The 144,179-nt window shown below is 43.7% G+C and overlaps 1 protein-coding gene across 2 annotated transcripts; it reads right to left on the reverse strand.

Moving 5' to 3' along the window:
- Positions 1-8,700: 8,700 nt before the first annotated feature.
- RALGAPB (Ral GTPase activating protein non-catalytic subunit beta) lies at positions 8,701-120,584 on the reverse strand. Of its 2 annotated transcripts, none has more exons than XM_084645722.1 (30): positions 120,440-120,584; positions 107,231-107,446; positions 106,006-106,208; positions 95,020-95,183; positions 94,075-94,261; positions 87,870-88,001; positions 79,765-79,943; positions 75,020-75,168; positions 74,664-74,883; positions 59,899-60,100; positions 57,125-57,292; positions 50,804-50,918; positions 49,861-50,011; positions 48,870-48,934; positions 48,536-48,668; positions 45,819-45,940; positions 41,979-42,161; positions 37,338-37,489; positions 35,788-35,975; positions 33,709-33,815; positions 31,887-32,039; positions 30,979-31,188; positions 29,743-29,901; positions 24,290-24,455; positions 22,342-22,464; positions 20,069-20,205; positions 15,110-15,218; positions 14,803-14,881; positions 13,944-14,092; positions 8,701-13,143 (listed from the first exon to the last, which is right to left on the reverse strand). In XM_084645722.1, exons 2-30 carry the CDS (start codon positions 107,414-107,416, stop codon positions 12,950-12,952), a joined length of 4,485 nt encoding a protein of 1,494 aa, XP_084501848.1. In that variant the 5' UTR covers positions 107,417-107,446; positions 120,440-120,584; the 3' UTR covers positions 8,701-12,949. The 2 variants fall into 2 exon arrangements, with proteins under 2 accessions (XP_084501848.1, XP_084501847.1); XM_084645721.1 differs by having other exon boundaries at positions 45,819-45,952.
- Between the last annotated feature and the right edge of the window lie 23,595 nt (positions 120,585-144,179).

Here is a 144,179-nt window from a genome sequence, read left to right on the forward strand (position 1 = left end):
TGGGTGCAGAGCACCCACTAATTTTTCCCCATGGGTGCTCCAGCCCCGGAGCACCCACAGAGTCGGCGCCTATGAAGGCTGTCGCTTACTGTAACACTATTTAATATTGGTCCAGCCAATGTTGGTGCACAGTTCAGTTTCTTGATGTTGGTACATTTTGGTTATTCTTAAAATTAAAAAGTTTTTATAAGCTTGGAGGAAACCATTTTTTATTTGCTTATACATGGCATGAATAAATACAGATTTACCACCTTCTATGACAGGGCTAAATCATGCATGCAAATCAAAGTTGTGGAATGGGCTGCAAATGCAATAAAAATTAAGGTATTCCAAAGTTTAACAAATGGAGTGGGGGGGGTCACTGAAGATGCTCCTTGCTGGGGCACCATTTGGTCTAGGGCTGGCCTTTGTGTAGGAGAAATGGGCAGCAGGGTTGGAAAATTCTGGTATTACCGTGCTCAGGCCCAGATCCCGAAATGTATTAGCTCCCTAAGGCCATTGAAATAAATCACTGATTTCAGTAGGAATGAGATGCCCAATACCTGTGGGGATGTGGGCCCCAGTGTCTATTCTAGGGCTGTCAAGCAATTAAAAAGATTAATCGCACTGTTAAACAATAATAGAAACCATTTATTTAAATATTTTGGGATGTTTTTCTACATTTTCAAATATACTGATTTCAGTTACAACACAGAATACCAAGTGTACCGTGCTCACTTTATATTTATTTTTATTAAAAATATTTGCACTGCAAAAAACAAATGTATGAGATGAACTGAAAAATACTAAGTACTGCAGGACAGCGTCTTTATTGTGAAAGTTGAACTTACAAATGTAGAATTATGTAAAAAAATAACTGCATTCAAAAATAAAACACTGTCAAATTTTAGAGCCTACACATCCACTCAGTCCGTCTTCAGCCAATCACTCAGACAAACAAGTTTGGTGACAATTTGCGGGAGGTAACGCTGCCAGCCCTGCCCTAGCACTGGGATCAGAGCTCTGCTCTGAGCCAGACGTGGTGCTGCCCAGCAGGGAGGCACGCTGGGCCCCAGGCAAGGTGTCAGGAGAGCACAGCTGCTTTAGCAGAAGCTTCTGGAAAGTGAAACCTCTTGCCTGACTGACCCAGTTCTCTTTGATTAGCCTTCTTGTACAACACTTCAACTGCTTTTTCCTTGCCGCACCCTGCCGAGAGTTCTTGAATGTGGAAGCTGGGCAAGGGCATCTCCAGGGCAGACGAGCAGGTCTTTAGTGCAGCATGTATCTAAAAACTTAGAACACTTTTTCAGTACAAGCCAAAACCTTGGTCACTGGGCCTCATTCACTTCCTGGGTTGAACATTACAGCTGTACCGGTCACTAACATCTGTAACCTTGCCGGGATTTGGTCAGGGAGTGGCAGCGGCCCAGCGCCGCGGCCTAAGCGTGCTCTATTGCAATGCCTGCTATTGTGAGCCAGGCTTCAGTCCTGGGGCTGCCCAGAGTGCCGTGACATCAGAAACATTCTGGCTGTCACCCAGGAACATGGCCCCATTCGGACAAGTCTCGGCCCTGATTTTCAGAGGTGCTGAGCACCTGCAGCTCCCAATGAACCAGGCCCTAGCTGTGGCGCCATGGCTGGAGTCTGAATGCCGCCTCTCGCTGTGCTGGTGCTCAGCATTGTACCAAATGCAGCAGCACTGCAGCACCCCAGTTAGAGATTAATGTCGCTTTCCGCCTCAGCAGAAGGCAGCAGGTGGAGGAGGACGAGCGCAGTCTCGGCTGACCCATTGGCACTGGGTTTGCGGCAATCATTCTTGCTCGTACCCTGCAAGCTTTGTTATTGACATTTTTATAACTATTGGCTGCAGGATCCCTTCCGAAATGACGACGCCAGATAATGAAGCGGTTTTGTGACTGCATCTTAATTTACTGACTCAATGTCAAATATTCTTCTCTCTATTGCACAGTGGGGTTTTAATAAACAACACTGCTAGGCTCAGAGCTAGCTGCAGCTCTTTGGGGCTGTGCTTTACCGCCAGCAGGAACTCATTAGATGAGCAGCAGATGAGGGAGAGGCTTACACAGCTGTGCAGAATGGTCGTAGTATGGCACAAAAGTCAGGCCAAGTTTATGGACTGGCTTTGGTTTATAGTTAAGGTGGAAACCCTGCAAAACACCACACTTTCACAGGGAGCTGGCACCCAGTCAAACATGGCCATCTCAGCTGACTTCTGCTTGGAGTTTCTGGGTTTCAGGGTTGGAGACTCTGGCTGGCACCAGCCAAACTGGAGCCCAAGATGCCTGCCCTCCCTGGGCACAGGTACCACTCGCTTTCACAATGCTTCAGCAGACTTAATATGGAGGTAGGTTTGCTTACATAATGAGGTCCCACCAGCTCCTCCCACAGCTGGAGACTTGCAGCAGCACCACTATCTTCTCATTCGCCGTCTGGAACTCCACACAACAGATTGTGTACTAATGCACTCGCCCATATCAAAGCTGTTCAGATGAATGCCAAAGTGATGCCCAGCACACCCTCTCTGTGTATATGTACAGAACCAGAGTTGATATTGGGCAATTATCAGCTAGTAGCTGTCTTGTCTTACTTGCCAGAAACTTTTCAGGGCTGACAGTCAGGAACATGGACAAATTCTGTTAACTTCTAGCTTTAGCACCTGATTTTGAGAGGAGCTGTTGCCTGCAGCTCCCACAGAAACAGCCCTTTAGGGTATGTCTACACTGGAATAAAAAACTCGCAGCACAGAGTCTCAGAGCCCAGGTTTACCAACTCTGGATTGCAGGGCTCAGGCTACAGGACTAAAAATTGCAATATAGACCTTCTGGTGTGGGAGGGATTCTGGGATCTGAGACCCACCCCTCTCACCAGGTGTCAGAGACAATGAAGGTACATTTACATAAAAGGTAAACAAAACCCATTAACCTAGTGAGTGAGGGAGATTGCCGCTTAATTATAAAGATGGGATCTGAACCTCAGATGCTAAGAATTTGACTCAACTGATTGTATACAATATTACTGTATTGTCAAAGTGTATCAATTAAGGTCTTCTATGAAAACTAATGACAGTCTGGTGATCAATATCATTGTTAAATGCATGTATTAGCACAATAGGAGGGGGTATGGTACTCACTGATATTATGCTTTGAAGTCTGTGACCAAAAGGGATTTAAACCAGGCATGTCGGGGGAGAGGATACCCAGGTTTTTCTCCAGACAAAGGAAAGAGGCCAACACCTCCAACCAGGTGTGGCCACATTCAATGGGCTCTTCATTTGTATTGGAGGTTGCAGGAAAAAAATCATTTGCATTGTAAAAATCACCAGTGGGGGAGAAGACAACATGGAGTCTAGACCCCATAGCCTGGTGTCCACACCCAGCAGGGAAAAGGAACTTTATCTGAGTTTACTTTTGAAAGAAAACATTTTTCAGAGGTTTACTAGACGATTAAAAGAAAGGGTAGAGAACCCGACAGGGGTCCATCATTTCAGGCGGGATCAAGGGGCCAGAGCTCTTGAAATCACAGAATGTTGGGCCTTCAATAGAGGTGAGAAACCTGCTTAGGCAAGATTATAACCTGCTGAAATTAAACAATAGCCACAAAGAGGCGTGGAGAAGCACAGACTGTGCGAGTCCTGTCCAAGTAGAAGGCCAGTGCCCTGCAGGGAGTGCAGTGTCCTGTCGTCAGCAGTGGCATACAGTGTAGTAGGGAAGACCAGAAGATGGATGGACTGGTTGAAATGAAACTCAGAAATGACTTTTGAGAGGAACTTAGGGTGATGGCACAGGGAGACTGTGTGTGGGGGAGGTCAGCCATCCTGGCCACCAATTCACTAACTCGCCAGGCAGAAGTGATGGCCACCAGGAAGAGAACCTTCATGGATAGGTGGGTGAGGGAGCATGTGAACTGTGGTTCGAAGGGAGGCCTGGCGAGGGCAGATAGCATAAGATTAAGGTCCCGTGAACAGTAGGGGGTAAGGACTGGCAGGAGCCAGTCAGGCTCTTCGGAAACTGGGTAGTGGTAGGGTGGGTAAACACCAACCGTCCGTCCATTGGAGGGAGGAAGTCGCTAAGTGCTGCAAGGTGGATACAGATCAAGCTGAATGCGAAGCTTGAGTTCTTGAGCTCCAGCAGTTAGTCTAGAACAACAGGCAAGGAGACGGCCTGGCGGGGAAGGTGGTAGCATTGCACCCAGGAGGTCAAGCACTTCCACTTTGCAGCGTACCATCCCCACATGGAGTCCCGTCTGCTGATTATAAGTATATGGTGGACTGGTGATGAACAGGAGTTGTCTACGTGTGAACCCCATCCAAAAACCAGGCCGTCAGTTGAAGTGGGCCTGGGTTATGGTTTCAAACCCTGCCATTGTCTTGGGTGAGTAGGTCCGGCAGGGTGGAGAGGCTGATTGGCGGGTGGGCAGACAGTCTGAGTAGATCAGGAAACCAGAACTGTCAGGGCCAGGCAGGAATGCGTGGCAAGCCAGGTTGACCGCCTGCAGCTCCAGCATGTTGATGTGTATGCGCGCCTCCCTGGGGGTCCACGTCCCTTGTGCAGCACGGCTGGCTAAGTGTACACCCAACTCCACCAGGGAGGCATATTGGGAGTGGCAAACAGGGTGGCTCTGAACACCTTAGCAGGATCAGTCCACCAGGTGAGGGAGGCATGGCCCCAACGCAGGACAGTCGGGGACGAGGCGATGTGGTGCGGGCAGACGGAGAGGAGCCATAGCTATAGATGGCGCATGTGGAGGCCAGCTTGTGGCATCACAGAGGTGCAGGCTGCCATGTGGCCGAGGAGGCAGAGACAATGGTGTACCGTCATGTGCAGGTTGCGGTACAGGGTTATCACAAGAGCCGTGAGGATGGTAAAGCAGTCTGCCAGGAGGAAGGTTCTCACTACTATAAACTCCAGACACTCTCCTATGAAATGGATCACTTGTGTGGGGAGAAACATGGATTTCACCTCATTGACACAGATGCCTCGTGAGGCAAGGAGCAAGCAGAGGGTGGTGACAGCTGCCATTGTCTTGGCAAGGAATGGCAACACCAGAAGCCATTGTCCAGGTAAGGGAACACAAAGTGCTCCAGGTAGCGAAGGTGGGCTGCTATGACCACAGATACCTTGGTGAAGACCCAGGGCCATGGCAATGCCTGAATTGATGCAGAAAGAGAAGAATTTGCGATGGGCTGGGTGGACATCAGTATGGAAGTACGTGTCTTTCTTGTTAAGGGCTGCAAACCGCAACTCCTGGTGGATGGAAGGAATCATGGAGGTGAGCCTCAGCATATGGAACTTAGTTTTTCTGATGAAAGTGCTGAGTAAGTGGAGATTGAAGATAGGGCGGAGGCCCTCGCCCTTCTTTGGGTGAGAAAGTATGGGGAGTAGACGCCCTTGCCAGCAAAGTGGGAGGGCAAGGGTTCTATGGCACCCTTCATGAGGAGGATGTCTGCCTCGTGTTGGAGGAAGGCATCATGGGTGAGGCTCCTGGGAGGGGAAGGTGAGGAACTCTCTCTAGTAGCTGCGTTGTATGATCTCCAGCGATCCGTGGTGATCTTGCCCCATTGGTGGGCAAACGGGGCAAGACGGCCCCCAAAGATGGTGGGGGGGGGCTGTAGAGAGTGAACTGGAGGGTGGGGGTGGGGGGTCATCAGCCATTTTGTTGTCCACTCACGAGTTTTGTGAGATCGTCCTATAAAAGTCTTCGCAGTCAGCTTTTAACTTAACTCTCTTAAATACCTGTTTATCAGTTTACAGTTTATCATCTGTAAACTTTTAAACACTTCACTGTTCACCTTTTTCTAGATCATTAATGACTATGTTGAACAGCACTAGTCCCAGTACGGCTCCTTGGAGGAACCCCACTGTTACCTCTCCCTATTGTGACAACAGACCATTTTTACCATTTGTTTCCTATCTAAGTCTTGGAGCGCTGGGGAAGTTCCAGAAGACTGGAAGGAAGGTAATATTGCACCAATTTTTAAAAAGAGTAAAACAGGATGACCCAGGTAATTATAGCCTTGTCAGCCTGACCTAAATCCTGGTCAAGCTAATGGAGCGATGGATATGGGACTTGATTAATAAAGAATTAAAGGAGAGTCATGTAATTATGCAAATCAACATGGATTTATGGAAAATAGATCCTAGTCAATTAACTTGATGGGGGGGGGGAGATTAGAAGTTTGGCTGAGAAGGTAACAGTATTGATGTAATATACTTTGACTTCTGTAAGGCTTTTGACTCGGTACCACATAATATTTTGGCTTGGTCTACCCTACAGTTAGGTCGAGGTAAGGCAGCTTATGGGGACCTAATTATGTCAGTGTACACACCACAGCCTTGCTCCCAGCGATGTAAGTGCCCTACTACACCAACAAAACTCCACTTCCACAAGAGGCGTAGGACTTATGTTGGTGTAGTTAGGGCAACACAGTATCCCTGTAGACACTGCCTTACTAATATCAGCTGTTGGTGGTCATTCTTGTCAATTTCTTGTCATGGAGCCGTGAAATTGACAAGAAAACTGGGATGTCACACCTGGGTGGGTGGCTCCAACTAGAGCCCAGCTGCCAGCCGGGCTGGGCCCACCTCGCTTAGAGCCACGCTGCCCCCCTGGGACCCAACTCCCCCGCGTGGCTGCTGCCGAGGCTCGCTGCTGGCTCCCAGGTGGGCCGCACCCTGGGCTCCCTAGGTGCTGCCTGCAGGTTCCCTTTGGGGAGCCTGTTGGCCGCCCAGAGGCTCCCAGCTCCCTGCAGAGACCAGGAGCTGCTCAGGCTCTGGGCATGGAGCTCCTTGCTGGGAGCCCACCCAGGCTCCTGACAGTTGGGAACAGAGAGCTGCGGGTGGGAAAGGCTCCTGGTGGGGAGCTACATGTGAAGCTCAGAGCCTAGTAAGGATGCTCACAACCAACGGAAGGAGGGTAGTGTGGACATGAACCAGTTACTGCAGTGGTTGTAAGTTGACCTAACAGTTTCTAGTGTAGACACGCCCTTTGATTTAAAAAAACGAGAATGATAAAAAATTAACATGGTACACATTAAAACAGATTAAAAACAGGTCTCAAAATGTAATTGTAAATGGGAAATAGTCCTCAAGCAGATGTTTGTAGCGGGATCCCAGAGGGATTAGTTCTTGGCCCCAAAGTATTTAACATTTTTATCAGTGACCTGGAAGAAAACATAAAATGATCACTGATAAAGTTTACAGATGAACTAAAAAATTGGAGAGTGGCAAATACCACTCTTCATTATTTACCATTCTGCAAGTTTTTGGGTTAAAAATTCACTAATTCAGCACGACCTGGATTGCTTGGTAAACTGGTGCAAACAACCAGTGTGTGTTACTAATATGGCTAAATGTAAATGTGTACATCTAGGAACAAAGAATGTCAGCCATACTTACAGGATGGGGGACTCTACCATGGGAAGCAATGCAGAAGAAGATTTGGGGGTCATGGTGGATAATCAGCTGAACATGTGCTCCCAGTATTATGCTATGGCCAAAGAGCTAATGCGATCCTAGGACACAATCAGGGGAAGCTCAAGGAGGAGTAAAAAGGTTATTTTACCTCTGTATTTGGCACTGGTGCAACGCTGCTGGAATCCTGTGTCCAGTTCTGGTGTCCGCAATTCAAGAAGGATGTTGATAAATTGGAAAGGATTCAGAGAGCCACAAAAATGATTAAAGGGTTAGAAAACATGCCTTACAGTGATAGACTCCAGGAGCTCAATTTTTAACTTAAAGAGAAGGTTAAGGGGTGACTTGATCACAGTTTAAGTATCTATAAGGGGAACAAATATTTGATAATGGGCTCTTCAATCTCACAGAGAACGGTGGAACATGATCCAGTGGCTGGAAGCTGAAGCTAGACAAATTCAGACTGGAACTAAGGTGAAATTTTTTAAGAGTTAAGAGTAATAAAGCATTGGAACAATTGTCAAGGGTTGTGGTGGATTTTCCATCAGTGACCATTTTAAAATTAAGATTGGATGTTTCTCTTAAAGATCTGCTCTAGGAATTATTTTGAAGAAGTTCTCTGGCTTGAGTTCTCCAGGTGGTCAGACTAGATGACCACAATGGTCCCTTCTGGCCTTGGAATCTATGAATCAAGACAAGAATCCACAGGAGAAATTTGAGGCACAGACGATTCACACTGAATACCTATCTGCTGTCCAGTGTCTAAGGCAGAACACTGAATGAACCGCCACTTCTCTCTGATAGTGCCATGGTTCCCAAGTGTCATTTCAGCAGGAATGCAGTACCTGGTGGTATCTCCCTTGGACTGACTTGAATTGCTTCCAGGGACAAGGCTTTTTAGGTTGTGGTATCATGACACAGAGCAAGGCTGGCCCTGTGGTTAAGTCAATACATCTGGACTTTATTGCAGACTCTGCCATAGAGACCATGTGACACTTTGCCTTTCCGAACAGCAGTTCCCTGTGTGTAACAGGGTTGTAGTGAGCACAAATTACTGTATGTTTGTGAGGCACTACCTCCCTAGATTGTGGCTTGCGGGATCTTGGTTTACTTAAAGCCAAGCCTGTGCACTGTAACCAGAGCTAAGCTACAGAGCAGCTATTTCAGTACCTCCATTAGTTAATGCTGACCGTGGCATGTTGGGTGAATGTGTTGGCTTGGACAAAAACGTGCTCACAAATTGAACACCACTCAGGTACTAGATAAGAATTTCTTTAAAATTTATTGGACTAATTGTGTTACATTCAATATTTGATGTGTTTCTTCTGGACAAATAATTGGCCTAAATACATACAAGCCTTTGTGCCTTCCCTAAACAAATAAGAGATAAAGTACTAGAGACAAGGGAACATAGTTCACATCTTCATATTTACAGTTTGCCTTTACTTTACAACTTAGCGCCAGTAATATTTACAGAAAAATACAATAGAAACAAAAAGATCATGTCTTGGCAACATACAGAAGTTCACACAAAGTGTACATGATTTTAAGCACATGATACCTGGCAATCGCATTTCAAACCAGTCCTGCTAAAACCCGGTGTGGAAACAGTATACATTTGGTTCCTTCAAAAACATCAACCTTTAAACGGTGTGATCATTGAATCACATCTAACTTTTTCTCACCATTAAAAGTCAAATTTAGTTTGCTATCCTTCAGGCTAAACATCCAGAACACTGCATGAGAGAAATACACAGCTATCTGTTGTGAAGCCAGTGGTTCGATTAGTTAGGCTACAAAGGACTAGCTTCGCTTCCTACAATTTCTCTGAGGATGCTGTCCACAAAGGTATCTAATCTTTCACTGACATGGATTTTCCCCTTCATTTGCTGTAAATTTGTAATACCCTTAGTACTTTTTACAAAGATACTTTATAACTCTTTAAATGAGATGTAAGATCCTAAAATTATTGCAACTCTAAGACAGAAATGCTAACAAGATGACAGTATGTTACCTTTTCTCAAATTCTATTGAAATAATTTATCATTAAAGGGATACTCTCAGTTTAAACATTTTTACAAACCCCAAACAGAATGTTTTCAGGGTATAAAAAGGGAAAAAAGGAATATTTAAATTGAGACCTGTGTAATGTTTGTAACCCAAATATTGTAGTGCTATCCTGGTGCCTGAGACTAGACTGAAAATAAACTATACGCAAGTGAAACAGTCAATATGTTGTCTAGCAAGAATGAAATGCAAGTAGTAAGTAAGCCATGTAAGCGTTAAGAAAATTTTGTGTGCGCGGAGGGGAGGGGGTTAATTTTCAGTTGTAATAATGTATGGTGTTGTTAGAAACATGTGAGGAAATCTGGATTTTTAATCTGCCAGTGTTCCTTTAAGCATGGCCAAGTCAAATCTCTCTTATGTGGTCTAACAATTTGGTGGTAAATACTCAGGGTGATATGCTGGATCTACTAAGGAGTAGTTATGTATTTGTGTAATCACTATAGTTTTATATTGGACAGTGTTTCTCTAGAAGTTCTACCCTTCTCACTATTTCAGACAAGTGAAAAACCATTAATGGCCAAGCCGTAACAGTCACGTGGTGACGTGTTAAACAGCCAATTGTAAAACCAAATTAAGATTGTGTCAGTAAGGTATAAAGCCCTGTTGCCCAGGCTCTGGATAAATACAGCAGTGATACGGGTATGCTCATGTCTCAGTTGAACTTAGAGACTCAAAAATAAACCATGAAATGGTCTTCACCCAACAGCAGATCTTTAATCTTTCTAAAAGTAAAACGTGAAGACTATTTGGCTTTCTTGGACTGAACATCACAAAAAATACCCATGTCCCTCTCAGTACAGCTGTCTTGATGTTTCAGACTCTTATTCAGGCCTGAATAACGGACAGACGGATGTCTTTTGCAGCTCATTAGTCTATATGTGAACTACTGGCTTTATCTAGACTATTCTTACATTGGTCAAACATATATGGTGGTTTGTTTTTTAAAAACAATTCTTGATAATGTGCAGACATTTGATTGCTCAACATGTTTATTACACCACTTCAGTATACATGCACTGGTCATGCCATTTAATCCGTGGACTAAATGTGTTTGGTCATATTAGATCAATAGGTACATAAAGACTGTGGGTAAATTTAGTGCTCATGCACTGAATGAGCATTGGCAAGATGCTACACAAGCTTCCCTCTACAGCTCTACCACTGGACTTCATGTCCGACCTGCAGCAACCCCTTTGCTATTTGAATCCTGGGCATGGCAGGACAAGCAATCACGCAAACGTTTGCAGTGTTTCTTTGTGGTCTCATTTTTCACTTGTGATCCACCTGGATTTGAACCCAGATTCCCAGAGGTGAGTGACTAGTATGCTAGCCCACTGTAAGGAGCACACTCCATCACCCAACCCCCCCTTTGTCACAGCCTCAAAAGTTCTTTCAGGTGGATTTTTAGGGCACTTTTTCAATTTATTCTTTGTAAAAGACCACTTCTTGTTACATTAATATTGTGCGATGAAATACTTTCCTTACTAAGCCTGTTTTGAAGTCAGAACTGTTGCAAAAAGTAACTTTCAAAAATAGAAAAGTTAAATAAATATCAAAACTTATTGTGATTTGCATTAAAAGTCTCTGAATGTCTTTTCATAATCCACATTTCATGCTACAGGCCTGTTTTACTTGGGACTAAAATATGCATATTTAACTGTGAGGTTAGGACACAGAAAAGGGAGGGTCTACGGTTCTGAAGAAAACGTTTGACCTGTGCTCACTAAAATGAGGGAATAGAGGAGTTTAGAGCTTACAAACCCTCTCCTTGCTGTAAAAGGCAACTGGCCACTTTCATCAGTCCTTAGGAAAGGAAAGCACTTTCAGAAACAGTAGCCACTACTTGAGATGAACAAGCTAAAAGCACAGTGTCTTTATAGTATTTTATGTTGAATTATGAGCTAGATGTGCAATAGTCACTACGAAGGGGCTGTGGCAGCCTGGATCATCCCAGAGTGGAAGAGAAAGCACATTCAGCAGGGTGACTGTTCTTTAGGGCATAGTTCAACAGTTTGAGGAGCAGTCTGACACCTGCACAAATATCAAAGAGTTAAACATTCTTTAATGGGCAAGCCCCCAAATCTCTTCTCCCATTTCAGCAATAGTAAAGCAAATGTTCTGGACCACACTCAGAAATATGGTTCCTGGTAGCAGTCCTTGTACATACAGCTATCTAAACAGACTTTCTGGAGAGTGTCATTTTTTGATCTGATGGTAAGCAAGCAGGCAATTTAACCATTAAAATGGGCTATTTAGTTAGCGGCATAAAACCAAATTGTATTAAAACCAAGTGACATTTTGCAACAGACTGTAATGCCTTAGCTTTGTTTATACACAAGTGCAAGACAACTCGGTTATCTAGTAGAAAAAAATTCTTGAAAGTAAGGTAATCTCAGGTTTTCTGTGTATACCTGGTATAAGTGTAAATATGCATAAAACTCAGTCATGCCGAACACCAGCAGTAATTCTGGAATTTATTGAGAGGTAACTATGGAATCACAGCACTTCAGCTATGGATTTTGTGACTTGATGTTTATGTACTAACCTTTTTCTCCTTCAGCTTGTTATAGAAGTTGAATGCGCTCCGTCAAAGAAGTCTCTTCTATTGAGTTTGGAGGTATTTTTAAGAACTTCTATTTAACTCCTTACGGTGGATGGTTAATGCTCCGAGATGGGGTCTCTCTTCCCCAGCAGGTGTGAAGGGAAGATGACTCTGTTCCTTTCTTCTTTTGTGCATGTGAGCATTTAGACAACTTTCATTCAGATGTGGGGGCCAGGTTTATTTGTATTTCATTTTCCATCCCCCTATGCAGAGATGGAGGTGTGTCCTTCTCACTGGATGAGATATTTATTTGTTCTTTCCTCTAATTAGGTGAGAATGAAGGTTGTGCTAAGAGATGTTGTTTTGAGTATCCAGGAGGACTGGTGAGGAATGCAGTGGTTGGTTGTGGGTGGGTGAGCAGGCAAGGTAAGTTAATATCCCAGCTACCATGTTCTTGATTTCATGTCTTGTAAGGAACTGGTCTCATGATCAGTTCTTGAACCGAATCTCCTGGAGCAGCGAGGAAGGAAGCCCCAGCTGTTAGTTCCTGAACCTAGCCTGGAACCCGTCATTTTCTGTGAACATGGGAGGCTATCAGGGCTGTATTCAAGCCTCTCTCAGACATACTTGCTATATTTTTTCTAACAGAATGGGAAAATGTTTAAATGGTGAAAGTGGTATAATTTCTGCCTCCTCTTGTGCAGGGGACATGGAGTTCCATTCAAAGATGTGGTCTTATTAGGATGTTGAAGGTTGGGAGCCTATTCATTCCTGACTCCTCCTGCATGGTATCCACTGAGTCATTTCTCTCTACTCTGGAGGACTGAGGGGGAGATTTTTTGCAGGGTGGTTTGGGTTTTTTTGGTTGTCTAATTGTTTTGATTACTGTAGCCACCAAGCTCTGATCTAATTGTCCTGGAAGGATAGTGGTCTAGGGATTGCAGTTCTTGAGCCCAACCTCCTGGAAAAGTGAGGTATAAAACTCTGGCTCCAGCTGCTTGTTTCTGTATTTATTGACAATGTCAGCTATTTTCTGTTTTCGGCGGACATGTGGAGGGTTGTATGAATCACTTTCCAACCTCTTTCTCCGACAAATATTTATTATGGTTTGTCTCACTAAGAAACCTGAAAGAGAAAAAGCAGTGTTAAGTTTAAACAAAATCAATCCCAGTTCTTCTCCTCTGCTTTCCCAGCTAGAGGACGGATATTTCAATCCGGGCTCTGTCCCAGCTAGAGCCCAATGGCAACTGTTGTCAGTGCTCTGGGTAAGTGACCCTTGTTAAAGGGTAGCTAGTGAGGAATCACAACTTTCCACCACCAAGAGGCCCCTTTGTTATTAAACATTATTTTAAAAGCAAATTTTCAATGTAATGCTTTAGAGATTGCCTGTTGGGCTCCTCGTTTGGCTGAAGCAGGGACTGCATGAAGGGCCACATCTGCTATTCCTTGACTGGCCAGCAAAAGAGAGTGGTTCGTAAACGGAGTCTCAGCCACCCCGAGTGAGGGAACATACTGCCTGCCCCGCTCTCGCAGTCCCAAGGGGCTGAACGCACCACCTCTACAGCATGTCGGCCCACCTGGGAGTCACGGGGAGCTGCAATCCTGCCCAGCTCTCTCGCATGGCAGTGCAGAGAATGAAAGTACTCGAGTGTGTAAAACTTAAGTCTGTTAAGGCCAAGTTCTCTGGGCCACCCCACCCCAGAGGCACAAAGCGAGGGAGAGACTGACTGCTTTTCTCTACCTGGCGATTCCCCCAGCATGGGGGAGCCCCAGTGGGAGGAGAAGTGGCTAAAATCATCATTTTATTTTCAAAGTTTTCAGGCTGTTTGTGATATTTGAAGATTTAAAAGAAAGATGATTGAACAGTCAGATAGCAAAGGCACTACTAGGTTCCCACATATACCCTTTCACAAAACAGAACTTACCAAGAGCTCTCCTACTAACTATCATTCCATCCACCAGGGGGATGACCATGTTGAATTTCCCAGTAGCGCCTTGCACTTTTATCCTGAATAACCCAGTGTTTAAGGGATGGATGAAAACCACAGGAACTTCTCTTTCAGGAGTGGTTGATCTAAAGAAAAAAACCAAACCACTTGTTAAATTAGTAACACAGAGACAGTATTTTGAGAGAACATTTAAGGGAAGGGGAAAGGAGACAATGTGCTTAGCAAGAACACTCAGAAATGGTCAGTAAATAAAACAAGCTTTTCTTTGTGCGAGATGGTCAATCACATTGTACACCACATAGCTGCTGAAAGTGTCACAACCTTTTAGGACGCCAGCAAAAAGGTGCCCGTGAGCCTGGCCAATAAGAGTTTCCACTGTCCTGTGATCTGTACTCAAGAATGGTGGGATCACCTAGAATGCAGCGTTTAGAGATCTCCTTCTGTGACAAGATTCCAAAGTGCTGCAGACACCAATTTAATAAGTTTTAAGCCATTTTATAAGTGAGTAGAACAGAAGTCGAGAGGGTTCGGTGGCTGGTCACACAGCCAGAGAGAAAACCCCAAATTGTCTGATTCCCAGCCTCATAGTCTAACCCCTGCAACAGAAGAGTCCTTTCATTAGTGGCCAGAGAAAAAGAAAGACTGAAAAACCACGTGAAGAACCTCACTGCATCATTCTGAACAAGACCGCATCTTTGACGTCGTTCTCATGCAGCTGTCTTAAGAAAACTGAACAAAGCTAATGTAGCCAGTCAGGAACTATTTTGAAGCCCCACATAAGCGATTGCTCGCAAAAAGTAGAAAAATTTTAATGAAAAGAAATTCGAAGTCATACCTTAGGGAAGTGCTACTATTTGATGTAGTTTCTACACCAGTGCTGGTCTCAGAAACCAGATCAGAGAGGGGAAAGTTTTCTGGAAGAAAAAGAGGTTTACAGTACAGGTTAAGTATTCACTTATACAAATTTAGACAGAAATCAAAACAACTAAGTTTAGATAATTTAAATGCAAACTACAGTGGTAAATCACAATCTACTATTTACCTAAAAACAAAATTCTCTTTAATAAAATATTTCACATACAACTCAGTTACTGGCCCTGTTATTACATTAATTCATTATAAAAAGCAGAAGTTCTACACACCTATATCATCATAACGTTCAACCCAGACCACAGACACCTTGGTTTCAGGTCCCATTGGTGGAATGGTCCGGCCCTGAGGCAACTTCTTTGATCTGGAAGTAGGACTGAGCTGTTTTGAAGAAGGGTAGAGTACAGTGGCATTTACAAAACAATGAAAATTAAATTAAACATTTAAACAAGCAACAATACTGTAGTCACTCTTAAGACATTTGTGGACATCAGAGAGACAAGAGGTGCACCACTAGGATGCACATGTGACAGCCACAAGATGGAGCTGTTGTTGTTTAGGCTACAGCTTTCAGGGTAGTTTTCAGCCTATTTCAGTATTAAGCCATGATTTGGGGGGTTTTCCACACTTGGTTTATAACACTTATTTTTATTGCTTGGGAGGTTAACACTGAAATCTGTTGAGGAACATCTCTCCGTTTACTTTGTTGCTATTGTCTGAGTTCAACTAGTTGAACTAACATCCTGGTTCATGCATATAAACACTGTGACATACTCCTGTGCTATTATGGAAGCCTACACATCATTCTTTGCAGCCCACAAGCTATGATGCTGCTCCGAAAACGGCAATGGGGTATTGTATCTTTCTTGTCTCAACAACTCCAGAGCAAATTTGCTCAGTTAACAAATAAAAAGATTTTTCTTAATTCCCTATATTGCAAACTCATTCTGGAATTGAAAGCTGACCAGAGTTCTTTCTGGCTCACCAAAAATCAATCAAAGATTCTGCCATCAGTTTACACATGATCAGCCCCGCTGAAAACAGACACAGCTGTAAGTAACTTAAGGTAGAATCTGATGCTGCAATGGGAACGCAGCTCAGAATGCTGGGGATGATGTGTACAGCAGAATCCAGCTCCTTTTCCCATCGCTACAGGGGATCGGCAGTGCTAATGGGAGCAAAAGGCAGTCAAACTTATTTTAGTCACTGGAGTGTGGCCACAGAAGTGTGGAGGAGGAAGGAAGAGCCAGGGAAGGGGCATCAGACCTTTTTAGTTCTCTTACTGGTGTGCCACTAGCTAAGTTACCCTCTTGTGCCTCATTGATTCCCCTGTGCCAGGGCGTTGCTCAGAGACACTCAGAGTCAAGGTTTTTAAGATACTTGAAGATCCTATAATGAAAGGTGCTAGGAAGGCAAAGGAGTGATATGAAAAATATTTCACACCTGTTAAAAAAAAGTTTGACACCTCTCAGCTATCAAACCCAAATGGTTTTATTTTAACCTTTCAAACAGATACACACACAGTCCTGTAACAGTGGAGGGAGATATTTTCAAATGCATAAAAGGCAATTGGACTTGCAACTCCCATGGACTTTCAAGGGAAGTTGGGTGCCCAGAGGTCATTGGCCATTGAGTGCTTTGGACGTTAGAAGAGATTTTGTTCTGAACTAAGTTATGAGCAAGGAAAACATAAGGCAGCCAGTTGGAAAATTCCATCAATTTGGGGTGCATGTGTGGGTGGGTGGGTGCGCTCTCCCCAGGGTTACCTGCCAATTGTGTTTCTTAGGGAAACAATGTTTTTATGTAAGAGTATCTAGCCCTTCAGGTTCCTGAAGGCAGTCATCCAAATGTAAATGGAGATAGCAACAGCCTGGAATCTGCAGACACATGAGCTGGAGGAGGCGGCAGAGTTCTCATCATACTTGGAGCAGCTGGCAGTACAGCTGCAATATTACACTGAGATCACCAAGGAGAGAAGGCAGTAAAATGGGCCTATTCCATGGATTCATACAATAAGCATCCAGGTCAAGATCATCAGGAGGGTCTTGGCACCAAGCTAGTCTTTCACATTTCCCTCTCCTATCATGTGCCACACTCTGGATGTCATACGACCTACACTTGTTTGTGACCAGCCACTGGGAAGTAGCTCCTTGGCAGCTATTTCTCAGTGGTTTGAGATATTTGTATTCAGTCACTGCATCAATACACAGCCTAGTAGATATAATTGCCTAGTTGTCAACATTAATCTTACCACTGCTGATTGTACCAGAATTATCCTGTTCTAATGAAGTTGGATAAACCTGACACATCTTGGTGATCCTTCATTAGAAAGGATATTCTATCGTAATAAGGCTGCAAGTGAAAAAACATGCAAAAAAAGTCTTCTGTGTCTCACTAATTTGGATAACTGACCATACGAACACTACTTTTACCCTATTATTTTTAGACAGTAATATTAGGCAGATGTTGATCCCTCATTGTGGTAGGCAGTGGTTAGTGATTTTCTATAGAAATACATCCAGCAGCATCAAGACAATACTGATCAATGGACCCTCATCATTCAGGGTTTGGGGTATGAGACTCTAAAAGCAGATAGTGCCATGCAGAACAGACAATGTCAGGAATAATCTTGCTAGAGATCGACTGTCCCTGGTCATAGCATTCAGACATCTCTCCATAGTTATGGTTGCAGCTAGTTCAGGGCCCACTGCTGCAATCTGATCTGTGCGGGTGGGCAGACAGGCAGACCCTTGCAGCCACAAAAACCTCTACTGACTTCAATGGGGTTCTATTATCTACATGGATCAGATTACTGGCTCTGGGCTTTATGAAGCGCATTTTGATTCTAGTCCTCCCCTTCAAATACCTTTAAAAGGTTAATTGGACCTGAAAGTTTGCACATGCTGTCTTTAGCCAAGAAACATGTGCTTTTATTTTCAAAGTTTTCAGGCTGTTTGTGATATTTGGAGATTTAAAAGACAGATCACATTTTTGAAAATAATGTTAATGTTTTTGGTCACATTATCTCTCAAAAATGGTCAGTCAGGAAACTTCAAAACTTGTCAAATTCAAGAGTCCTTGAGGAGATGCAATGTCATCTGAAGAGAACTGGGGGTTTAGGGTCAGAAAAACACAAAATTTAACCCTAACTTAGAATGTCCAGGCTTTCTAATGGTTTTAAAAACACAAACTATAATGTTTGCTTACTGTCTCTACCTAAGCTCCAGTTTGGCCAAGTCTTGTGCCCTGGAATATATGCTGCAATAAATGTAACAATCACTTACCTAAGCTTCTAGCCTGTTACCTTGTCAGTTCTCATAAACTAAGGCGACTGGATATGGACAGAATTGACACACTGACACAACAACTAGTACAGTTGGGGTAAAAAAATTGCCTGTCCCCATCCCCTCCCATTCTGGTTGTATGTGGAATGATAAAAAATGTGGGCATTTCCTAACTCCAGGATCAGAATAAGTATACAGCTCTACTCATTAGGAAGGACATATTCTTCCTCCTCATATTGCCCTGATTCCCCCTGCAATGACCAGCCTCCAAAGGGCAAGGAAGAATTGCATCTGCTTCTAGGCTTTAGTTACTGCAGCGACAACAGGCTCTCTGTATGAGGTACTCACAAAGCGGCATGTTTAGCAGGCATTTGTTTTTAAGTGGATAAACATGTCAGATTGAAGTCCCTGTGCTTCTCATTGACTCAGGGAACTAGAGACCTAAGGGACCACTGAAGTCAGACCAACTTAAAGATGGAAGTTTCATATGCTACTGCCTTACATAAAGAAAGGTTCTTTGCAGACAAATATACATGGAAGGCAATTGCAATTAGTTACATCATATGTTTTATCAGCTAATGCAATATATACCTTAAAGCAGAATCAAGAAATTTTGTTTAAAATGTTTAAGGTCTCAAATCAGTAACTGAATGTACTGTGACAAGGTTGGGCCAGATGGCTACAGGAGAGTAACAGAAGGCAGATATATTAGCCCCAGGCTAAGTAGGTCCCTTTTCCCTGGGTAAGGTAACAGGGAAGGTTCCAGAACCATCAGGAACCTTCTGGAGACAATTAAGATGACAGGCCAATTAGAACACCTGCAGCCAATCAAGAAGCTGCTAGAATCAATTAAAGCAGGCTAATTAGGGCACCTGGGTTTAAAAAGGAGCTCACTTCAGTTTGTGGTGTGTGTGTGAGGAGCTGGGAGCAAGAGGCAATAGGAGCTGAGAGTGAGAACGCAGAGACTGTTAGAGGACTGAGGAGTACAAGCATTATCAGACACCAGGAGGAAGGTCCTATGGTGAGGATAAAAAAGGTGTTGGGAAGAGGCCATAGGGAAGTAGCCCAGGGAGTTGTTGCTGTTGCACAGCTGTTCCAGGAGGCACTCTAAACAGCTGCATTCCACAGGACCCTGGGCTGGAACCCGGAGTAGAGGGCGGGCCTGGGTTCCCCCCAAACCTCCCAACTCATGGTCAGACACAGGAGTTGACCTGGACTGTGGGTTCATGAAAACGGCCAAACTGAGGGCTGCTGTGAAGCTCCAAGGTGAGCAAATCCGCCAAAAAGCGCAAGACCCACCAAGGTAGAGGAGGAACTTTGTCACAACACGTTTAGACTTTGGGCCAGTGTTTCATATAAGAAATGTGGTTTCTACAAATCCCTCACTTACAAAGTTATGACAGGATTGGTTTTGTACCCACCATAAACAGAACTCTTCCATGCTTGTAATTTCAGCAGCTGCTGCTGCAGGACTCAGCACCTTGAACTTTACACATGTACTGTAACTAACATGGGATTTTAAACAGAGCAGGTGGGAAAACTTTGCAATTTCAATACATACTGGTCCATTCTGAATTTCTACAATATGGGTTAGATTCTAACCAGTTTCATAAGTACGACATGCCAGTTTTCTTTGGACATGTTTCATGAGTTTGGGATGTAGACCAAGGGTTAGAATATTTAATCTAACCATAGGATTTTAAATATGTATATAAATACTATGACACAGCAATCTCCTACTGCTATTGCAACTGTGGGCATCAACAAAATCAGAACAGAGACTCCAGATTGCTGTTAATAATCACTAAGGCCTATTGATGAAGAGTTTCAAATACTAAAAAGCTGGATTACACATATCAGTGCTATAAACATCTACTGTATTTGCTGTAGAAACATAACAATTTGCACACAATACAGCCCTTTGCTGCAAATGATACATTGCCTTACCCGCTGCGAGGAATTGAGATTGTCTGTATGATTGGGGAAGAGTTCAAGTGTCAGAGATGGCTGCTTTAGTATCCCAGGCAGAAGATCCATGTTAGAGTCACTTTCTTGGTCTGAGACATTGCTTTCCAATGAATCAGCTGAAAGCCAAAAGGAAGAGGAAAGAATGTTTTCCTTCTGGCAAAAAAGGTGAAGTTTAAGATTCTGAAGTTAAATATGCCCATGATTACTCAGAGTACACAGCAATGCTACACATATTGCTAAAAATGGGACAGGGTGGGGAAAAACATGCCAAATCCAACCAAGGGTGTGAAGAAGAATGATAAGAGAAAAATATCAAAGGCTTGTTTCAAAGAAGCACTTGCCTTTTACAGAGCCCTCTAGCCGGTGTGTCATTAAGCTAGTAACCCCAGCCAGTTCCACAGAGAGTCAACACTTCAGTCAACAGAAACAAAGGCTGTTGAATAATCTAATAAGACTACCATGACACATGACCCTTGTCCTTCATTAGGAGGTGATCAACAACCATAGATTTCTCTGCAGTCTTAAAGTTATGCTCAGGTCTCAAGCCAGACTGATAAGGGACAAAGAAACTGTAGGAAACTAGAGGACAGTAAAGTTAGCCAGTCACTGCTAACCTGATCATCCACCCTTTTCCTTGGCAGTTTTCTAGACAAGGAGGAAGTAGACCACGCTTGACATCAGGAAAGATGGTATCTTGAGCAGACTCTAAACTGACTGGCCCTTTGCCTTCACAAAACAGGAGACCTTGACAATCCTAGTTAACAACAGATCCAAGCACTCTCTTCCCCCCCTCCTCCATTTTTCAACAGCCATGTGTGGCAAGAGTCCATCTCCCAGATGGTAAAGAGAAGACCATTCACCACATTCAAAACTTTGGTCAGCAAAATGTGATACTTGACCAAAGCTAGCAGTCGGTTTGCCACCTTTTGTTCTAACACTGCAAATTGTATTTGCAACACATACAGGATTTTCTTTCACTATTTATTTACATTTACATAAAACAGAGTTAGTGCCTATCCAGATACTTATATAAATCTCAAAATACTAGATTTCCAGTGAGACCTGAAGGTCAAGAGACCTACCTATTTAGGATTCTGAGGGTGGTGAATTAGCGTGAGCTCTAAAATTCAGGGCCCCTCTCAGAGAATGCCCTGCCAGTGAGTCTGGGAGCTCTAGAAACTGAGAGAAGCTAAGATCACTAGGCATGGGGGGGAGGGGGGTCTGCTTTTGACAATGTCCCATTAGGTTTCATGTTTCCTATGCAGTACGATTTCTCACCCTCCAAGTCTAGCATTCTCTCATTTCTGAATTCATCTGAGATTTCATCTGGGTACTGGGGCGCAGCAGAGAAACAGTTGGATGGAATGGGCAGGGTTGGTTGGTGTGGCAGCTGGATTAAGTGAAACTGTAGTTAGCAGAGCATGGAGAGGAAGGTTTGGGTGGAGAGGGAAGAGCGTGCGTATGTATGCATGCTCCGGTGGAGTGGGAACAACAGACTGGAGGAGAGATCTAAAGGGAGCCCCGAGAGAGAGAAGCTGGAGATTGGGCCAACAGGAGCTAAGAGACAAGGTGTGTTCAGGGGAGGGGAGGGGAGGGGAGGGGAGGGGAGGGGCATCTGGCAGTGCAGATAACAGCACAACCACCCTTTGATCCAAGAGCGACTCCACTGCATATTTTGGGGTAAAGGGTTAGCAAATGCTCTAATTCTTGGAGCGCATAATTAAGCGGGTATTTCTCCAGGCGCGTCCTAGGGGCACATTATCCAAGAAACCCCCCCACCCCCCAAAGCAATCCACTGCCTGCAGAGCTGCTCTGAACTCATGAGCTCAGCAGACAGGTGCATATTGGAATCACAGCCACCGTGCAGGGGCTGCCATCCCCTATTCTACGACAAGCTCAGGAGACTGCACTCCTGCAGTGAAAACCTGACTGGCCGCTCAAGGCTTGGGCTCCATCATACGAAGGAGTGGGAAATAGATGATATTGCCACATCAGGATTTTTCTTTTTATTATACATTTTAGGAACCAATTTTGTAACAAATCACTTACAACTGACACCGCTGATTTGATCCTTCCCCCCCATTTATTTAGTGAAGAATCTGTATTTGGGGCTGTGTTTCTAACTGGGGCCTCTGGGTGCGCCAGTAACATAAATATTAAATTATCTCTGTTAACACAGGCCTGGGTCAAAGAAGAGCTATGTAAACAAAGTGTTTTTAAAAACACACATGGCATGTATACAGTGATCTTACTTAAGGACTCCACTGGGGAGGGAACAACGAATGCTATTTCTGTAAGGGCATCAGCATAATACAGAACCTTCTTCTGCCCATTGAATATGCTCGGTCCAGTGTCTTCTGAAGAAACAATTTCATCTGAGAAGGAAGAAACAAAAGTTAAGTCAAAAGAAAGAGCTTCACAACTCCTTATGCACTTCACCAGTAAAGGACTTGCAAGCACCAGGACTCACCTGGGGTAAAGGAGTAAAAGAAAGAAGTTAAGATGAAAGCTGAAGTGCACACTCAAATCTAGTTATTACCATGCAACAACCACAGCCGTGGCAATCTTTAAAATTGCCTACTTATCCCCTTCCGTACTTGCTTACTAAGAGTACAATTAATCCCTGGCCATATTGCAGTCTCCCCTCAGATATTTGTGGATAGCTATGTTTCCTCCCCTGAATGAATGCCCTCAGCTCTCTAAACCTGCCCACTCATTTCATCATTAATAGCTTTCCTCTGGTGGTCTCCAATTTATCTCTATTGACTGAAATGTGGTGGCCAAACTGGAATTCAAGATTCCAGCTATGGCCTAGTCAGAGCAGAATAGTTTCCTCACTTGTTTGATACTGCTATTACTACAGCCCAATAAAAATACTAGCCTTTTTGCAACACTGCATGGTTGGCCACTCAGTTATCAACTCATCTAAACTCTGTACCAGGGCTGTCAGACATATAGACCACAGACCAGATCCAGCCTGGATGATATATTTGTGGCTCTCATGACATTTAGGCTCCCCAGAATCTTGCCTTTACATTTAAAGAAATGGTTTGAGCCATCATAGTTGCAAAGAAAACCTTCCAAAGGTGAACCAAGTGTAAACCAGCACACCGATGTCTACCAAAGTCTCTGGACAGCCTGATACAATATCTCTGAGGGGTGTGAACTGCCACGTTCTCCAGTCATCTCATTGGAGCACCAACACTAAAGCCCAAGAATACGTCAGCCTCCACACTGCATTGCTGACCATTTGAGCTGACAGAACAGGAAAATGGATGGGAATGAAGCCAGCAGGGAAGTGAGAGTTGCTGCTAGGAAGAAAAGCAGAATGAAGAACAAAGAACTCTCACAAAGAAAGGAAAAGGAAGAAAAAAAGAGGAGGAGAGAGAGGGCAGCAATAGCAGTGGCCTAAAGGCAGCAATTTTTTCACTGAATGATACTGAATGTTACAATAAGGGACTAAATATTAAACATAATTACTACATATAGGCTGCATTCTCCTACTGCTCTCTCTTCAAACACCCACTGACAGCAGTGTGGGAACTAAGGGAGTATGAAGTCCTGAATTTATATCCTGGCCAATGGACCATAATTAAACATGGAATCCGATCCTCTCGTTATAACGAGTTTGACACTCCTATATGGTACTTCTGAGTAGCCAATATTACCCTAGTCTATATTTTTGCTATTCCTTTCTATATGAACTGCTTTTAAGTTTATCTTGATCAAATCTCAATTTAATATATTTACAGTCAGTTTCTCAAGTCGCACAGTACATCCTGTGCACTGAAACACATGTCAAACCTCTGATTCTATCTGAATATTTGCTTGTATCACATCACATTAAACTCCACCCTCCATATTGTTAATTAAAATATGGAACAGGCATGGATGCAGAATTGACCTGACTCAATATCTCCTCGCAACTGTACACAAGAACATTATTGTTCTGTACTTCAGGTTTGTGCACTTCAGACTTAACTTTAAATAAATAGCATCATTAAAAAGAAAAAAAAAAGTCTTGGGTATAATAAAAGCTGTACACCAAATACTAGCAAATGTAGGCAGACTTATATGGAAAGAAACAAGATTTACAGTGCTCCAAGGAATTAGTACATCCCGAAGCAAGAAATTTCAACAGCCTGTGCATTCTGAAAGAGCCACAGAGTTACAATTCACTAAACAAGTACCAGATCTTACCTTGCTCAGGTCCCTCTTCATCACTGCAACTGTTAATGGACCAACTTGTTGAAACATGACCAGTCCAACCAGGGTGCTTTCCCACATCTACGGCCCAGCCAAGAGACAGCAGGAATTCTAGGAAGTGTGGCTGAACATTTCTGGAAGACTCTACATTCTTCAGAATCTGCAACATATTCCAATTCACAATATGAACAGAAAGCTGGAGGCGGCAGTTTTCACTGAAGTTTTCTATACAGCAAATGTGGTGCTGACAAAACGTCCTCTAATCATACCTAGAGCAGTACAGCCTTGGCCACGTTACTCAGGTGCCTCAGTCTGGTTTTAAAGAACCTCTCTCTCTCTCTCTGAGTGACAATAGTTCAGTCTCCCTGACTCTTTCATTTCTCTTTGCTGAGACTGAGGGAGCCAATTACAAGTTGATGAGTTTGTTGGCTTTGTTTTGGGCAACACCGACATTTCCCACTCATTCCACACAGGTCCCAGGGCCTTAATCCTGTAATGAATGCATCAGGAACAGACTTCTGAGCCAACACAAAGCCTCACTTAGTTCTGGGGGTCTTTCTGTGCAAATCTCATTGCAGCACTGAGGCACAGAGATGTCTGGTGCCAATTAACCACTGCTGACCTGGATGAAATCTGAACAGTGATATAAAGGCAAGGCCCCATGTCTTACACAACACATTAGACTGAAAATAATGCAGCAGGACCTACAGACATGTCCCTTTCACTCTCGCCTCCTGATCCTGTGCTGTATCATCAGTATGAAGTTCCTTGCTCATTCTTGGGCTTGGAAAGATTAGATTTTTAAATCAGTAAACTTCCACCATGCACACAAACTGATGAAAAAATATTTCCATAGATCATTGAAATTTACAGTCAGGCAAAGCAAGAAAAATGCTGCTTGAGAACTCTGTCTGATTTAGGGATATTTACATTGTGTATTTTGATATGTTGATAATGGGTGTTTTAATGGTTATAAAGGTGTAACTTTTTTGAATCTCAATGTCTGCTGCCATTTAATTATTATTGGCTGAACCCACCCATTAATTGCCAGCAACTGAAAATGTAAAAAAAGAAAAACACTACAAAAATGCTAAAAATGCTTAATTTTGTGCAACTGTGAAAATTTAAATCTATTTTACAAATGCTTAAAAATAAATACTGATATTATCCACCAAAACTATACATAAAAATCTAATTCTGCCACGTCTCGTTATTTTGAGTCCGAGTTCAGTTTTACTCTCCCCTCCACGCCCAGTCCCACAGGTTTTTTATAGAACGCACAAAGAGCTGCATTTTAGGCATCACTGAGGTCGGGAGGAGGTTTTGAAAAGCATGTAGGAGACTGTGGAGCTTTTGCAGGCAGGAAGGGGTAGGAGGCACTTGTGGTGTTTAGCACATAGGAGACGGTTAGGTCTCCTGAAGAAGGAGGGGGATGAAGCTCATCTCTCTCTCTCCTTCCTGGGACATGGGAGAGAGGACTTTAAATATGGAGCAAGAAGGGTCTGCAGTATTCATACAGCACCAGCACACAGGGCCCCAGTGTGCTAGGGACTATACAACCAGAACAATGTGCTTACAGTATAAGTAAGAGCCTCCTTGCACCCACCCATCCCAAGAGCCTCATTTCACCCTATCCAACAGTGGATACACACATTACATGGAAGGCTTTGTTAACATGGTCAGTAGTGAGACAGTTAATGATAACATTCAGTGTTTGGTTATGGTTCAGCTGCATTGATATGAGGGTTCACAAGTCTCAGAAGTATTGTTCTGGGCCATCTGCAAACTCAGGCATACACAGCTGAATGGGTTTAGATCTCATTCACATTAGAAAGGCTGATCTTCAGAGCTCTAAATAAGGCTAGAGATGTTTTTAAGGAAAATTTACATTCTGGAGCATAACTATGTGGCTATTTTTAAAAAATAGCTATTATGCGGCCATTTCCATTTGCCTGGATAAATAATTACATCACATGTGAGGCTCTATCAAAAGGCGAAAGAAGATCACGGGTACTAACAGCCCTGCCCATAAAGATGGGACACAAGACCAGTTAGGTTGGAAAACTGCTAGTTGTCTGAAGCGCGTAGCATCTGGTAATACATGGTTATCACTGTGCCCCAGATTTGTTCAGAGTTTCAGAATTGTGCACACATTTGCACATGCACATGGGTGGTCAGATACACTACTTCCATACCACAACTAGGCAAGCAAATGCAACTCAGAAGATCAGGTTTTAACGACACAGACTTTACATGTATTTTAATGGTTCTGTTACTACATATGGACTATAGTCACACAAAAATTTCTTTTGATACAGACCGACCGCTGAAAAACAATGTAGTAACATACTGTTTCTCAGCAATGTCCTATTTTAGTGTACCTTTATGCAGCTGTTTACCCAATGTATTTCTCATGGAACCTGTTCTTACACGATGATTCAAACTGCATAATTTTCTTTCAAAAAGTGCTGAATACACTTTAAATTGCTGATATGTACCTATAAATCCATGGGAGAAATGGTATATAGAAGCTGTACACAGACTCAAGTGAAAGCTAATTTTTCCTTAAGAGGACATAAAAGTGTAGGTATTTCCAATTCCTAAATATTTCAATTCTATTCAGCAGTTTGGACTGGTTGCATACTTGCCTAAAATGAATCATAAAATTTTAAAATTAAATAATATATTTAGAGAAAGGGGATTACAACCTCCTAACATATGTCAGCACATAATGCTGCTCATTACTACTTCAATTTACTATTCTGCCTCCGTAGCACACTGCTACAATATGTTTTTTCTGGGTAGTTTTTGTATCAGTGATTTTCAAGGACTTTGTTGCGTGTGTACAGTGCTGTGTTGTACAGTACTATAAGATGCTATGTGTGCATTACGATAGATTCAAAGCTGTTCTGTAACAGTCCATGAATACTGTATGTGACCTGGGATATTGGAATGTTTACTGTATGCATATGGGGTTAATTCAATAGCAGGATGATCAAGAAATGTGGGCAAGAAGGAGGACAACAGCCCAGATAACTGCTCCTCAGCAAACTCCTGGGACTATTGACTCTAACATTACTACCCCCCCCCCACACACACAAATGTTCCTGCTGAGTTACCCAAACTGGTTTAACCAGGCTCAGAAAATACTGGAGGAGAGAACTTTGGCCTGAACTAAGAGAGACTCTCAGGGAGGGGAAAGGTGAACCCAGACTCCAGAGGCTAAGGGAAGTTACAACTAGCAGGGTCCCCATAAGGAGGATGTGGTAGGCCTTTGTTGTTTCAAAACCTTTTCTCTTATATTCTGCTTTGTTCCTACTGTTAAGATTAAACAATACTTTGTTTTAAGAAGCTGTTTGGAGTCACTGATTTACTGCTATTTACACACTCCAAAACGGAAAAACTGTAGAGAGGGAGTCCAGTTGGACCTGCTGGACAAACATGGTTAATGCACAGGGTACTGTAGCCTAAGACACAATCTAGGAGTGGGAGAATCACAGGTTTCCACCCCAGGAAAGGAAACAGTATGAGGCCTAACACTTGTAGTGGTGCAATCAGAGAAGGAGTCAGAGCTGCAAATGGGACATGTGTATCTAAGGCTACAGAAACAATTTTATATTGTGCTATTTGAAAAGAGGATATGGCTACCATAAAGACAAACCATGGGACAATTTCAATGAAGCTGGTGAAGAGAGGAATAAGTTATATGCCATCCCGGCCTCTTATGATGCAAGGCTGATTCACCCGGAGGGACAGCCAACAGAGCTGCTGCTACCTGTCCTCCCTCAGAACCTGACAGAAGCAACAAGTTTGAAGGGGGTAAATTCGCCCCAAGAACAGAAAAAAAACCCCTCTCCAGCTAGCTCAAAGAGCTCCCTTCACTTGCTGTAGAGAGTAAGAACAACTGGATAGTGTCAGCCAGCTAGCATTTCAGAGGCAATAAACTTCACTTGGTCTTTGCTCTGATCTTGTCCCTCTGCAGATAGGGCTCAGCCACTCATCTAGGGTAGCATTGGATAACACTAGAGAAGGGGTTACATTTGATCTTAAGGTGATTACGGTCAGTGCAAACACCATAAAAATTAAATCTCAGTACTTTTAGAAAGTGGGAAATACCCTGAGTTCCTCACCTCCTGTTCAGTCCTGTGGAGATAGGAACAGTAGTGTATTTTTTATTAACTTGGCTTTGATCACATGACTTAGTGCACGTTAGGTGATTCAGGAAATCAAGTACATTACCTGAAGACCTCAGGGAATACCCAAAACCTTTGGATAATTTGGGGGTACCAGCAATACAGAGTCTGAAACAATGTGCTCAGGGCCTCCTACCTTACCACCAGACGTCAAAGTCTACAGGACTGACCCCACAATAATAGACTGCTGGTTGGGCTCCTGAAGGCTGTCCAGCTCTGCAGGATTATGGTTTCTACTAAGAAATCTTTATTTGCCTAAGCCCATAAAAATGCATGGATCAGAGCAGCTGGCTCAGCAGGAATAAGGTACTTTAACTTACATGCCTTAGCCCTATTTTATCATACTAAGATGTCTGGCCCGGGAAAAGCCAGCTGCACAGGCTTTCGACACCCAAACATCACTTATCTGAAAGGTTGTCAGGTGGCATGATCCTGGCTTCAGGTAACAGTAACAATATGTTCCACCCATGTGTTTAAGATAAACAAGGTTGTGCTGCATTTTGTTAGCTAAACATTTCCAAGCTTCTAAGATGTGGAGAGGGTGCCTGGAGTAAATTAATTAGTTCTGTGACAGACACCTACATTTACACTACGTACAGCGTGGAGTACACAGGGAATGAGGGGAAGGCACTATAAAAATGTCTCCTTATGATGAATTTATACACTCTCTTTTAGAAAAGTGGGTTTCCAAGCTACAGTTCAGATGCAAGGATGTCGCTGTTTGGCTCTGCAGTCCTCTACCCTGATACTCTCACTACTGATAACGTTTGAACGCAAACAAGTATAGTCAGTGCAACATATACCTTTCAAAGCAATAACTCCTTTTTACTTGTACATTTAGTTTTCCAATTCATTGACATTTCTGTTTGAAATGAAAGCCTACAAAAGCAAACGACTTGGTCTTTGCACACCACTGGAACAAGTTATGGTACTGGTCGTACGTTGGGCCTGTGAACCTTGAAAGTGTCCCTTTAACATCAGGTTCTGCAGACGGGTGTCTATACATTTAGACCAGTACTGGATAACAAAGCATTATTAATCCTTTTGGCAAATATAACTAGTAATTCTCCTCATTTTACAGACGAAAAACAAAGCACAGTGACTTGTTGGAGACCACACAGCAACACAGTGCAGAGCCAAGAATCCTGAGTCCCAGTCCTCTGCTCCAGCCATTAGACCACATTGCTATATAACTAAGAGGTAAATGAAGCAAAGACAAACTGAGACCAATCAGTGCTCCAATTTTTCACCTACCTCCTGGCTTGTTTTCTGGCCTGCCTTCATATAGAAAATGAAAACTGTATCAAAAGGACGACATGGCAGTAGATCCAAGTAACCAAGGTCATCAAAAAACCCAGGGAGAGCGGAGTCAAGTGCAATCAGATGAGGAGGTAGACGGCTGTTAGCAGTTTCCTACCCAGAAAACAAAGAAGTTCAAATTTTTAACTATTAAAAAAACCCCTTTCCACCAGTAATGTTCTTTGATGGTTTCAGTATGAATCATTTTAAAATACATTGACCATAATAAATGCATTTTTTTTCTAAATAAGATCAAAACCGTAACTTAAATTTCTAACATGACATAAATGTGACACCACAAAAGCCTTGTTTTGTATGGTTTTGCAAAGAAGCTTGCACTATTTGATGTCACTGTGTCCCTGGTTCACAAAAGAAATTCTAGAAGAACCAAGAGATTTCCCTGAATGGAAATGATAGAAATAATTTTGAACTTTTTAATATTAATGCTTTCCCCCACACCCAGGCTAGTGAGGACTTGTAGCACACAAACACTGTGCTTAACTCCACATGCACTTTGTTTTGCAGACCATCTGGAAGAAAGAAATCACTAAGTACTTCTTGTGATTATTATTTCTGCAACAGCTCAATTCTCGGTTTGTTGACAGTCTCTACAGAGCTAGAGACAAACTCCACGGTGAGATATAGAGAGACCAAAAGCAGGAGGCAGTGTTTCCATCTGAAAATTGGATTATCTGTACTAACTCATAAAATAACTTGTACATTTAGCTAGTGTTTCCATTATATGTATCCAAAAGTGCTTTATGTAACAACTTACAAACCATATATGTATGGATAACTGGATCTGTTTAACAGAATACTGCAATCCTACAGAAATGTTTAGGGCTGAAAGCCACTATGGCATCCAACTGAAATTGCAGGAAGAATTTCAAGGTCACAATATGTAATTATCCCAATTGAGGTACCTTTTGTAAAACCAGCTTAGAGCTCTTCAGTCAAAGCTTGAAGCATTAGACCGCTATACCCCTGGCTTCCAGAACTCCTGAGACGTTCAGGGGTTCATTTCCCTACATCGTAGCAGACCACAGCTATCATAACAGTGACTAGCTCCAGCAGTATATTTACACAAGAGAAAACTCCATTAGCAAAGCTGCTAAATGACACTGTTTTGTCCTACAGGGTATTGGGGTGTTTGAGATTATTTGTGCAATAGGAAGGGAGATATCAAGTCACCTTCAGTGCCTCTAATGACAGAAATCCAAAATGCGAGAGGAAGAGGCGTGCTGTCTGGAATTCCTGGGCAGGAGGCGGGGGCTTACACTCAGTAATAGGGTCAGGGAAACTCTTCTTGCGCCACTCCTCTTCACTCTGCTGATCTATAGATGTCTCATAAGTGATCTGTTGGGCCATACCATTCCTCAGCTTCTCATGCCGCTCTTCCAACTGAAACACATTATTTCACAGATATGGAATACTGATTCCAGCAACATCTCTTTCCCAGCATTTCAAAGCACCTCCCTAGCTAGTTCACAGAGGAACAAACCACAAGTTTGAACAGTTCCTGGAACACTCCCCCATGTTTATGGGAGCACAGAGTAGTGAGGTCCCACCAATGTGGAGGAGGGTCAGTGGATGTGACATGAAACTCCCCAATCAGTATCATATTTGTTTAGGACAACTGTGGCAAACGACATATCCAATATTTGTCCTTCAAATGAGCTGGAAGAATAGCACATTTTTCACTCTAATCTAATAATGCCACATTTACAAGAGCTCTCACAAGACAGAAGTGGTGCTAACCTCTGTCTCTGGAGCAGCAGCAGGAAACAAGTCACTGCTTCAGGTCATTATAGTGTGTCAGGATTAGGGCAAAACATATTGTGTGGGGCTCCCCAATAGGCCAATAATAGGTAGAGTCATATCACAGGTCCTACCATCATCCCTAGATAGTTCCTAGACTTCACTAAGCTGCAGTGAGTTTGTCACCTCATTAACGGAAGTTGGTAACATTCTACTACAATACCTTTTCCAACAGGAAAGCTTTAGAGTTAAGTGCCACGTAAAGGGTATAATTTACCAAATGGACTCTGAAGCTGATGGGCAAAGAACAGAGGAAATAATCAAAGACTAAAACCTCTTACTTCTTCATTAACAATTTCATGCAAGTCTGGAATGCTCAGGTCAGCTTTCACAAAGGGGATCTTGTCCACCTCCTCAGGAAAGGGCCGGTGTCTCACACTGTATTTGATTCCAACATCATTTTTAGGAGCAGGTCGAGGTTCTGGTAAAAACATCTGTTACAATGAAGGGAACAATTTTATGTCCAATTTAAATGCTTTGTCCTGTAGCGCAATACATTTATATTATACACAAAGAAAATTATTTCTATCACAATATCACAGATTCATAACCACAGGTAACAATAGGCTTTATTTATTTATTTAAGAAAGCATTCAGAAAACTAAATATTATTCACTTGTAAGGATTATAAGTTTTAAAGCAAAGTTTGATATTCAGTCCTACTCATTATGGTGGTTTGACTCATGGTACCTATGAACCCCGGTTTTCAACACAATCTCTACGCCACCAATCCCATTCAATTACATGGAAGTTGCAAGCCTTTCTGGGGTTGCTTTAGTTTTAGGTTAAACCAATTCTAATAAATGTTTAAAGAGAGCTAAAGATTATTTCTGATTGTCTCCACCTAGGCCCTACTGAATGTATGACTAAACCAGGGAAGGGTGCTGCGTGTCAGGCTGATGAGCCCAGGGCTGCACAGGAGGGATATTGCAGGTCAGGATGAACTCACTGGCTGAGGTATGCAAGAAGCTTGCATACAGCTTATAATTACTGGTTTCAGAGTAACAGCCGTGTTAGTCTGTATTCGCAAAAAGAAAAGGAGTACTTGTGGCACCTTAGAGACTAACCAATTTATTTGAGCATAAGCTTTCGTGAGCTACAGCTCACTTCATCGGATGCATACTGTGGAAACTGTGTAATTACTGTATTTTGCTCTCAGCAGTACGATCAGGTCCTCATGACCACCAGAGTTATCCAAACCCCAAAGTCTGAGTGGGAACACACTGCCACATAAGCTACGCAGGATAAGAGTCTTTGGGGTTGCCCGGAGCGCCACATTACTAGCTTGCCTTTTTTTTTTAAATTTAGGGGTACAAAATGCTAAACAGTAAGCAGCGCTGTATCCTTGATACACTCCCACTGACACCAACAAGTATTTCACATGCCAAGAGAACCTTTCCATAGTTTCTATCAAACCTCACTATCTTGCCATACCATTAAATGTCCTAACTGAGGGACACATCTGCATAAGTGCCAGGGTAGCTTTAGAAGCATTACAAGGATTATATGCTGCCCCAAAGCTTGCTTAGCCATGGGTAGACTGCTAAGAGCAATTTAAGTTTTGCTTGGGGGGTTCCCTATATTTTTGGATTTGTAGAAGGTGACCTAAATATAAAAGGGACAGCGGAGGCTGACAGCCCCAAATTTCAACCACAGTCTGTGTCGTTGTTTCAGTGTAATAAATCCATTTCCAGTCATCCCCAAAAACCAGAGAAATGTATGTCAAAACCATAATGCTGGAAAATGTTCACAAGAGCCAAGAGTCCCAGAAGCTATGGCATCACCTCCACTCAAACTATTAATGTCTGAACACTGAAGGACATATACAGTCCCCTCATGCGACACTTTCCAAACAATGCGGGGACTGTTGCCCTTACACACAAACAATTGAGAAGTAAGCATCATTTTTGTTCAACACTCACACTCTAGTATGTTAATAAATTTGTAAAGAGCGCCAGAGATGTGTATCATTACCCACAGTTAAGGGCACTGTGACTCAGCCATACATACAGTCACCAATTCTGTGGGTTATTTTGCAATTTTAGTGAAATTTCTGCTGAGCATCTGTATGTTACATATTTCCCATTGGGCTCTGATAGAGACCTTTTGATTTGCTTTCGCTCCTCTTGGCAAAAGGCAAAGTTGCTGGGCCCACGCAAGTCTTCCAGACACCCCACGGATCAGAACCGTGACAGAGGGGAAAGAGTCATCTGCAGAGTGCACAGATAAAACATATTTTAATATATTATGTAATAATTTAATGCAACTGACAAACACCTAAGTGATCAGCACAGACAGACAAATGTATTCATACCCGTAAAAGTTTCAATATACTATATCACCATGTAAACTTGTGAGATTTTCAGGGTAACTCCTCCCATCTGACCCATAAGACAGATCCCTGAAGGGTAGCAAAAATAAAGGATGATCTTTGCTGCAACATGGAAATACTGTTCTGCTGGCCTCTCTTAACATTCCAAGTGGACTCATACCCTTGCTCCAGATCACCTTGGTTCGACTGCGAGAAGTGGTCAGTTTCATCACAACGCAGCGAACAGATTGTAATGTCTGCGTGCAGAAGGCCAGAAGATCAAAAAAATCTGCTGCCTGCTCAGATGTGCAGCAAGTGGATTCATAGAGGGACGTGCATGTTTGTACGTTTACTTTGCTGTACAGGCCAAGACACATCAGCAGCATCTGAGAACAACAACATGGATTTGGACCAGTCCTTGGAGAATTTTAATGCCAGTGATATTGGGACAACTTAGGACAAACACAACATTATTCTGAGAGAGAAGAACTGCTCACTTGAGAGAGAGTGTGTACTATTCTAAGAAAGTCAAGGAGTGTTATTGTAAACTTGCTTTGATTGGATAGATATGGGTGCAGGTGTTCATCAGTGTCCAAATGGGACAAAACTCTCTGCTAGAATTTAAAGCTAGTGATGGTCAGTGAAGTTAGAGCAGTGCTACGGGCACTTTGGGCCACAACCTGGTAACTGGACCCATGTTTCTTTTTGGCTGGCAAAGAGGATAGGCCCATTGTGGTGGACACTGTCAGCGTCCATCTGAGGATAGGGTGCTCAGCCACTCTCGCTGAGGCATGGGTGAGGCCCCTACTAAAGTCATCACTTCATACTGATGACCTTGTAATTATAGGCTAGTATCACGTCTCCCATTTTGGGGAAAGATTACAGAGATTCGGAGTCTTCAGATTTCCTTGATCCTGGTCAGTCCCACATATGGGAATGAACTAGTCCATAGCCAGAAGGCCATTGACCAGTGATACAAGGACCATGCGCCCATGCTAACTGTTAGATCTGTCTGACATGCCTATTTATGATACAGTCAACATTCTGCCAGAGTGGATGGAACCACTCTTAAGTGTCCCCCTTTTTATGCAGGAACGCCCAGATAGTGATTTGGAGCTAGTGTTTTTCAGCTCTAGGGCATGCTTGCGCAGGGTACTGCAGAGCTCTTACTCAAATTCCCTTCTTGTTCAAAGTACACGTGAAACTGCTCGCAGAGTTTGTAAGGAGACATGGGTTATGGCACAGATACCCTGTTGCACATCTCCTTTACAGCTAATGCCACTAGTGCAGTGGAATGGCTCACCCAGTGTCTGCTAGAAATTGGAGCTCAATTGAAGTTAAGCCCCTACAGATGAAAAGCAATGACGCAATGCAGCGGCTGGGAGTCCGTACCCACCGAAATATTTAATAGCAACAGAGCCTTAAACTGAGCAAATCAATAACACACACAGCAGCTGCTAGTTAAACACAAATCCATGTAGTCTGACATACATTTTAAGCATTCACCCTTTTATGGAGTGGAATGTGTGACTTTTTAAAATGTACTGAAGTGTTACTGCTTTTTTTCCTTCAGCTGTATTTACAGAGCAGTCAGCTAAAAGCATGCGATCTCACAGGTTAGTGCACATTTTGTTGGAGAATTTGGCAGGGTTTATATTCATTGTAACTACAGTGACACTTTGTTGATCTTATTGTATAAATCCCTGCAATTACATGCCAGTGTTCCACAGTTCAGTGGAACACCCTGTAGAACAGGATTACCAGTGTGTGAAAGGCAAAAGAACAGCCTAACTAAAACAAACTCATTTTGCAGATATGCTACAAAGAATTTTGATCTACAGAACCAAGACGACATAAAATGTTTAACTTACTTTGCTCATTCCCTAAAGGCTGTTCCAACATTGCCAGAATGACACTATTATCAAGGACAAAGTAGCGGAAGCTGTGTTTGTTAATGGTAGGTAGACGGGAGTATTTAATTAAGGTGGTTTCATTCACCAGGCTGCAAGGAGAGGCAGGGCCACTGGGTGAAGGAAATGCTCCAAGTAACTGCATAATACTGCAAATCAGAGAAGAATTCAGTCAACAACACATCCTAAAAAGACGCATCTTGATCCTGTCTGAGATGGGAACTTTTAGATATGTTGTTCCCTTTGCATCCTGACATAGGAATTTGACAACTGATCAAACCAATGATCCACATAATCCAAGTCCTGTCTCCAACAGGGACCAATAATTGAAGGCTTCAGAGGACAATGCAAGAAACCCCATGAGGAACAAATAACCTGTCCATTCGGGAAGTTACTTCTTTATCACAGGAAATCAGCAGTTTGGGAATGCTTTGAAGCATGAGAATTTCTACCCCTTTTTTATTTATTTTAACTTTTCGTATATATCTGACTATTCTTATTGTCCATTGAAGTGTTTAACTCCTAATCCCTTCTTGAATCCCAAGCACTGTAGCAGCCATAGTAGGTGTGCTTGCTATCACTGCATTAGTGTTACTTTGAACAGAAATTATTCAGCAGAGCCTTCATGAACCTAGGCCCCTAATTGAGGAGTTCAGCCTTTGAAGTTTTCAGATTGCAAACTCTTCAGGATGAGGACCAGGTCTTCGTATGTGGTTGTACAGCACCTAGCATAATGGAGCCCCTGACCCAGATTGGGGTCCATGGGCACTACTGCGATAAAAATAATCAATAATAATGTGAAATTATGCAGGGTGGGTTTTTTTTAATTATTATTTTACTATTTTCCCAGATATTATCTGTCTCCACCAATGGAACAGCACCATCTCAGGGTTTAATTTCTGAAGAAATACCCTGGCCAAGAACAGTGAATGAGGGAATGATTATGTCTGGTGATGATACTACCTCTTGACAGAGCTTTTTTAAAAGGCGTAATTTCTGGGGGAGAGATCAGGTAGGAGATTGCTGTGGATCTACCTGAGCTCTCCCCCAGAAATTATGCCCTTTAAAAAAGCTGACCAGAAGTAAAATCACCACCAGATATGAGCATATTTAATAGTTAAATCTTTTCCCCCCATTAATAATTTTATTTACATAGATAAAGGGAAAGTGCCTGGACTACAGCAATATATGCATAAGTATTTTTATGCAATACCTAGTTTATCTGCAAGTTTCTGGTGAATAGTTACATTTATCTTGGTAACTACATGGAATCATTTTATAGTTCACATTAAACTGTATGACAATTTACTACAAGTGGAATAAAAGAGAAGGAAGTTACCCCCTTTTGCAAGCCACTTGTAAAGTTAGCAAGTGAAAAATATCTATCCATCCCAAGTTACCCAGTCTATCACCCATCATGCCCACCCATTAAAACAGTGTTCTTCTGAATGCTAATTTCCCCAGCAGCAAAATCCTGCCAGGCAGCTGACATATTCTGATGAATACCATACCATGTTAATGTAGCTTCAGCTGCATCCTTCACCCTCATTGACGCAGGATTTGGTTCTTTATCTCCTTTGTACTTGACCTCTTGTTCACTGTTTTTGGATTTACTTCCTGAGATGCCCAATTCCACAATCTCCAACACCTCTTTTAAACAGTCCTAAAGTGGGAAAGGGACAAATTGTTTAAAGCAAAACACACAGATCTGGTCCTCCCTAAAGAATTTCATGCAACAATGATGTATCATCACCATTATAGCCACAGATCAACACACCTACCTTCATATCCACCCAAGCACACCAAGAAATCTGTTATCTACAGCAAGGCACTTAGATACCACAGAATATGCTCCAAGGGGAAAGTCTGGGATACACACCTTAACACACTCTAAACCACCGTCACCCAACAAGGATACTCCAGAGAAGTAGAGCACATCATATAACGGGCCACCCAAATACCCCAAGAAAACCGGCTTAAATACAGAAAAACCCCATCAACTGTACACTCCTAAGTTGTCACTTTCCACACCACACTGGAAGCCATATAGGGTATCATCAAACAACTACAACCCATATTCAGCGAGGAACCCACTCTGAAAGAAATCTTTCCAAAGCCCCCTCTTCTGGCCTTCAAACAACCCCCCAACCTCTCTAAGATCATCAACAGAAGTAAACTCCCCACAGACCAGGACACACCAACTCAAAAGTGGCACCAGACCGTGCCAAAACAAGAGATGCAAAACCCGCAGATTTATCTTCACTGCTACAATGAGGAACACCCCCCACAACCCAACTTTCAAGATTCATGGATCCTACACATGCCTATCATAACACTGGATGAGTGCACTGGATGAGGTACAACATAAGTGCTCCAGAAACAACTATGTGGGTGAAACCAGAATCGCTATACTCTCAAATGAACTCACACAGGAAAATAATGAAAGACAAAAGCACCCAATCATCTGTGGGCGAACACTATTCACAAAGCGATCACGCTATATCTGACCTATCAGTCCTCATTCTCAAAACTGTGCAATAGTTTCAAAAGACGCGTCTGGGAGCTTAAATTCATAACTCTGCTAAATATTAAGAATCACGGTCTTAATATAGACACTGGACTGATGGCTTATTACAATAATCTGTAACCCACTAATCCCCCTTTTTGTCCTAGACTGCAGGTGTGTTAATGGACCACTTCACCTTGAATGATTCCTTGGAATATGTGCTAACTATTTATGCTAAACTATTTGTTCAATCTTGCATTTATCTGTGACACGCTGAGTGCCTTTCCTGGACCACAAGGAGAGCTCTGTGTAGCTCAAAAACTTGACTTTCTCGCCAACAGAAGTTGGACCAATAAACGATATCACCTCACCCACCTTGTCTTTCTAATGATGTATTGTCAATTCAAATGAAGTTCTGCCATGTGAGTTTTGCTGATCAAATATAGTTTTGAGGCTCTTGCACTGCTAGAAGACTATCCCAACTACACACGTACATGGTAGAATGCAAAAACGTAGGCCCTCAAAAAAGCTTTGCCGAATTTGTACAAAAGCACATTAGAAGAATGCTGCTAAATGTTATACACAAGTTAAAATTATACACCATCTCTTCACAGTTATATATGTGGAACACAACAGAGAGGATGTTATTAGGAGAGTGATCCAGAAAAAGTCTTCTATAAAAATATTTAAGCAGACATGTATTAAATGCATTTCAGAGAGATTGCTTCTGATGTTTTAAGCAGAATCCCAGAGAGTGTTGCAGCTCTTTTCCATATTTCTACTATTTCTTCACAGTCAGCTTTTCTTCTTCTAAGTTTCTAACCCTTGCAATTGCAAAGAACCTTCATAATGTAAAATGAAACCCTCAGCTTGCTCATTCAGCCTCAATGAAAAAACTACAACTAAACAGCTAAGCAGCATCAAATCTACTGAGACACACAGGGAGTCAATTAGTGCATCCATAGCGGTGACGGAGAGAAGGTTTGCTGGTGACGGGGCCATTCTGCTGAACTTTCTTGAACTGCAGTCATGTCACATAAAAACCCAAAGAGTGAAATTTTTTTCTTTGGGAGCTGTTGCAAGGTAGGATGTAGCTCCCAGTGTTGTTGTAAAAGGGTCAAACTTGGATATTCCAGGGGAGAAGTATCATTTACAGTAGAACCTCAGAGTTATGAACACCTTGGGAATGGAGGTTGTTTGTAACTCTACAATGTTTTCTTCAGGGTTACAAACATTTCAGTTCTTTCAAAAGTTTATTTAATACAGCTTTGAAACTTTACTATGCTGAAGAAAAATGCTGCCTTCCCTTTATTTTTTTAGTAGTTTATGTTTAATACAGTACTGTACCGTATTTGCGCTTTTTTTTGGGTCTCTGCTGCTGCCTGATTGGGTACTTCTGGTTCCAAACGAAGTGCGTGGCTGACTCGTCAGTTTGTAACTCAGGCGTTCCTAACTCTGAGGTTCTACGGTGTCTTATAGAGGAAAGGCATGGAATCTACACATGGTTTACTAACACACATTGAACTCCCTTCCATCTGGGGAGCTGTAGCAATTTTTTCTCCTTGTAATCCAGGAAATTCCTGATGATACACTGGTCTTCACAAGATACTGCCTACGAATAAGGTGCCAGGCCTCTAGCAGACCTAAGAGGTTAGGTGAGAGCTCTGCACTGCTGCCATCCCACGATAGTGGGCTCTAAAATATTTTTAAAGGGATTAAAGACCACCTCATGAATCCAGAATGAACCAACACTTGATGTGGAATATAAAGTGATGATATGAGTTAACTGCATATAGTCAATGTGTGATCAATGTTGAAAACCTTCAATGTATGAAAGAACACACAAAGTCCACTGAGACCATGCTGCCAAAGACAAACAGCTCAGCCCCTGATTCACTGGGAGAAGCCATTTGATAAAAATGAAAACCTTTTAGGACTATGTCTGCTAACGGTGTATAAGTGCTACTTCAAAATACATATCTTCATGTTGCTGCCTTGAGATTGCGGAGCATTGTATGTATTTGTGCACACACCTGGCCTATCTGTGGATACAAAGGGAATAACTGTTCGTGGGTGCACATTAAAAATTGGCCCAGAATGTTCAAAATATGCAGACGCAGAGACAGTGATTTAAAACACCAAAATATAAGGAGCACTGGCACCGTAACGGGTGAGCTCCTCAGCTGAGGTAGGTCAGTACATCTCCACTGAAGTAAATAAATAGAGTAACACCATCTGAGAACCTGCCCCTCGAAGAAAACCCTACACCTCTATTTAAACCTACTCTTGCTAACCACCACCTAAGAACATGATTCCCAAACAAAACACTGTTTACAGAACATTGCTGAAGGTGACCAAAGGAATTTTTTAAAAACTGGGTACATGTTCTCTTTTTTGCTTCTTTATGATGAGTATGGCAGGAAGTGGTGGTTTTTTCCTCCTGCTTATTTTATCTCAGAAATTTTATGGAAAGTCTGCTCTCCTTTCAGTTTTGCTGGAGAATTTGTTGTGAGTCTCAGAGCTTGTTTACTGTGAGCTCCCACATCTTATTGAAGGGTTAAGAATGCTAGATCTTTAAGAAAGGCTTCCTTTAGCTAAAATGTTAGGCACAGAAGTTAAATGGGAGTTAACAGACAAACCAAAGAGAGACAAGGTTGGTGAGGTAATATCTTTTATTGATATTACCTCATCCACCTTGCCTCTCTAATAACCTGGGACCAACATGGCTCCCACTACACTGCATAAAATAGTTTTAAGCAATCTGACTAAAAATCCCTTTCTCCTCTCAATTATTGGACCTCCATTTCATGACTCATCACATCATTATTTTACTAGTTCTCAAGTTATCAATCTTCCAGCCTAGGCAAATGAGAGTGAGTAATGAAGGATTGTGGGGCAGTGGGGAACTAGCTAGAGCCCTCACTTTTTCTTTTTGGACACTTGCGAAGATTGTTTTTAGGCACAGATTTTTGTACAGAAAGTGAGCGGTTTGTGTGGGTTACTCAACTTAACTCTTTTCAAACTCACTTTCTGTTGGGGGATTTCCCTGTCTTTTCAATGAGTGCCAAAAGTTTAAGTCAGTTTGTCGACAAGGCCTGACAGAGAGGAGTCCTGTTCAAACAGATCTCTGCCTTCAAGTCCCCTCTCCATGCCCGCCCCAGGTACCCTGTCTCCCCCTTATATATCTATGCCCTCTTACCTCCTGAATTTGCTTTCAGCCTTCCACAGTCCCCACCCATTCTGAGACCAGGGAACATAGCTCTATGACACCCCTTTAAGTCCCTACAATTCCAAATCCATATCCCCCCATCCTAACCCCATTTTCATAGGTCCCGTAGATGGCTCCATTTACCCCAATCCCCTATATCTTCTCCACCACCAATGCATTTCACCCTGTTCTCCTACCCCTCACCCCACTCTCCATGCCTTCTCACCTCTAGCAACGCTACTTAGAGTCAGCCAGAAGTTAGTTTATGTTTGTAGGATTTCAAGCAGACTGCATTTCTTTAAACCTGGAAATATACACCTGAAAAAGTACCCAAGAACAGGTGGTTTAGGTGTGCAAGCCTTCTAACACAAAACAGCAAGAATTTAATTTACCTGTAATCTTCCCTCCATTAAACAGGAACAGCACAGATTCTCTCACCTTCTCATCCATCATGTCTGGGTGTTCAGTGAGCCAGACGCAGAGGCACTGAAATGCTGCAACAATCATGGAGTGAAGATCTCTAGAGTGGAGTGGAGCTGGACGGCTGCATTGGTACACAATGTAACTGCACACTGAACTAATAGCTCGCTTGCTGTCAGTTGAATCAACAATTACCTTCACCTACGTAAAGCAAGCAATGGAGACACTATCAGCGGAGAATTTCTTCAGGAACTCTTTCAGAGAAGACAGAACTTGTTTAGGTGCTTCTAAATGCTAAGAAATACAAAAACATTTCAGCGCTGCTCTCTGACATACATGAAAACACTGTAAGTAAGACAGGTTTAATATAATGCTGATATGCAATGGAACACAAAAGTTACAGTGAAGAGATCGTGCAAGAATCCTACCACAGTATGTACTGGTTTGCTTCTAAAGAACAGAGGACACCAGTTGGTTTACTAGGGGACTTGCAGCAAATTGGATTTCTGCTTAGCTTCCTTATTTTAGAACTTACGGGTTGTCAGCTCTCTCTTGCAGGTAATTGGACCTATCCACTTGTCAGAGGTCAGGGATGCCAAAACCCAGACAACTCTCTCTTTTGTGTGACTTCACAAAAAAACTTCAAATCCAGACTCCAGCGAGAAACTGCTGAATTTGAATTCATTTGCAAATTGGATACTATTAATTTAGGCTTAAATAGAGATTGGGAGTGGCTAAGTCATTATGCAAGGTAGCCTATTTCCCCTTGCTTTTTCCTCCCCCCCCCCCCAGACGTTCTGGTTAAACTTGGATTTAAAACTTGGAGAGTGGTCAGTTTGGATGAGCTATTGCCAGCAGGAGAGTGAGAGTGAGCGTGAGCGTGTGTTCGTTCCCCGGGGGCGGGGGGGGTGAGAAAGCCTGGATCTGTGCTGGAAATGACCCACCTTGATTACCATGCACATTGTAGGGAGAGTGGTCACTTTGGATGAGCTATTACCAGCAGGAGAGTGAGTTTGTGTGTGAATGGGGGTGGGAAAACCTGGATTTATGCTGGAAATGGCCCACCTTGATTATCATGCACATTGTAGGGAGAGTGGTCACTTTGGATAAGCTATTACCAGCAGGAGATTGAGTTTGTGTGTGTGGTTTTTGGAGGGGGGTGAGGGGGTGAGAGAACCTGGATTTGTGCAGGAAATGACCCACCTTGATTATCATACACATTGTGTAGAGAGTGGTCACTTTGGATGGGCTATTACCAGCAGGAGAGTGAGTTTGTGTGTGTGTGGGGGGGGGGCGGAGGGTGAGAAAACCTGGATTTGTGCTGGAAATGGTCCAACTTGATGATCACTTTAGATAAGCTATTACCAGCAGGACAGTGGGGTGGGAGGGGGTATTGTTTCATGGTCTCTGTGTGTATATAATGTCTACTGCAGTTTCCACGGTATGCATCCAATGAAGTGAGCTGTAGCTCACGAAAGCTTATGCTCAAATAAATTGGTTAGTCTCTAAGGTGCCACAAGTACTCCTTTTCTTTTTGCAAAGACAGACTAACACGGCTGTTACTCTGAAACCACTCCAACAATGGAACTCTCTGCTCTCAGCCTTCATTTAACATTGCAGCTTTCTCCCAGGAAAAGAGGAAGCGAAAGGAAAGCAGTCGGTGGAGCAGATCCTTTCAGCAGTAATTATCTTGCTTCTTCTGCCAGGCCCCTCTCTGATTAATTAGTGGGAAACTCCACAACATATAAATGGGAAGGAACTTCTGGCCTGAAAGGACAACCATGGAGCCAGAGCCCAAGGTCTTAGAAGCTAGTGAACAGTACCATAAACTGGGGGCAAAGGTTGGCTTGATAAAGAGTTAAAGATGAAGAACTGTCCTCCTTTCTTCCCTCCTCCCAAATTGGATTGCTCTAGCCAAATCAGCCCTCTTGGATTCCCCTGCTCCCTGTAATTTAGCCACATCTTAGAACGTGTAACAAGGCAGACCCCGGTGCCTAGAGCAAGGAGCTAGAATTCCTGGCCTCAGACAGTACTTTGCCTGCTAGTGTATATATCTACATCATGCCTCTGGTGGTGGGGACACGGCTCTGAGCCCAGAGACAGGCAGCCTTTCCTCCACCCCAGAGCTGGATGCCACAGAGTGGGGCCGCCATTAGAAACGGTCTCAATGACAAGCAGGTTGAAGGGGGTAAGTCTGGTGCCTCCCAATTCTCCAACTATTCTGAAGGTTGTTCTCAGGCAAAATCCTCTCTAGTGATTACAACAGACTTCCCAATGGCACTCTGCCAGTTATTCGCATGGTGAATTTAGATCCTCACAGAGGCTGGGATTTTTAATTTATTTACTGAGTACTAAACAGTTTTAGTGCTGTCCAAGAACAAGTTGGGGCAGATCCTAGCCAAAGAGCTTATTGTCATTTATTATGCAAGGACTTCATTGACACTATGTACATGGGGACGTCTCGTTGGAGGTCACTAGCTGACTACAGAAGGCGACTGCGGCACCAGAACAGTAAGGAGAATGGCTGCTCTGTGGGGAGGAGGCCTCAGGCAGTAGACAGTGCTCCACCTTCACCCAGTCCATCAAGGTCAAGAACCAGTATGCCGTACTGGTAAAAGAAGGAGATGATCAGACTCATGGCTGAGGAAGAGACCCCATCTCCTCTGAAGCTAAGAGATTCAGGGCCACCACCCCTAAGAGGAGGCAACATAGGGTGCTGGTGATGGGGATCCCCCCCACCCGCCCTTCGTAAGGGGATGGAGGCATCTATCTACTGACCTGACCTGTCATCCCAGGAAGTTGCTGCCTGCCTACAGCCTGTATCCAAGACGTTACAGAAAGATTGCCAAGGCTCATCGGTCTCTGTACTGGTCTCTTATTAGTGGGCACTAATAAATAATAATAATAATAATGTCAGATGTAACACTGAGCAGATCTGTAGTGACTACAGGGCTCGTGGAGGCAGAGTGAAGGAGTCACGCGTGTAGGTGGTATTCTCATCCATTATCGCAGTTAAGGGTAAGGGCCCAGGCAGGGACAGATACATTCTGGAGATGAACACGTGCCTGCACAGATGGCACTGACAGGATAGCTTTGACTTCCTTGACCATGGGATGGTGCTCGAGGACGGCTGGGAAAGATGGGGTACACCTGCCCAAGAAGGGGAAGGGCATCTTCGCACACTGATTAGACAACCTAGTGAGGAGGGCTTTAAATTAGGTTCGAAGGGGCAAGTGACAATTGCCCAAAGGTAGGTATAAAAAAAGATGGTTTGACAGACAGCTGGAAGTTTTTTGGGGGTACCGGGAATGGTAAGTTACAATAAAAGGGGAATACAGTGGGGGGAAATCTGCTCAGGGTCTGGACTGCTGCAGGGAATGCCAAAATCCAGGCAAGTGGATTGATCCAACTACTCAACTGGGAAGAGGGGAGGAGTAGCTTCAGACTGAGGAGCAGAAATACAAGTTTCAAAAAGAAAAATACTATTTCCTTATTAAAAATATAATCTGTATGTTTTCAGTTTACAAGAGTGACTGTTTCCTGGGCAGAATGGAAGGGGAAAAGCAAGGTGTGGCCTTTACAGAAAGAATTTTTAAATGGGCTCATTGCCCCGGTAGATTTTCCAAGGCAGTGAACTGCTCTGGAACCCGGGTGATAGCCTTTTAAACCAAGGATTTCTCATTAAAACCTGAATGTGTTATACAATTATCTAGCCCAGGAAATCATTCCAGGAATAGAAGCAAGACATGCTTCATATTTCAATCAGCAGAACCATTGTTTCTTCGTACAGGACATCTTGTGGCTAGATATAATCTCTGAATTATTTAAAACCAAAACAAGTGAAACTTCAGCTCTCACCTTTGCCAATCCAGACAGAAGCTCTAATGCAGCTAGTGAGATACTCATGTCCTGTCTCCACTGTGAGTTGAGTCTTTGTGTTACCAGGTGAATACTGCGAATCAGTAGTCCAGCTGCTGTATCTGTATTAAGAGCTAGGATATAATCCCAATACCACATCCCACAGGGAGGGAAAATAACTAAGCATTAGTAACAATAAGCAAGGCAATCCATCAGGCACAGGCCAAAGCAACCACAATAAGCACAGAAAACGAAATTACATACACCTCAGAAGCTAGCAATTTAGTGAATTTCACATGGATTAATTAATTGGTTTATAACTCCAGCATGTTATATATCTAAAATCAGACTAGCCTCTACTCTCAAAGCAGACTCTCTGTATGCATATTTTATTGGATTTGCCAGTGGAATGTCGTTAGACTAATTCATCTGAAAACACATTTTAGGTGGCCGCTGCATGCTGCATAATACTAGCTACTGCGTTTAACACTGTGGAACGGCTAACAGCAGATTTACTTTATACAGACACTTTTCGCTATAGCGTTTAGGTTTCTGTAAGAGATCATAGTTTGAGTACCCATAACTTCAACTAATTCAGACATTAATGTGATGTACAAATATTATACAGCGTTCGACTTAAAATACATACGCTGAAAATTGCTACAGCATTTCATGGAGATTAGCTCCAGGCACGGAGAGAATTAACCCTGGAAAAAAAGATGCAACGGCACTGCAATTCTTTCCAGACATTTGATTTTCCTGCACCCCAGGCTTGAAATTAAATGGCATGTTTTCAGTATCTGCCGTCTTTATAATTTCATATTTGAGGGTCATTTAGGTTGAATTTTTTAAATCTGGAGATGGGGGGGGAACTGATTTCAGAAATGGACTGGAGAAAGGGACTGGAGCACCCACAGAAAAAAAAAGTTAGTGGATGCTTAGCACCCACCGGCAGCCAACTCCCCCCTTCTTCCCCCTCCACGCCTCCCGTCCATCGGCAGCCACCGATCAACTCCTCCCCCTCTCTCACAGTGCCCCCCCCCCCGACACCGTGATCAGCTGTTCCACAGTGTGCAGGAGGTGCCGGGGGGTGGGGGGGAAGAGGGAGGAGTGGGAATGGGGCACGCTCAGGGGAGGGGGCAGAACTGGGCAGGAAGAGGCGGGGTGGGGGTGGAGCAGAGGCAGGAAGAGGCAGGGCAGGGGTTGGGGCTTGAGAGAGGGATGCAATGGGGGTAGGGGCGGGGCCTGGGGCAGAGCGGGGTTTGAGCATCCCTGGGGCCCAGAGGAAGCAGGTGCCTGTGACTAAGAGGGACAGGAGAATTATGATGGAAAAAAGGAATCTTCATTAAGAATATGTATCACACATTTTAAAAAACCACAGTAATTCTTAGTAAGACACTCTGGAACACTAGTAACAGAACTCAAGTATCAGCTATAGTTAAAATTTGAAAACGGACCATCCTGATTCTTTTGAACTTTCTTTAGAGGCTCCAGATGAAAATAAAAAAAACTGCTTTTATGAACTTCCCAAATTATGTTTCTATTTTGAACACTATATTTTGTCTGTATAGGGTACAAGAACCCAATAAAATGAATGCTAATAGTGCTAAAACGTCTTTGGCCAAAACATTATGGAAGTCAGTCTTTAGACTGTACCATAGTTACAGAATTCAGCAACTGATTCATAGAAAAAAGGTCACTATGAACCCTACAAACAGATACTTTGCATAAGACATGCCAAAAGCACTTCTCAGTGCAAACTCATACCAATTAAAACATGCATATTAAAAACAAACCCGTGTGCTGAAAAAGCAGCATTCAGATACCAATTAAGCCATTTCCTGACAAACTGAAATCTTGCACAGATACAATTCAACAGCTGACATGAAACTTAGAGCATACATTGACTTCAATGGCAGGGGAAATCAATGGCAAAACTCATCTTCAGTGGTGTAGGACCTGGCCCCTAGAATGTACATCTTCAGTAGACACCGTACTAAGGTGGTCTGTTCTCAGATATATCTGGTTAACATTAGTGATTTAATGGAAGACCAACCAATGGGAATCCATGCTTTCACTCAACTCAGCTGGATCACTGCATACACAGATTTAGTACAGGGTGGATTTTATTATAAGGTCAAACAAACTCCAAACTACATCAAATTAAAGCAAATCAAAATTTTAACATATTATATCAAGTGGTCTGTGTAGCTGATGTCCTGTTTTATAGGAACATAATTAATTTTCAAACCAGAATCCTTTTAACTATGATTTAAGAAGGGCAGATCATCAACTTGCGTAAATTGTCACACCGACACCAAAATCAATGGAACTATAACAATTTACACTACCTGAGGATCTGCCCCAGTATCAGCTGCAAATCGTAAGAGGATCGAAAACATACATTACAAAGATAAGCAATTTATTAACTTTTCCCATTTTTCATAAGCTTTCAAGCTCATTTTACTATTATAAGATTATTAACAAAACACTTATAACAGGACTGAAAGCTAATAGATAAATACATATAGGAGCAAAATTTAGCAGTTAACACCAGATCCAAAGGGCTACCCACCATATCCATCACTTCTGGTTGAAAATATCCATGAAGGTTCATATATCTAAAGATCTCATTAAGTCAAACACAACCTGGAAAGGAGTTTTGTAAAATTGGGATATTATGGCAATTAAAAAAAAAAAAAAGTTTAACTCCTTACCATAATCTCTTAGAAGTGCTTGTGCTGGTCTCTCACTATCTGGAGTTGTGGGTTCTGCGCTTCCTCCGCTTGCTGTACTAATGCCACTGTTAGTGCGACGGTGGTTTTTCAAAAGGTTATTTTCGCCACCATTCTGTAGATTGAAATCAGCATCAATGAGGGAGAAGACTGTATAGGTTAGGGTTCTGCATAATTGAAAACACTCTTAGAAGATGTACTGAGAAGAATAAAAAGGCAAAACCTAATGGAATCAGCTTAGATATCTTGGAAAAGTATGTATAATACAGTAATTACAATACACTAAAACAGTTCAGCTTTAACACAAAAAACTCACCGTTTCCATCTGACAGCCAATGGCTTCTAAAAGTGCTGAGTCTTGAACAATATTTAACATTGCTCCTGCAACATTAAAACACAATAAGAGGTGAACTGCTTACAGTTCAAATGTGTGAAAAACAGAGTGTGCACTGCTAAAATCTACAAAAATGTGTCAGTGCTCACATTTATAAAAGATCTGTTTAAGGGTTTAGGATAGCCACAAGAATTTGCTTCAGACTCTGAAATTCAACACAGGGAGTGATAGACTAGCTCAGATTTTGCTGTAAATTATTTTAAATTCACTTGGATGGACAGAGAGGTTCTTTATGCTCCTCTCAACTCAGAAAGGCCTTTGTCTTTTAATAAAGCTTTTTTGTTTTTAAATCTTCACTCGTTTTTAATTAAAAACTCCCTGAACTCAACTCCGAAAAAGCAGTCCACTCTGCAAGCACAGAAAGTATGGAGATGGGATTTTTTATGAGCTGCACACACTATGAAACCTTTACAAGGACAAGGCACCAGACACTGATTTAAAAGGAGCTGGGCAGGGACGGTTTTTTACTATGTGTATGTACAGCACCTAGTTCAATGGGTCCTGATCTTGACTCTGTCCTCTAAGTGCTACAACAGTCCTAGTGACAGATAAACAAAACTACATGTTCAGAAGGCCCAATGAGCTGGCTGTGCGGACACAGTATCTATGATTCCCCATCTGTAAAATGGGGATAATACTTACTAAACATCACTGGGACAATTTTAGTTGTCTATCGGAATGCTTTCACGGTGAAAAGTGCAATGTAAGTGATTTCTTAAGCAAAAGAATTTAAGGCTAGAACTTTGTCTCTTTCCGCTTGCATAGCGGCACACAATTATTTAAGTCCTACATGATCCCTGGTAGTTTGCACAGTATTCTGCTCTATGGTATTGAGAACTCAAATCCTAAAGTTCAGGATTTTTCTTATAATCCAGCATAAAAACAAATAAATAAATAAATACATTCAAATAACCTAGTATCATTTGAGTGTTGTTGGGGTCTGTTTCAGTTTGCAAAGCTCCTATTAGTATATTCACAAGCCTCAACTTCAAGGATAGGAAGGTTACTGGTTTATCATATGATGATGAGCTGTCATCATTGCTGAATTTTCCTTCCAGGACAACCTGAAGAAAGAATACATTTCCTTTAATATCAATTAGCACAGACATGGATTTGATCATCTCAGAGCACTTGCATCTGTTATTTGATTACTTTTACAATTTAAGTAATTTAACTAATCCAAAATGAAAGTATTTGACTCTCTGCAGCATTACCAACATCTGTGATGTACTATGGTATTTCCTCTGTAAGTGAAGAGCTGGATACAAGAAAGTCAGTGCTAAATGGAGCAGTTAACTAGATAGCAAAATTGGGCTTGGTATAATTGCAGCATAACAAAGAAAGCAGAGTAAGTCAAACATAACCCAATTCTCTCTTTCCTTGGAGGATGGAGGAACCTTGTGGATTTGTAAGATATTCAGACTTTGAATATCATTAAACTAAACTAGCCTGACATCACACTTGAGCACAGTAATATCCTAACTTACACATTTCTTCCCTCTCTCCACAAGTACATCCCCCATTGCCATAATTTCTTACTCTGAGGATGGAGGGACATCTCTTGGGAACCCCTATGAAGGCTGTTCTTATATTAGCCAGACGGAATGCTGGAAAGCAAGGTGTGCCATCTGCTTTCAATTCCCCTACAGCCCCTGAAGAGCTGAGCTTGCTGGTTCAACAGCCCTAACAATCTGGAAGAAAGACCAAACCTGTACCCTTTTGTGCAGAGGACAAACCGCAGGACCACTGAGTCAGCTCTGCAACTTCACGTGTAACATGAACATGGATTATTTCTGAAAAATGCTGACAAAATATATAAAATAATCTCACAGAAAACAATCATGTTAATTCATTACCTCAGATTTTATGGTCCCAAAATGATGAGGGAGAGGCAACAATGACAGCAAAATATTGATAGAGGATCTTCTCAGCTCTGTAGGGTTTACGTAGGTTTTAAACTTTGAGAGCTCTCTGCCAATAAGAAAAAGCATTAGAAAGGTAATCAACTTTTCACAGGAGTTTGGAATTAAATTTAATTCCATACTGATTAAATTTAGAGGCACAAAAACCCTAACAAAGAGCACACAGTATAATATGGTAGCTGTTTCACTTTGGGCTTAGAAGCCTTACTTTGTGTTATCAATTATCGGACTTTGAATTCATGTATGTCATGGGTGATTTTCTTTTTAACAGAAAGGAGTATCTGGAGCTCTGGCTTCAGCATAACAACCTAGGACTTTAGATTCTTCATTTTTGAGCTAGGCTTTAAGAATTCAAGCTTTAGAGACAGAAAGACCCTCCAGGCAAATCCTCCAACTGCAACATGAAACAGTCCAACAGCTTGATATACAATGCAGTAATCAGCTAATAAGCTCCACAGAACCATGGTAAGTGTCACAATTTCATTTTCAGTGAGTTCAAATGAAGCTTATCTACCCCAAACAAGAACACACATGCTTCCATGACTGGTTTTTAAAATGCAGTTTGAAACCCATCTATTAAGCCCTTCCAGTCTCACCACCATTTCACACCTACTATTTTCAATAGCATGTCATCTCATACTAGTCCAACAGAATGTTTTACCAGGACTAAGAGGACTAAGTATTTTATGAGGTGCCCACCCAGCAGCTGAGTGTACACTTTTTGGTACTGAAGAGCTAGACAAGGAATACAGCAGCAAATATTTCCCTCTAAACCTTTCACACACTATATTTTAAACTAAGGTAACCAGTTGTGCATAGGCATACAGTCACACACACACAACGAGTTAGCTATATAAGGTATGGCATCTGTTGCCTAAGACCTAGAAACAGGATCTCCTTTTATGAGGGCAAGACAAATTGCCTCTTCAATCAAACTGAAGGAAAAAAGAAGCATGTGACATAGTTTTAATCTGTACTTTCCTTGTTGAGCCAGAACAAGGTTCTTTAGCCTCCACTCTAATCTAATCTAACATTCAAACCCAATGTGATTGTGCATACAATCGAAAAATAGGGGCATTTGACATTTAACCTCTTACACTGAACTGCCCAGAAGGAATAAACACACTTCTATGAGTAAATACGCAGATATACACTATATTTCAAATATAGAGATTTGGTTAAAAGCAGTTTAAGCCCTTTGGCAAAGTCAAAGACATGCTAAAAACTGGACCCAAACAAGGGAGCCCATGATTGAGAATGTGCACTTAGCCTTTTTTTTTTTTTTTTTTTGGGGGGGGGGGGGGATAATTGTGCTTCTGAATGGTAGTTTAGGAGCAATACGTACAGCAGGGAAATTCACCCCATTTTCCATTAAATGCCACTTCCTTTTTAGCAAAAATGTGCTCCCTTTATCCTGTGCCACTTACTCTCATAGAATCATAGAAGATTAGGGTTGGAAAAGACCTCAGGAGGTCATCTAGTCCAACCCCCTGCTCAAAGCAGGACCAACACCAACTAAATCATCCCAGCCAGGGCTTTGTCAAGCCAGGCTTTAAAAAGCTCTAAGGATGGAGATTCCACCACCTCCCTAGGTAATCCATTCCACTGCTTCACCACCCTCCTAGTGAACTAGTTTTTCCCTAATATCCAACCTAAACCTCCTCCACTGCAATTTGAGACCATTGCTCTTTGTTCTGTCATCTGCAACCATTAAGAACAGCCGAGCTCCATCCTCTCTGGAACCCCCCTTCAGGTAGTTGAAGGACGCTATCAAATCCCCCCTCACTTTTCTCTTCTGCAGACTGAATAAGCCCAGGTCCCTCAGCCTCTCCTCATAAGTCATGTGCCCCAACTTCATCTGATTTCTTTTTGCCCAATCCTCCAATTTGTTTAGGTCACTCTGGACCCTATCCCTACCCTCCAATGCATCTACTTCTCCCCCCAGCTTAGTGTCATCCATGAACTTGCTAAGGGTGCAATCCATCCCATCATCCAAATCATTAATGAAGATGTTGAACAAAACCCGCCCCAGGACCGACCTCTGGGGCACTCCGCTTGATACCGGCTGCCAACTAGACATCGAGCCGTTGATCACTACTCATTTGAGCCTGAAAATCTAGCCAGCTTTCTATCCACCTTATAGTCCATTCATCCAAACCATACTTCAACTTGTTGGCAAGAATACTGTGGGAGACCATATCAAAAAGCTTTGCTAACGTCGAGGTATATCACGTCCACAGCTTTCTCCATATCCACAGAGCCAGTTATCTCATCATATAAGTCAATCAGGTTGGTCAGGCATGACTTGCCCTTGGTGAATTAATGTTGACTGTTCCTGATCCCCTTCCTCTCCTCCAATTGCTTCAAAATGGATTCCTTGAGGACCTGCTCCTTGATTTTTCCAGGGACTGAGGTGAGGCTGTAGTTCCTCAAATTCTCCTCCTTCCCTTTTTTAAAGATGGGCACTATTTTTGCCTTTTTCCAATCATCCAGGACCTTCCCCGATCGCCACAAATTTTCAAAGATAATGGCCAATGGCTTTGCAATCACATCAGCCAACTCCCTCAGATGCATTGCATCTGGTCCCATGGACTTGTGCATGTCCAGCTTTTCTAAATAGTCTTTAACCTGTCCTTTCACCACTGAGGGCTGCTCACCTCCTCTCCATACTGTGCTGCCCAGTACAGGAGTCTGGTAGCTGACCTTGTCTGTGAAGACAGAGGCAAAAAAAGCATGGAGTACTTCAACTTTTTCCACATCATCTGTCAGTAGGTTGCCATTCAGTAAGGGTCCCACACTTTCCCTGACCTTCTTGTTGTGAACATACCTGTAGAAACCCTTCTTGTTACCATTCACATGCCTTGCTAGCTGCAACTCTAATTGTGCTTTGGCCTTCTTTGATTACACCCCTGCAAACATGTCAAACATGAGGTGGACTTTGTCATAGGTCCAGTGTTTTCTCTCTAGCTTCATAATGAAGTGTTCAGCCAAACCCTGGCAGGTGTTAAGTTTCTGGTTTGTCAAGAGCTTGTACCTCAGCCATACCATGTATGACTGCTACACTGAAAGGCCTCTGCTAGCATAAGGTACCGGTGACATTGTCAGTAGCTGTTAGCCTAGGAAGACTATGCATGATGTGCATTATCTTGCTTTTCATCTGGCACATCTCTCTTGTTCTGTCAGATTCTAACATTAATTGTGGTACCACGGAGAACTCATACTTTCCCAAAGTCTCACACTGAGATCTGGACACGACCAGGAGACTAGCAAAAGAATGACCTGTCTGCGGTTAGCTCTGTAATAGTTCCTGCCATCTTCACTCTGACTTTATTCTTTGCATTCAAGCACAACTTTAGTCTGCTTTTCTTTATTGGAGCTCATGATAATTCTTTGGGTTTTGAAGGCTTCACACAAGTATCCATTCAACTGACATCTTTAGCTATCTCATCACTGAAGACTGCTTTCAATCAAAATATTAATGAGCTCCTGTCTGTCATACGTGAATGGGTTGCCAGTCCAAACAAGCTCAACCTGTAGCTTTAAAATTGCCCTTTTTTGGCATTTAACAGCACCTAAAGAGTCTAGCTGGTGCTTGGTTATTTCTGGGGAAGACACCCCTCAACACCAGATTTTGAGCGAAACAGTAAGTGATGTAGTTCTAAGGTTGCCAGGAAAAACTGGGAAAGGGCATTTGGAAGCTGTGTTATGCCCACAACACCCCTTCCTCCTCCCACCACAAACAAACCAAAAACTTTTAATGCTCTCTTTCCATGTTTTAGGGCTTCGTCTGAACCAAGCACACAGAAGGGTGCTAGTGATCTTTTAACAACCCAATTTCCTTTTCAAAATTCCTCCCATGTGTCAGGGTCAGACTTTTCTACACCTCTTATTTCAGCAAGGTCCCAGGCAACCAGTGCAGAATAGTTGGCAAAAAAGTATTTCAAAGTCTTCCAGTGCTGCAAGGTGCAAATTCCAATTAGCAGTCCTGACAGATCAAATAAAGGGCAGCAAAGACTCAATCATGTTCATATATCGCTGCACTATCTCAAAAGTTGGCTGATTCCCCGATTCAACCTCACTGAATTTCTTGATCCATTCTGCAGTACTGCAGCTCCCCATCATGTGGCAGTAGGTCACAGAGAGCTGAATATACATTGGATGCATGGAACTGGTCTTGCAAGTCCTGTGCCCCTTGGAAAAGAACTTCAAAACACATCCATCTGTTTTTCAAAGAAGACATCTAGGTATCATTTTTAAAAGGGCAACAAGTGTTCGGGTGTGTGCTTCTATACAACAGAAGGAGCACGTGTTTTTTTGAAATGCATGCCCTAGGACCTAATACAAGGCGAGTCTTGCCCACAGCTGGCAGTTGTCCCAGAATCTTCAAACTTTTTCTTGATGCACGCTCTCCCTCCAACCTTACCAAATTCAGTTTATGAGCGCACTTCTTATACTATGTAAGGTGCCACCGAGCATTGAGTTTAACCAACTCCCCTACCGTGGTATTTTCCAAAGATTTAGCTACTAGTCCAGAGGTGGGCAAACTACAGCCCACGGGCCACATCCAGCCCATGAGGTCGTCCTGCCCAGCCCTTGAACTCCCAGCTGGAGAGGCTAGCCCCCGGCCCCTCCCCCGCAGCCTCAGCTCGCCATGCTGCCAGCACTCTGGGCGGCAGGGCTGTGAGCTCCTGCTGGGCAGCGTGGCAGGCTCTAGCCGGGCGGTGCGGCTGCCAAACATGCTGCTCTGAGCGGCATGGTAAGGGGGCAGGGAGGTTGGATAAGGAGCGGGGGGTCCCAGGGAGGGGGGGGGTGAGAGGTTCTGAGGGGGCAGATGGGGGCAGGAACCAGGCTGTTTGGGGAGGCACAGCCTTCCCTACCCAGCCCTCCATACAGTTTTGGAACCCCAATGTGGCCCTCAGGCCAAAAAGTTTGCCTACCCCTGTACAAGTAAGTACTCTTTGTCTCCCCATTGATGCCTGAAAATTATCAAGACCAAAGTAAAAAACAAGGATTTTGTAATCAGTTATTTTGATTATAATTCATTGTGTTATGTAATGTATGTTATGTAACTATGTGCACACCAATTATAGATTGACTCAAGTAATTTCTGGCTGGATGCTGACATCTTAACCAGTGCCTCATTACAACTCTTTTGGTAGAATAAAGCAAGCTGATAATCAGTACCACTGATTCATGTTTGTTTGTTTTTTTTGCCAATTACAGCAAATCAACTTGAAGTGCTCCTTCCATTTAGAGTCATCGGTAATATTCAAAAAATGAATTGGGTATGATGTTCTGAGCACTACCTGATAACACAGCCTTGTCAATTGAGGGCCTCAATTCAACTTTGTGAGGACTGCATGTCTGACTTGTCTGTGTTAAAGAATAATTTTTTAAATGTTGATTTTTAAACATGTTCTTGAATACATATCTACATAATAGTTCTAGGTTTGTCATGTTCAGTACCATGGGCAAGAAAGGGTTTTCAAATGATACCCAACTCAACTTATTTCCAATGCTGCATTATCAAAATGACCAACCATAACACCTGGAGCAGGGAGCTAGGGGACAAGAACATGATGTTCCTTGGAAAGGTAACATGCTAGTATTGGGTCAAAACCCCAACAACATAATTAAAGCTAGGCTTGCAAGGATTCAATTTTTAATTGGTAAATGTCAATTTCACTGTGCACACTCAAACAGACAATAAATATTTCCAGCAATATTAATAGAAATTTACAGATTGGCAAAGTACAAAAAATACTGTTTGAGAATTTATTAAAGTTGATTTAAGGATATTTCCTTTGTATATTTTGACATGCGATGTTGGCAATTTGTGTTTTAACTTTTATAAAGCTTTAACATTTTGAATCTCAACATATAGCGTCATTAAATAATTATTGCCTGACTCCCTTACTGGCTGAGCCGCCCGTAATTTCCCAGAAATGTGAAAACTTAAATCATTAAAGATAAAAAAAATGCTTTAAAATAAATATTGATATTATCCATCAAAATTATATTTTAAAAAGATCAAATCTGCCAAGCCTTGTTAAAGGAAAGGAAATGCAAGAGGCTGTGTGCACTATGGTTATTGTTATAAAGCCAGAGTCATTACCAAGCACTAATGTTGCTGTTTAACCTAGATTTACTGGGTCAGTGACTCTCAGGGTACCGTTTTGAATGCACTAGTGAAAACTATTCACAAGTAACTTGTCAAAAGAAAAATTGTGACATCTACATGAAAAAAGTATTTACCTGTCAGGTAGAATCGTTTCAAGGGCAGAAATGAAGTAAGGAACCACCACATCAATCCCTTTCAGGTCACAGCAGAACAATGGAGGAGAGTTTAGAATAATGCTGGCCAGCACTGGGTGGCAAATGAAATCTGCTATCTGCAAACCCTGAATTAAAAGCATGTAAAATCTGAAAGAGAAAGACAGGATTAAATGGTTTGTACAAAAAGAGCCTTTGCATTAGCAACTAGACTGGTCATTAGTCGATACCTATTTTTAACCTTTTAAATTAAAATACAGACCAAAATTTTTCAATAACCAGGAGCCTACAGTTATGCTCCTGAATCCATATGAAACAAAGGGTGGCATTTTCAAATGCTCCTAAATGACTTAGGAGCACATATCCCATTGACTTCAGACTGCAAACTCTGATGGAGTAATATACCCATATCAAAGCATTTCAAGCTTTGATTTGTGGAAGTTCATATATTGGAAGATGATGTTGGTCACAAATATAGCACAGGTTAGAGTCTTACCAATTTTGTTTAAATTTGTGTTGTTCACACAGTAAGGATGCTAACAAGGCCCCAGTCTTGTCTTTTTCAGCATAGGTAAATATTGTAAGTATGAAATTTCTTAGTAGAATTTCAGATTTTTACATATTTGTTTCTACTAACATTTAGGAAACTAAAGGAAAAAGTACAAAGCATTCTACTTTCCATTTTATATTGCTAAATTAATAATGAGCAACATGCAAATAAAACTCTAAATATAAAAAACCTAATTTGGTTTAAATGACTACTTTTATCCAGCCTGCGATACTTTCTATTGAGTCCTCATGCAAAGGTTTTGGTTTTGCCATTCCTGCTTTTAAAAAAAATATTTCCCTCCCACCTGTTTGTTACGTGAATCTTTCGCAGAATACAAAATGCACAGTGCTCACTTTATGTTATTTTTTATTACAAATATTTGCACTGTAAAAATGATTAACAAAAGAAATAATATTTTTCAATTCACCTCATACAAGTACCATAGTGTTATCTCTTTATCATGAAAGTGCAACTTACAAATGTAGAACTTTTTTGGTATGTAACTGCACTCAAAAAGAAGAAAAAGTAAAACTTTAAAGCCTACACTCAGTCCTACTTCTTCGCTAAGACAAACAAGTTTCTTTACATTTACGAGAGATAATACTGCCCGCTTCTTATTTACAATGTCACCTGAAAGTGAGAACAGGCATTGCAAGGTATTTATGTGCTAGATATGCTAAACATTCGTATGCTTCGGGCACCACTCCAAAGGACATGCTTCCATGCTGATGATGCTCATTAAGAAAATAATGCATTAATTAAATTTGTGACTCAACTCCATGGGGGGAGAATAGTATGTCTCCTGCTCTGTTTTACACATATTTTGCCATATATTACGCATTATAGCAGCCTCAGATAATGACCCAGCACATGTTTGTTTTAAGAACACTTTCACTGCTGATTTGACAAAAATGCAAAGAAGGTACCAATGTGAAATTTCTATAGATAGCTACAGCACTTGAAGCAAGGTTTAAGACTCTGAAGTGCCTTGCAAAATCTGAGAGGGATGAGGCATGAAGCATACTTTCAGGAGTCTTAAAAGAGTAGGACTCTGATGAGGAAACTACAGGACCTGAACCAAACCAAATCAACCTTCTGCTTTTTTCAACATCGGAGTTAGATGCCAAAAATGAATATGCGTTGGTCCGCACTGCTTTGGATTGTTATTGAGCTGAAGCAGTCATCAGCTGGACACATGTCCCCTGGAATGGTGGCTGAAGCATACGGGACATATGAATCTTTAGAGCATCTGGCATGTAAATATCTTGTGACAGTGGTTACAACAGTGTCATGTGAACGCCTGTTCTCACTTCCAGGTGACATTCTAAACAAGAAGTGGGCAGCATTATCTCCTGCAAACGTGAACAAATTGGTTTGTCTGAGCAATTGGCTGAACAGGAAGCAGGACTGAATGGACGTGTAGGCTCTAAAGTTTTACATTGGTTTATTTTTGAATGCAGTTTTTTTTTTTGGACATAATTCTACATTTGTAACTCCAACTTTCATGATAAAGAGATTGCACTACAGTACCTGTATTAGGTGAATTGAAAAATACTATTTCTTTTGTTTTTTACAGTGCAAATATTTGTAACCAAAACTAAATATAAAGTGAGCACTGTACACTTTGTATTCCATATTGTAATTAAAATCAATATATTTGAAAATGTAGAGAACATCCTAAAATATTTAAATAAATGGAATTCTATTACTGTTTAACAGAGCAATTAATCGCATTATTAATTGCTTGATAGCCCTAATCACAATGGTTCTGGAAGAGAACATCTCATGAGATTTCCATATTCAAATTTAAGCCTACGTGGCTTCATTATTGTAAAACTGGAGACCATATAGGAACATCTTTCAATGTCTAATGCACAAATATGCCTTGTGTCTGTGTAGTAAAAAAATTTTAGTCTTATAGTGGACAAGAGAAAAGATTACCATGGAAGAGCCAAATAAAGCCATCAAAAGAAAGGGATATATTCTGCATCCTCAAGAAAACCCCGATATAACTGAGTTGATGAGAGGGGGCAAGAAATCCCCCCTTGATTAAACAGAGGTTCCTAGATGCATCATCTTTAAAGACCAATTATCCATTAATTAGCATTACAAGATTCAGGACCAAACTGGAGGCTGTTTACGCAAAATAAATTAGATTGTCATCACAAAATTGTAGCAATAAAGCAACTGGAAGATATTTTAGTACCGGGATAAGTAAGCTGGCAGTATATCCTCCCCAGTCTTCTTGCTACAAAATATCCTACATAGCATTCCACATGCCTCTGCTCTTCCTGCTTCATAGTTATCAGGAAATTCACTTGCATCAAATGTGGAATTGGAAGTCATGGTGTCTGTGGACATTTGTGATCCTTTCCGACGAAACTCCATGCTAGCTTGGGTTGCTATAGCTGGAAAGAGAAAAAGTAAAAGTTTTCATTGTGTTTTGTCAACATACAAAACAGGCTCATGGGATCCAGGACACAAAGATCACGTCAAATTTAGTGACTATGATGAAGCTGCTAGTTCACTGTATTTGAATCAATGCCTGTATTTAAAAACCTATTTCAGGGTATTTGATTTTTCCCTAACACAGGAGTGATATTAATTCTTCAGACCCTATGTATGGGTATATTCACCCTCAGCATTGTGTACTGAAGAAGAGTACACTTACGCTGAGTATGTGCGCACTGGTGCACATCAGACTAATTCCCTGCCCTGTGCACAAAAAGATCCACCATTCCACTCATCTCACTTCCTGCTCCTCTTCCCCTTTAGAAAATTAGACATTCTAATTTCCCTTGCCATCTCCTAAGATATCTTGTCACTATCTGAAGTTGTTCCATCCCCCTCCCGCCTCCCCAAAAAAACAGACGACTACTTTTATGCTTCCTGACTCCCTGATCTTTTTGATTGCCTCTTGAGTACAGAGCTACTCTGGCCCAGCTTATCCCTCTGGCCTCTACTGTTGAAGCAAGTCATCTGCCTATTTCCAGAAGTCAGGAAGAGGACAGGACCCATATCAGAGTGAAAGGGACGGCTGCGAGAGAGGTGGGATATGTCTGAATGTGTTGAAAGTTGCTGTTGTGATCTGGTCCCTCCACCACACAGTGCCTGTAATTGCCATGGAAATCTTTGAAGTTAGCCAGTCCCGGGTGTCAGCTACCAGAAAACTGGGCAGTTGCCTAGTGGCTACTTCATAGTATTAATGAAAATTTTTAAATACACTCTTCAACATGCCCTACAAACATTTCTAAACTATCAAAATGGCTTTGGATAGCCCCAAGGACCTAAGTGAGGTTGGCCATTCTTTAGCATTGTTTTCTTTTCCTGCAGAATATATCTGTGAGTGACATAACTAATGTAGTTTATGAATTCCTCTTAGAGATATTCCTAGCCCCTATGTCAGTGCCATGTGCACAACATGGAGAAAGCTAGTCACTTTGCTTGCCCCATTATTTCCTCTGGAGTGGCAGCCAAGAAGGATGTACTGAGTACTCCCTGGGCAACAGGAGAGACACTTCCCTGTGGGATCCCCAAAGACTGGAACAGCACATTGCTTGTGATTTTTAGGAAAGGCAATCATGTGCCAGTATTACTTCAAAAACCATACAGGCTGGTTTGGTTTTGTGTAGGAACACATCAGAATTTCACCAGTAACAGACACAATTTAGGGCCTGGGATGCTTGGGGGGGGAGGGGGGAAAAATCACATTTGCAAAGGGTGAGGAGTTTGAAGTCATACAAACAGAAGTCCTGATTATGCTTTGCCAGTTACATTATTTACAAGTTGTATGGAGAGTTAATTTTTAGAAAGTTCCTAACAAAAAAGTCTTTACTCAGTTTTTCTTTTTAAAATTCTTGGTGTAAACTATTTGATGTTTGTTACCTTAAAGATTTTTATGGCATAAGTGGCAAATAAGCACAAATCTTTATGCATCTTCCCATGAGCCATTTTTGTCCTAAATAAGCTATCCAGCAATATAGTATAGTTGGAAAAAAAACACGACATGCACAATGCATACAAATCAAACACTAGGTCTGTATAAAAATAAGCTTTAAGTTAAAAAACAAAAACAAAAACATGGTTAGTGCAAAGTCCTGAAATTCATGACATGATCACAGACTATAGTACATAAATGATGGGACTGATTCAGGCAGATTAATTTGCTTTTGCCAACAATCTTCCCCATTCAAAAAACGTACACACAAAAAATTACTTGTCTTTCCCAAGTAAAAGTGCAAAAGCTACAAGAGACAATGACAATGACATTACAAATAAAAATATGGGATTATGAAAAAAGAAAAAAAAACATGACTGCAATTAAGGAAAAGCTACTGGTTCCTACTTACAAGATTTATAAGAAAGAAGAATTTGGATAAAAGATGCTGCAAGATAATAGAAATAAAATGGAAACAAATCAAAGGACAGCAGTAGTTATAAAATACTTTAAAGATGGTGAAATTGTAATATAAGTTAAGATGCTTTTCGCTTTTTTTAAAAAATAGATTAAAAGCTTTATGACATAGCAAGCTTGTTAAACACATAAGAAATTGGCATTCAGGTCCAAAATTATGGTTTTGAAAGTACCATGCAAAACAATGAACAAAGAAATCTACAAAATACTAATAACGTTCAGTTTTGTTCATATTAATGTACATTTGATCTTTAAATCAATGTATTAACCCATCCCAGCTCAAGCTGTGCTTCTCCTGGACTATGCTGTAAATGAAGCATATTACAGGACTACACTAGCACAGTATCATAAGACTTGCTTACTTGGGGTGAACCCACATGGGAGTGTTACTTACCAGTAATGCTGCTTGCCCCAATTCTCCTCTTTCCCCAACCACAAATTCTTTATACTAAAAGTGTTATGGCTCCAGCTTCCAGGAAGCAAGATGACAAAGAATCCTCAACAAAGGCCAGTATAAATGTACAAGCCTGCTCACTTCCATCTCACTCAAGAAGCTTCCAAAGCAGAAATAATAAACAGGTAGCAGAATAATGACAAAGATTCAACACCTTAGATGCAATTCTCAAGGAAAGGTGGAAAAGAGGGAAAACTTCAAACAATTACCAGAAAGGGAAAAATTACTTACCTTGTAAAAACTGCTTCTCTGAATATTTTGGGACAGATCATGAGCTGAGATGCAATCTCTCAGTGTTATTCTGGAAACAAACAGCTGGGAATTCCCACAGCTGGACCCCACCTCCTCACATCACATCCCCCAGAGTAAGGCATATGTTGAGGGCAGAGGGGAGCCAGAAAGGAGCATGGTGTGAGCAAATTCTACTCCGGCAATCCCCAGCTGACAGATGGCTTTTGGAGGATGTTACCAGTCACAATACTGTAGAGCAGACTAGGGGATGCTCTATAGCATACTGGGATCAGTGAGTTGCCACCAGTTCCTTGGTGGCTCACCCTCTCAGCTGCACCTTCCATGGATACACAGCTGAGAATTAGCCCCTCATCCTCCAGGATTCACCTGGTCTTAGCACATTAGCAAGAGATTGGTGTAACTCCTGTAGTTCATGGTTTTTTGTCCTGTGAAGGCAGTAGAGCACATTCCCAAGTCTCTCTACTGGCTGTCATGTGCCACCCTGCTGAAAACCAGTACTGCTGACCAAACAACCCACAGTTCCTGGAACTGTGAGGGAGAAAAAGGCTTGGGGCATTCTCTCTCTCCCATTATCTCCAAGTATCTAGGTTCTGATCCAAAGACAGTGAAGTCCCTTCTCCAGCTTCCAAACGGAGACTCTAGGCATTGTAATTCAGGCAGGCAGTCTGGGTGATTTGCTATGTTCAGTCCACCTAGAGTGCCTACCCGTGCAAAATAAGCTAATTACTGTCAGTTTGGGGCTTTTGGTCACAATGCTGCATACACTTACTGAGGTGGTGGTGGTTCTCCCTAGGGTGCATCTAATGAATTGGAGTTCGCTACTTCTGACACTCGAGTGTCACTCTGAAGTCTAGCAAGTGGGTGGCCCTGGAAGACGGAGCCTTAACAGGCCTAAGAGCACTGTGTAGCTGAGCTCAGTGCCGGCACACCCATCTTTGTGTTGTGGATCAGGCTACCCACACTCCTGCTAAGCTCAATGATTGGAACTGCACAACTGCAGGGCTTTGTGCCATTGCTTGCAGAGTTAGGGACTCCACCAAGCCTCAGTCCCTCAGTGCACTAGGGGTCTTGGTACTGAATTCCAGGTCATTAGAGGAACACCAAGGAGAACTACTACCATCTCAGTAAGTGTAATCTCACGCCACATTTCTTCCTTGGTTGGGGTGACATTTGCTGGTTGCACTGGACTTGATCGGAAGGCAGGACTAGAGACACAGAAAGATATCCAGTGAGGTGTGTCTGAGAATGGCTGAAGGGTTGGAACAATGGCTGTTGACACATAGCATCTCTACAAAGGGGATCCTTTGCTGGTCAGTCAAGAAGGAACTGTCTGGAACGGTCAGAGCTGCATATGTATTTCTCTGACATGTGCGACAGTCAGTATGTGGCCTGGTTTACGATGTACCTCTGGAATCCTGCAGAGCTTTTTCTTTTCTTTTCGGGGGGAGTGCGGTGGTGTGGGCATAATTTCCCTTCATTTGCTCATTTCCTCTTCCAGCACCCTACAACATATTCTCTATACGAAGGCTAGCCATTGAGCAAATAGTTGGGTTTTTGGTTCGGTGGATTAAAAAAGGTTCATTTCAAACCAAAAGAAACGGTTACTCACCCTGCGCAGTAACGATGGTTCTTCAAGATGTGTCCCCCTATGGGTGCTCCGCTGTAGGTGTACTTGTGCCCCCTGCACATTTCATCAGACATTTCACATGGCAGTGTTGGTTCAGCCCACGCAGACATATTACTTGGTCTCGTGCTCCACTCTGCTCCACAGCACTGGGCTGGCGAACCACCCTCATCTCGTCTCTACCACGAAGCTCCAGAGCAGAGAACTCTGGCGCACAGGGGAAGGCGGGTGAGTAGTGGAGCACCCATAAAATGGCACATCTTGAAGAATCACAGTTACTGCACAGGATGAGGAACCATTTCTTCTTGAAGTAGTGTCCTTCCGGGTGTGCCTCTCTAGGTGACTACCGAACAGCTCCCTTTAAGGAGGAGGGTGCTTCAGAGTAGAGTCCAATATTGAAGAAAGTAAAGCTGAGCCAAATGCAGCACTGGAAGCAGAGTCATGAGTTATTGCATAGTTCTCAGCAGAGGTATGTACAGAGGCCCAAGTTGTGGCTCTACATATTTCAATAATGGGAACATTTTTCAGAAAGGCTGCTGTGGTAGAAATAGACCTTGTAGAGTGAGTTTGTATGCCCAAGGGAGCTTGGAGACTGCGAGACTGGTAGAAACAAATGCAGTTGGATATCTACTTGGAAAGTCTTTATTTAGAAATTGCAGTCCCTTCTGATCGATCTCCGATCGAGACAAACCATTTGGGAGACTTTTAAAAGATTTAGTCCTGTCAAAATAGAAGGCCAGGACTCTCCTGACATCGTGTGTGCGTGCATATGTATAACAGCACTTCTTCCTTACCCATGTCAGGTTTAAGGTAAGAGACAGGAAAGTGAATAGGCTGGTTAACATGGAACTCCGAAGATACTTTTGGTAAAAACTTGGGGCATGGCTGTAATGTGACCTTAATCTTTGAAAAACATGCCACATGTGCCCCTATTTCCCCAACTTGCCAAGCCAACGTAACGGCTACCTCAAATGCTGTTTTCATCAATAAATGGAGGAGTGAACAGGTAGTCTTTGCTTCAAATGGCGATTCTGTAAGGCCTTTAAGAACCAGACTGAGGTCCCAACCCAGAGTAGGACATTTGGCTGGCAGGAAGAGATTTCCAAGTTCCCTGAGGAATATCATGGTTGTTGGGTGAGGAAATACAAAATAACCCCCTTTAAGGGACAGAAAGCCAGGTGGCTTCCAGGTGAACCCTAATGGAGCTCAGCAACAGACCCAAGTGTTTCAGTTCTTGGATGCAGTCTAATATATCTGACAGCAATGAGGTTGTTGGTGGAATGCATTTGAGGTCACACCAGCAGCCAAATCTTGTCCTTTTTTTCAAGTAAGTAGCAAACAGACAGCTTCTGCTGTGTAACAGCACTATTTCCTCTGCATAGGTTGTTTCTAATCCCATGAATCATCAACCAGCTATGCGTTGAGACAAAGAACACAGACTAGGGTGAAGAATCTGCCCACCTTCCTGGGAGAGACTATATGGGGTTGTCCGGAAAGTGATCAGTGAGCAAGTGGCCAGCTGTCTAAAGTAAGGAAACCATGTCTGTCTGGGCCAGATTGGAACGATTAGAAAACTCTGGCTTTGTCCTTCTTTAGGGGAGTCGGAGGGAACGCATACAGTAGACCCAAAAAGACACTGAAGGTGAAAGGCATCCCCCAAGGATCGGTAACCCAGCCTGCCTCTGGAGCAGAGCTGAGCACATTTCTTGTTTGTGGCTGTGGCAAACAGGTCTATCCAAAGGGTGCCCCATTGCCAAAAGTACAATGAATCTATTTCCCACTTGCAATCTTGAAATAAAAGTGCCTGCTAAGCGTATCCATGGTCACACTCTGAGCTCCCAGAAGGTAAGCTGTTGTGATGACTAACTGATTGCATATGCACCAATTCCAAAATTTGACAGCTTTGATGCAGAGGTAAGGGGCTCTTGCCCTCCTGGTTGGTTGGTATAAAACATGCATGACATGTCCATCCATCATGACCTTTATGTGTTTGCCACCATCAGTGGTAGAAATTGCAGAAAAATATATCGGACAGCCCTAACCTTTGAAACGTCCCTTGGGGAAGATGAGAGGCCGAAAGGGAGCACCCTGTACTGAAAATGGCCACAACCGACAATAAAATATAGGAACCTTTTGAGAGATGGGTGGATCGCTATACGGAAATATGCGTCTTGAAGGATGAGGGCTAAGAACCAGTCCTCTTGATCCAGTGATGGAATTATTGCTGCAAGTGTTACCATTCTGAATTTCACAAAAGGTGTCGAGTAGCCTTAAATCTAGGCTGGGTCTCCAACTGCCTCTCTTTTTTGGAACCAGGAAGTACCTGGAATAAACCCCTTCTCTCTGTTCTGCCTGGGAACAGGTTCTATAGCACCCAAGAGTAGAAGAGAGTTGATTTCCTACCTTAGAAAGTGCTCATGAGATGGGTCCCTGAAGAGGGATGGGGAATGGGTGCTGGCAGGCAGAAGAGAAGTAAAGTGGATGGTACCCTTTGGGAACCTAATCTCCAAAATACATTTTTCACATTGATAGACTCAAAAGCCCACTGGAAGTGGTAAAGACAGATGCCAAAAAGGGAGGAAGGCAGGTGAATCATTGCAGTGAATAGGGATAGTAGCTCAGGACCTCAACCACCCCATCAAAATTGGTGCTTAGAGGTGGAAGTGTGTGAGATCAAACGCTGGGAAGCAGGACAGGATCTCTGCCCTGTCTGAGACTTACTAGACTCTCTTGTGAGCAGGTTATAGATCCCCAGAGAATACAAAGTGGCCCCTGGAGTCCTTTAACGTGTACAAAGATTCATCTGTGCTGTCAAAACAGTTAAGTGCCATCAAAAGAAAGGTCTTCAACCATATTCTGGACCTCCTTTGGAAATCCCGTGAGCTGAAGCCATGAGGCCCTCCTCACAACTACTATCATAGAAATCAGAGTGGGAGTATCAGCAGCATCAAAAGAGGCCTCGAGAGATGTTCTGGCGAGCAGCTAGCATTCTGCAATAGCTCTCTATGTTCTGCTTGTAGATGCTCAATAAAAGGAGATTATCTTAGTAGAATTTGTATGATTGTACTTTGCCATCAATGCCTGGTAGTTGCTGATTCTGAATTGTAAAGCAGCTGGTGAGTATGATTTTCTATCAAACAGGTCAAGGTGCTTATGATCTTTATATAGTGGTGCTGCTTTCCATGTTTATTAACTGCCTCAACCACCAAGGATTTAGGGAAGGTATGAGAAAATAAAAATTCTGAGTCCTTAGAATAGACACGTTTCTAATCTGTTCTCTTGCACATGGGCAGAATTGTGGCTCGGGTGTGCCAGATAATGGAGCCCCTCTGAACCCTGCAAAGGTTAACAGACAGGGTAATGCGGGCAGATGAAGCTGTATGAAAGATGTCAAGAAGCTTATGATGTGATTCTTTAATGTTCTCAAGAGAGATCTGCAAAGAACCCACAACTCTCTTGACAAGATCCTGAAACTGCTTAAAATCATCAGCCAGAGATGTTAGAGGTGGCATAACCGCTTTATCCATGGATGATGAGGAGGAGGAGTTGTTGGCTGATGGAGAGACATCTATCAGCCATCGTTTCCTGTTCCTCAATGGTTTCTTCCTGAGGTTCTGGTCTCCTAGAGAGGAAGCGTGATGAAAGTGGTCTCTCTCGGTCAGGTGTTCAAAGCACTAGAGAACTGCTGGAGAAAGACCGCTGGGGATCCCAGTATGGCCAAGGGGGTGAGTCATATAGCATGGGTTGAGACATCCATTGGTATGAGTGCTCATACCAACAAGATGGTCGTTGTAGACATCTCTCACAAGTGAGATCAATTTCCTCATACACTCTGGAAAAAAAGCCTCTCTGGGGATGGAGAGGAGAGCCCTGGACAGATATTCGAGAAACCAAGGCATGGCCTTCATCAAAATCTTCCTCTTCCAAATCACTCTGACATGGTGGAGCACTGGAAGAAACATGAGGTAAAACTGTCCATACTGGACAGGTGTTTGGGGATCTCGATCTGGTTTCGGTACCGAAACCAGATCACAGCTGAGCAATGGTGAGCCAGGCATCTCAGACACAGCAAGGTCTTAGGGAAAACTAAACTCCTGTGATACACAGAGTGTCATGGGTACAGTGTTCATGGCCTGAGCCAAAGTAATGGTGGCTGTGGGAGTTGACAGTACAATGAGTCTCTAACGCTCTGAGGGAGTCCAGACGGGCCTGAGTGAACATCTTCAGTATCGAGTGAGCAGAGACACCTCATGGCTTATCGGACACTGATAGTTTTGAAGTCTTTAAGTGCCCTGGTATCTGAAGAACAAGCAGCTTCATAGGTATTGGGTCGAAGACTGATGAGTGGCTGGAGTCATCAGCAACTGCGACTTCTTTGAGGGGGATTCCCTACCTGGAGAACTCAAAGCACGGTCTTCAGATATCTTATGAGATATCTTGGCTCGTCCTCTTAGTGGTCCTCAAGGAGTGGGGCTCAGAGGCAGCAGAGGTAGCCAATTTATTCTGAGACTGGCATACCGGACGGAGGAGTCCCCCTTGCATGAATCAGAGGCGGGGCACAGCAAGCTCCACCATATGTAGTTGAAGTTTGATCTCCCTATTTTCTCTGGCTCTAGATTTTAATTCCACACAGAAGCTGCACTTTTGGGAAACCTGAGTGTCCCCAAGGCAACTGATGCACTGAGAGTGTCTTTCACTGTCTATATTGCAATTTTATAGCCACGCAACCCAAGCCTGCTGACCCGGGCTCTGAGACTTTGTGTCATACGTTTATCATCACAGTGTAGACATACTACAAGAGGCAATCAGATCTCTGTCATTTAACCGGACACAAGGGATATCATCCCATATGCACTAGAGAAATTTAGTCTTAAAAGATAAATTGTCGAGAGGGCTGGGTTAACATCATTACATGTTACTTGACACATGGTCTGGAGAAGTCAGCAGAGCAAAGCTCTATTAAGAAAATAGATTCAGCCATGACTGTAGTACTCAGGGGATATCCTTTCAAGGTCTCCCAAATGCCCAAGAAAAACCTGTTAGCAGCTGACATAGAACAAATGCTTCCCCTCAGTTGTGTAAAGTCAGCCATGATAGCAAGCTGAACAATTACGAAGATCCAATGCATCACCCATCTGGAGTTTCCAAACTGCACAGCTGAAAGTATCTGCTGCCCAGCATGTTGCATAAAAAGTCATACAGAATTCCTCACTGAATTTAAAATCACTGAAGCAGTTACAATGTACAGAGGAGAAATTGATATCTATTGCTGATCAGGTAATTAGCCACCAGCGGCTAATGGGCAGCTCTGCTGACACAAAGACAAACTGGACATCAGACAAGGAACAGTCCCTGGAGTGGGAACCTGCCACGTGGTCTAATTCTAGAGAATGACACACACACAAAACTGACTTTCCCCACAAAACAAGTGCCTGAATCTAGAACAGATCACCTCTCCTTTACCCCAAGACTTCATAAAAGGAAGTTAAGTCTTTTGGGTGCATATTATGAAGCAGTAGATCTTAATACCATCCATCTCTGATAAGAGATGGAAATTTCTAGCCACCTGGAATGCAACTCAGTCCATTGAGTTCCTGCACTAACTGACATAGGACCCCCAAAGCACAAGAATCTTGGCTAGCCAGCAGACAAGTTGCTGCTTCTGAGTCAGAATGCAAGAGACAGGCCTGAGAATGCAGAGTGGCAAAGGATCCTCCTGGGCCATGAGACTCTAGATGTACTCAGAATTATACAGAAGTGGAGTCTCATTAATACTCTTTGCTTGAAGGAAGACACTCCACACATACCCCAAAGCAGAAGCAGACAAAAATGGAGTGTTTGAAAATAACTTATAAGATGTTGCAGGCTATAATCAGCTGTGCAAGGGGCACTATTGTAAGCTTTCCCAATGACAATGAAGATTAATCTGAACTGGCAGAAAAGGGGCAGTGATTGTATTCATTGCGAATGAGGGTCCAAAATCAGAGACACAGAGCCCCTGAAAACAGTGAGGGCTCATTACATTTGGGTTTACCTTGCTAGCTGCTGTGGTGGCTAGTAATCTGTCACTCAAACAAAGACTACAGAGAGCTCTCAGCTCAGGGAGGAGTTTGGAGGCTGGCTGCCTAAACAAGCAGAAAAGTCATGCCATGTTGAAGGAGCCAGATGATCTGTAGGAACAGCTCAGGCTTGCCAAAGGAGGCAGGCTAACCCCAAGCTCCCCTCTGGTCATGAGAAGGTTAGGTGCAAGGGACAGAGTTTTCCTGCTGGATCCTTAGAAGATTCTTTCCTGTTTGACCCAAGAGCTTTCAGCCGTGATCCAGCTGTGGAATCTGTAGGAAAGGTTATTTGCTTGCTGTCCAACCCTCCCCTCCCTTCTTCTCCCCAACACCCACATTTTTCTCATTCTTGCCTTCTCTATGGAACGAGAGAGAGAGAAAGTTAGAGAAAAAAATTAAAGCGGAGTCATGAGGTATGGAGTTCCAGGACAAGGAGACAAAGAACTGAGGGGGAACATTTATGGGTTGGCTCCTTTATACTGGCTATGACTGACAGCTCTTTGCCTCCTTGCTTCATGGAAGACAGAGCCATAAAGACCATCACAAGGAATCTACTGTAGGATGGGAGAAGTGATGTGTCACAAAGTTTAGTAAAGGGATCCTTTTGAAATTGCCTAAGTTCTCAGAATGCACCTTGTTTGTATGGCAACACATACTGTGGTGCTCTCTGGCAGCAGCCTCTCAGCTCGGGTACACAGACTCATAACAGCAGCAGTGTGGATCTTGCTGCACTGGTGGAGGCTTTGACCAGCACCCAAGCTTGGACCCAAAAGGTCAGGGAGGGCAGGGGTCTGAGCTTGGGTGGCAAGCCCAAGCCTCTGCTGGTGCAACAACATCCACACGGCTATTTTTAGTATGCTAGCTCAAGCCCTGCTTACATGAATTTGTCTACTCGGGTTGGGATGGTCTCTCAGCCTTAGCTAGACAGCATTTTATTTATATGGGGCCTACATGCTGAAGCATTCTGGGTGTCTCACACAATACAAATAAGGTAAGTATAGAATTCTGGAAAACAAAAAGGTCTTCAGGATCCTTTTAAAAGGAAAAGTTCTAAGTGTGAGCGTCTGAAGGATTAAGTAAAATTTTAGTGCTTCTAGTGGTAATTTCCCCCCCTTATTTTGGTTACTTCAAAATTCTCTCTATTCCATTCAACAAAGTAGATATAAGTCCTTCAACCATCAGATGGACACAGAAGCATAGCTCTGTGGTGTTACTCATCTATATGATGAGGATGTCTGGCTAACACTCTGCAGCTAAAAGACCTCCTGAGCACTAAAAGTTTTATAAAATAATAATAAAAAAATTAACATTTCTGCACTGATATCACAACAGGCGTGAATTACAACCGATGTAGTTATTTAAGTGCTAGTTCACGTGCAGACAAGTCGTAAGCATACGAGTCATTGCAATGAGCCGAAAGGCAAAGGCCACAAATTATCAATACTGACGCAGAATGAAGAAGAAGAGGGGTTTCAGCAAGCTGGATTAATGTACAGGTGAACAGTCTGTAGGTGGCCAGCACAAAGCAAACTACCTGGACTGCCTGGCTGAGTCATGGAGCTTAGAGTCTTCATTTCACAGGGCAGCAAGCGGAGAAGGGACATTTTACTGACTTCAAGTTCAATACAGAACAGATCAGAATCCAAATGCCTCAACATACCAAAGAGTATGTTCTCCAACTGTTTTGTACTAGAGCTTGAATCTTTACCAGAAGACTCAATTTCCTGAATTGTATTCCTTTTTATATGAAGATGAGGAAAAAAGTTCTCTCACAAGGCATATAGGCAAATTCAAGTAAGAAGCTATGAGGCACAGTGACTAGCATTCAGTTCACGTGAAGGCAAACCACTAGAGCCTCCTAAGAGTATGGCTGTTGTGGCCCTAAGTCCATTTGTATGCAGGAGCTGCCAGGGCCAAACTAGTCCCTCTTGACCTGAAGAAAGATCGATCAGGCAATCTATAACTCTGAAAAGGAAAGGAACTGTATCTTCCTTAGTCTACAGGACTTGGGAGTCTCAAAATCAAAAGGGCTGACCCTGAAAAGGATTTTTATTTTCTGAGTGTTACATTAGCTTTCTCCTTAAACGATATCACGACATAAATAAAGTTGTCCCCCAAGAAGGCATTCCTCCTTGTGGGAATGGGAGAAATGCACAAAGTAGTGAAATCAAGGAATTGCATGGACTGGGTCAGACTTCCAAATTCAGGAGGTTTCTGCTCACAAACCAAACCTCTACCTTCCAAGCCACAGAGAAATAGAACACTATTTTCTGTCTATCTGGGTCTTCATCAGGTGGCCTATCATCATTGTATCTTAAGTGCCTTCTTGCGGGGAATCAGCAGGACATGTCAGGCAAAGGTTGGCCTCTCCCTGTAGGCTCTGGAGAGCATAAAAGAGGGACAGAATTGACTGCAAAGCACTCCATTCATGGGCAAAAAAAAGATTGGGGTTAAAATAGTCTATGCAACTACAGACACAGGTCTGCCTCACCCATCCAGACAGCTATGTCTAACTGCTTGAGACAGGAAACTGCAAAGCATCAGCCAGAAAGCCATGTCCCTCCACTGGGGCACAAATATTACCATCTCCCTCTAATGGCATAGGACTTATATCCACTGGCTAGGCTAGCACAGAGCAGCTTTGGAGAATGAAAGATTTACTTCAACCAAGTTACAATTTTTGGACAACGAGATGTTTTAATTAACACCCCCAAACTATTCCTTGGTCTCTCTCTCTCTGTCTCAGATTTACTGGTACGTAAAAAGTAATTTGGGCGTAAGAACTACTTCTAAAAATCCACGTAGCAAAAGTATTTGTAAGGAAGTGAGTGGAGTAAACGTACAGCTCAGATGTTGTGCACACTGCAATTTTATTTTATTCAAAATTGCTCATACTATATTTATATCTACATCCAGTTCTAAGAGAACACCTGTAAACTTTTAAAATAGTCCAACTTAAGAAACAAATAGACCAAGTTGTAAATTCAGTGTTTAAAGTGATATGAAACCCGTTAATAATAAAGGTATTAGTTTGCTCACCTGTGCATGCAGGTGTGAATTTACTCTTAAATTGTTCAGTTTTCCTAAGCTCAGCCACTTCTCTCTCTCTCTAAATGTGTACTACTGGCTTGATTTTTCAGAGAAACTGAGAACATACATTTCCCACTGAAGTCAAGGGCACCTCTGAAAATCAGGCCTTATACGCCTGACATATGTATTTAGAACAAACACTGCAAAACTCACTGAATAATTATATCATATCAGCTTAACACATCAAAGAATGTATTTTCTGCAGGACAAACATGGAAGCTAGCCAATTTAATTGCTATTGAGTCCCACCTCTAAACCTAAACTTGCTAATACAAACTTCTCCTACCCGGTTATGGATTTGATTTTTTCTTTTTTAAGCCACTAAATCTGACCTATTACTTGAAGAACATGTTGAACAGACCACCACCAATACAGACAGCACTACTTCTACAATATGTCGTATCTCATACAGATCTAGCCATGGAAACCAGGTTCTCTACACTACTGAAAACAAATCTAACAGTTAGGAGGATTGAAAACTACCAGTCTGTTGATGTGGTTAACCATCACTGAAAGGGAATGATTTTGCTTGAGTTTTTCCTTTTGTGAAGATGTAGAAATCCTGTTCTCCCATACTAAGGTCAAGTGAAGTTACAAGATGCAGAACGGCATCTGTAATGATGCTGCCAGTCTTTTCATGTGAATGTATTAAAGCACTGCCATTATAAGAAAAAAAACAAACAACTTTTCTTACTCAAAGTGATGCTTTTCCAAGATACAAAGGGAAACTCCCTCACTACACTGTATTTCTTTTGTTTAATAACAGTCTCCTAGCTGACATAATGGAAACTGCCTGGTTATCTAATTAGTAACATGTGATTTAACAAGTATGTACTAAAGTCTAGGTGATATTTTATTTCTAAGATAAAACCAAACTCAGAAGAGATCTCTGCTGAGCTGCTAGCAAAGGTGCCGGTTTGGGTTAGTTCAGCTGGAAAGGGTTAACCATAATACAGTGCTTTATCAGAGAGCATTCAAATTTATTTATTTATTTTTGATTAAGCAAATATTAATCTTGCAGGTAGGAAATGTCAGTAAGCAAGGAAAGAGTTACATATATTTGGTCAGCAATATTTACCAGTCATGCTGCTGTCTCTATTTATTCCATTATGAAGTTTACAGTGAACAAATGCTGCATCAAATAACCATGATCCAAAGAGGTTCAAGATGCTGTTAACCTTTGGTCTGCGGGGAGCTGGTAGTGGTCGAGGCTCAGAGCTAGTCTGGTTTGGACTAGACAATGGAGAGGTGGATGACGACGGCTGGTGCTGCACTTTTGATGTGTGAACAGTGCTAACCTATTTGAATAAAAGAAAAGTTTCACCCTATTAGAAATTTTTAAGGCAATTTTATATTTCTTTATACACAGAAGCAGAAGAAACCATCAACAAGATCAAACGGAAAAATACTGAAGTACTAAGCATAACATCTTACAGTGCTGGTTTTCATTGTTGCCTTATTCACAGTCACGGCCCGATGCCTTCGGTTATGAGGTGGGGTTGTGTTGATAGCAGTATTCTGTGGCATGCTCAACCTATTTACTGGCGTGGGGGGAGCACTGTCTGACCGGGGTCGTGAAATGCCTGAAGAACAAAATAAAGCTAAACTCAGTGCAAAGTACTTTTAGAGCCCTATGGCATAATCTGTATGACTAGATATTAAGGCATTCTGTAAATCATTAGCATCAAAGATTCCCCCAAACACCACAGAGTTAAAAAAGCATCTATCATTCAGTATTAGTAGAGATTGACAAGCGGTCCAGAAAAGCATTTGAGTTAAATCTACATGACAGACCACTGCTTATCAAAGGTGACCAAACACCCACATAAGCACCTAAGAAAGTGGAGGAGTGAGGGCACCAGACGGTAGAATGGAATGCAGACAGTTTGTAGAAAGCCACATTCTTTCTAGTCATAGGTTCAGAACAACCAATTCACTTTTACTCTACATAGAGAGGTCTGAATGAAACTAACAAAGGACAATCCACTTCACCCTCCACTTCAATTAAAAGCTCCCCCTCCCCCAACATCCGTCTTAGAAAATGTAATGGGAGATCATTGTGGGATAGAGCGCTTAATCTTTGTGGTTTGCAGAGAAACTAATATCTTTAAGGCCAGTCTGAGAAACCAGGATACAAGGCGAAAGTGTGTTTGCAAGATTAGGGAAAAAAAAAAAAAGAAAAAAAGAAAGAAATTAATAGGCTATGGCAGGGCATTTAAGAACGTAAGAACGACCATACTGGGTCAGACTAATGGTCCATCTAGCCCAGTATCCAGTCTTCCAGCACTGGCCAATGCCTCAAAAGAAATGAGCAGAACAGGGCAATCAAGTGATTCATCCCGTCCCAGCATCTGGCAGTCAGAGGCTTAGGGACACCCAGAATATGGGTATGCATCCCTAACCATCCTTGCTTATATTGATGGACCTATCATCCATGAACTTATGGAATGTTTTTTTGAACCCAGTTATAGTTTTGGCCATCACAACATCCCCTGGCAAAGAGTTCCACACATTGACTGTGCGCTGTGTGAAATACTTCCTTTTGTTGGTTTTAAACCTGCTGCTTACTAATTTTGTTGGGTAACTCCTGGTTCTCGTGTTTTGTGAAGTGGTAAACAACACTTTCTTATTCACTTTCTCCACACAAAAAGAAAAGGAGTACTTGTGGCACCTTAGAGACTAACCAATTTATTTGAGCATGAGCTTTCGTGAGCTACAGCTCACTTCATCGGATGCGATGAAGTGAGCTGTAGCTCACGAAAGCTCATGCTCAAATAAATTGGTTAGTCTCTAAGGTGCCACAAGTACTCCTTTTCTTTTTGCGAATACAGACTAACACGGCTGTTACTCTGAAACCTTTCTCCACACATGCTCTGTGAGGTGCTTAAGTACTGAACCTGTCCAGATACTAATCACAGAAAGTCTACCAATATTTTCAGGACAAAGAGAAAAAGTTTAGTTACCATTATCATAGTTTATTACACATATTTACACTGAATAGTGTTAAAAAAAAAAAAAAAAAGGAAATCAGGTGGGTAATCTAAGGCTCCATGCCCGCAGAGGAATGGAAGAATGTAAAAAGAAAGCTATAAAGAAGCAATATTGCATATCTGAAACAAACATTTGTAGTTAGCCCATCAGCTTCTGCTCCCAATCCCAAAGTGACAACCCTGTCTTCTGCTGGGTACAGCATTCCAGGCTGTGATACATAACTGGAAGCAGGGAGCTGCAGTTGGTCCTTATTCACTTTCACCCCTCACCTTTCATTGTAAGGTCTCTCTGACACTACTGGACAAAGCAGTTTTGCTAATTAGTTATTAGGTAGCAACAAAAGTCTCAAGACCAGCCTCCCAATCTAAGGCAGGAGTTAGCCAGCCCAAAGTCTGTTTTTCCCACCTGGGGAGAATCAAATATGTGGGAGCCAACTTAGAAATGCACAATCAAGCACTATATTTTAAAGATTCATCCCTTTGTAAACATTTATACCAGTGAAGCTTCTTTTAGAGATTAAAATGTAAATTCTATGTCTGCACTGTTCAACAACTTACAATAAGTTTGCTGTGTAGAAGGTCACTAATCTATTATTTAGAAGGCAGTACCACGTTATTAATAGACATTTTTATCAAACTGCTGAATTATAAATTCTTCACATGTAATGTATTAAAAATAAAATCAGCGCCAGGACATTTCCTATATCAGGGCAGGAAAACAGTGCAGAGAGTCAGGAATGCAAGACTTGGCAACATTACATAGCCCCGTACAAACTGAGGAGGGCAGTACGTTATATTTATTTTCCAGTACTTTTACCATGAAAATTCATCCCGAACACAATACGTACTTCAAACTCTTAGTCACTGAGTAATGTATCAAGAGTATATTCAAAGTATATATGAATCTAAGCAAATTCAAAAGCTTAACCAATGTAAAACTGAAAGGCCAGTGGCAGTTAGCCAATGTGTAACATGACACCTCTGCACTTCTGCCTGCACTGGTGCAACATGTAGCACAATACACGAAGCAAATACGATTTACACCGTGTTGAGAGGATTATTAATTTTGTAATTACAAAGAAGCAGTATTCTGTGTTAAACTCACTCAAACGTTCAGTTTGAACTTTATGCTTGATAGCAGTAAAACAAATGGTTTGAAGGGACACCATTGGCAGGAACCCAGGAGCAGGATTAACCTTGTTTTTTTCCTATAAATGACTAAGGGCACCTCTTTCATACCGGAACAAACTTGAAAGGAGTCTATATACAAAGTGAAAGTGGCTTGGAGCACTCTGTGTTCCTCACCAGAACTAAACCTATTTTTGATTTGAAGAAGTCCACATTCCACAAAACCCAGCTTCTATTAGATCTTGCAGTGAGGTCATAATTCTTCATTTATGATATTCTTAGCATGGTTATTGCAGCACAATTGCAATGTTATGACTTCACTGAAGCTCAGATAAATAGCAGCGATAGTTTAGGGATAAAAATGTTGTAATCCGTAGCAATTCTGAGAAAGTTTATGCAAAATAGACAACATATTGTTAATACAAATATTTTTAAAGTTGATGCATTTGGAAGTTTGTTCCAATGTGAAAGTTTTACTCTATATCTGTTTGCAAAATCACTGCAATTAATGTATAATGTTTTAAACATCAAACACTTCAGAGTTTTGTTTAAAAACAAAAACAATAAAAAACAAAAAACCAGCCCTATGACAAACCACTGGGTAAAAAAATTGGAACAGATTTCAATTTTAGACCTCTTCAAGGCGATAATAAATAGTTAACATTTTTAAGTTGCCATACCATAACAATGTCCTTTTAACAAATTCAAATATTTCCTTATCATACAAAAGATTGAAACAACACTTTTACAAATAATGACAGAATACTGCAGCTTTTACAACTTTGTTTTGTACATCAGTATTAGTTATCAGCCCTTCTGCCCAGATTCTTGCTACCAAAATGAGAGCAACAAGACTTAATACCATATCTGGGTAATCTTTCACACCCACTGTTCGTAAAGGCTGCAACTCCTAGAGAAGAAAGAAATCAATTTGCTGCTTTCTGCAATATACAATAGAAGCATTTAATAAAGCCATTCTTTAGAAAATGAAATATATGCTCATTATGTTTGCAACAAGCAACATCCTAATACAAACAGATTATATTAACATGTAACATTAGTATACTACTAAACAAGTATTACTAGTCAAAAGAATATTAGTTGCTTTATAAAAGCAGTGTGGCAAATACATTTTTTTTTTAATTTGAGGGAACTAAACTGTCCAGGTTCCTTCAAAGGAAGAAATGTAAATTAGGTAGCATTATGTTACAGATTAACTTTTTTCCATGAGCATAGTAGTGATATGTATTTACTCTATAGTCTTCCACAACCGGTTTTATCAGTTCAGACTTCTGGGAGTCAGAACAGATTATTTATTTGTTAATATTAAAAACGTCAGTCAAAAAGCGGAGAACAGGCAATAAGAGCTGAAGTACAATATAGCACACAAAAATCTGAGGAAGTTTTAAGTCTAGATAAATCTTCAGGAAGGTAAGAGGCATAATACCTAATACATCAAAAACTCTACATAAAATTATATCATGTTACCAAACAACATTTTGAAACCTGGAGGCCTAAATTAGACTCCTAAGAGGCACCTAAACAAATGTGGCTTGTTTTTCACCAATGCTGAGCACCTGCAAATCCCATGGACTTCAACGATTATTAAATTTGTATTCCAAGAGCAATACAATCAAAGATCAGTGCTTCATAGTAATAAGCACTGTGCCTTAAAGAGCTTTATAAACTAAATTGTTGGTGCTCAGAACCGCTGAAAAACAAGGCGACTTAGAAGCCTGATTTTGGAGGCCCAGTTTACAAATTTTGGCTGTACTATATTAAGCCCAGCTTTTCAGAACTGTGTACACATTTGTAGGATGATTTAGGCAAATGTAATAACTATGCACACATAACTGGCCAGTTAGAAGTCTCATTTGCCATTTGCAGGTAAATGTGCTGTGAGAACGTGGGCAAAAGCATTAGTTGTGCATGAAAAAACCCAATGCACACAATTCTGAAAATCCAGATCTAAAAAGCATAAACAAAGATTACTTGAAGTCTTGTATTAAATTAGGACAGATGGTGATGTTCTAACTATATACAAATAAGTGGAGAGATTACCTAGGAACGCATCCACTAAACAGCTGATCCCACGCATGGCACGAAAGAATATATGAGGCAGATGTTTAAGGCAGGGATACTGATTCAATTCTTGAGTCATTCCACTCACATTCAGAAACTGCTCCTGAAATTTGGGGGTAGAGCTTATAATGGCTGGGTTACTCAAATCCACTGGATTACTACCAAAAAAAAAAAAAAATAATATTTTAGTGTACTTATAGCAGTTAAAATCTTAACACCCAAATATGCAACCTTTGATAGTCAGACAACGTGTGTAAGTTATGAAAATTTAAAAAGTACACTCAATTTAACATAGCTTGATTTTACAAAACTAATTTCTTTGCGAACACCTTAGATTATAAGAGAATTGTTTGTAGTTATTCTCTCAGCATGGACAATGAAAATCAGTTTCAGGATCTTAATGCTACAACGCTTTGGTTCCTAAGGCTGCAAGAGCATCTTTCAGGTGGTATAATTACAATAAAAAAATCCGTAAAAAGCAGAGAAACATTTCTACTGACCTGAAGTTTTATAAAAAAAAGTTTATAAAAATTATAATCATGGTCAGTGAATGGAGCTACCATCTCAAATTAAACCTGGTGAAGATCCAGAGAATACACTGTAGATAACAATCCTGCAGTTGCAGATGGAGCAGTTTCAGAAAAGGTCTTTTCCATCCAAATTCTGGACTAGCTAACAGTACCCAACACTGGTTAAGAGCCATAGCACTTATTACGAATATTTAAATTGCTGCCATCAGGTTTCAGACTTGCTAAAGAAGACCCACAAAGAAAAAAATGTGTGCCTTTTTCTTTTCTTATGATTGATATAAAACACTTGAAAGCCTGTCGAGGCTGGAAGAGTATGGCAGATGGAGAACTAGCCCAATGGTGACATCAAGAGGACCACGAATGACAGGTGAGCAACTGAAGGGGTGAAGGGGAAAAGGGATTTTTAGTTACTGTTAAAACTAACACCTATATAACTGCAATAACTAGTTAAATAAAAATTTCCTTTAGCTAAAATGTGAAGATAGAACAGCCTTGCCATTCATAAGATATCTTAGTTCACAATGAACTCCTAAAGTTTCTTTAACTAAACCAATGCAGACCAAACCTGACATATTTGCATATTTCTGATAAAAAACAACAAGCAATACACACACTGTAACAACCTTCCAGGTTTTCATCATGGATAAACAGTGACTGACCTTCCGTAACTGCTGTTCTTCAAGACGTGTTGCTCACGTCCATTCCAACATAGCTGTACAGGTGCCACGTGCACCACCACCAGAAAGTTACCCCTCCGCGGTATCTGTCGACTCTGGTGCCCTCTAGAGTCGTGCCCTCATAGCGCCAATATACAGGGGCCTGCCACCCTGCCAATTCCTTCTTGCCGGCTAACTCCGACAGAGGTGCAGGATGCTGGGTTGTGGAATGGACATGAGCAACACATCTCGAAGAACAGTTATGGAAGGCTAGTAACCTTTTTCTCTTCTTTAAGTGCTTGGTCATGTCCGTTACAATGTAGGTGACTCCCAAGCAGTTATACAGGTGGAAGGTTCAGAGTTCATTAGAATGCTGACTAATAGCAAGCCCACATCATCTCTGGCTTGTTGCATGATGGCATAGGGCGACGCGAACATGTGGACTGACAACCAAGTTGCTGCTCTACACATACCCTGATTGGAACTTGTGCCACGAATGCCACCGACAATGCTCGAGCTCTCGTAGAGTGGGCTGTCAACCAAGGAGCTGGAAGCTTTGCTAGGTCATAGCATGAGTGGATACAGAAAGTGATTCATGATGACATTCTCTGGGCCGAGACTGGATGGCCTTTTGTTCTGGCTGTAATGGCTATGGATAGCTGGCCAGTTTTCCTAAAAAGTTTGGTCCTCTACAGAAAAAGCTAGTGCACGCTTCAAATCTCAGTTTGTGTGTGGTTTAGGATAGAAGACTGGCAGAAAGACATCCTGGTTACTATGGAATTGTGAGACCACCTTTGGTAGAAAGGATGGGTGTGGCCACAGCTGTACCTGGTCCTTGAAGGCAACAGTATACACAGTGGCTTGGAGGTAAGAGCCTGGATTTCTGAGACCCTTCTGGCAGAAGTAATGGTGACTAGGAAGGCCACCTTCCAAGACAGATAGAACAGGGAGCATGTTGCCAGTGGTTCAAATAGGGGTCCTGTTAGCCTTGTCAGCACCATATTGAGATACCTGTGGATACAGCCGTTCACTGACTGAGTTTGAGAAGACCGACCTGCCGCCCACCCAAGGGTGAAATGCAGAGATCGCATATAGATGGACCCTTGTGGATGACTGCCGTCAGACACTCCTGCTTTAAGTGAAGCAGGTAATCTAAAATGAAGGGCAGTGATGACTCAGTAGGCAAAACACCCTTCTGCATTGACCAAATCAAGAATCTCTCACTTTGCCAGGTAAGTGGCTCTAGAAGACAGCTTCCTGCTACCCAAGAGCACCTCATGAACCAGCCCTGAGCAAGCCCATTCTGCTGGGCTCAGCCATGGAGCTTCCATGCTGTGAGGTGGAGATATTGGAGGTTTGGGTAACATAGGTGACCGTGATCTTGAAAGATAAGAGTCCAGAAATAGTGGTAGGGTGATTGATGTGTCCATCGAGAGATCTAGGAGGGTGGTGAACCAGTGCTGGTGCAGCCAGGCCAGGGCTATCAGGATCAGCCCTGTCCTATCCCTTCTGACCTTCAGCAGGACCCTGTGTATGAGAGAAGTGGGAAGGAACGTGGCGAAGACCTGATCTGTCCAAGGAAGGAGAAAGGTGTCTGTGAGCGAACCCAAACTGTGGCCTAGGAAGGAGCAGAACTGAAGACATTTCCTGTTGTACTTCATCACGAACAGATCTACCTGGGGAAATCCCTGCGTCTGAAAAACATGGCATCTATGCAAGTGGACCACTCGTGACTGTTGGAAAAGGATCTGCTGAGATGATCCACTCGCTTGTTCTGAGACCCCGAGAGGTAGGAGGCTTTGAGGTTAATGGAATGGGCTATACAGAAATCCCATAGGTGCAGATCCTCCTGACATAGGGGAGAGGAGTGAGCTCTGCCCTGTTTGTTTATGTAAAACATTGCTGTTGTGTTGTCTGTGAGGACAGACATGCAGTTGCCAAGCTTGGCAGGCTAGGCACACCACCCTCAATTCTCTCACATTGGATGTGCAACTCAAGTTCCTCTGGGGACCAGTAGCCTTGAGTCCTGAAGGTCCGTAGGCAGGCCCCCATCCCATCTCCGATGCGTCTGTGACGAGAGACCTTGATGGTGGAGGTCTCAAGAATGGAACTCCTGCACACTCTGTCTCCAGGTCCAAAGGGAGGGTGGAAATCATCAAAATAGGGGAAATGAGACCACCTTGTCCAGGTGATGCCAACTTGGTGTTTATATAGATGCCAACCAAGACTGGAGAGGTCTTAGTTGCAGTCTTGCACATTGCACCACGTAGGTGCATGATGCCATATGCCCCAGAAGCTTTAAGCAGTTTCTTGCTGTGGTGATCCCTCAGGCTCTTTAGGAGTGCCTCTATAGCTCTGAACCGACTTTCTGGGAGAAAATCTCTGGCCTGGTTTGCATGGAGTACCATAAACTGGTAATGTCTGTGGTTTACCACAAATCGTACCTTCTGTGCCCTTGAAAGACAGCAATCTAGAAATATATGTCCTTTAAATCAAGGACAGCCTACCAGTCCCCTGGATCTAGAGATGGATACTGGAGGAGGCCAAGGAGACCATGCGGAACTTCAGTTTCTTCATGAATCTGTTGAGGTTTCACAAATCCAACAATTGTTCTGAGGTCGCTGTGATGCTGTATGGAATATGAGACATTTATAAACACTATTGATACCAATATTATAAAATTGCAAGGAATCTGATCAGATATGCCATGTAAGGTATCAGTGAAAATGTTATGATTTGCCAAGTATGATAATCTTGTTTATATGTTTGTATTACCTTTGTATCATGAGTTAGATATGTAGGATATATCTGTATTTCACACTGGTTCTGTGCATCCAGATGACACCTCAGAGAGACAGGCTAGGCAGTGCTGATGCCTATTTGATGACCCATCAAGGGTCATCATCTGTACAATGAATCCATTGAAAGGAGCCAGGGAATAAACTTTATGAGTCAGCAGGACTTTTAGGGGCATATCTAAGGATAGAGAAGAACTCTGAAGCTTTTCCACATGCTCTGAAGCTTATGTTTGGGACACAGGAAGTACAAGCCACATGGCAAAAGGAATATAAAGGGTAGCTGCATTGTCTCCATTTTGTCTTCATTCCTGCTTCTTACCTCTGGAGTAACTTTCCTACAAACAAAACTCTGAACAACCTATCCAAGCTGTGGATGTATTCCAGAGGGACTTTCAAGCCAGCAAACTCACCAATACTGCTAAGAAACTGATATATGGACTTTGAAGTCTCTGTATGTATCTTTTTTCCTTATAATAAACCTATGGTTTTAGACACTAAAGGACTGGCTGTCAGCAGAATATTTTGGGTAAGATCCAAACGAATATTGATCTAGTAATGTGGCAGACCCTTTGGGGTCAGAAGAACATTTTGTAGATGTGAGCAGAGTTCCTAAACGTCTCACTGTACTGGACCTGCATGCTGATTGGGAGCCAGAGAACAGAATGCAATAAAGGGGGCGGTGTGATTTCTTTTTTTAGCTTCTTCATAACCAGTGTGTGGGGGGGATCAGCAGCACAGTTTGTGACGGGTTGGTGAGTTTAACTTCAGCGTTAACCACCAGTTTTGAGAGTCTCTGCACTCTTTTGCAGCCTGCCCTGAGCCTGGCATTTTCAGTGAGGGCTTCCCCAGGCACCCCAGGTCACAGTCGCCATAGACCTTTGGGATTAGGAAGTAACAGGAGTAGAAACCCCAACCCCTTAGCATTGTTGGAAACGCCACCACTGCTCCCACGGATTAGGAGTGACTGCACCTCTTCAGCTAGAAGTCTCTCATGAGAAGGATTCCTGAAGGAGGATGGGAGAACAACTGAATTGAAGAGAGTATCCCACTTCCACCACGCACACTACCCAACAATTTGCAGTAATGCAGGCCCACACCTGATAGAAGTGGGACAACCGGTCCACAAAACGTAGGAGAAATAGGATCGAGACACCGTCCTGGTACACTATCCTGAGGCGTACCCTCAAAAGGCCTACTTAAACCCTGACAAATGTCTCGGGAGGGGTGGGGGGCAGGTGCTAGGGCAGATGAGGATTGGGACAGGTTCCTCCTTCTATAGCCTCTGTTCTTTCTCCTGTTGTATTCCTGTCTCTTCTGCATAGGGTAGAACCTGTGCTTCTTAGCAGGAGCTGGTGTATGCAGACCCAAAGATTTCAGAGTAGCCCTTGAGTCTTTCAAGCTATGGAGCTTCAAATCAGTTTGCTCCAAAAAGAGTGATCTGCCTTCAAACAACAGGTCCGGGATTGCCTGCTGGACCTCACAGGGTAGACCCGAAGACTGAAGCCACAAGCTTTGCCTCATGACCACCACCAAAGCCAAGGAGCAGACTACCGTGTCCAGAGCCACCTGGAGAGACGCCATGGCCACTGCTTTGCCTTCTACACTATGGCTGAAAACTCACCCCTGGATTCCTGCAGCAAGAGCTCCCTGAACTTTGCCATAGCACTCCAGGAATTAAAGTCTGCCAACCACCAAGTGCTTGTAGGTTGGTATATCTTGAGCTGGTGGCTCAGTAGAGTAGACCTTTCTGCCAAAAAGATAGAGGCAACAGGGGCAAACCCCTAAGGCCAAAGATGCCAAAAAACTCTGTCTCTCCCTTTTGTTCACCAGCAAAACAACCAGCGAGCCGGGGGTGGGGGAGGGGTGTTAACATACAAAAATGTATACCCCTTGGGAGGGACAAATGTACCTCCTCTCCATCCTCTTCAATGGCAGGGCAGCCCATGATGGTCCCGAGGCCATTATAATATCCACTAAATGGGGGAGGATTCAGAGATCTCCTCTGGTTGAATGCCCAGGTTCTGGGCTACCCTCCTTGGGAGTTCCTGATGCAACCCTATAATATGGGAGGGCACCACAGCTGTTCCCACCACTGCCTCGTTGAGAGAGGAAGATGGAGAAGCTTGCACAGGCACCTGTATTTCTCCCTCTGCTCCAGATGGGTCCGGTAAGGAGGCAACCTCCTGTTCAGCACCAGGCTCAGCACAGGGGGACTGATCCCTGTTTCCAAGAGGGATGGAGCTCGTGCCTCTGATATTGCAAAATACAACCTTATGGACTGGGACCCCTGGATAGGTTGGAACGCTCAGGGATTTCAAAATGGCCACTGCAGGGGCATTTGCCATTGTGCCGGTGGCCATGTCGCCAGCGGCATGCCCTGGCCCATGTCCAGTCGCAGAGTGCTGCCTATAGGAGCAATGTCTGCTCCTGCGTGAGGCTTAGGACTCTGCTCCCAAATCAGAGTCTGAGGAGTGGCTTCTTGGCAACCAAGGCGGGGCGGTACAGACCAGTGCCAGAGAGTGGTGCCATGAACGAGGGGATTCGTGCCACAACATCATGACGAGCTTGCCGTTCGCCAGCACCTGTCTCCCTGCCACGGTGGCCCTCAGTTCTGGCGTGGTCACTGTGGCCAAGGATGGTAGCACCACGGAGAAAAGAAGGTCCCTTACAGCCTCCGGCATAAACGGTAAAGCCAAGGCTGTTGTGCTGCAGTGGCTCTCCCTTGGCAGGGAGTCCAATGGTACCAGACTCAATGACACCCTTTCCAGGGCCAGAGTCGATGATGCCGCACACCGTGTTGGTGCCTCCAACTGGCCCAGCATGGGTCACACTCTACCAGAAGCCCTATCGCCTGCAGACCTTGGGGTTGGACAGCACCCCCAGTCTGTCTTTTTCTGCTTTTTCTTAGGCACCGGCGATTGTGAACGGTGCCGGGAGTCCCATGCCAGAGTTGATTTCCTCTGTGCTGGGGACTCATGTCGGTGCCGGGAGCCCCAGACCGTCAGTAGCAAAGTCCTTTCTTGGTACCGGGGATGTGGAACCGCACTGCACCACCACCAGAGACAGCAGGGCACTTCTTACTAACCTAGAAGTACACGGTGCCGATTCCACCTGCGTCAGCTCCGAAGTGGGATGGAGTGCTGCCTCCGTATAGAGGAACTTAAGTCTAGTTTCTCTGTCCTTTTTTGTCCTGGGTCTGAAGCTCCTGCACGTGGGTCTCTCCCAGGCACTTAAGATAGATATCATGTGGGTCACTAACCGGCATTGGTTTGTGGAATGCCATACACAGTTTGAACCCTTGGGACCGAGGCATACTGTGGTGCAGGGCGGCCTAGCCCCGCTACTACCTATATTACACTACTTAGCTACCCACTAACTTAATCCTAACAGTAACTATTTACAATTTTTACAGAAAAAAGTCCACCGAAAGAAGGCATTTGCAGAATGCAAGAGACGAGCCGAAGTTCCAGCAACCACAAGAGGCGGTAAAAAGGAACCGAAGGAGCGGTGGGGTGGCAGGACGCTATATGCTGGCACGACTCCAGGGGCGCCAGAGCCAACCTGACAGACACCACTGAGGGAAAACTTTCCCGTGGTGGTACATGCAGTGCATGCACGCCTGCGTTGGAATGGACATGAACAAGCACTTGAAGAACATCATAAACAAAAAAAGGATACACACCCATTTTAAAAAATGTGACCTACAAAGATTATTTAATACCCCACTGAGATGAATGGAAGCAATTCACATCTCCTAGAGCTATTGTTTTAGTCTTCCTGTTTACAGTCTTAAAAGACAATGGTGCATCAGGTCACATTTGCAAATTTTTTCCTCCAAATCATAAGTTAAAAATTTCTATTTTTTTTTTTTTTAGGCAAACTCTTAAATTCTGCAAAAACCACTAAGTTCAAAGTTGTACGAGAAAAACGTTTTCTAACTCCCACTCACAGCCCTTGTGGCACTGTCACAAGGAGCACTTTTTTAGTAGTCTTTATTAATTTCAGACACTTAATATTAGTTCTCTCTCCTTGCTGGGATAACTTCACTCACATCCAACATGGATTTGTTGATATTCTTTCATATATAAGTATTACATTACCTCAGCATATGTAAAAAGCGAAACCAAGTCTGTGCAATGCACTCGTTGTCCATTTCAGGAGGAATCAGACTGGCATCTTCATCAGGAATTTTAAATGGAGGAAATGAAGGTCCATATGTAAAACGCAGCAATCTAGGGGACAAGTCAGTAAGGCTGTCATTGCATTAGTACTCCTCACACTTGGCACTGTTTGTACATATGTAAAAAGATGCACCATATATTGCTTTAAGCACATGTAAAATAAAAACCAATTACAAACCTTACTAAATAAACCATGAACATTTTACACAGTCATCCATTCAAAATTAATCATCAATCCATTTAACCCTCTCTATCCCACCCTTCTCAAAAGCTACAGCCTTGGAGCATGCCTGAAAGTTCCCTGTGCTTGGACTCTGTCAGACTAAGAAAGCATTCCACATGCCGGGACCCTCTCTGAAAACACTTTGCCAGCACAACACCCTCGCTGTTTAAAAGCGGGGGACTACCAGCTTGTGTGCCATGTGTTTTGGTTTTTTTAACTGACAAGGTATTGCAAAAGGAGAGAGGCAGTTTCTCAAGTAATTAGGTCCCAAACCACTTCAGGCTTTTATTGATTTGAATCAACACATTGAATTACACCTGGAAACAAAGAGCCAGTGCAAATCCAGGTATAATATATGCTCTCCATGAGTTGCCAAGCTTATCAAGCAGACCCACTACAATCTGCAGAAGCTGGAGTCTCCAAGTGGTCTCGAAGTATAGCACCACAGAGCACATTACAATGATCCAATCTCAAGATGGTAAAGGCCTGGATAATTGAAGTGAGGTCACAGATGGAAAGAGTGATAACCTTCTGGCCAAGCAGCGATGGAACAAACCTTTCTTGTGCTTTCTGACCATCCAAAAGAAACTTAGGATCCAACCTGCCACCTCCAATTCCTCTATCTTGCAAACCGGTGAGAAATGGCACAGATTCCAATCAGAATGGTCTCATTCTTCTCCAAACTGAGTCCCTGCCACCTCAATCTCAAGTTTTTACTCTTCTTAAAATTATGCTTTGCACACCCCCAATCTGGAAAAAAAACCCTCACTTGATATTTTCCTCTCCAACTAGTGCCCCATCTGAGCTAATTGAGATGGCTATCTGTGACCCTGTATGGAATGTGGGTGAACATTTAAAATACTGATACCAATATTACAAAATAGCAATGAATAGTATACAAGATAGACTATGTAAGGTATCACTGGAAAAGTTATAATCTGCTAAATATGATAATATTGTTATATCTATCTAATCTTACCATGAATTATAAATGTGTTATATCTGTATCTCAAATTTATCCTGTGTTTCTGGGCGACTCCCCCCAGACAGACTGGCATTAGCACTATCCAACCTGCTTGATGGCCCATCAAGGGCAATCAGCTGTACAAGGAACCCACTGAGAGAAGATAGGGGCTACACGTAGTCAGCAGGACATGCAGGGACATGCTTATGGACAGGGGACTCCACGTACTTTTCCATACCCATGCATAGGCGCCAACTCTGTGGGTGCTCTGGGGCTGGAGCACCCACGGGAAAAAATTAGTGGGTTCTCTGCACCCACCGGCAGCCAAGCTCCCCTCTCCACCCCCCCACCTCACCTAACCTCTGCCTCCACCTCCTCCCATGAGCGCACCGCATCCCCGCTTCTCCCCATAGCTCCCAGCGCTTGCCGCTGCAAAACAGCTGTTTCGCAGTGTAACAAGCTCTGGGAGGGAGGGGGGAGGAGCAAGAATGTGGCTTGCTCAGGGGAGGAGGCGGGGCCAGGGCAGGGATTTTGGGAAGGAGTCCAATAGGGGCAGGGAGGGGGCTGGAATGGGGGCAGGTTAGGAGCAGGTTGAGCACCCACCAGCACCAGAAGAAGTTGGCGCCTATGTACCCATGTGCTGTGAGCTTGTGTTTGGGACAAAAAGGATATACAACCGCATGGGAAAGGATATAAAAAAGCAGCTGCATCATCTCCAGTTTGTCTTCAATCCTGCTTCTCAGCTCTGGAGTGAGTTTTCTACAAATTGAAGCTATGAAAAATGGACTGATAGACCTATCCAAGCTTTGGATGTGTTCCACAGATACTTTACAAGCCAGCAAATTCTCCAATGCTGTTAAGAACGTGATATATGAACTCTGAAGTCATATGTATGTATCTAATTGCTTTGACTCTTAACAACTCTCTTCTCTTTTGTTTTTTTCTTATATAATAAAACCTTTAGTTTTAGATAACAAAGGATTGGCTGGCAGAGTTGTATTTTGGGTAAGATCCAAACAAGTATTGATCTGGTACTGTGTCTGGTCCTTTGGGGATAAGAAGAACATTCTGTAAAGTCAACAGAGTGAAGTAACTTCTTACTTTACTGGACTTAGTCATGGATTGGGAGCCAGAAACTGGAATGCAATAAAGGAGGTTGTGAGATTTATTTATTTTTAAGCTTCTGGATAACCAGCATGGGGGATCAAGAGCACAATGTTGTGACTGGCTGGTGAATTTAACTATAGGGTTAACCATCAGTTTTTGGAGAATCTGCTCTCCTTTTGCGGCCTGCCCTGACCTTGCCATTTTCAGTCTGGGCTACTCTAGGCACTTCGGGTCATGGGACACACTTTTCATAGCAGCAAATTTGTTATACTAGGAAGAGCAGGAAAGAAGGGAAGAAAATCAAGTCAAAGAGGCCAAACTGTAGGACAGCAAGAGCAACGTCCAACTGGGTGATTATGCTTTTCTTGAAATTGTATTTTCACACCTAGATATTTTAGTGGTTTGCACCTGGTAAATGCTGAAGACAGATTCATGCCAGGTAGTAATTTAATTGCTTTCAAAGTAAGAGTATGTTAAAGTTGAACTCTTGAACCAGTTCCCCTAACACAATGAGGGTATATCTTTACTGCAGAGTTAACTCAGGTGATCAGATTCAGAACCCAAGGTCGCCTAGCCCAGGTCTAAGCAACCACACCGCAAAGCCCTACCCAAGTTAGTGTCCTCACTGGTGCTACATTTACCCGTGTGTCTCACTAGGGGTGCTATAGGGGACATCCTATGATTCTTGGTGCTGTAATAAGCTGAGCTGCTCTGGGATTCTTTCCCAGTGAACTGTGGGAGAACTTGTCTTTCCTTATGAGCACATGGAGCGAATTGTGGGAAGGCACTGGAAGACTACCAGCACTTGAGCAATTTAGCCTGTGTCCTCACTGCAAAGTGGGTGGGTTACCAGCTCAAGTGAAAGCAGAACCTGAGCCTAGCCTATACTCCAGCAGGGCCAGCTAGCCTGGATTTAGAGCACCACTAAATTTGGGTGAAAAATTTGTTTTCTGGTGGGAGAGGCAGTAAAGGGCAACATCTCTGAAGATTCCCAGTTAACTCTGAAGTAAAGAAATACTCTTAGATACCAAAATATTAAATTTACACATACACATGCACCCCTATGGGACTAACCAATCACCATTGTTTTGATTCAGGAAACCTACTCTGAGCATATTACTAGCAGCCAAATTCAGGAAAGTTGTTTATTAAAAAGACACTTTGCTCTTTGGAAGTTGGATTAGAATTTCTTTGGGCTAAAAGGTACTCATGCAGACTAGAAGCACCACTGAGCTTAAGGTTGGCATCAAAAAACCTCAGCTCTTTATATATTAGATTTAAATAAGCAAACAAATCCACAACAGAAGTACAACATTTTACACAAGTGTCACAGAACCCACAGGTTACTTTATATCAGTGGCATTAAAACTGTTAGACATCAGAGGGCAGTAAGATCTGGGCATAAAACACATGGAGCAGCAGTGGAACAGGACACTGATGCATGCTTTACAACTGTTTACAACAGGGAGTTACAACTGTTCTTTCCAAACCAACGAATCATAAAAACACATCATAAACGTTATATACTACTACATCTAAGCAGCTACAAATAGCCAGAAGAATTGTGTATTTAGTTGTACAAAATAAAAGATGCCACACAAATATGTGTATATATATATATATGTATGTATTGGGAGGAGGTGAGTGTCCCTTAGTGGTGAAAGAACAGGTTAAAGACTATTTAGAAAAAATGAACATGCACAAGTCCATGGGGCTGGATCCAATGCATCTGAGAGTGCTGAGGAAGTTGGCTGATGTGATTACAGAGCTCTGGCCATTATCTTTGAAAAACTCATGGTGACCGGGGGAGGTCCCGGACGCTTGGAAAAAGGCAAATAAATATAGTGCCAATCTTTAAAAAAGGGAAGAAGGAGAATCTGGGGAACTACAGAATAGCCAGCCTCACCTCAGTCCTGGGAAAAATCAAGCAGCAGGTCCTCAAGGAATCCATATTGAAGCACTTGGAGAAGAGGAAGGTGATCAAGAACAGTCAGCATGGATTCACCAAGGAAAAGTCATGCCTGACTAACCTGATTGCCTTTTATGATGAGATAACTGGCTCTGTGGATATGGGGAAAAGCAGTGGACGTGATATACCTTGACTTTAGCAAAGCTTTTGATACGATCTCCCACAGTATTCTTGTCAGCAAGTTAAAGTATGGATTGGATGGAGGGACTATAAAGGTGGATAGAAAGCTGGCTAGATCGTTGGGCCCAGCGGGCAATGATCAACAGCTCGACGTCTAGTTGGCAGCCGGTATCAAGCGGAGTGCCCTAGAGGTCGGTCCTGGGGCCGGTTTTGTTCAACATCTTCATGGATAATGGGATGGATTGCACCCTCAGCAAGTTCACAGATGATACTAAGCTGGGAAGAAAGACAGATATGCTGGAGGGTAGGGATAGGGTCTAGAGTGACCTAGACAAATTGGAGGATTCTGCAAAATAAATCTGATGAGGTTCAACAAGGACAAGTACAGAGTCCTGCACTTAGGATGGAAGAATCCCATGCACTGCTACAGGCTGAGGACCGACTGGATAAAGGCAGTTCTGCAGAAAAGGACCCGGGGATTACAGTGGACGAGAAGCTGGATATGAGTCAACAGTGTGCCCTTGTTGCCAAGAAGGCTAACGGCATACTGGGCTGCATTAGTAGGAGCATTGCCAGCAGATCAAGGGAAGCGATTATTCCCCCTCTATTCGGCACTGGTGAGGCCACATCAGGAGTACTGCATCCAGTTTGGGGCCCTCCACTACAGAAAGGATGTGGACAGATCGGAGAGAGTCCAGAGGAGGTCAAAAAAAATGATCAGGGGGATGGGGCACATGATTTACAAGCAGAGGCTGAGGGAACTGGGCTTATTTAGTCTACAGAAGAGAAGAGTGAGGGGGGATTTGATAGCAGCCTTCGACCACCTGAAGTGGGGGTTCCAAAGAGGATGGAGCTAGGCTGTTCTCAGTGGTGGCAGATGACAGAACAAGAAGCAATGGTCTCAAGTTGCAGTGGGGGAGGTCTAGATTGGATATTAAGAAAAACTATTTCACTAGGAGGATGGTGAAGCACTGGAATGGGTTACCTAGGGAGGTGGTGGAATCTCCATCCTTAGAGGTTTTTAAGGCCCGGCTTGACAAAGCCCTAGCTGGGATGATTTAGTTGGTGTTGGTCCTGCTTTGAGGAGGGGGTTGGACTAGATGACCTCCTGAGGTCTCTTCCAACCTTAATCATCATCTTCTAAATACATGTGATGAGAAGCTGTACAGCATGACATATATTTTCAGAAGCACTTGGACAGCAGAAGTTTTCCTAGAGTTGAACTGAAAGCGACTGTAGACAAGATAAAAAGTCAGAACAATGGAACATGATACGTAACAAGACTAGGTAACATTGTAATGTTTTGGATAACAGAGATATTAAGATTATACACAGACACAAAGAGACAATACACTGAACTGTTCATTTATGGAATGCTAACATTTACTAAAAATATGAACAGAAAAAAAAATATCCATAGAACCAAACTTCATAGATATTGAAGTTTACATGGTTTTAGCAGGTATTTTGGATGAGCTGCTTGTTATTCAAATTTGCTACTGTCTGAAAAAGTGTGATCAACCATATGATAGATATGGTTACTGTACCTGTAATTATGAAATAATGGACATGCAGTTATTCTGCAAATATTGGAATATATTTGTCTCTTTAAAACTGCATTCCACAAACAAACAGAAAATACAGACAGATTAAAGACTCAATCATCACAGAAAACTGGCTGAACAACATACACTGCAAGTGTGTTCATCTCAATGTCAGTTTCTTTTGAGGTTTCACCTACCTGGAAGTAAGGGCACAGATAACCTTGCTCCACTGCTCCACTACAGCAGGGTGATGCCGCCAGTTGGCCACCATTTCTTTGGCAGTTTTCCAATAAGGGGGTGTTGGAAAGCACCGAGTGCAAGCTAGCAACCACACTTCAAACAGCACACCAATCAGTTTCTCAGCCAGATTCTCAGCAATGCCACCTTATGCAGGAACAAAACAAGCATTTAAAGCCATTTAAGATGCTAGATCTCTTTCAGCCATCTCCCCTAGGAAACCCTATTGATCCTAAAGGAATCTCATGGCTATCATGCTCATACCACTTTGAATTTGTATAGATTTCAGTTTATAAGCAATGTTTAAATACCCTTAAACCTATTCTGATCTACAACAGTACCATTTGCTTATTTTCTACACGTGCATCCAGGTTTTTAAAAAGTCCAAATGTTATAACTGATAGTACAAAGCCTAGCCATATAGGTAATGCGAACACCTGTGCAACAAGGGATTCGCCTACTTAGACACGTTATCATCACAGTAACGTGTGTGTGCGCGCGCGTGTGTGTGAGAGAGATCTGACCATGTACGTATTAGTTTACACTTGGGTACGTACTGACGTGTCTTCACACTGCCTCTCTAGCTAGGGGAAAAGAAAGAATACAGAGCTGACAGACAGAACTATGGGACCCCAAAGACAGAAGACCCAGTAATCTGGGATGGACCATCAGATGTCTTGCAGAGTATGTTTTGACAATTCATACAGGACAGAAATTGTTTAAGCAGGTTCAATTTCAGGCCATCCAACTTTAATTCAGAGTTTAAATACTAGAGATGGGTGATTGTTCTTACATGGCCACCAGCAACTTTTGATAAGTTTTTCAACATGAAAACAAACTACATTTGGGGGCCAAAACCCTTATATCCATAAGAGATGCAAATGAAAAAAAGTTAAGACACAAACCTTGCACAGTGGGAGCTGCCAAAAGTGTGTCATTAATCTGTAGGAGAAACAATAATAAAACCTCCCAAGTTTCTCGAGCCATGATGGTTGACTCACGAGCCAATTTCTGGACAGCCTTCAAAACCTGCAAACATAGTCTATTCTGACTGGACCCCACATCCTGCCTACAAGAGAAAAAACACTATTTGAGTCTCTTAACAAAACAACAAAAATGAATCTATAGCTTTGAGATTGACTACAGTACCGAAAATTCACTGTTATATGCAAAGAACTTAAAATGGCAATATTATTGAACCAAACTTTGAGTTAAGGTGATTCATGGGAATCCAACTCTGCCTCAGTGCAGGGAGGTATACAGTACAATAGCTCTTTCATGACACTACACAACAAACATGCACTCATACAAAATGCTACACCATGTATACATTTTCAGTTAGAGAAAGTACAGCTCCTTTGCATTATATTCCAATTGTTAAGTGAATGGCTCATCACTTAATGCCATGAGATCATGTAAAAACACAAAGACACATATGGGATAGGAAGAAAGGCAGAATTAAAGTGTAGTATGTATTATTTTGATTTTTAAGAGTGCTCCTAATTATTCCAGGCACATGTAAATTACAAAGCTTACCAAATAAACCAGTTCCCAATCTTCCTCACCCATTCATCCCAGGAATGACAACTTTCACCTACTCCTATATATACGCACAGCATCCTTATTTAATATGTATATTACACTAAGTTCAGTCAGGATGGGGATCCTATTGTGCAATATGCATGTATAAACATGGACAGTAATGTGATCCTGCTTTAAAGAGCTTGCGACGTAAAGAAGGGTATTTTGAAGTCACAGTTAGACCAGCAAAGATGAAGTATTTTTTTTTAATGGCATAGGGAGAGCAAAAGGGATCCGGACTTCCTCTTTGTGGAGGATATGCAGATTAGACTGACTCAGTACCTCACATGTCACCAAAAAGGAGCCCACTTATCCAAGAGAATATCTCCTAGACAAGACAAAGATAAACCTGAACATAATGGAGATGTCAGGACTTACTTACGGCCAGATATCTAATTCGGAAGAGAAGTGTTGTATTGGGAAGCAGGTGAGAATGGTGCTGGCAAACTAGTTTGGCTTCTTTGCCACCTCCTCCAACACTGCCTATCCCCAACTTACCATATGCCTAAAACCTCCTAAGCTTTTTAAAAATTCTAGAAAAGTCACTGGAATAGGAAAAGCAGATTACGGAGGTCCTCTGCATATAGAGAGAGCTTGTTCGCGGAAGCCAGAGTTTTAATATATTAGCTCTTAGGGTTATCCCATCATGAAAATATTATTGACTCTCACATACCACAACAGAGTGAGTTTTGATGAGATTGTCTGGATTTCTCTACCCATTCAAAAAGCCATTTTGTGAAATATAAAGATGAGATAGGGCAAGTGACAATGACAAAAGCTCTTCCATAGCACCAGCCATTATATATCTTCTGTCACTCCATTCTTGATGACAGGATGCCATTAACATCATAAATTTATAGCATGCAAATGTCATGCATGAATCCCACTTGATTAGGAAGGACAAGGCAAAAGCACTCACTCCACGCTCACAAGATTTCTGTGATGGAGGCAAACAGTTTGCAGCAGCAGAAAACTAAAGGGGTTAAGGGTTTACAGAAAAGGGAAATTTGGGCCAGATTAAGGGATTTCAGCAGAGTACCATCTACAGAAGATGCCCCATACTTACTTTTAGGACAAGATCTGCCAGAGCCTGAGCATTTTGTTCATCTAATGCAACTGGAAGCCTGTGTGGCACTGGGGCATTATCTAACAGCCACTGCTATTGCATTTTAGTAGTTCAATGCTTCTTGAATCAAGCGGGTTTTCCAGGGCAGGCATCCGATGAAGTGAGTTGTCGCTCACGAAAGCTTATGCTCAAATACATTTTTTAGTCTCTAAGGTGCCACAAGTCCTCCTGTTCTTTTTGAATCAAGCAGGGTAGCTAGGGTTAGGGTTCATTTCATTAGGGCTAGAAGTCAGAAGCTGACATGAGAGGGAAGGATGTAGGGGACTTCTTTCTGGTTGATCAGTCAGCTAGGAGCGATTCCAATTTACCCTGCTCTCTCCCTCTCTCTCATTCATATTCATTGCTCTTGACACTATTTCAAAGCTATAGGTCTCAAAAGCGAGCACAGACTAACTGTTTTAGCACTGTAGCTATTGCAGGCATGGATTCTGTACATATTGCTGTTTTAGGGGACTAAATGTTGCACTATTATAAAAATGTTTATGACCACTTACTTCTGGGGCCATAAAGCCTTTAACCTGTCTGTTCTCTACCTGCCATTTCAAGTCTGCTCACTTGTAACCAATTAGGTTGACTCAGGATAGCCACCCTTCCTCATGCATTCATCTCTTAGATGGAAGATGTACACTTGAGCTATTTTAGATATCAGCACCCTCTTATCACAACTCTGGACCATTGCGCTCCTGGCAGCCAATAGCTACATCACTTCCTGGGGGTGGGAAAGGAAACTATTTCACCAGGACCAACACTAAGAAAACATATTTATGGTGTGGATTGAATACTGTAATACAGGGAATGCTTTTATTCCACAAAAAGAGGGGGTAGGAAGTATTCTCCTGAATTCTATCCCCACCAGCATTCCCCATAGTATCTGAGACACTCCCACTTAGGAAAAAAAAATTAAAAGAATAATACCATTCTGAGTTTTAAGTTTCTTCCTTCCTTCCCAGCCTCCAGAAGGAACACCTCATGGGTAGTGTATATACACACAGCTTACTAGGGAAAAGCCAATCCATGAGCTCAGCTGTGCATTTAACTTTGACTATAGCAGACCCTGTGATCATTTTTAGCTCTCATGAGACAGTTCTGAGCCAGCTCCTGGGAAAGCTTTGATTTGAACTCATTTTTGTTTGGGGGAGGGAGAGAGGTAGGAAAAAAAGGGGCTTGAAAATAAGGTAGAAGCTGCCAACAATTCTTAACGTGCTGCCCTACTGCAGTGGGGCAACAGGAAGCCACTTTTGCTTCTCTCCCAGGAGCTTGGAGGTGGTCTCCCTTGCCCACTGACTGGGCGCTGCTTCTCTTCTTTGGAGCAGCCACCAGCTCCAGTTCTTGCCTCCTTGTAGCAATCTGTCAGCTATTTGGGGGTGGGGCAGGGACAGGCGAGAGAAAGCAAGTAAGACCTGGTACCAAATGGAAACAGGCAAGAGGACTGCTGAGCTGCCAAAAGCAGTCTGGAGGAGACAGAGTTCAGGTTCTGAAACATAGGGGAAGAAACTATGGGGAGCATAGCAGGAGTCATATGGGATAGAGTGGGTACATCATCTCTCACCATCATCCAGCAGTCTCTCCGGCCTACTTTATTTCTATCCTACATGTGTTAGGTAAAATTCCTCTGAACTCTGACAATGCGGACCTTAATTCTGTAGCAAGGCACCTGGAGCTGTAGCCTTTGCGGAAATTGTGGAATTGCTCTGGAAGCTTCTCATATATTATAACTGATGTTTTTATTGAATTAAATATGAAAATGCAATCCGCAGAGCCTTGCTCATCTGGATATAAATTCAATTGATTTTATGCAGACTCCCTATTTTCCGGTTTTCATTGTGCCACAGAATTTTAGGTTGATAATGCACAACTTTCAGAACTGTCAGGGGAAGCTGCAAGTTTTGGCAGCCAGGTAGGAAACAGTTCGGGCTTTTGGCACCTGGAGAGGCCCAGGGGACCATTGGGATAAGCACATTGGCTGGGTGTTCCTGTTAATGTGATTTATGTCATTGCTGGACAGCTGAGTCAGTACTGACATGAAGAGAGAATTTTACACCTTTTAGTCTCTTGTACTAGGCTTTTTATAGACTCATGTAGACAACACTTTAAGGATGCACTTGGTTCATGCTTTCAAAGTTTTCATGACTGCTTCAAAGGGGGGCTAGGACTCCTAGGTGCTACCATAATACATTTTTTTTAAATTGATAAATCAGAAGCCTAATTTTAATGTTATTTTTCGCAGCCCTCACTTTTTCCCTTACTTCTGAGAAGGGTAAGTATCGGAAAATTAACTGGAATTTAAGTCTGTAGTAAGTCTAACACGCTTAGAAGGATGGTCCAGTGGTTAGAGCATTAGCCTAGTACTTGGAAAACTTTGGTTCAAGTTTCTGTTCCACCAAACAACCTGCACAATCCTTGGCAAGACATTTTGCCTCTCTGTGCCTTAGTTCCCCACCTATAAAATAGACGTAACAGCACCTCCCTACCTCAGACAGTGTTGTGAGGGTAAACATATTAAAGATTGTGAAGGCCTCACTGCTGTAATGGGGGCCAGTAGGACTGCCTCATACAACTGAGGCTCCTTCGTACCCTCCACCAATCTTATTTAATCTTTAAGGATAACAATCATATCTAGGTTTCTCCTTTTTCTTAAATCATATCTAGATACTGCTGCTTCTCTAGCCTGCAAGACCAGCTTGTGAAATCTCACCCACAACAGGCACTGACTTAACAGAAATTGTGCCATCAAAGAGCACCTACAGCTGCAGGGAGCGGAGCCATTACAAAAAGACAATGCAATAAAATTCACTAAATGCCTTTGAGAATTTCCCCTAGTCAGTGCTTGAGAATGCAGATAGGAGGATGGGGTTGGGAATTCCTCTGCCATAGTTTTTTGCTTGTTTAAATAGTCTGACTATCATCTTATGCTTACTTTTGACCTTGCTTTAATATAAACTAAAATGCCACTTATCTGTGGTCTGAGACCAAGTCAAAAACTAAGATTATTAAATATTCAGGTATTAGAATTTGAAACAAGTTAGTGAATGTCCTTTTGCTTTGCACTTTAGAGCTAATCGTACAGATTAGGTCTAGTCCTATGCTACAGTAAGAGTAGGCTGTGGTAAGTGCTTACTGCGTGGCCATGACGTGTGTTTTGAACTCACTCTGCAGGCATGCAATACAAGAACAGTATATCCATCTACACTAATATATTTTGCAAGGCAAATGGTTTAGTTGCCAAAAACTTTATTAAACGGGTATGTGAACTGATGCGTTAAGCTTGGTGATAGATAAATGTAATTTTAGAGTCAGCCACTGACAGATGATGCTCTTCTTCCTCCTCCTCATTTACTACTTGTAAAGTGCTTAAACAGATCATTGATTTGTATGTTGTCATAATAGGCCAATTGTTCTTAATCACTAGATCAGAGTGTAGATTCAAACTATTGAAAGAAACACATGAATGGCGGTTGCTGTAGCCTGGAAAATCTGGTATCCATGTATTCAACAGCGACTTCAAGGATATACATCTGATCTTTTTGAAGCTTTGCTTCAACAACCAGAAGTTGTTACCTCTTCAAATTTACCCTCCCTGTAGACATAAAGGTTAGTATAGCCTTTATCAGTTTCATCAGGCACAGCACTTCCTAAAACATTTTTATGCCCTGTGTTACATCAGTGGTCCTAAATTCCAAGTCTACTTTGACCAAGTAAATTTTATAGCCCACAGAGATCTGATGTAAATTGACACCTGCTCAGCTTCTGACCTCAGTGCCAACAAAGTAATATGTCTAACTCTCAATGTGCACCTGAGACCTCTAAGATTTGTCCAACAGTTCTCTTAAATCTTAGTTTTATGCAAGACTGACTTCATTTTGTTTCATTTGCAGAATATTTCTTAATTTTTAAAACTGAAATCCATATTCAGTGAGTGCGTAAGAGGTGATGGAATAAGGTGGCAAGTTTTTGGAACTCCACATATTGCATTTTATGGTGCAGTTTATTAAAAAGAGTTTTCGATGGACAAAATTGATAGTTTGTGCTTCCATGGATTTCATGTGAGCAGCAGAGCCATCATGTAGCTGTAGGGAATCAGTACTAAAATTCTTGCACCCACTTATAAGAGGATCTCTCTTATCAAAAAGCTTCCTATGCTGTCTGCAAATAAAAGCCATGTCATCTTTATGACATGAAACCTATTAATATTTAATCATGAATTCTGGAAAGTGTATTCATAGATATTAAGGGAGGACTATGATCACCCATCCTAACCTTCCTCATAACCCAGGCCAAAAATCTCATTCAGTGTTTCTTGCATCAAGCCCATACATTTCTTTTAGAGCTAGAGCATCTCTTTTAGGATGCTATTTAGTTTTAATTTAAAGACTGCAAAGGGATGGAGAGTCCTCCACATCCCTAAGTAAATTGTTCCAGTGATTATTACCCTCATTTAAAATCTGCACTTTATTTCTAATCTGAATTTTTCTAGTTTCAACATCAGATCTCATTATGATAGATTTCATTTTAGCAGAAAAAGGCAGATCTCTATTTCCCCCATAGGTAGTTGCAGATCATAATTAAGTCAATTCTTAACCTTGTCTTGGATAAGCTAAAACTAAACAGATTGTGTTTCCTAAGTTTTTTCTGCAATAAGACATGTTTTACAGACCTCAAATCATTCTTAACTCTTTTCTGAGCTCTTCCTTTTTTCCCCCCCAACATCCTTTAAGTGTTGACACCAGAACTGGATATAATATTCCAATAACTGTCTAATACCATATACAAATGCACCTTCTGTCTCCTAGTTAAAAAAGGATAAATAAGCAGGAGAATATCAAAACTATCTGCTTCCATTGAACCTGGCCTTACTGTATCTGGAAGGTCATGCCCCCCATACAGTCAGCAAATGAGCAAAACTTATTACAATGATTTTATGGTATGTTCTACATGGAATGGCTTCATGGATTAGGCAACAACCCTACCAGCATCAAATCTGACAAAGGCACAGACCTTGTTGCAAGAGAGCTGGTCATCGCTGGCAAGTCTGATTTCAATAATTGTCACAAAAAGCAACTTGCAGAGATCAGTGGAGGGTACACTTTCTTCTAACAAGACTGTCCATCCACAGAGCTGTGACAGTCGCATGTTGGCTTTGCCATTAGCAACTGCATTGGTACCAAGCTTTTAAAATAAATAAATCTAAAGGCGTAAGTGATTGGCTCATGACTCTATGGTTGCCACTGAAACAAGTGGTGTGCTACCATGATTAGTGCTTACACTCCCATCATGACAAATGCAGTCAAAGAAAGAAAAGTTCTACAGTGACTTAGACAAAAGCCCTCAGTGTTTACAATGGCATCAGATAAACTGGTCATCAAAAAGGGGTCTTCAATGTGAGGGCGGAAGTAATGCAGTAAAATGGCAGAATACCATAGGACAGCATGGGACTGGGAAAGAATAGCAATGAAACTCTGTTATTCAGTGAATGTGTGACGCAGCAGCTAGTGATCATGAAAGCCTTTTTCCACCTACCAGACCAAAAAGAAATCCTCATGGACACACCCAGGATCAAAAAATGGCATCTTAGGATATCACGGTTGGAAGGGACCTCAGGAGGTCATCTAGTCCAACCCCCTGCTCAAAGCAGGACCAATCCCCAATTTTTGCCCCAGATCCCTAAATGGCCCCCTCAAGGATTGAACTCACAACCCTGGGTTTTGCAGGCCAATGCTCAAACCACTGAGACTATACTATCATCTGGTGGCAAGATCTACGGGATGTATAAATGACTGCAGCCTTGCACACGACAGACTGATGGATAGACCATTGCATGATAAAATTCTGGAGTGTATTTATTAATATGGCAAGTACATGGCAAATCATCATTTAAACCAGTGGCGAGCAACCTGTGGGCTGCATGCGGCCCATCAGGGTAATTCACTGGCGGGCCATAAGACAGTGTTTACATTGACCATCTGCAGGCACGGCTGCCTGCAGCTCCAAAGTGGCTGCGGTTCGCCAGACCCGGCCAATGGGAGCTGCAGGAAGGTCAATGTAAACATTGTCTTGGGGCCACTGACCAGATGCATGTTGCCCACTGCTGATTTAAACCAGACAGCTCAACGTACAGCAATTACAAGATGAAGCTACATAAGCTCAGCTCTGCAACAAACATCAGAGCTGCTCTACCTGACCTTGCTGGCTTGACTACTAGTGCTAATGTAAACAGCAAATGGGCAACTCTTCACATACTATACATGAAGCAGCTTTTGCCATCTTGGGTACAGCAAAATGACGTCACCAAGCCTGTCATGTTGAGAAGGACTCAGAAATCCAACAGCTACTAATTCCTCCTCTGCTTACCCCCCAGTCCTTCCCCCCTGGTTATTTTTAGTAAAGTCAGACAGGTCGTGGCTCCCGTGAATTTGTTTATTTCCCGCAACTGTCCATGACTTTTACTAAAAATAACTACGACAAAGTCCTAGCCTTAGTCATGAAACCAAAGACTTCTATGCGGCTTTGAAAGATGTATAATGGTCACACACACATACAGTGCCTTTAAAGAGTGCAGACAGCCTATTGCTGATCACCAATAAAGGAGAAATACTATCAGGGATGCCAACAGCATTTCAGTGATCTTCTGAACACACCAGCCAACACTATAGAAGAGGCACAAAGAAGAGCAGTGGATATGTCAACATCTGCCCGGTCCCTTGATGGAGTCAGCACTGCAACCAGTGCCATGAAGAACTGCAGGGATCAGATGGTATTCCTGCAGAAATAGTCAAGCATTGAGGAGAGACCTTAATGAGGCAATTACATGGAAATTCTCTCAATATATAGAGAGAGTACTGAAGAAGATGTACTGCACGAATTCAATGATGCCACCATTGTCACCACATACAAGAGGAAAGGTGAAAGTCCAACTGTGGCAACTACCACGGTATCTCATTACTTATGAGCACTGGAAAGATTCTGGCCAGAGTACTCCGATTGTCTGCTATGCAACCTCACTAATCGTGTGCTATCAGACTCACAATGCTGTCTCAGGACAATGCAAGGAACAGCAGACATATTTGTAGCTAGTCAGATGCAGGAGCAATGCAGAGAACAGCAACAGAACCGTTACCAATGAACCAAGTCTTCATTGACTTGGCTAAAGCATTTGACACTGACAGCAGATCTGGACTTTGGCAACTATTACAGAAGTTTTGTTATCCAGAAAAATTCACCAACATTCTGAGGCTATGGCATAACGAAATGCTTAGACAAGTCTGTGCACATTGGTTCAGTATGACCCATTTCCTATCACTAATGTTAACTAGAGCTGCATAATTAATTCAACCCTGTTCAATGTCTTCTATGCAGTAATACCCAGTGATGCTACAAGAGACCTGAATGCTGGTATCAGGATAGGTTTCCTGTCCTCTAGAAAATTATTCAACCTAAACATGCTGCAACCCTCCACCAAGATCTGAGGTAGTTGATGAGCTGCTGTATGCGAATGACTGCACTCCAGAGAAAACGAACTCAAGAAGAGATACGATTGATAACAGACGAATTTGTAGAGTCTACAAAAACAGAGGCTGAATCTAAAAGAAAGAAGTCACGTATCAACCTGCACTAGGAAAACCCTACAAGAAACCAGAAGTCACCATCAGCAACACATAGCTGAATGCTGTTACAGACTTCTGTTATCCTGGCAGCATATTGGTGAATGATGCTATGCTAGACAAGGAGCTGACAAGTTGCAGTAACAAAACCAGTTCATCATTGGCAGACTATCAGGCAGAATCTGGCAGCAATACTGTATTAAGCTTCAAACAAAGATAAAAGATTAAAGCGGTTGTGCTGTCCTACCTGTAGCAGGGCTCGCACTCATACATCACCTCAAGTTTCTAGATAAATACCATTTTTGACAACTGCATACCAAACTCTGCATCAAACAGCAGAATAAAGTTAAAAATAAAGTTCTGGAATGCAGCCACTCCACAAAGACTGAAGCCATGCTCATGGCATCACAGTTACACTGGGCTGGTGATGTGTTCAGGATGGATGACACCAGAATGCCAAAGCAGCTACTGTACAGCAAACTGGAAGTAGGTAACCACACATAAGATGGCCAGAAGAAATGCTTCACAGATACACTGAAGCATAACTTGAAGCAGTGCATCACTGATGTCAACAGTTGAGCATCAGACAGATAGATCACCTGACAAGCAGTAGTCAGCAATGGGGTTACTCAGAGACTAATCACCATATGGCTCTTGAGGTACAGAGGCTGAGTTGTAAACAGCAGCAGCTTCAGCAGACCGACTAATCCCTTCCTTGATATTGAGCTACATATGCATTCAAAGTAGAAAGGACAAAGTGTATTACCACTGACAGCATCATCTTTGGTCATGGACAACCACCACCTATCCAGGAATCATGTTTGCCCTCTTCACTACAGAAGAGCCAAAGGAACATGAGCTCCCAGTGTGATCTTCCATAATCCTAAGTCCTTTTCCATGTCATTGCATTCCAGGACAGAATCACCCACCTTGTATGACCTACAAGGTTCCTATGTAACATGATCTTGCATTTGGATGTAATACACAAGTTTCTCATGTCAATCTGCTCAGTCTCACGTGCTTTGCACTTATTTGGCACAGAGCCTTTAATATCCCCCTCTGTTGATTCAAGCTGATAAGTGCTTTTTGGTTTTCGGTTTTTGAAACCATACAACAAAAGCCCAGCAGGGTGCTCTGATGTGATCCAAAAACATTTTTCAATTTTTTTCCCAAATCATGCAACTATCCACGGACATAGTTCTTGTAAGAAATGTTTAGAATAGTTAGCGTGTAAGTCAAGGACTGATTTGCAAATTAAGTTGTCTAACCATCACAGCAAAAGCAGCTGCAGAGAGTCTGCAATTCAAAACTGTAACAAATTAGAGTGGCCACCCCACTCCTAACTTCAGGCCCAGTTGTGTTTTGCAGCAGAGACAAATAATAAATCAGTTTTATTTTGCAGCAGAGACAAATAATAAATCAGTTTTATTTTACTACAAATCCTACTCTTGTTTGGCTGCCAAATGAAAAAAATAAAAGAAAAAAAAAAAAAGCTTGCCTTTCTGGCAAAATAACTACGTGACTATAGCTAAGAAGCCCAGACCCCCATCTCTTCCCTCCCCGGTCACTACAGATCTGCTTCTCACCTTGGTACGAAGAGATTTTGTAGATGTCTGAGAATGCTCTGAACATAAAGATTTGGTTCCTTAACAACAGGTAAAGGAATGGAGTCTTTAGGTAATACAAGAGCCATAATCCAGTCAGTATATACATCAACACAATACTTCACAGTATCGCCCTCCAATGGGAGGGTCAGTCCATAACAAACCACCTCCATGGTCCATTTTACCTAAACAAAGAAAGGGGAGGTTGTTAAAATACTGTATGTACCAAACATAAGAGCATGTCTACATGTTTCTAAAACAAGCCCAATGGTGCCAACAGCACCCCTTTTTAGCAATATCATCTGAACATATGCATCCCTTCAAGAAGTATTTCAGGCTGTGTGTGTTTATAACATATGTAAAGGGACAGTTTCCCTTAAGGGACAGGCTGGAGCCTGCAGCCCGGAGATAATCAAGGATGCCCTGCCACACCCTGGGGTCAAGCTATATAAAACATGGGAAGGCAAAGAGAAGAAGCCAGACAGGCCTGCAATCACTCCTGTCCTGAAACCTTACTAAAAAGGGGACATGGTATTCGGTTAGTGTATGTTGGCATCTCCTTGCCTTGGGCTGTAAAAGCAAACCCATGCTTCCCCAATTAAAGGAATTAAGGCAGGGCACCACAAGGGGTTTGTGGGGATGGCCCACAGCTTTAAACAAACTCCAACTTACAGATTGTAAATCATGCTACCTAGCGGACTTAACATGGAAACTAAAGCAACACACAGTAAAAGCTGTTTTATCCAACATGTTGGGAAAATGGGGGGTGTGGATAAGTGAAAAATGCTGGTTAACGAAGAGGGAGTTTGGGTACAGGAAGGGGTGCAGGCTTGGGGCAGCGAGTTGGGGCACAGGAGTGCAGGGTGCCAGATCCAGGGGGGATGGTGTGCTCACCTCAGGTGGCTCCCCTCAAGTAGCAGCCTGTCCCAGATGCTCCTAGGTGGAGGTGTGGCAGGTGGCTCTGTGCACTGCCTCCACCTGCAGGCGCCACCCCCGCAGCGCCCATTGGCTGCAGTTCCCAGCCAATGGGAGCTGCGGAGCTAGTGCTTGGGGTGAGGCTGGGGCAGCTACATTTAGGAATTTAAATGTACTTCAGAAAGCTTGGATATTTAAAAAAATTCAAAGTTACACTGCAGAAAACTACACAGATGAGCAACACTGAGTTAACATGTGAACAGAACTAGAACCTCTGTAGAGAAACACTTACTTCTTTATCTGTTTTTAGTAAACTCTCGCTCCCAGCTGCCGATGGTGTATTTAAGGCTTGCCCAAGAGGACGCACCACTGCATTTGCCACCTCTCTCCCCACATTATCAGGATAGCTGTGAAGTACACTGGTGTGACCCTGATCATTTTGAACAACAAGATGCAGGGACCTCCACTCTGAGTACATAGTGCCTCTATGCTACACACCAAGCAATACCTGGGAGAAGAGAAAGAAGCAATTATTAAATATGCTTTGGTATACATTAATAGAACTCTGGCTACACGACACAGAATATACCCCATTACACATTTAAAAATGCAAATGAATGCTTCATGCTCATGGAGAATTGGAAAGAAAAAAGAATCAAACCGCAGCCATTCAACTCCAAGAGGTCCCTAATGTAGCCCAGTGAACCAGTATGTTGAATATATGGAATTTGTTCAAAAACGTTGATTTAATTACAGGTAAAAATCAGATATGAAGACAATCTTAAGACCTCTCCTGCATTGTATCGATGGTCCACAGTCACCTGAAATGACCCCTGCTCTTTCCCAGCAATTATGGAACAGACATTGCTCTTACTCTAACACCTCTTTTCACTTGGAGGTCAATTCCAGAAGTACTCAGTGAATTTAAGTGCAAGCTCCAATGTACATTCCTACACATTAGCTCCTGGCAACACCCATGATGCCAAGGAAAGGAACATGACAGATTTCAAGAAAAGGGCAGGCTAAACAAATGTTAAGAAGGATCTGTAGAGATGATCTTGTGGGAAGGTAAGTTAAATCCTTCCCCTTTACAGGTAAAGGAACTGGGGCTACTGGGAAAGAGTTGGCTAAGAAAATGAGTAAATTGTAGTGTGCACTCTCCAACTAACATGCCACTTGAATAAGCCCCCTCTTTTGTTGCAAATTAATCAAAAATGAAGCTCCAGAAAAGGTACTTTAAAACCTCACTGAATTCTCATTTCACTAGCCCACAAACCCAATGACACTCAAAAGGAAAAACAGTCAATTTCCACCTCTCTACAAGATTTGTTGTGATGTCATAGAATATCAGGGTTGGAAGGGACCTCAGGAGGTCATCTAGTCCAACCCCCTGCACAAAGCAGGGCCAATCCCCAACTAAATCATCCCAGACAGGGCTTTGTCAAGCCTGACCTTAAAAGCTTCTAAGGAAGGAGATTCCACCACCTCCCTAGGTAACGCATTCCAGTGCTTCACCACCCTCCTACTGAAAAAGTTTTTCCTAATATCCAACCTAAACCTCCCTCACTGCAACTTGAGACCATTACTCCTTGTGCTGTCATCTGCTACCACTGAGAACAATCTAGAGCCAACCTCTTTGGAACCCCCTTTCAGGTAGTCAAAAGCAGCTATCAAATCCCCCCTCATTCTTCTCTTCCGCAGGCTAAACATCCCCAGTTCCCTCAGCCTCTCCTCATAAGTCATGGGTGCCAGTCCACTAATCACTTTTGTTGCCCTCCACTGGACGCTTTCCAAATTTTTCCACATCCTTCTTGTAGTGTGTGGCCCAAAACTGGACACAGTACTCCAGATGAGGCCTCATCAATGTTGAATAGAGGGAAATGATCACGTCCCTCCATCTGCTGGCAATGCCCCTACATATACATCCCAAAATGTCATTGATGGCCTTCTTGGCAAGAACAGCACACTGTTGACTCATATCCAGCTTCTCATCCACTGTCACCCCCTAGGTCCTTTTCTGCAGAACTGCTGCCTAGCCAGTCGGTCCCTAGTCTGTAGCAGTGCATGGGATTCTTCTGCCTAAGTGCAGGACTCTGCACTTGTCCTTGTTGAGCCTCAGATTTCTTTTGGCCCAATCCTCCAATTTCTCTAGGTTCCTCTGTATCCTATCCCTACCCTCCAGCATATCCACCTCTCCTCCCAGTTTAGTGTCATCTGCAAACTTGCTGAGAGTGCTATCCACGCCATCCTCCAGATAATTTATGAAGATACTGAACAAAACCGGCCCCAGGACCGACCTTTGGGGCACTCTCCTTGATACTGGCTGCCAACTAGACATGGAGCCATTGATCACTACCCGTTGAGCCCGACAATCTAACCAACTTTCTATCCACCTTATAGTCCATTCATCCAGCCCATACTTCTTTAACTTGCTAGCAAGAATACTGTGGGAGACTGCATCAAAAGCTTTGCTAAAGCCAAGGAACACCACGTCCACTACTTTCCCCTCATCCACAGAGCCATAAAAGGCAATTAGATTAGTCAGGCATGACTTGTCCTTGGTGAATCCATGCTGACTGTTCCAGATCATTTTCCTCTCCTCTAAGTGCTTCAGAATTGATTCCTTGAGGACCTGCTCCATATTTTTCCAGGGACTGAGGTGAGGCTGACTGGCCTGTAGTTCCCCAGATCCTCCTCCTTCCCTTTTTTAAAAGATGGGTACATTAGCCTTTTTCCAGTCATCCGGGACCTCCCCCGATTATCTTTGAAAACTCATGGCAATGGTCAATGGCTCTACAATCACATCTGCCAACTCCTTTAGCACCCCCAGATGCAGCGCATCCAGCCCCATGGACTTGTGCTCATCCAGCTTTTCTAAATAGTCCCGAACCACTTCTTTCTCCACAGAGGGCTGGTCAGCTCCTACCCATGCTGTGCTGCCCAGTGCAGTGGTCTGGGAGCTGACCTTCTTCATGAAGACAGAGGCAAAAAAAGCATTGAGTACATTAGCTTTTTCCACATCCTCTGTCACTAGGTTGCCTCCCTCATTCAGTAAGGGGCCCACACTTTCCTGGACTTTCTTCTTGTTGCTAACACACTGTTGGATCATATTAAAGAAGTTCTGTATTAAAATCAAAGGAGTTTGATTCCCCACAGTTTAAATTCCAGGGTATTACTAATTAAGAGGTCTCTTGGTTTTTGGTGCTGTTTCTCTCCTTCTATGTGTTAAACTTGCAAGCTGCTAATTGTGTTAGTACATTCTAAGACAGAGTCTGTTCTCAAAGCAATTCTTTGTAATAAAAACTACTCACACAGAGAGAGACTCAAAACAATACTCTTAACAACAGAAACAGCACCCAGAGACTCCCCGCCCTTTTGTTGTATTTATCTCTATTTTAAATCACAATTTTTAACAAAGCAAGATGGAGGATGTATGTGGATGCATGCTTGGTGTGGATAATAACTGAATGATCAGGGAGGTGCCAGCCTAAGAATCCAGTGTCCATTGGCTGAAGAAGGTGTCAAGTGGAAATAGCCAGAGGACCCCCGGAGGACAGACTGGAATCCACCCAACAGCCTCAAGAATGGGAGAACCAAAGAACAAGATAACATCTAGCAGCATGAAGCTGTCAGGAATGTGCTATCTGCTGACTGATTCAGCAACAGCATGATGAAGCAATTCCCATAGACTGGCATAGAAAGAAATTCCTATAAAAATGGACTCTAGTAAGTGAGAACTTTGGGGTCTGATTCTGCAAACCAACTTCCAGGAGCATCAGATGAGCATCTGACAAGGCCCTGATCCCTCCTCATGTCAGGCCACCTGGCCAGTGGCTTGGCATGAGCAACTCTAAGGCTGGTAACTATGATAACAACCTTGGGGGGGAGGGGGGGGAGAGTGTAAATATGAGATTGAATGGAATGTTATAGCTATAACTAACTGCTTACTATGATCCTTTCTGTATTCACAATAAATGTGGTATTTTGCCTTTTTCCCTTTAATAAGATCCTGCTGGTTTTTGTTTTTATTGGTATAATACCTGAAAAACCCTTCTTGTTACTCTTAACATCTCTTGCTAGCTGCAACTCTTCAAGTGTGATTTGGCCTTCCTGATTTCACTCCTGCATGCCCGAGCAATATTTTTAATACTCTTCCCTGGTCATTTGTCCAATCTTCCACTTCCTGTAAGCTCCTTTTTTGTGTTTAAGATCATCAAGGATTTCACCGTTAAGCCAAGCTGGTCACCTGCCATATTTACTATTCTTTCTACATATAGGGACGGTTTGTCCCTGTAACCTCAATAAAGATTCTTTAAAATATAGCCAGCTCTCCTGGACTTCTTTCCCCCTCATGTTGTTCTCTCAGGGGATCCTGCCCATCAGTTCCCTGCAAGAGTCAAAGTCTGCTTTCCTGAAGTCCAGGTCCGTATTCTGCTGCTCTCATTTCTTCCTCGTGTCAGGATCCTGACCTCAACCATCTCATGGTCACTGCCTCCCAGGTTCCCATCCACTTTTGCTTCCCCTACTAATTCTTCCCAGTTTGTGAGCACCAGCTCAAGAAGAGCTCTGCCCCTAGTTGGTTCCTCTAGCACTTGCACCAGGAAATTGTCCCCTACACTTTCCTAAAACTTCCTGGATTGTCTGTGCACCGCTGTATTGCTCTCCCAGCAGATATCAGGGTGATTGAAGTCTCCCATGAGAACCAGGGCCTGCGATCTAGTAATTTCTGTTAGTTGCTGGAAGAAAGCCTCGTCCACCTCATCCCCCTGGTCCGGTGGTCTATAGCAGACTCCCACCACGACATCACCCTTGTTGCTCACACTTCTAACCTTAATCGAGAGACTCAGGTTTTTCTGCAGTTTCATACCGGAGCTCTGAGCAGTCATACTGCTCTTACATACAATGCAACTCCCCCACCTTTTCTGATATATGTCATGTCTCATATCAAGACTTCACTACATTCACATACATAAAAAAAGTACATTAACAAGTAGATCAAAACAGTAATATTTCACATATGCCAGTCACTCAGACTGTAAACTCTTTGGGGGTAGAGATGGTCTTTTCTAAAGAGGGAGGGAGGTATGCACACACTATGGCTAGCAGAATGGGGTCAACAAGTGCTACCGCAATATAAGTTATGAAAACCAATACTCTAGTCAAAAATACATACATACAACATTTAGTGGTCTTGATTTTATCCTGTTCTCTCATGACTTGCCTACACAAAGAAATGTACTAGCTTAACTCCTTGTGTGGACACACTTATTCTGGAATAAGAGTCCATGCAGTGAGCTATACCAGTATAACTAGAATAGTACAATTATGCCAATAATTTAAGAACATAACAGCCATACTGGATTAGACCAATCATCCATTTAGCCCAGTATCCAGTCTTCAGACAGCAGCCAATGCCAGGTGCTTCAGAAGGAATGAATAAAACAGGTAATCAAGTGATTTATCCCATCGTCCACTCCCAGCTTCAGGCAATCAGAGGCTAGGGACACTCAGAGCACAGGACTGCATCCCTGCCAATCTTTGACTAATAGCCATTGATAGGTTCCTGGAGGACTGGTCTTTCTAGTTTTGGCTTTCACAACATCCCCTGGCAAAGAGTTCCACACGTGGACTGTGCAAAGCAGTACTTCCTTCTGTTTTTTGTTGTTTTTATTTTTTAAACCTTATGTCTATTAACTTCATTGCGTGACCCCTGGTTCTTGGGTTATGTGAAGGAGTAAAAATATTTTCTTATTCACCTTCTACACACCAATCAAGATTTCATAGACCTCTATCATATCCCCCCCCTTTAATAGTCTCTTTTCCAAGCTGAAAAGTCCAGTCTTTTTACTCTCTACTCACACAGAAGCTGTTCCATACCCCAAATCATTTTTGTTGCCCTTCTCTGGGCTTTTCCAGTATATCTTTGTTGAGATCTGCACGCAGTATTAAAGGTGGATTTATATAGATGCATGCTGATATTTTCTGTCTTACTATCCATCCCTTTCCTAATGGTTCCTAACACTGTTAGCTTTGACTGCTGCTGCACATTGAGTGGATGTTTTCAGAGAACTATCCACAATGACTCCAAGATCTCTTTCTTGAGTAAAAAGAAAAGGAGTACTTGTGGCACCTTAGAGACTAACCAATTTATTTGAGCATAAGCTTTCGTGAGCTACAGCTCACTTCATCGGATGCATACTGTGGAAAATACAGTGGGGAGATTTATATACACAGAGAACATGAAAAAATGGGTGCTGTCATACACACTGTAAGGAGAGTGAGCTAATACCAGCAAGAGAGCGGTGGGGGGGTACACAAAGTAGAACTATTTCCCCATGTTTATTCCCCCACCCCACACTGTTCCTCAGATGTTCTTGTTAACTGCTGGAAATGGCCCACCTTGATTATCACTACAAGATGTTCCCCGCCCCGCTGGTATTAGCTCATCTTAAGTGATCACTCTCTTTACAGGTTTCAGAGTAACAGCCGTGTTTGTAAAGAGAGTGCAAAAAGAAAAGGAGTACTTGTGGCACCACAAGTACTCCTTTTCTTTTTGTGAATACAGACTAACACAGCTGCTACTCTGAAACCTGTCAGTAAGTTTTAAGTTACAGTTCCAACACAAAATAATCAAAAGTGGCATTTAAAAAAATGCCTCAGATTCTCTTCCCTTCAATTAAGGTTTACAGTTTGGGTTTGGTTTTCTTTAAGTTTGATCTACAGGAGGCAGGACTTCACAGCTCTTCTTACCGTCCTAAGATCCCTAAAAATTGTAGGCAGACACTAATCCAGTGGTTCTTGCTGGAGGTACACAGAGGTCTTCCAGTGGGTATGTCAACTCATCTAGCTAGTCGCCAAGTTTTACTACAGGATACGTAAAAAGCACTAGCGAAGACAGTACAAAACTAAAATTTCATATAGTGACTTGTTTATACTGCTCTATATACTAAAATCAGTGTTTCTCAACACAGGGGTAGCGATCCCGGGGGGGGGGGAATCAAGTGCACAGTCAGTATTAGGGGGTAGCAAGGAGGGCCCCACGAAGCTAAGATTCATGCTGAAGCCGAACCCCCTGCCACTCAGGGCTGACATCAGACTCCTGAAAAGGGGTATAGTAGCCTGGGAAGGTTGAGAATCACTGCACTAGCCCATCTTCCAGGAAACATAGATGTGAACGTTGAAGTATGGCTTGCAAGCCAAGAGTAATAAAAGCCCATTTGTTCAAAACATTTGCACTCAACCTTTCCCCTAAAAGACTCTTGGACCAGTACCAAACAGGGCAGGGCTTGCAAGGATATTAGTCTTTTCAAAGAGCGGGCTCACCACTGAACAGCTTTGTAAGTTAGCAAAGCCTCAGGTTAGCAATCCCCCATGCTGTCTTCCCAAAGAGCACTGTAGAAAGCCTAAGTGTGATATTTATTTTGCTATTTTCCAGACTCAACTGCTGCCTGGTTTGAGGCAGAAGCCGGATGCACTGCTGATTAAGTCAATATCAAATGCATAAGAACATAGATTCTGCAGGAAAGATATCCCTCCCTACACTTCCGTAAGAAAGCAATTTTTATTTTTTTGAAGTGGTGGGAGCACAGGAGCCAGAGACCTAAAGCTTGGAGAGAAGAGGACGATCACAAGACCCAGCTCTTTGAAGGGGAAAATGGATGAACCACAGGTAGAAGCAGGAGGAGGTGGTGGTGGTCAGGAAAGCAGACAGTGCCAACTACTCTAGGACCAAGGCCTTGTCTACATGGGAAATTATATCAGTAGGCAGGGCTGTCCTTACCCATATGCAAACTATGCAGCTGCACAGAGCACCACGAAATTTGGGGCACCAAACCAAATTTCCGGTGCCCTACGCAGCTGCATGCTGCTCCAGCGGCCAGCCCAATCCCGCCGGCTGGTTGAGCCTGCCAGGAAAGCTGATCCCGCCCCTGCCCCAAAGCCCCTGTTCTGCTCCACCCCTTTCCCCACTCCACCCCTTCCCCAATGCACCCGATGAAGTGAGCTGCAGCTCACGAAAGCTTATGCTCAAATAAATTGGTTAGTCTCTAAGGTGCCACAAGTACTCCTTTTCTTTTTGCGAATACAGATTAACATGGCTGCTACTCTGAAACCTATTTCTAAAACGGTTTGTGCTTTGGTATCCAAAAAGCCTAACAGAACTTTTTCTGATGCTGAAAAAGATCTTTTGTCAGATTTAAGACACAATTTTCAGATTCCATACCTACATGGACAATTTTATAGTGCTCAAAAAAAGTGTCAGGGAGAGGAAATATCTTTTTGGTAATCAATCTAGGACCACTGCCTGGAAGAGTTTACTGATCAATAAAGCATTTGTAAACAGTTTATAGCCATGGCAAGTTGGCAGAGACGAGATTTAAAAACATACATTTATACACACACTAAATTGTTTTTATATTTTGATGTGTTTTTGAATTTTAACTTTATCAAGCCACTAAAATCGGTCCAAAAACAACAGTTAGTATTTTTACTTCAGCTGCAGCTCCCTGTCCCTTTGAAACTTGGGAGGATATTCAAGTTTCCTAGTGATGTAATCACAGCTATCCTCAAGTTCAACTTGCTAACACCCAAAGTTAAAGAAAAAACATCTGAAACGTATTTCTCCACCTAACTTCATTAAACTATTTCACAGCCTCTTAAATTTGGAAACAGGAAGTGCTTATGCCCTCAGAAGAAGCACAGAGCAAAAAACATCCTCTCAAATTTCACAGGGAACTACAGAGGAAGTACAAATAATAAACTTTGTTTAGGTTTCAGAGTAACAGCCGTGTTAGTCTGTATTCGCAAAAAGAAAAGGAGCACTTGTGGCACCTTAGAGACTAACCAATTTATTAGAGCATAAGCTTTCGTGAGCTACAGCTCACTTCATCAGATGCATATCGTGGAAACTGCAGCAGACTTTATATATACACAGAGAATATGAACCAATACCTCCTCCCACCCCACTGTCCTGCTGGTAATAACCTGGATTTGTGCTGGAAATGGCCCACCTGATGATCACTTTAGATAAGCTATTACCAGCAGGACAGTGGGGTGGGAGGAGGTATTGGTTCATATTCTCTGTGTATATATAAAGTCTGCTGCAGTTTCCACGATATGCATCTGATGAAGTGAGCTGTAGCTCACGAAAGCTTATGCTCTAATAAATTGGTTAGTCTCTAAGGTGCCACAAGTGCTCCTTTTCTTTTTGCGAAACTTTGTTTAGTGGAGCAATTGAGAGGTTTTGAAGCTAAAATATTTTTGTTGAATTTTATTAAAACTAGGGATCTATTAACATATTTCAATAGGGAAGGTCATTCAGATTTTCATCTGGCTTCCTCCACATCCATTTAAACTCTGGCATGATTTTAGTAGCTGTTATCTTAGGAACCAATGCAATCAGAAATTAATGTTTTGTCAGTTGAAAACTAGAATTCCCAACTGCTTTTTAGCAAGCTTAAAACACGGATTTCTTGCTCTTGTGAGAGAAGCCTCTTTAAAACAAAACCAAAAAAAAAAAACCAAAAAACCCACACACACAGGGGTCAGGAAAAAAAAAAAAAATCAAGAGATTTGGGTTTTATTCCCTACTTTGACAGGCCTTGGGCAACCAACTGTGGCCAAAGTCTTCAACTCTAGCTAGGCTCCTAAATCTATAAGGTACTCAGTTTTCTTAAAAAGTGACCTGGTTTCCTGAGGTGCTGAGCACCTACAATATCCAATTACATCAGAGGACTTTACAGGCACCCCACTTCCAAATCAAACCACTTAATTTAGGCTCCTAAATATGGAGATGAACTTTAAGATCACATATTTCAAATGCAGTGTCTAGTCTCCATAAAATGGGATAATACTGCATAACTACACCACACCGCAGGAAGACTGGGAGATTTAACATGGTTTGTAAAACCATTTGACATCCTCAAGTAATTTAAAATACCTATAGGAGGGCAAAATATTGTGATATGTGGAACTGCCTGAATTCCACTGGGACAGAGAGGCAAAGCCTTCATGGGAAGCTTCAGGGTGGGTGATAACATTGAAGCTAGAGTAGATACAGAATGAAAGTCAGCTGGCAGATGTGCAAGACTAAATCCTGATGTCAGGATGGCAGAAGTTTGGGGGCCCCAGCTACAAACTTTTGGAGAGGTCAAGATACACTCTGTAGGCATTTTATTCCAAAAGAAGGGAGTCTCTTCTCTTGTTTTTTTATTTCCCACCCCCTTTCAATTCCACTTTAACTACTCCTGTAATATGCTGGAATCTGCCCCTTTAGAATCTGCATTTACTGTCACAAGAGATGGTGTTTCCGCATCTAGGAGCGGAAGGGTACGTCTACACTACAGCAACTACAGCTGTGCTGCTGTAGTGCCATAGTATATGTGCATCCTACATTGATGGGAAGGGGTTGTCTCTTGACGTAGTTAATTCACCTCTTCAAGAGGCAATAGCTAGGTCGACAGCAGAATTCCATCAACCGAGCACATCTACACCAGGGGTTAGATTGACCTAACTATAGTGATCAGGGCGTAAAATTTTTCACAGACCTGAACAATGCAGTTAAGTTCATGTAATAAAGCGTAGACAAGGCCCAAGTCTTGTTGAATGTTAATGAGACTTAGATTCTTAAGTGCCTAATCAGTTTTGAAACTTCTACCCTTTGTCTTGTTTTGCTCTCCCATTTATAAAATCACACCACCACATTTCTTCCCATCACCTTCATCTTTCTGTCAATTAAGAGTGTGATTGAATAACATGGTTGCTTCTGATGGTAGGGGGGCAATGGTAGTCTCTCTGAGCCTTGAGGCTCACTTTTGGTTTGTCTTATATTCCTAAAAGTTACCTACAGGGTTCAGGAAGGGATTCCTCCTCCCCCCAGTATATTCTGGGTTTGTTTTAATCTCCTTCCTCTGAACCATCAGGGATGGCCATTGCTGGAGATGGGACATTAGACAGGGAGGGTCAGGGCTCTGAGATGGCACCAAGCATTCTTGCTCAGGTACTTGGCTGGCCAGTTCTTGCTCACATATTCAGGATCTAAAGGACTGCCATATGTGGGGTCAGGAAGGAATTTTGCTCCAGGCCAGATTGACATTAACTTTGGAGGTTTCATCATCTTCTGCAGCATGTGCATGCAGGTCACTTGCCAAGATTACTTGGGTATACCTTACTTAACCATTTCCCAACTATTGACAGGGTTGTAAGGCATTGATGCACATCAGTCCCTCCTATTCTCTGCCTGTGGCACATAACAGTCTAGTCTCCGGAGGGCCACGGAATTTTGGTCTGATTTCTGTTGTTGGGTTTAGTGTGCCGATGCTGGGTGGTGTTGGTGACCTGTGCTATACAGGATGTCAAACTAGATAGTATTAGGGTGACCAGTTGTGGAATCCAAGATATCGGGGCCACCACAGGGGAAGCGCCTTTTCAATTGTTACACTCACCCAGCACGTTCGGCAGCGGGAAATAAACCTTGCTGACGAAGAAAGAAGTACCCGCCGCCAAAATGCCGCCAAAGCCCATCAGCGACTGAAGGTACTTCAGTCGCTGATGGGCTTTGGCGGCGCTTTGGCCGCCAAAGACCCGGACATGCTAAGTGAGTACAACAATTGAAAAGCCACTCCCCCTGCCTGTCACTGCCGCCTAAGCAAAAAGGGCTACCGTGCCCGAAACAAAGTATCGGGACAAATGGAGTCCCAACCATACTTCGGTCAGGACACGGGACAAACTGCTCAATATCGGGACATCTGGTCACCCTAGATGTTATGGTGGTTCCTTCTGGCCTTAAACTTGAGGACTATGACTTGTCTCCTCCAGTCCAGTCTCTTGGATGTACCAACGAGCAATGCTGAAGTGGGTCAGATAGAGATCACACTTCATCTCTAACAGGACTGGCTGAGTTCAGCTGAGCCACTTCAGCTTGGTCCACTGGAACCTTCAAAGAAAGCTCACAAGGACAAAAAAAAAAAAAAATCTTATAGGTTAGCCACAATAATGAACACTTTGCTATAAGTGGGTAGGCTGAATTTCTGTACCTAGCTAGCACTTTGGCCATTCATGAGTAGATAGCACTATGGATCCCAGCTCTTCATAAACCAGATGCATCATTTCTTCGGTCTCTAGTTTTAGTATTATCTTAATACTATCAAAAAGAACTGCCTTTCTGAGTCTACAGTCACCTTCCATGCTTCTGCCGTTCTCATAATTTTGCCATACAACAGCAGAGTTCACTGATACCAATAGTTCTGAATATCAACTGTGAAAAATCAAGAATCATGAAAACGTCCCATTGCAAATAGTTTTCCTGAGCAGCAGCAACAGAGGCAGGCACTGAAATTATTCACGGGGGAATCTAATGAAAGGAGAAAGTAACAGAAACCTTCCTTTCTCCATCCCCACACACTGTACTCCGACTTGCAGCAATCAAGGAGCTGTGAACAGGAGAAGAGAGAGAAAGCTTGCTCACTCTTTCAACAGTGAGTTAAGACAAACTTTCAAATTTATAACACTTAATCGTCTGGAGATAATATAAAAGATGGAGCTCCCTTCCCACAGCAGGATTCAGAGCAAGCATCATTGCAGAAATCCCAGCTTTGTTCTCACAGCAGTTTGGGTCATGGGGCACCTGGGTTTCCCAAATGGTGCTGGCCCATGGCCGACCCAAAGAGGGTATCCTCTTTTGTAGCCACTTATGGCTAGTCGGTGTCTGGCAATTCCAAGGTACTCCCCTAACGCAGTTTTATATTATAAACCAGTTGAAGACTGAACCCCGACTCCCAATAAGCTATTCAAACCCCTTCCTAGTTCACTGCCTCATGCTCTGTCCAAGGGCACTTCTCTGTTCACCACCCTCTTGCTCTCCCTGTATCACTTCAGCCTAAGCCAGAACCTCTAGTGCAGGCAGTTGCCAGCATGCCCGAGATGTAGGCAGCTGCCTGCGCTCACTACAGGGGCCGCGAAGACTCGCCACCCGCCGCCAGTCCCCAGGGACCCGCTCCTGAGCCCCTGCTGCTTGGCCGGAGTCTCGGCGGACCTGCCCCGCCAGGCGGCGGCCAGCAGGGTGCCCACGACGGGCCCTGCCCGGCGCTGCCTCCGGCGGTGAGCCGGGCCCGGGAGCGAAGGAACGTCACCCGCTGCGGCGGGACTCCGCTCGGGGCAGGGCGGGTCCCCGGAGCGCTCGGGCCGCGGAGCTAGCGCCTCCCGGGCGGCGCGGGCATCGCCGGGGCTCGGCCCGCGGGCTGGCACCTCTCAGCGCGGGCGGCAGAGGCGACACCCCGCAGCCGCCGCGGCGAGGCCGGGCCCAACCTGCCGGGCCCGCCCTGGGGCAGCCGGCCGCAGCCCCCCTACGCGGCCAGGCCCTGCTGCCCCCGCGGCGCCCACAGCCCGAGGGCGGAGCCGGCCCACCCAGGGCCCGGGCCTCCCCAGGGCAGCTGCCGCTGTGCGGCCCGGCCCGCAAGGGCGCCCGGGGCCCGTCGCTGCCCGCCCGCTGGGGAGGGCCGGTTACCTGCGCCGATGAGCCCGGCTGGCATGTCGGGGGCAGGGCACCGCTCCGCCCTCAGGCGCCCGGCTCCATGGTGCCCGCAGTGGGTGAGGCCGGCGACACAGCACGGGAGGCTCCGCTCCGCTCGGCTCGGCTCTCTCCGGACACTTCCGGCAGCGCCAGAAAACTCACCCGGGGGACCCCGGTTTCTCGGCACACAGGGCGCGTGCACCACGCCACACTGAGTGCTTCGCGAAATAAGTTCCCCCTTATCTGCGCTCCACTTAGTGGGGCGTGCGCGTGCGCGTGACATTTTCCTCGCTGTCAAATAAGTCTCTGGCATAGTCGTTTGCGCTTGCGCATTTTATACTGTCAACCCGCTTTCTCCACCTTTATCTTATTCTTAAAGGGACAGTGCGCACTTTGACAGGGCCTGGAACGTTGCCCCACAGATTACCTTTACACTAAGTCCTAAACCTTCCTTGACCCCCCCCCACACCTGCCAGCAATGGGGTTCAAACTGTTATGCTCTGCTCAGCTCCCTAGGAATATGTAACTCATTTGTGTATGTATGCCTGCTTTAACCCTGTGATAACTCTCTCTCATTTCTTTTCTTAGTTAATAAATTCTGAGGTAGTTTACTGTAGGTAGGGCCCTACCAAATTCACAGCCATGAAAAACACCTCACGGACTGTGAAATCTGGTCTCCGCCCATGAAATCTGTATAGTACAGAGTAAAAGCACACAAAAGACCAGATTTCACAGAGGAGACCAGCGTTTCTCAAATTGGGGATCCTGACTGAAAAGGCAGCTGCGCGGGGGGGATCACAAGGTTATTTTAGGAGGGGGCTACAGTATTGCCACCTTTACTTCTGCGCTGCCTTCAGAGCTGGGCGGCCGGAGAGCGGTAGCCGTTGACCGGGTGCCCAGCTCTGAAGACAGTGCCCCACCAACAGCAGCACAGAAATACGGGTGGCAATACCATACCATGTCACTCTTACTTCTGCCCTGTTGCCTTCAGAGCTGGGCAGCCAGAGAGTGGCAGCTGCTGACTGAGGGTGCTGCTGGCAACGGCTCTGCCTTCAGAGCTGGACTCCCAGCCAGCAGCTGTCGCTCTCCAGCTGCCCGGCTCTGAAGGCAGCGCCGCCATCAGCAACAGCGCAGAAGTAAGAGACCCCTACAATTAGAACACCCTGAAATTTCAGATTTAAATAGCTGAAATCATGATATTTACGATTTTAAAAATCCTATGGCCATGAAATTGACCAAAATGGACTGTGAATTTGGTAGAGCCTTAACTAGAGGATTGACTACAAACATTGTCTTTGATGTGAGAGTTACCAGAATATTTGGTGAACTTTGGTGTATAGCAACTATCTATCACTAAATCCAGCTTACCTGGGTGGCAAGATAGACTGGAATGCCCAAGGGCATTGTCTTTGACTCCATGTTAAAACTGTTATAGTGCTTTAGGAGTTCACACTTGTCACTGGGCAGGTGAAATCGAATTATAGAACACAAAACCAGTTTGGGTCCTCTGCCCTGCTTCTTGACAGTCTGCCCTGAAGTTGGCACTCATGCTCATGAGGCACTCCAGACAGTGTGACATGTCTCTGTAGCTCAGCATTAGGCTCCTATCTATGTGAGAGGGGAGGAACTTAGCACACACCCCTCTGGTCAGCATCTCCCCACCTAGTGTGTTGACTTTTGTGGATCGCAGTCTAAAGTGCATCTGTCTCCCCAGTCATTGTATAGGGCGCCTGGGCACCTAACTCAGCTTTGTGGATAGCAGTGTCATCCCTGTGATTTTCTAGATGCTTAAAAGTTAGGCACTGTGATCTCAGAGCTCCCCAATACTGGATGCAAAAGGGCTCCCCCCAGTATGAACAATAAAACTCAGCTAACCTGACCAGCTCAATACACCTCACACCCTGTCAACGTGATCTTTATTTGAAAGGTGTCATGTAAAACATCATCTGAAAAGTAATAACACACTGGTCATTAATACTCAGTGTGAAATGTCTATAAAAGCACTGTACGTGAAATTATGGATACTCCCTACATAACCAAATCTCATTGTAGCCCTGACACTTGCTTTTGTTCAATTTCCAGTGTTGGATTTGGTGTGGTTTGAGGGTTTTTTGCATGTTACACAGTCACATATTGTAGTTAACTCCTGTCCTGAATCAGCAAATGCTCAGAGATGTGAGACATGCTGTTTTGGTTTCACTCACATGCAGCAGTAATCTAGAGAAGTCACCTAAACACAGGGGCCAAAAGGGGAAGTGAAGGGGAAGTCTAGCACTTCAAGTATGAAGCCAGAATTTTTGGCTCGTTTCCAAACCTGAAGCTGGTGTCCTGGGGTAGTGTTTGTGTTTGATGGCCTTATTCAAGTATTCTGGATCTATAACAAGTTAAATCCTTAACTTGTTTGGGTTTATTACAATGTCCATACTGTTAATCTAGTCAGTCTTAATGTGCCCACTCACATCTAGTTTTACCATCCAGTCAAGTTCAGTTTTTTTTCTCAGAGCTAATAGGACTTCCTGTGGTACATGCATTATATCCTTAATACAGTGATTTCAGCTGTTAGGGGGGGAGCCTCACTGCTGGTGCACACTAAGTAGTCTCTTGCATCAGAGATATTGTCCCAAAGCAGGTCTAACACTCAGATCTAGGTATCAGTGATTTCAGCTCTGTGGTATGTAAAAAGACTCTCAATTGAGTCTAAATTAGTTCTTTTATTACACAGTGGAGAGAGAACAGGTCAAATGGTGTCTAAGACCCTTAAGCCGGGCCCACACCACCCTCTCTCTCAACTCACTGGGCTTTGGAACCCATGTCCCCTCCCTAGCGAGTCCCTCAACTGGGGTATGCCAAGTACAGTTCCGCTGCCCTTGATTCACACAACAAGGATAAGAAATGTTTTTACAGGTCCTACATGCTGCCTGGCTAAGGAACCTGACTCACGGAAGCTGGCTGACCACATTAGAAACACGTGTCCCCTCCTTGGCTTCCAGCTGGCTGTCTCCCAAGGTGCTTGTCACTTTTGTAGCCATCTCTGCTCACCCCACAGTGCCTGAGCCCTTCCTCATTCCCACCTCTGGCTGTTCAAGGATGAACTGCTGCATCTTGTGAGGATGTTTGGTGAAATGCTGGTTGCATGAGTTTCAGCCCTGCTGAGGCAGGTTTGTAATGCCTTTTCCTGGGATAGTTAATTGCCACAAGCCATGTTCAAAAACCTGCAATGCAGAGTCTGGCTCTGGATCCTGTTGTCTTTGCTTTCTACACAACATTCAGAATATGGGGAACCCACACTGGCACAACTGGATTCCAAATACAGTAGAACCTCAGAGTTATGAACATCTCAGGAATGGAGAATGCGTCTGAAATGTTCGTAACTCTGAACAAAACGCTATGGTGGCTCTTTCAAAAGTTTACAACTGAACATTGACTTAACACAGCTTTGAAACTTTACTATGCCAAAGAAAAATGCTGCTTTTAACCATCTTAATTTAAATGAAACAAGCACAGAAACAGTTTCCTTACTCTGTCAAATCTTTTTTTAAACTTTTCCTCTATTTTTAGTAGTTTAGGTTTAACACAGTACTGCACTGTGTTTGCTTGTTTTTTTATTTGCCTGTGCTGCTGCCTGATTGCATACTTCCATCTCCAAGTGAGATGTGTCTGCTACTCTGGTGTTCGTAACTGAGGTTCTTACTGTAGCCCTGTTTATTTATGTGCAAAGATACCAGCCTAGCTCCCTGTGTACACTGCTGCTCTGGCAGGGATCACAATGGGTACATTCTGCAATAGAAGGCAAGGAGGCCCATAGAGGGCTCCCAAATGATTTAAAGGGATACCACCCAATTCCTAAACACCAGAGACCCCAAGCACTGATTGTTCCACTGCTTGTGCTGGCAGGTGGTTCTAAAATAACCTGGAGATGCTAATTTCTTTAACAAGGCAACACATTCTAATGAAAACTCTGCTGCCTAGCAATAGTTCCCAAGTGTTTGGATCAGGCCGAGCAAGGGAGCCTCATGCTCCACGGGGGGAGCCGTGATAGCCCCAGTACATTCTTGCCTACAGCTGTAGGGCAACGGGCACAGCCGTGCAGTGCCTCTTTAATTTCTTTGGCCAGAAGAGGTAGCTGTTCTTACAGCCCCTGTGCCCATCTCTCACACTCAATGCCAGGCACTTTCAGCCAGCCAGGCATTCTCTGGCAGACTTCGAAAGGGCCTATCCACACTGTGGTGCCCCTTCAGTAACTGACCAACCCAAGGGATAGGATGGGAATGGTCCCCAGCATGTTCACGCGCCTCGTAGCGGCCAAAACAAAAATGGGCTGCAGCTCCTGTATTTCTGTATTTAGATCCTGGCCTCCTGATGTCAGCCTGTGATGCCTCTGGGGAAGTGAATTGGCATCATTGGTCTGAAAGGGCCAGTGTCCCATTCCATACGCCTTCCATTCCATCTGCCCAAAGCAGCACACGCTACGCATGGAGGATGCATTGGCATTAGGGTTCATGGTTCTCAAATGTCATGGTTACTCTATGGTAGGAAAATTATTCTCCTCATTGTCCATAAATCCCTTGTCAAGATATTTGGGCCTAGAACAGGGCTACTCCCCAATGACAGTGGCACTCTTCCAGCAGTGGGCACCAGACCCCACTTGTGAAAGGAGGGCTCTGCTTGTATGATGGCAGGCATCTCTCCAGATGACCTCACCCAGATGTTGCCGGCACCTAGTGCCGAGAGGCTGAACAACAGCTTGAGTTGGTTCGTTACCCGGTGTGCTACGCCCAATAATCACAATGGGGTGGAGAAACAGAAAAGTTTATTTGCAGCTGCAAAAAGGTACAGGGAGAATAAAATCTCAAATCCTGCACACAGAGCAGGAAGTTACACAGGCTTTTATACATCCTTTTTCCCAGCATACTTATCCAATAGCAAGCTGCCCCAAGTATCCATATAGCCAGCCAATCCAGTTCCCAGCTAGTTCCCTGGTTCTCTGTCTCATTTGTTAAACTATACATAAAGCTGCTTTATTCAGCATTGTTCTTCCATATCTGCCCTGTTTGGCCTTGCTTAGTTTCAGGCAATCTGACTCTGCAGCATATTGTTGCAGATCCTCAGCATAACTGCTGTGAGTGCCTCCAGGCGGGGGGCCAAGGACACCTGGGCCGAGTGCGAGGGGGCTTCATCAACACTCGTGGTCTTCCATCCCCTCGAGTTACCTAGTGGCCATGCCCCAGTGTCCCCAACACAGACATGAGAGTGTTTCCTGCATCAAGCAATGGGGTGTCACTGGGGAAAGACGGACCCCTTACAGCTAAACAACTAGTCGTAGCTACTGTCACAGAGCCCTGCTTTCACAGGGTATGAATTTGTAGCCAGGAAGTGGCCACACAACCCTGTGATGCTGGTGTTAGGGCTATTCTGGCATTGCAGACATGAGTAATCTACATTGCAAGGCTGTTTACTGAGAGGCCTTCAAATGGTAGCTCAAGGTGTTAGGAGGGAGCTCCTTCAGTTGAGGACTAGCTAGCCCAGCCTCCAGGCAGATTAATCAGCTCAGCTGGGTTGTAGCTGAACCACCTGATTGGCTAGCCCATCTGATTGGCTCAGGGTGAGGGGGCAGGCTTGCTTTTAACCCCAGCAGCAGGTCATTGGCTGCTCAACAAGTAGTTCCTCCTGTGTCTGCCTTGTTTCCTGTCTTGCTCCAGCCTTATTCCTAGTCTGCTCCAGTCCTGCGTCCCTGCTTGCTTCTGATTCTGCTTCTGACCCTGAGCTTGAGTCCTGACTCCTGTTCTAGCCCTTAGGCATGACAGCTCATGCCCCACTAGGACACAAGATGCCTTACAAAAGGCAGTGCTGTGGGGTTTTCACTGTGGCCTGGCAGAACTAAAATGCTAATGTGCAGCTTTCTGTGATAGCTGTCCAGTAGAAGACAGTTAAGTGAGTTTGGAATTACTTGCCCCCCATTCAGTTGTTCTGTGAATAGCCAGCAAAGACCGCCATGCCTGAGCAGGAAACTGGGGTCTGGCCACGTCTGCATGTAGATCTTAGTGCAGAGTCTGTGATCGTATTTATTGGTTGATAGTGGGTGTCTCTGTGAAATGGGTGGGAGTTTTGCTAATGGTTGACGTCTCCAGTGACCTGATAGTCAAACTCTTACAGATACTAGTCTTCCAGAATGAGTTATTGTTGGCCCTCAGGTCTGACCACAAGCCACAGTTCATGATCAGCCAGTCTCATACACTTAGCTAGCCAAACAATGTGGCGCAGGTTTGCATTGGAACACCTGGTGCAATGTTCAAATGGGAAAGGCTGGGACTGGAGTGAGTTTTGGGGCAGCTTTAGCATTCCCATGCTCTGACATGGGTCTATTTTTCTTAGCTGCCTGCTGTGAAGTCAGTTCTCCCTCTTTCTCACCATTTCCAGTTTGGCCACTCAGGCAGGTCTAGCTTCTGCCATTGGGTCAAGTAAGTTCCAGTCTAAGGAGCAGGTGTTGATCTGCCGCCAGCACCGACCCCAGGGACTGACCAGGCTTCACTAGGTTAGTCACACCCTTGGTGCAGCTAACTGGAGCTCTGGGCAGTCTGACGGTTCATGTGCATCAGTTGTAGCCACATGGAATCCCTGGAAGGCAGAAGTTAATTGGAGGATGTCAATTCTTGGGTTGAATCCAAGGTGGTCCCCTTCCTCCTCTACAGCACCCTGAAAAGGTGTCTGACACCTGTCCTTCCCAAGGTACCAGTGAGTTCTGTGGGCATCACTACAGGGATCCAATCTGTGCAACACTTGGCCTTGTTACCCTTCAGAGTACGGGTTGTGGATGTTTTATTTATTGTTCCTATAACCTTCTGTCTAACCATTGTGCTAGGAGGGCAGAGTTCAGGGAAGGTTAGTTCTGTCTGTAGATGCTTTTGGGTGTGCTTCATTCTCATAGAACCTGACCTCTCTGACTTTCCTCGGGCTCTCAGACAGGGAGTCCACTCTGGGCAGCCCTGAGCTAGGCAAGAGAGTCTCCTCTGCAAGAGGTATATTGTAAGAAACGGGTTCCACTGGATCTGCTGTATGCCTCTTCCCCAGCTGACACAATAATCATCAAAGGGAAGAGTGTTACAAAGCAAAATCAAAACCTCTCCCACAGCAGCCTTCCCGTTTGATCACATTCTTTGAAGACAAGATCTGTTTGTCAAAGCTAGCATCCCTGGCAGATATTTTCACGTTTGAAAGAGCTCAATGCAAGCATGCGGGGGAAATGCTCCAGCATCTAAGAACATGGCTTAAAAAAGCCCAGCATTCAAAAAAATGTGACTTTTTATTGGGTGATTCACCCCTTTGATGTTCCTGGAAACACAGTTTATAATATTAGCCATAAGGAGTGTTTAGATCAAATGTCTCTTTATCAGCACCCGAATAGTGTCATTTCTTGAGCTATTGTTAGGTCCAGCTCTAGGATTGATAGATCTAGGTTCCCCCTCACTGCCCCAGAGACATGAAGGGGAGAGAAAAGAAGACAGGGTAAGGCAGAGGAGGAAAGATAAAAGATAGAGAAAGAAATGAAGTGATCAAAATTGGCCAAGGACCACTTACAATATACACCTCTACCCCGAAATAACGCGGTCCTAAGGAGCCAAAAAATCTTACCGCGTTATAGGTGAAACCACGTTGTAGAGGGATTAGAGTGTATAAAGAAATAATGTGCTTTGAAATTTTACTAGGAAAGATATTTTTATTCCTTTAGGATAAAACTGTTTGTAAACTTGCGAAATTAATCATTTGTGTTAGTAGGGGCAGAGGGTCTGCGGCGGGGGAGTGAGAGGGAGGCAGGAGCTGAGTGAAGAGGTGGTGGCAGCAGCGGCAAAACCGCCCAGCGGGGCGGAGCGTGCAGCACCCCCTGGCCAGGGTGCGGGAGGTGCGGAGCCGGGGCTGGGGCTGCAGCACGGACCTGCTCCCTCCAGCCGCAGGCACCTGGGCTGGGGCATGAACTTCCAGCCGTGAGCCGCCTCCCGGGTCGCTGCAGCCTGGCCAAGCCCCGTCGCAGCCCCGCTGTGCTGCCCCTGCACATCTGAATCGACCCCTGTTCCCCTTCCCCCCAAGGCCCCATTATCCAACCCCTCGGCCCCGGCCCAGCACCCTTAACACTCGGCTCAGAGCAGCGTATGGGAGCCAGATGCACTGAGCCTCGCCCCCCAGAGCGCTGCTTTACCGTGTTATCTCTGAATTCGCGTTATAGCAGACCACGTTATATCAGGGTAGAGGTGTACTTGACACTTACCCAATCAGAAATAGGACCTAAGTGCAGAGTGTAGCCTCGTCTCTCCCCTCAATCCCCCAAAACATCCAACTGGGGTATAACTTGATTCCTTTTAACAGTCTCATCAAAGGAGGGCCTAGTTTCTGCACTAGTCACAACAACAAAATTCCTCAGCGAGCGTGGATGAGTCAGTAACTGGTCTCTCAACAGGGCTCTGGTGGGACAGATGGTGGAGTTTGCCAGCTGCTGCAGTGCAGAAGCAGCAGGGGATGATAGGCAGTCTGCTTATTGTAAGCTGGTAGGGCTCATAGACTTTAAGGTTGGAAGGGACCATCATAATCGTCTAGTCTGACCTGCATCTTGCAGTCCTCAGACCCTCACCCACCCGCTCCTGTAATAGATCCCTAATCTCTGGCTGAGTCACTGAAGTCCTCAAATCATGGTTTAAAGACTTCAAGTTACAGAAAATCCACCATTTATACTAGTTTAACCCTGCAAGTGACCCAGGCTGCAGAGGAAGGTGAACCCCACTCCCCCCTCCCGCCCCAGGTCTCTGCCAATCTGACCTAGGGGAAAATTCCTTCCTGACCCCAAATACAGCGATCAGTTAGATCCTGAGCACCTGGGCAAGACCCAGCAGACACACACCTGGGAAGAATTTGCTGCAATAACTCAGAGCCCTGCCCATCTAGTGTCCCATCACCGGCTCCTCTGGAACAGTCTGCCACATGGATGTTGTGGGGCCTCTCTCCTTGTTGTTGCCAGCTACTACATTGATCTGAGACTGTGGCTCAGTGCTGTTGCTGCTGCTCCTCACATTGTTGAGGAATGTCTCTCTTCACTTGGTTTCAGAGTAGCAGCCCGTGTTAGTCTGTATTCGCAAAAAGAAAAGGAGGACTTGTGGCACCTTAGAGATGAACCAATTTATTTGAGCATAAGCTTTCGTGAGCTACAGCTCACTTCATCGGATGCATACTGTGGAAAGTGTAGAAGATCTTTTTATACACACAAAGCATGAAAAAATACCTCCCCCCACCCCACTCTCCTGCTGGTAATAGCTTATCTTGCAGGATTTGGTGCAACTGCCTCTGGCTTGTTTCCCTCCTTCCTCATAATGGTCCCTCCAAACCTTCTGAGTTAGGCAAGGTCAGGAATCCTTCATCTCTCTAATCCAGCTCCTGTACTCCAACTCTGCTCCATCCTGCAGGCCAGAGGTACAACAATGATTAAGGCTGCAATTCTTTCACGGAGGTCACGGAAGTCACGATTCTGTGACTTTGCATGACCTCCGTGACTTCCGCAAAAGGCTGGTGCAGCTGATTTCAGAGCCGTCCCTAGCCATTTTGGTGCCCTAGGCAGCCCCCCCATGGGGGGGCTGTGTGGGGTTTCAGGATTCCGCGGGGGTGGGGGGGTGCTGGCCCCAGGCCTCTGTGGGGGGGGGGGAGCTGGGAGGCAAGAGGGAAACCGCCCCCCAGCACTCACCGGCGGAGTGGAGCACACTGAGGCCGGGTCGCTCTAGTTACTGCCAGTGAGTGCAGGCCTGACCCCTGCTGCAGTCCTCAGGGGAATGGGGGTGGGGCGGGCGCGGAGCAGGGACACGGGCTTTGGGGAAGGGGTGGAGTGGGGACGGGGCGGGGCAGGGGCCATGGGTAAGAGGCAGAGCAGGGGCTGGAGCAGCACGCAGCTGTGCAGGGCACCAGGTAATGTGGTGCCCCAAATTTCCTGGTGCCCTACGCAGCTGCGTGCCTTGTGTATGGGTAGAGATGGCCCTGACAGCTAGCCACACCGGTCGCTGCTGGAGTGACCCGGGCCAACTGCTCTGGCAGTCCCCAGGGCCAGCTGCACCCGCCACTGCTCGAGAGGCTCTGGGCAGCTGGCTCTGGGGACTGCTCGAACAGCGGCCGGTGCGGATGGCCCCACGGACCGCCCAAGCAGCAGTCCTGGGGGTGCCACTGGGGAGCACCAGAGCAGTGTCCAGTGTGGCTGGCCCTGGGGCAGCCCCCGGGACCGCTGCTCAGACGCTTCCCGGGGCCGCCCCTATGACTGCTGCTTCAGTGGTCCCTGGGACTATCACACCAGCCGCTGCTTGCGCAGTCCCCAGAGCCAGCTGCCCTGGGCCACCTGAGCAGCAGCCGGTGTGGCTGGCTCCGGGGAGTGCCCAAGCAGCAGTCCTGGGGATGTCCTGGGGACACACGAGCAGCAGCAGTCCTGGGGTGGTTGGAGCAGAGACCCCAGGGGTGCTCAGGGGCCATCCAGAGAGTGGTCCCAGGAGCAGCAGCTAGGGGGCAGTCAACCCTCAGCACTGGAGCAGGGCCCCCCGGATCAGTGGGGCCCCAGAAGTAGAGATTTAGTCATGGGTATTTTTGGTAAAAGTCATGGACAGCTCACAGGCGGTGAATTTTTATTTATTGCCCGTGACCTGTCCACGACTTTTACCAAAAATACCCATGACTAAATCTATGATTACATATTATTTCCATAGAGATTAAAGCAAGAAGGAACCATTAGATCACCTAGTTTGACCTCCCGCATATCACAGGCCATTATATTCCACCCAGTTACCCCTGAATTAAGCCCAATAACTTGTGTCTGACTAAACTAGAGCTTTGAGAAGGGCCTCCAGCCTCGGTATGAAGACATCAAGAGATGGAGAATCCATCATTTCCCTTGGCACTGCAGTTTGTTCTAACTGTTGTTCTCACTGTTAAACATCTGTACTTTATTTCTAATCTGGATTTTTCTGGTTTGAGCTTCCAGCCATTGGTTCGTTTTCTGTCTTTCTCCACTAGATTAAAAGAGCTCTTTAGCACTTGGGATTTTCTACCCATGAAGTATTTTCTCCAACCCTCAAATAATGGTTATGCCTCTTTCCTGCATCTTCTCCTATTTTTCATCAAATGTGGACACCAGACCTGTATGCAATATTCCAGTATCGGTCTCTGTATATGGCATTGGTGAGGTAAAAGCACCTCCCTACTCTACTCACTACTCCCCTGTTTATCCATCCAAGGATAGCATTAGCCCTTTTTGCTACAGCATCACACTGGGAGCTCATGGGTCAGGCTTTTTTTGTCTACTATGACCCTTAAATCCTTTTCAGAGTCACTGCTTTCCAGGACACAGTCCCCCATTCTGTATGTATGGCCTGCATGCCTTGTTTCTGAATTTATAACTTTGCATTTGGCAGGGTTAAAAATCTATTTTGTTTGAATGGTCCCAGTTTACGAAGCAATCTAGGTTGCTCTGTATGACTGCCCTTTCCTCAGCATTATTTACCATTTCCAACAATCTTTGTATCATCTGCAAATTTTCTCAACCGTGATTGTGTTTCCTTCCAAATTGTTGATGAAACTGGTGAATATTGTCAGGCTGATCCCTGCAAAACCCCACTAGAAACAATCCCATTTGATGATGCTTCCCCACTGACAACTTCTTTGAGATCATTTAGCCTGTTCTTACTCCATTTAACAAGTACCGTAGAACCTCAGAGTTACGAACTGACCGATCAAGCACACACCTCATTTGGTGCAATGTACGCAGTCAGGCAGCAGCAGAGACAAAAAACCCCAAGAAACAAATACAGTACAGTCCTGTGTTAAATATAAACTACTAAAAAAGGTTTCAGAGTAACAGCCGTGTTAGTCTGTATTCGCAAAAAGAAAAGGAGTACTTGTGGCACCTTAGAGACTAACCAATTTATTTGAGCATGAGCTTTCCTTGCATAATGACTTAGCCACTCCCAGTCTCTGTTTAAGCCTAAATTAATAGTATCCAAATTGCAAATGAATTCCAATTCAGCAGTTTCTCACTGGAGTCTGGATTTGAAGTTTTTTTGTTGTAAGATAGCGACCTTCATGTCTGTGATTGCGTGACCAGAGAGATTGAAGTGTTCTCCGACTGGTTTATGAATGTTATAATTCTTGACATCTGATTTGTGTCCATTTATTCTTTTACGTAGAGACTGTCCAGTTTGACCAATGTACATGGCAGAGGGGCATTGCTGGCACATGATGGCATATATCACATTGGTGGATGTGCAGGTGAACGAGCCTCTGATAGTGTGGCTGATGTTATTAGGCCCTTTGATGGTGTCCCCTGAATAGATATGTGGGCACAGTTGGCAATGGGCTTTGTTGCAGGGATAGGTTCCTGGGTTAGTGGTTCTGTTGTGTGGTATGTGGTTGTTGGTGAGTATTTGCTTCAGGTTGGGGGGCTGTCTGTAGGCAAGGACTGGCCTGTCTCCCAAGATTTGTGAGAGTGTTGGGTCATCCTTCAGGATTTTAAAGAGAGTGGTCACTCTGGATGGGCTATTACCAGCAGGAGAGTGAGTTTGGGGGGGGGGGTGAGAAACCCTGGATTTGTGCTGGAAATGGCCCACCTTGATTTTCATACACATTGTGAGGAGAGTGGTCCCTTTGGATAAGCTATTACCAGCAGGAGAGTGAGTTTGTGTGTGTGGTTTTTGGAGGGGGGTGGGGGGGGTGAGAAAACCTGCATTTGTGCTGGAAATGGCCCACCTTGATTATCATACACATTTTAAAGAGAGTGGTCACTTTGGATGGGCTATTACCAGCAGGAGAGTGAGTTTGTGGGGGGGGGGGGGGGGGCGGAGGGTGAGAAAATCTGGATTTGTGCTGGAAATGGCCCAACTTGATGATCACTTTAGATAAGCTATTACCAGCAGGAGAGTGGGGTGGGAGGAGGTATTGTTTCATGGTCTCTGTGTATATAATGTCTTCTGCAGTTTCCACAGTATGCATCCGATGAAGTGAGCTGTAGCTCACGAAAGCTCATGCTCAAATAAATTGGTTAGTCTCTAAGGTGCCACAAGTACTCCTTTTCTTTTTACTAAAAAAGGGAAAGTTTTAAAAAAAAAGATTTGACAAGGTAAGGAAACTTTCTGTGCTAGTTTCATGTAAATTAAGATGGTTAAAAGCAGCATTTTTCTTCCGCATAGTAAAGTTTCAAAGCTGTATTAAGTCAATGTTCAGTTGTAAACTTTTGAAAGAACCGCCATAACGTTTTGTTCAGAGTTACAAACATTTCAGAGTTACAAACAACCTCCACTCCTGAGGTGTTCGTAAATCTGAGGTTCTACTGTGTGCTAAAAAATAGCACTATGCAATATCAATAATCGGAATATTATGCGGTACTAAGTCAAAGACCTCACCTAAGTCTAAGTGTATTATATCTATGCAACTACTTTTACCAACCTAACTTGTAATCCCCTCACAGAATTAATTCATGTTTCTGTTTTCCATTAAGACATGTGGACAGCTCTCAGCTTTGCTTTGTTCAGGGCCCCATTCTCACTATCATCAACCCCTCTGGCCTCCACAAAGCAATGTTAAAAATGCAGAGCACACCACTTCTTTCTAATGCTGAACCAGGAGCTTCATCATAACAAGGAAACATTATTATCCCTAAGGCTACTCTAGTTCTCTCTGCTACACTGCAGTGCTTCAGCTAGAACCTGCCTCAGCCATGTCCTGCCTGGTTTCCTGCTACAGTTTTAAAGAAATAGTACACACTCACTCATTCTGTTCTTGGGGAACATCCTTAATCTCCCTTCCCCTCCATACAGGACGCCCCCAAGCCCACTCAGCCTGCTACTTCTCTTAGCCCTGGTCTACACTAGGACTTTAGGTCGAATTTAGCAACGTTAAATCGATTTAAACCTGCACCCGTCCACACAGTGAAGCCCTTTATTTCGACTTAAAGGGCTCTTAAAATCGATTTCCTTACTCCACCCCTGACAAGTGGATTAGCGCTTAAATCGACGTTCCCAGCTCGAATTTGGGGTACTGTGGACACAATTCGATGGTATTGGCCTCCAGGAGCTATCCCAGAGTGCTCCATTCTGACCGCTCTGGACAGCACTCTCAACTCAGATGCACTGGCCAGGTAGACAGGAAAAGAACCGCGAACTTTTGAATCTCATTTCCTGTTTGGCCAGCGTGGCAAGCTGCAGGTGACCATGCAGAGCTCATCAGCACAGGTGACCATGATGGAGTCCCAGAATCGCAAAAGAGCTCCAGCATGGACCGAACGGGAGGTACGGGATCTGATCGCTGTTTGGGGAGAGGAATCCGTGCTATCAGAACTCCGTTCCAGTTTTCGAAATGCCAAAACCTTTGTGAAAATCTCCCAGGGCATGAAGGACAGAGGCCATAACAGGGACCCGAAGCAGTGCCGCGTGAAACTGAAGGAGCTGAGGCAAGCCTACCAGAAAACCAGAGAGGCGAACAGCCGCTCTGGGTCAGAGCCCCAAACATGCCGCTTCTATGATGAGCTGCATGCCATTTTAGGGGGTTCAGCCACCACTACCCCAGCCGTGTTGTTTGACTCCTTCAATGGAGATGGAGGCAATACGGAAGCAGGTTTTGGGGACAAAGAAGATGAGGAGGAGGAGGAAGTTGTAGATAGCTCACAGCAAGCAAGTGGAGAAACCGGTTTTCCCGACAGCCAGGAACTGTTTCTCACCCTAGACCTGGAGCCAGTACCCCCCGAACCCACCCAAGGCTGCCTCCTGGACCCAGCAGGCGGAGAAGGGACCTCTGGTGAGTGTACCTTTTAAAATGCTATACATGGTTTAAAAGCAAGCATGTGAAAGGATTACTTTGCCCTGGCATTTGCGGTTCTCCTAGATGTAGTCCTAAAGCCTTTGCAAAAGGTTTCTGGGGAGGGCAGCCTTATTTCGTCCTTCATGGTAGGACACTTTATCACTCCAGGCCAGTAACACATACTCGGGAATCACTGTAGAACAAAGCATTGCAGTGTATGTTTGCTGGCATTCAACCAAAATCCGTTCTTTCTCTCTCTGTGTTATCCTCAGGAGAGTGAGATATAATTCATGGTCACCTGGTTGAAATAGGGTGCTTTTCTTCAGGGACACTCAGTATAGCCCATTCCTGCTGGGCTGTTTGCCTGTGGCTGAACAGAAATGTTCCCCGCTGTTAGCCACAGGGAGGGGGGAAGGTTGAGGGGGTAGTCACGCGGTGGGAGGAGGCAAAATGCGACCTTGTAACGAAAGCACATGTGCTATGTATGTAATGTTAACAGCAAGGTTTACCCTGAAAGAGTGTAGCGACTGTTTTATAAAATGTGTCTTTTTAAATACCGCTGTCCCTTTTTTTTTCTCCACCAGCTGCATGTGTTTCAATGATCACAGGATCTTCTCCTTCCCAGAGGCTAGTGAAGCTTAGAAAGAAAAAAAAATGCACTCGAGATGAAATGTTCTCCGAGCTCATGCTGTCCTCCCACACTGACAGAGCACAGACGAATGCGTGGAGGCAAATAATGTCAGAGTGCAGGAAAGCACAAAATGACCGGGAGGAGAGGTGGAGGGCTGAAGAGAGTAAGTGGCGGGCTGAAGAGAGTAAGTGGCGGGCTGAAGACAGGGCTGAAGCTCAAATGTGGCGGCAGCGTGATGAGAGGAGGCAGGATTCAATGCTGAGGCTGCTGCAGGACCAAACCAGAATGCTCCAGTGTATGGTTGAGCTGCAGCAAAGGCAGCTGGAGCACAGACTGCCACTGCTGCCCCTCTGTAACCAACCGCCCTCCTCCCCAAGTTCCATAGCCTCCACACCCAGACGCCCAAGAACGCGGTGGGGGGGCCTCCGGCCAACCAGCCACTCCACAACAGAGGATTGCCCAAAAAAAAGAAGGCTGTCATTCAATAAATTTTAAAGTTGTAAACTTTTAAAGTGCTGTGCTTAAAGTGCTGTGTGGCATTTTCCTTCCCTCCTCCACCACCCCTCCTGGGATACCTTGGTAGTCATCTCCCTATTTGTGTGATGAATGAATAACGAATGCATGACTGTGAAGCAGCAATGACTTTATTGCCTCTGCAAGCGGTGATTAAAGGGAGGAGGGGAGGGTGGTTAGCTTACAGGGAAGTAGAGTGAACCAAGGGGCGGGGGGTTTCATCAAGGAGAAACAAACAGAACTTTCACACTGTAGCCTGGCCAGTCATGAAACTGGTTTTCAAAGCTTCTCTGATGCGTACCGCGCCCTCCTGAGCTCTTCTAACCGCCCTGGTGTCTGGCTGCGCGTAACCAGCAGCCAGGCGATTTGCCTCAATCTCCCACCCCGCCATAAACGTCTCCCCCTTACTCTCACAGATATTGTGGAGCACACAGCAAGCAGTAATAACAGTGGGAATATTGGTTTCGCTGAGGTCTAAGCGAGTCAGTAAACTGCGCCAGCGCGCCTTTAAACGTCCAAATGCACATTCTACCACCATTCTGCACTTGCTCAGCCTGTAGTTGAACAGCTCCTGACCACTGTCCAGGCTGCCTGTGTATGGCTTCATGAGCCATGGCATTAAGGGGTAGGCTGGGTCCCCAAGGATACATATAGGCATTTCAACATCCCCAACAGTTATTTTCTGGTCTGGGAAGAAAGTCCCTTCCTGCAGCTTTTGAAACAGACCAGAGTTCCTGAAGATGCGAGCGTCATGCACCTTTCCCGGCCATCCCACGTTGATGTTGGTGAAACGTCCCTTGTGATCCACCAGAGCTTGCAGCACTATCGAAAAGTACCCCTTGCGGTTTATGTACTCGCCGGCTTGGTGCTCTGGTGCCAAGATAGGGATATGGGTTCCATCTATAGCCCCACCACAGTTAGGGAATCCCATTGCAGCAAAGCCATCCACTATGACCTGCACATTTCCCAGGGTCACTACCCTTGATATCAGCAGATCTTTGATTGCGTGAGCTACTTGCATCACAGCAGCCCCCACAGTAGGTTTGCCCACTCCAAATTGATTCCCAACTGACCGGTAGCTGTCTGGCGTTGCAAGCTTCCACAGGGCTATCGCCACTCGCTTCTCAACTGTGAGGGCTGCTCTCATCCTGGTATTCATGCGCTTCAGGGCAGGGGAAAGCAAGTCACAAAGTTCCATGAAAGTGCCCTTCCGCATGCGAAAGTTTCGCAGCCACTGGGAATCGTCCCAGACCTGCAACACTATGCGGTCCCACCAGTCTGTGCTTGTTTCCCGAGCCCAGAATCGGCGTTCCACAGCATGAACCTGCCCCATTAGCACCATGATGCATGCATTGGCAGGGCCCATGCTTTCAGAGAAATCTGTGTCCATGTCCTGATCACTCACGGGACCGCGCTGACGTCGCCTCCTCGCCCGGTATCGCGTTGCCATGTTCTGGTGCTGCATATACTGCTGGATAATGCGTGTGGTGGTTGATGTGCTCCTAATTGCCAAAATGAGCTCAGCGGCCTCCATGCTTGCCTTGCTATGGCGTCCGCACAGAAAAAAGGCGTGGAACGATTGTCTGCCGTTGCTCTGACGGAGGGAGGGGCGACTGACGACACGGCTTACAGGGTTGGCTTCAGGGAGCTAAAATCAACAAAGGGTGTGCCTGTACATCAAGGAGTATTTCAGGCAGGACTGCACGGAGGGTTCCAATAAGAAATGGTGCACCAAAGTTATCGTTGTTATTGGAACAAGGAGGTTAGCCTGGCCTCTGATTGATACATGGCTAGATTAACCTCGCTGCGCCTTCTCTGTGACTGACTGCAGTGTGATCTAGACAGGGGAGGAGGAAAATGAGTACAAAACAAATCTGGTCTATTTCTTGTTCTGACCCACTCCATCTATCCTTTACATCTTTGGGTGGCAGCAGACAAAAAAGGCGCGAAATGATTGTCTGCCCTTGCTTTCACGGGGGGAGGGAGGGTGGGAACGGGGTCCTGACGATATGTACCCAGAACCACCCGCGACAATGTTTTAGCCCCATCAGGCATTGGGATATCAACCCAGAATTCCAATGGGCAGCGGAGACTGCGGGAACTGTGGGATAGCTACCCACAGTGCAACGCTCCAGAAGTCGACGCTTGCCTCGGTACTGTGGAAGCGCTCCGCCGAGTTAATGCACTTAATGCACTTAGAGCATTTTCTGTGGGGACACACACACTCGAATATATAAAACCGATTTCAAAAAAACCGACTTCTATAAATTCGACCTAATTTCGTAGTGTAGACATACCCTTAGGCAGTCTGCTCTATTTTATTAAGGGAATTTAATTGGAAATACTATATTTGACCACTCGATGGCGCCAGAAACCAGAATTTGGGCCAGGCTATCTTGTGGGGATGTTGTTTTTCTAACTATTTTTGGCATATTTACTGAGAATGAATAAGAATAAGTTGACTGTGCGCTGTGTGAAGTAGTATTTCCCTTTGTTTTAAACCTGCTGCCTATTAATTTCATTGGGTGACCCTGGTTCTTGTGTTATGGAAAGGAGTAAACAACATTTCCTTATTCACTTTCCCTACACCAGTCAAGATTTTATCTACCTCTATCATATCCCCCCACCCCGTTAGTCGTCTTTTCCAAGCTGAAAAGTCCCAGTCTTTTTAATTTCTCCTCACTGGAATGTAAAGTAAGAACAAACAGATGTGCAAGTCTCCGTGTCTGTCTGATAATACAGGACAGGATGGCACCTGCTCTTCCAAGATGGTAGGCATGTTAAAAAAAACACTTAGGATACAGAGTAACAGCCGTGTTAGTCTGTATTCGCAAAAAGAAAAGGAGGACTTGTGGCACCTTAGAGACTAACCAATTTATTTGAGCATGAGCTTTCGTGAGCTACAGCTCACTTCATTCTAGTAATTCCAAACCTCTGCTATCCCAAATTTTTTTTAATGTGCCCACCATCTCAAAAAAACAAGTGCCATCTTTTCCTGTACCATCAGACACTGAAACTTGCATACCAGCTTGTCTTCCTTTTACCTTCATTTTCATGAGGATTTGAAATTTCTCCCTATAAAAACAATTAGTTTTCTAGAACAGGAATGTTTACTATTTCACCAATTCTAAATTACTTTTAAACAAGTTATACTTGTTGGGTGTTACATTACTGATTATAATGAAGGGCAGTTTGTTTAAGCATTCATTTTGGAGATGGATCCACGCACAGGGATACACTATGCTAAAGATCTCTATTCAAACTATTTTGTTGGAAAATGTCTATTGAGAAAACAATTCCTTGTCCTTCATCTTTGTTTAGCAGAAGCTATGAGATCACTAAGTGTATGTTATTGATAGAAATAGTGCTGAGAACCTGAAGAAGAAATATTCCCCCAATAGGGCTTCATACCACCAGTATGCAGGGACAAACAGTAAAAAAGGTGTGTTAAGGTAAAATATTCAAAGCTGATGTGTTTTAATGGACTGCATCCAAATTAAAGCATCTAACATGCTTGGATCTAAGAGCAAAGGAGTCAATAGAGGAGTTGGCTAATCAGCATTCAAGGTCAAATCAAGTCTCACTGGCAGTGAGAAGAAATAGGTTTCCTACTCAATAAATACAGGAGATTTGGTCTTGGACATGTAAAATTAGATGGTACTTTGGGACTAATCTATCTTCCACTCTAGCTTAAGCTCCTAACTATGCTACAACTTAAATTTGTAATTAGCTCCTAGCACAATTGGATCCAAGTATAGGTTATGTACACATACCACATAGCTAGAGGCTGTTACTACCTGAGACAGTTAACAGCATTTCATTCCTGCTAGATGGTTGTCTTCCTCTAACCAGTTCAACACACTTTCCTACAGCACGGACAGGATCCTATAACCATATATGTGTAACCAATTTAACTGGCCTTCCTTCTTCACAACAGCCTATGTACTGCGACACCCCAGAGCACATTACCATACGTATCTGCAATACAATTCTGTGAACATGGCCCGCTGGTAACTCTTTTCCTGGCTAAGGCTGCCTAGATTTTCCTAAAATGCATTGCTACAAACAGTAAGTGTTGACGCATATGCACAGTTGAGATAACAAACGCTGTTGTGTGGACAACCTATATTACTTATAACCAATTAAGGTGACCTAACTAACTGGATATAAAAATGACAGTAAAATGCTGTAATGAAGACAAGGACAATTATATATAAGTACATTAGCATTAACCCAAGAACGATGACAACGGCAAGCTGAGGTGGCAAGAGCACTAGTTTCACAGCAATAATGCAAAGAGCGTTGTGACATGCAAATGCTGAATTTCGTATGGAGTTCTAGATCCCCTCGGTTTACAATTCATTACTTTCATAAGAACATAAAAACGGCCAGCCTGAGTCAGACCAATGGTTATTCCAGCCCAGTATCCTGTCTTCTGACAGTGGCAAATGCCCACTGCTTCAGAGGGAATGAATACAACAGGTAATCATCAAGTTATCCATCCCATCACCCATTCCCAGCTTCTGGCAAACAGAGGCTATGTATACCTCAGTGCATGGTTTTCCATCTCTGCCCATACAAGCTAATAGCTAATGATGGACCTATCTTCCATGAACTTATCTAGTTCTTTTTTGAACCCTGCTATAGTCTTGGCCTTCACAACATCCTCTGGCAAAGAGTTCCATAGGTTGACCGTGCGTTGTGTGAAGAAATACTTCTTTTTGTTTGCTTTAAACCTGTTGCCTATTAATTTCATTTGGTGACCCCTACTTCTTGTGTTATGAAGAAGAGTAAATAACACTTTCTTACTTACTTTATCCATACCAATCATGATTTTACAGACCTCTGTCACCCAGTTTTGTGAGATCCCTTTGTAACTCTTCGCAATTTGCTTTGGACTTAACTATCTTGAGTAGTTTTGTATCATCTGCAAATTTTGCTACCTCACTGCTTACCCCTTTTTCCAGACCATTTATGAATATGTTGAACAGTACTGGTCCCAGTCAGACTCATGGCGGACACCACTATTTACCTCTCTCCATTGTGAAAACTGACCATTTATTCCTACTCTTTGTTCCCTATCTTTTAACCAATTACTGATCCATGAGAGCACAATCCCTCTTATCCCATGACAGCTTACTTTGCTTAAGAGCCTTTGATGACGGATCTTTTCAAAGGCTTTCTGAAAATCTAAGTACGTTATATCCACTGGATCACTCTTGTCCACATGCTTGTTGACCCCCTCAAAGAATTCTAGTAGATTGGTGAGGTATAATTTCCTTTTACAAAAACCATGTTGACTCCCAACAAATCGTGTTAATCTGTGTCTAATAATTCTGTTCTTTACTATAGTTTCAACTAATTTGCCTGGTACTGAAGTTAGGCTTACCGGCCTGTAATTGCTGGCATCACTTCTGGAGCCTTTTTAAAAATTGGTATCACATTAGCTATCCTCCAGTCATCTGGCACAGAAGCTGATTTAAGCAATAGATTTCATTGCACAGTTTTAGTAGTTCTGCAATTTCACATTTGAGTGTCTTATTACTGTTTAATTTATCAATTTGTTCTAAAACCTCCTCTACTGACACCTCAATCTAAGACAGTTCCTCAGATTTGCCACCTAAAAAGAATGGATCAAGTGTGGGAATCTCCCTCACATCCTCAGCCATGAAGACTGATGCAAAGAATTCATTTAGTTTCTCCGCAATGGCCTTATCCCCCTTGAGTGCATCTCATCTGTCCAGTAGCCCCACTGGTTGTGTAGCAGGCGCCTTGCTTCTGATGTACTGAAAAAATTTTGCTGTTAGTTTTTGAGTCTTTGGTTAGCTGTTCTTCAAATTCTTTTTTGGCCTTTCTAATTATATTTTTACTTCACTTGCCAGAGTTTATGCTCCTTTCTATTTTCATCAATAGGATTTAAATTCCACTTTTTAAAGGACACCTTTTTGCATCTAACTGCTTCTTTTACTTTGTTTAGCCATGGTCGCACTTTTTTGATCCTCTTACTTGTTTTTTAATTTGAGGTATACATTGTGACAGGGTCGGGCCAGATGGCTATAGGAGTGTAATTTGTTTTTTTTGAAGCAAAAAAGATGTTTTTTTATTTGCATAACACACTTACAAAACAAAACAACAGCATATGCAATGTGTAACACAGCAACCAATCACAATTGGTTTCTCATTAGCTTCAGGGGAGGGAAGTGTTCAAGCTTGCTTGGGCCCAGAGCTGGGGACTTCCTTGACTCTCGTGGTCTTCCACCCTTCCAAGTTACCTGGCAGTCCACAGCAAGGGGGCTTCATCGACTCTCAAGGTCTGCCACCCCCTCGAGTTACCTGGCGCCACGCCCTAGTGTCACCAACAATTGCCTCCTCTGAAAGCACCCAACAAAAGGGGCAGGCTGTGGGGTGGACAACCCGGGCAGGGGGCACGTGCATCCACGTGTAAAAGGACCCCTCTAAGGTGGTGGTGTCTGCAGCAATGGCTGGGGCTGGGGTCCCTTACTCTCTCCCTCAATCAAGGGGTCAAAACAAAGGGAGCCGGATGGGGACACCGAGCAGAGAGCCTCGGACAGCGCCCACCGCTCCTCAAAAGCATCAAGGGAGTCACTGGATGCTGCCCAGAGGAACTCCGCCCAGATACATGAACGGACCAAGGATCGGTAAACGGCCCCACAGTCACAGGAAACTCCATCGGCGAACCTCCTCTCTCTGGTTTTATAGATGGCCGTTTTAGCCAGGGCCAGGAGGAGGTTAACAAGGAGATCCTGCGACTTTGTGAGGCCACGGATGGGGAGTGCATAAATAAAAAGGTGAAGGGAAAAATGCAACCAAAAACGTAATAAAAGATTTGTGAGGAGCTGAAACAGGGGCTGCAGCCTGGTGCACTCCAAATATACATGCGCCAGGGTTTTCCTCACACCGCAAAAGGGACAGGTATCTGGGATGGGGTTGAACCGCGCCAAGTACGTGCCCGTGCTCACAGCTCCGTGAAGGAGCTGCCAACTGATGTCCCCAACGAGCCTTGGAACCAAGGTGGAATATAGGCTGGCCCACAGGGGCTGCTCACCCTCCAAAGGTGGCAGAAGGTCTCGCCACTTTGTGTCGGGGTGGGACACTAGGGTGAGGCCGTGAAGGGTGTGGAGCATGAGCGTGTATAGATATTTCCTTGGAGCGGTTTGGAAGCATACCAGCTGCAGTTCATGCAGCCGGCTCGCCGTAAAGGGGTGAGGGGGTCGATTGGGTCTACGGGGCAGAGGTCCAATTGAAAGGTCCGTCGGGCCTGGGGTAGAGGGTGGGCGGGGCGTACCCTCGAGCAGGACCTGATGGAGGTAAGCTCTAGCAGCGGGCGGCAAAGTGGTCTTCACCTCCTGAAGTACACGCTGGGGGGTACAAGGTCTGGAGAGCCCCATGCGCCGAGCGAGCTGGGGGTTGTGTAGCAGGGGCTCCGCGAGGAGATCTGCCCCCTCAGTGGCCGCCACGGACCTGGTCATTAAAAACCGTTTCCAAGTCCGGAGGAGGTCCTGGTAGAAGACTGGCAGCCCGGAGAGGTCTCGCGGAAGACCTCCCAGACAGAGATAAAAGAGCTGCCGATCATATCGGAGCCCTCGGATGTGGCGCAGGATGGCGTGCGCCAGTATGCTCCATGCCGAACTGCCTGCACCATAAAGGAGCCTCTGTAGGGCCTGGAGGCGGAAGACGCAGACCTGAGTGTGCAGACACTTCAGGTCCTGTCCTCCTTCCTTCAGGGGTAGATGAAGAACCCCTACAGGGGCCCAGTGCATTGCTGAC

The sequence above is a fragment of the Lepidochelys olivacea genome, assembly GCF_965140295.1.
Source record: "Lepidochelys olivacea isolate rLepOli2 genome assembly, chromosome: 13".
In the NCBI taxonomy this organism is placed as follows: domain Eukaryota; kingdom Metazoa; phylum Chordata; order Testudines; family Cheloniidae; genus Lepidochelys; species Lepidochelys olivacea.

Excerpts from the sequence above, each read along its gene's own strand:
- RALGAPB (XM_084645721.1), bottom strand. The coding sequence starts at position 107,416 with ATGTACTCAGAGTGGAGGTCCCTGCATCTTGTTGTTCAAAATGATCAG. Across the intron at positions 75,169-79,764 it reads TTTAGTGGATGCGTTCCTAG|GCATTTCACGACCCCGGTCA; the intron begins GTAATCTCTCCA and ends TTTGTTCTTCAG. Across the intron at positions 33,816-35,787 it reads GCCTTTAGGGAATGAGCAAA|ATGACTCTTTCCCCTCTGTC; the intron begins GTAAGTTAAACA and ends TGCACTCTGCAG.